Source organism: Nelusetta ayraudi, unplaced genomic scaffold (assembly GCF_046127955.1).
Source record: "Nelusetta ayraudi isolate G7.1 ecotype Tasmania unplaced genomic scaffold, CSIRO-AGI_Nayr_v1 ptg000059l, whole genome shotgun sequence".
NCBI lineage: Eukaryota > Metazoa > Chordata > Actinopteri > Tetraodontiformes > Monacanthidae > Nelusetta > Nelusetta ayraudi.
This window is the reverse complement of record NW_027466109.1, coordinates 4,029,510-4,168,748: the sequence shown is the minus strand read 5'-3', so window position 1 is coordinate 4,168,748 and position 139,239 is coordinate 4,029,510. Positions and strand designations below refer to the sequence as shown.

The 139,239-nt window shown below is 48.9% G+C and overlaps 1 protein-coding gene across 1 annotated transcript; it reads left to right on the top strand.

Annotated features, from left to right (window-relative positions):
• The first annotated feature begins 58,177 nt into the window (after nucleotides 1-58,177).
• On the top strand, nucleotides 58,178-122,994 carry sema6bb (sema domain, transmembrane domain (TM), and cytoplasmic domain, (semaphorin) 6Bb). Its single transcript, XM_076039297.1, has 16 exons — nucleotides 58,178-58,304; nucleotides 59,657-59,771; nucleotides 65,750-65,810; nucleotides 65,891-65,953; nucleotides 75,113-75,211; nucleotides 77,667-77,757; nucleotides 78,751-78,870; nucleotides 79,578-79,666; nucleotides 80,880-81,097; nucleotides 88,398-88,529; nucleotides 88,647-88,796; nucleotides 90,205-90,384; nucleotides 92,176-92,316; nucleotides 94,914-94,991; nucleotides 97,568-97,626; nucleotides 116,007-122,994. The coding sequence occupies exons 1-16, from the start codon at nucleotides 58,205-58,207 to the stop codon at nucleotides 116,915-116,917; spliced, it is 2,607 nt and encodes an 868-aa protein (XP_075895412.1). The 5' UTR covers nucleotides 58,178-58,204; the 3' UTR covers nucleotides 116,918-122,994.
• The last annotated feature ends 16,245 nt before the right edge of the window (nucleotides 122,995-139,239 follow it).

The following is a 139,239-nucleotide window of genomic DNA, read 5'->3' as shown; positions in this document are numbered from 1 at the left end:
ATGAGGTAAACCAACCCTCACTGGCCAGTGTGGCTAAATGATATTTTCCAGCGCTTTCCTCCTTGTTGCATGTTGCACTGGTCCTCTTCTGGTAGCATGACGATAGTGCTTGAAAGCACTGTACAATGCAAACAAATGGCAACAAAAAGCAATGCTATGTGCTCCTGGGCACCTGTCAAATGTGACACTCCACCTTAGCGTCAATCAGCCCCTTGTTGCTCTTTATTGGCCGCTTGATTTGGTGACTGCACAGCCAAGAACCCATCTGCCTGCTGCAGTCAACGCTAACCAAACTAAACCTGTTAGTCTGTTGACATGCTGCAGAGGCTTCGTTCGAAGGTGTGAAGAAGAGTATAAAGGTTGCTGCTTGTGGTTTATTTGTTACAAAGAAATGTGAATATTCACTTTTTGAAGAAATTAATGTTGTGTCTGGGAGGATGAAATAGTAAATAAAACTGATGGCTGTGCCTTAAAAAAGGAATAGTTATATTTCTAAAGCTATATTGGCATCTCTGTCCTGGACATAAATGATGAGTAGAATACCAATATAACTCCTCTCTATTTGTAATCCAAACCAGAGAAAGGAAAAAAAACAACACATATCCCCCGGTATTTTAAACTGCAGGGCGAGCCACCAGCATGTTGTTAAGCTTCAGATTATGTACCTTCACTTTAAGTGATGCCGCTGTAAAAGTTGATTGGCCTGAAAATGCTGCTTCTGATCTTCCAGTGTCAATTTACAGTGCAAACCGCTTGGACTGCAATGACACAGCATCTACTTATAGGCCTAAATTACAAGACGCACATGGTTGACTCTGGTTACAGCTTGAAAGAAATGAGGATGCAAATCATACGCGTGGCGTCAAACGTGCAATTCTTCCTTTGACGGTTCGTCTGCGACATCCTGAATAAATGTCCGCGTCTCTTGTCCGACCACAAGCGACCTGCAGCAGCTCCTCCGACTTGCCTCCTCAGGACAAAAGGGAACTTTTCTTTCTTTTTTAAATTGCGTTTAAATTAGTGAGTCTACAAAGTCACAGACGGCGCTCCGCGGTAAAGTAAGCCGAATGAATAATGTTGACAAGTATTACGACGGCCTGTATAAAGGACGATAAGAGTTTGGACAAAAACAACAAACAAACCATAATAATGTCCGACAACAATATCACTGCCACCAAGAGCATCTCATATTATTGGCTTTACAAAGGGCCACTGGATTGTTTAAAGGGCTTGTACAGAGCCTTGTACTTAATATGCAAAACATGACATGAAGACTTTCCTTTGTATAGAATGACATAAAATTGCTCCATTGGTATGTATTAGAAAATAGAATCAATTAAATGACAAACAAGGCAAAACAGCTCTTCCTATGCATTTTTTCCCATCAGAAACAGCTTTCCCGTCCCTGCAGCACAGTGTAGCAGATTGTATCTGTAAGGCCTGGATCAGACTATAAAGTTATTGTGTGCCAGGACAGTCGCCACGTCAGATTATGCGATCACAGCAGCAGAAAACCTTTCTGAATCTCAGCTGGAAGACTGGCAGCGCTAAAAGTGTGGAGCCCTGACAAATCACTGTCCAAGACCCCAGTGAGAGTGCAGTGGTCGTCAGGGAGGCTGGACAAGAAAAATGCCCAGAAAAGGGGGCGTTCGCCACATTTGCATGTTTGTTTGTGTCCGAAGAGGCCAGGATCGTATTGGTCAAGGCAACAGAACATGTCGTTGCCATGCTCGACGTCTCGTTCCCGACACTAGAAGTTGCCACAATCAAAACCTTTGTAATTTATCATGGGTCTGAATTGATGTAGTCTGATGGTCTAGTGGCTGAAAGCAAATTTAGGAAGGAAATTGAACTCCTGACATTAGCCCCGAACCTCATTTTGGTCATTATTTGGAGAAATTAGGTATGCATGAATTCGAGCTCGTAAGCTGCTTCCTCTCTGGACGATAAATGGGAGGGTCTGTGTGTCTTCAGCCCTTTAACATGTGTGGCACAGCGCCAGCGTTATCGCTGCGGATACTTTCTCCTTTAAATAAAAAATGACGCTAAACGGGGTCAGCGGAGGAATGGGGCTTGTCACAATAAAGCACATTTGATTTCATGCCGATTTCCCCCCAAAGTGGAACGCGGCTTTAGTTGCATTTGGCTGGAGGACTATTAAGATTTAATTAGACTAAATTATTCCTCTGTTGTGTTAATTTCAGCTCGGCGAGGATGCAGAGAGAGACACCATGGATCGCGATGGCGCGTGTCCAAGTCACTGTGTAAAGAGGACCTTCGGGAGTTGTGGTCCAAACAAACTGTAAACATCACAATGTGACCTATTGTCTGGTAAATGATTTGACAATTAGATAAGTCTCTCATCCCACGGAATTTGTCCGTTTACGCTGCATTAGCATATAAGACATTGAAGTTGCCTTAGGAAATTCATTATAATATATTATAATCTGCATCTAAACTGCTTTCTGACCTCCAGGAAACCTCTGACACAAAATCACTTATCTTTTTTTAGATTTCTATGTATGATATTCTTTTCAATTTAAACCCATCTAGAGACAGATTGAATAAACATGTTTTTCTAAACAAAATGTGCCCTTCCACAGTTCGTGGCTCCTCTTTAAAAGTATCTCACGATGTGTCTCTGATTAAATGTGCCTGGTGCGTGCTTTTATTAAACACAACTGAAACCTTGTGCATTGGTTTGCCAAGTTGTTTAATTGTAACAGGCCACCGTCAGTTGACAGAGGTGCCTTCAAACTTCACAGTCTATAGGTCGAGGCATCCAAAAATATAAGTAAAGAACCGATACTAACTGAATGTCACTTCCACTGTGAGGTCACATGAACTTGAAGAGGAACCTTCTCCAACAAGCTGCCATTAGTTTTTTTTTAGTACTTAAAGAAAAACTTGGTGTTGTTCACTTTAATTTTATTTTTTTGGAATTGTTTGTTTCAGTTTCACTCGACTGCGCTGAGGCCAAAAACACTGCTGTAGGCTGTTACGGATAAGTGCTTAATACGTTATTGTCAGTCTGACTGATTTAAATGAAAGCAATTTTGTAATTTAGCAGCAAATTGCTTTGGTCATTGTTAAATTTATCTAAAGACGAGAGCAACACTCTTTGCAGTGCACAGTTAAGTTTACAGTTTCTTTTTAAAGGAACCTTGTTGTCTAATTATCAGTGGCGCCACCCGGTGGGGGCCGTGCCATTTGTGCCCCTCCAGGACCTCCCCCAAACGTGATTAGGATTGTTCCCAGTTCATATTTTCTTCATTAATACAAAAGTACTGTAAATATAACTTCCCTTTATATATATCAAACCATTGTGATAATGCATGTACATACAAATGACAACACACCGAAACAGGATTGTTGTGTAACTCAGAGGATGAACTATGTGTTTTACCATTGTGCCTGTTTTCAGACTCGGCCACCCTACGCATATGTATTAAAAGAAAATAAAAAAAATAAAAAAATGCGGGAGCGCCACCGCTCATAATCAAACCAATCAATCATTAATCAATTCCATTCCAGTGGCGGCGCTGTTCTGCTTCAGGTTTTGCCGGTAACATGCTTCAGCACTGTGGTGGATGACAGCAGGGAGCAGCAGCGCTGGAGATGCTTCGGCTCACGCACACAAACACACACTCGGTAGTCCTCCCATCTCGGCGCAACTCCGGGTGCGGCTCACAGGAAACAAGAACTATTTTATCCCCTCTCCTCTTCGCCTCCCTGCGCGCGGAGGGATGAGTGGAACTTCCCCCTGCGCAGTCAGCGGTCGTCCAAGCTGAGGCGCAGAAGCAAGTCTTCATTCTTCTGATTTGGATTCTCTCTCTCTCTCTCTCTTTTTTTTTTTAGTTGAGTCCGCTGTGGATGTCAGAGCGGCAGCCGTGCGCAGCGGCCAAATAGAGGAACTATTGTAGGTTTTTTTTGGGGGGGAGGGTGGCGGGGACGCGAGGAGCAGCACGCGGACACACAGCTGGGCAGGCTGCGGGAGCGGCGCATGTCAAGCCCAAACGCCGCAACTGGTCGGTCGACAAGCGGTGCGCCGGACGGGCTTGTGATCGCCGTCTGTCTCCACTAGTTCACTCGGAGGAAGGAGGAGGAAGAAGAAGAAGGGGATCTTGGACGGCCGCCTGTGCGCCACGGAGTCCCGCTGCAGAAGCCGGGAATGCCATGTGTCGCCGCGCCGCATAGAAAGCTCTTTGTCGGGGCTCCGCACCGGAGGAGGACAGGTGGTGCTGGTGCCCGGCACTGCTGTTTGTTTGGGTGTGAGCGTGCGCGCCCGCGCGTGCGTGGGTGTTGTGCGCGTGCGCTGAAAACTAACAGGAGAGGGGGGGCTTTAGCGCGCGCGCGTGCCACCCCCCTCAACACCCCCCCCCCCCCACTCCTGAGACAGTTGTCTCGGAGATGTCAGGCCGGCGTGTTGGATCAGTTTTTGCCGGGGACAGGTGCCGCGGGGAGGAGTAGTTTACGCACCCCCAGCCACTGAGCCCGCCTGTCAGCCACTCGGGATCCGCCGGAGCGGTAACGAGCCTCCGCTTCTCTTCTCTCCCTCCTCCGATCACTCGGGATTTTTTTTTTTTTTTTTTGGTCCTTCTCCCTCCTGCATCCAGCGGGACGAGCTGCTCGCAATCACACGGCGGCAATTTCGAGGGGCCCCCCACCACCACCGCCACCAACTGAGAGGTAAGTGGCCCGATGTGCGTTCGTTCGTGCATGAGTGTATGTATATATTGTGTGTGTTGCTGTGGTCGAGGTGCACAGCAGCTTCCTCTGACACTTTGAATTGCACCGTTGCCCGGTGGCTGTGGCAGGCAGGCAGGCAGCGGGGGTGAAGGTGTCGGCGGGGAGCAGAAACTGGATGTGCAGCTTCATGCGGGATCTGGTGGCGTCGCGGCTTCATCGTGCAACGTGTGATTCTCAATTTCTTGCTGCGTAGCTTGCAGCCGCGCGCTCTCCTAAAAAAAAAAAAGAAACAGAAAAGAAAAGCCGAGGTTGAAGACGCACCGTTTTGTTGTGCAGCTATTGATACGATTCGCTAAACAAAAACAAAAAAGGCAGACAATTATCTCGATGAATGAACAGGATGATCATTTGCTGCTGTTGTCGTTTTAATTTCTAGGCGTGCAATCAGTAATTTGCTGCCATCCCCTCTTATCTTAATTGCCCAGGTTGCTGTGTTTGAAGCATTGCCTTTCTGGAAATCTGAGACTTTTGCTGCCTGGTGCCACCAGAAACTTCTTGTTCTTGGCATTTGAGTTTGATTTGAAATGTTCAACAAAAACCCAAACAAACTGCAGCACTCTATACAAACATTACATGTTTAACCTGCAGAGATTTGTTTAAAAAAACTGTATGTGTCGATACACACTGTGTACTTGATTGTCGTGCTGCTTGCCAGTTGTGTAATTCTGTACAGCTGAACCCGCTGGGCCCTTGGTGTGAGCCACGCTCCCCCCGGGCTCTTCCATGCGTCCCCCTTCTACCCTTCTGCAGTACCTGCGATCATTACCCTGGACTGAGTGGCCGTGGCTGCGTGCACGCCGTCACAATCACATTTTCAGCTCTTTAGTGCAAAGGGGGGGGGGGTGATGGCTCACTCTCAACAGCCACGGCTCCACGTCTCCTAAAGTTTCGCCGTTTTGGACTCGCATGTATTTCTGTTGGAATCGAATTCCCCACCCACCCCCCCGACACACACAAACACACATCCCTCCTTTTTTTCAAATTCAAATTGCCCTTCAGTCGCCTTTTGTCCAGCGTTGAGGTTTGTGGACTGGAAGGAGAGACAGAAGTAAGTGAAGTCCCTAAGGGTCAAAGCATTCCTACAATGAGCCTCAGTGTGTGTGTGTGTGTGTGTGTGTGTGTGTGTGTGTGTGTGTGTGTGTGTGTGTGTGTGTGTGTGTGTGTGTGTGTGTGTGTGTGTGTGTGTGTGTGTGTGAGAGAGAGCGGGAGAGAGAGAGAGAGAGACCCATCCAAAGAAAATGAGTCGGCGCCTCTCATCCAGGCTCAGGCAGGCAGGGCAGCAGCACCTCCAACAAACTGTCTGTCGCTCCTCCCTCGAGGGGACCAGAGTCTCTTCCACTCCTCTCTTCCTCCAGGCGCTCGCCCACCCCGCCGGGTGAGGGTTGCCATTTGGGGGTTCGTTAGCATGTTAAGCATGTATCCTTCCCTCGCCGCCCCCCCTTAACGTGGCTCGCTAACGAGGAGAGGTGACACCGACTGGCCTGGCAGCGGGGAAGCAGTTGGAAGGGGGCTACCTGTAAGGGCAGGCGAGACGCTGCTGGAGCAGATATTATCTAATCATCAGAGAGTGTGGCGGCTCCTTCGCCTCGCCGGTGGAGGAGGGAACGCGCCCTCCCCACGCCCTCCGGTAGGGCCCACTACCGCCGCCGCCCCCGCCAGTAATTACAAGAGAGGCGCTTGTCTGAGGAAATGAATTAATAGAGGAGAGACCAAGTACCTGTCTGATAGAGTCCCCTGTCGCCTCCTGGTGCCGGAAACCCCAGTCAAAGACTGAAGCGATTCGAAGGCAGAGCAGCTCGTAGAAAAGGCAGATTATTTTTTTTTGTATGTGTTTGGCTGTTAAAGTCAGGGAGGCTTTGAGGAGGGAAAAAAGAAAGAAATGAGGCCTATAAATATATAGTGTTTTGTTTAATCTCCGCAGCACGGCGCGGGGTAATGAGATCGCGAATAGAAAATGACGACGCAAGAATCCCCACTGCTCGGGAGGCTGTTTCTTGTTTTTTTTGGGGAGTATTTAACTAGCATGACGCCATTGGGTGACTTGATAATAAGCCAACTCAAAAAAAAGAGTTTGATTCCATTACCCAGGCACGGGAGATGGATGGGATGAATGTTGTTTCAGTGAGTACATAAATAACCAGGCCGAACTGAATGAAGCTTTGCTCCCTGCAAACAAATGGCAGAGGCGAGAGGGCGGACGTGAGGGAGAGCAACGAAACAGAGGAGCAGAGTTCCCGGTGGCTGCTCCCGCTAAAACCTTGAATGCTTATAAGTTACATAGCGGAGGAACTCGGAGAAGGCAAGCGACCCAAAATAAAGCCTAATTTAGGAGCGGGGATTGAATGGGAGAAGTCGGCTAACAAGACTAAATTTGTTCCCAGGAAACTGGGCAGTGGGAGGGTTGGGGGGGTTTAAACCCGTCCGAGGTCCCAGTGCTGATGTCAGATTCTGGCAGCGGCTCGGCCCGCCCGTCTGTCTGTCCGTCCGTCCGCCCGTCCGTCCGTCCGTCCGTCCGTCCCTGGTGCTTCTCTCCTGGCGGCTTAACAGACTGTGCGGCGGAGCGTGGCTAATCCTTGGCTCCCAGCGCGCCACCATTTATTATAAAGTTACTTAATTTGGGGGAAGAGTCGCGGCATCCCGCTCAAAACACATGCCTCCCACTCTGCCCCCCCACCTCCCAACCCACCCGGGTCCCCACTGACCGCAGTGTGGTTCAAGTCTGCAGTGCCAATTAGTCTGGAGGAAGTGTTTGTGTGTTTGCCTTGCCATTAGGGAGCCGGAGGAAGACGCGGGCGAGAGTTTGGACTTGTCCGTCAAGACGGAAACATAAGGGGGCATTGTCCCCCCCCGCCTCCCGCAGCATCACCACCCCTTGGCCCCGCCCCCCCCCCCCCCACCGCCTCGCGTCTGTTTGCCTTCCTGTCTTGTATGGGCTTTGTTGCGAGCTGCGCATGTGTGTATGTGTGTGTGAGTCAGTCCGTCTGTGCGCCAAAGCAAGTGTGATTCAGCCGCGTCCAAGCGTCCCTTTTGAATGGGTTCCCTGTTTTGCATCTTGTCCCCCCCCCCCACCCCACACACACGCACACACGTCGACAGCCGTCCTCCGCAGCCCTCGCCTCGGAGCAAGTGTCGCGCCCCTGTGCGCTAGAACAACAGGTGTCCCCACACGGTGACTTAATCCCACTCTCCCCCTGCTGCCCGCCTGCAGCACTGTGGGAGGTGAGAGCCAGCCACAAGGCAGGAAGTTGATTTTTCATTTCTTTTCCCACATAATCAGCCAGTCAAGCTCAGGGTTGACCCAGGGAACAACAGCTCCGTTTAACCCGACGCACCGTTTTCCTTGCATCGTTCTGCGATGGGTTGAAAGAGGCCCACTAATGTAGGCTTCAAAAGTGGAGTTAAGTGCTGTCAGTGTTCATGAAAATCCTTTTCAAACATTAAAAAATACTTTTGACCTCCGGGCCGTGGAGCATATAAGTCTGTTGGTGGGTTGGTAGATAGAAAGTGACTGCAAAAAAAACGTGTGTGCAGCAGAAAAGGAGTTGCGGGGGGCGTAAGGGGCGGGTGGGGGGTGGGTGCGTCTAATGAAAGATAGTCCCAAGTTGCATTCTGGGAAATTTGCTGGAGGATCTCGTATATTTAAACACTGACTCATGCCGCGGATTAAAAGTCAGGATATCTGGGCCTCGGCTTGTCTCAAATTTACCTTTATCTCCCAGGAGCTTTATGACTTCATGAAAGTGTTCCAGCTCGGGAAAGATTCTTAAAGAGGCAGAATCAACCAAATGTCTTTCATTTATATTTGCACCCGCAGAAGGAAATTTGAAGTCACGTGTCATTTATTATTTTTTTTAAAGACTCAACTTTTACTCTAATCCAAAGAAAGCCCACGGTTTTCTTCAGGACAAAAGTCTTGGAGTTGAGTCTTTACCGGAAGAAAAAAAAAAAAGAAAGGGCAAAGTTTCCTTTTCTAAGTGAAAACGTATGATTTCCCTGCGATGTACAAACAGGCCTTTAATTGTTCCTTGGCTTGGAATGCGGTGGAGGTGAAGTCACACATGCTCTTGATTACGTTCCCAGATTGCACAAACTCCAAGGAACACCTGTGTTTCCTATTTCCCATGTCGGAGCTGCTGCGCTCTGTCTGTGCTCCGTTCCCTGGGTTCCAGCCAAAAAAACGGGGAAACAGAGGACGTATTAAACTGCTCGTCCTCTGTGTGGGAGAGCCGAGCTGCCGGCCACCGGCGTCAACTCAACCTCAGACTGACAGGCGACGGGCGGAAGCGGCGGCCGGGCTGCCAGAAGTGTGGGGGACGGTGCTAGAACCTGCCACCGCCGGCCCCTGGAAACTTTCTCTCTTTCTTTTTGTCACTCGCTCTTTCTCCTCCTCCTCCTCCTCCGTGCTTGTTTTCCCCTCTCGCGCATTTTTGCCTCGGTGCCGCTGCCCCCTCCTCGCCCCTCTCCTCATTACGTCGACACCCACCCCCACCTCAATCCCTCCTGGACCTTGATGTCAAGGCCTCTCAGGCAGTGTGGTCTCTGTCTGCAGGCTGTCAGTGCAGGGACACTGCCCACTGGGACCCTGAATGGGACAAATTGACCGTAACAATGTCCCCACTTAGCATGTGGAGCTGGGAGAAAGAGAAGGTGAAAAGGAGGGCCTGATGATTGAGGAGCCCAGCTTTTCCTTTTTTCTTTTCCTTTCGCTCGGGGGGATGGGGTGGAAAGGAGGCAGATTGGAGATATTGGGGGCGGTGGAGGTGCTTTTGAGACGCATGAATTTCAGATTGGTATTTAATCACACCCAGACACACGCGCATGTGGACGTTTCCTTGTTGTTATTTGCCCAAGGGGCGAACTCTGCTGCGGTTGCCATAGTGGCAGGATCAACACTTTCGCTCGTGACCCTGAGAGGCCCAACACACACACACACACACACACACACACACACACACACACACACACACACACACACAAACAGCACTGCAGGTCGTCCGTCACCCCCTGACAGTCTGATCTGCTCCAAGGTGGCACCGCTGCATCACCTCAGGTCAAGGATCATGTGGCCGCATTAAAATGCACTAATGGCTAAGAACCCCCTACGGACCCCAGACGGGACCACCGCTGTTTAATCAAGGGGCCGCCGCCGCCGCCGCCGCTCCCTCCTCATCTGCACCCTCGCTTTTATCTTTTAAACGCTTGGTTTTTTTGAAAATAGATATTTTTTTACTCTCCTCACATCCCTCCGTCTGCTCCGCGGCTCCTCACGGCTCCCGCTGGCCCTGCACTGGGACAGCCGGAGTAAACGAGGAGTCAGATTTTGCTGCAAGTGAGACTCTTTTACTTAATTTTGTGTTATAAATATGTGTACGTGTGCACGTGCTGTTGGGGAATAAAATTGTATCCCCGTTTGGGCAACCGGCATTCCACGTCTGCTTATTGTGCTCTCCCTGGAGGGGGCGGGGCTCCTGTCTGTGTGTCTCCTTTAGTTGAATGAGTCCAGGAGGTTCTCGCATTATTTTAGGGGAAAACAGACACAAGTAAAAATTCCACACTGCCAGCGGTGGAGGCGTGAGTGATGAAGTGGGAGAGGAGAGAAGACAGACAGATGCGGCTGAGATGGTGCCCGACTTTCAGTTTCTGGACACGGATGAAGTGTGTGTGTGTGTGTGTGTGTGTGTGTGTGTGTGTGTGTGTGTGTGTGTGTGTGTGTGTGTGTGTGTGTGTGTGTGTGTGTGTGTGTGTGTGACTTGAATGGTTTTCACAGCCTGTCTGCTCATTATTAGGCTACAGTTTGTTGTAGCTTTCACTCCCTACCTGTATCTGTCTCAATTGTAGCTTCCTCCTACACTCATTAACACGCACACAAGCGCACGTGCCTGCGTGCACACACACACACACACACACACACAAAGAGACCAATGATGAGAGGAACAGTGAAACAACTGGCAGCTTCTCTCTAAAAGTACCCAGACGACAGTGCACACACACACACACACACACAATCCCAGACATGTACTCGTTCATTACTAAGTGAGAAACAAGCCAAAACTAGTTGGGTACCTGGAGCAGGTTATTCATCATGAGCTATTATTATTCATATTTGACATGACACAGTATAGCAACACGTCCGTTTAGCAACACACACACACACACACACACACGCACACCTCTGTTTCCTTTCCCATGCAGGTCGCTATGATTACTCAGCAGATAAACACTAAGACGGAGCTTAACTGCTGCGGTGGGAGATGATGTGGAGAGGATGCTGGTTACACACACACACACACACACACACACACACACACACACACACATCCTGAATCATTTCCCACATCGCGTCGGTGCAGCATGGCACCGAAGGAAAAGATGCCCTCCGGAGCAGACTGGTGTAATCCTGCCCCAGTTTTATAGCCGATTCATTTCTCCAGGGAACTTGCAGCCCAAATGGCTCCGTCCTGTAGTTTTATGTGCACAATCAAGCTTCAGAATTAAAATTGCTGCTGTATGTTGCGGTTTTTGTTCTTAATGGGTCTGGACTCCTGTTCTTGTTACTTGTGGCCCCTGTACTCATTCATACATGTGGATATGAATGTATATCTATATATGTGCGCGCTGATTTGACTGCCAAGCTCGGACTCGCTTTGTTCCTCGAAGTAATTAACAGCTTAAAGCGTTCACTGACCCGGGGGAGTCAGCCATGCTGAAAAAGAAAGAGGGGAGGGGTGGTGGTGGTGGTGGTTGGGTGGGGTGGGGGGTGCGGGTGGAGGGGTCTGGCTCTCTGGCACTAGGTGCAGGGCAGTTGGCAAAAGAAGGGGACGGAGCACAGATTGTGACCTGCTGTCTCTTTTCCCCTGGCTGATGGCGAAGTGACGAGAGGCACAAAGGGGCAGCGGCCGGCGGAGAGAGTCGACGGTTGAAGCGCGGCCGCAAGAGTAATGGGGGGTTTGAGGGGAAAATGGTGGAGGGGGTCTTGAGGGAAAGGAGGGAAAAGTGGCTCCTCGAAAATGCGCTCGGCTTAAATTAACGGCTCAGAAACCCCAATTAACGTACAGCCTCGCTGCGGGTCTCTCCTCGCGCCCAATCAAAGAGATCGTGCTGTGCGCCGCGTCTGCTCGTCTTCCCCGAGCGTGTGCGCTAGCTCCCGCGCTGGGGGGGGAGTTGGGTGGGTCTAAGGGGGTGGTTTAGCCAAGGGTGAGAAGAAAGGAGCAGTGATTTGGATTTTTGGTAAGGAAAGTGAGAGGCAACGTTTGGACGTTTGTTATGGTGGAGAGCCTGGACCTCCTCTTGCCCCCCTGGACGCCCACAGGATCCAGGGGTAAACCTGCACGCTGACACCAGCCGCTCAAACAGACACAGGCAGAGTTTTGGACAGACGGTCGGTTGTGGTGATGCAGGGCGGACGGTCAACGACGACGCTGTCACAGACGACTTGGAATCCGTATAGAACGGCAGACACGGCGATTCCCCCCCCTGCCAACAGCTGATCCGTGAGCATGGTACATTATGTTCCCTCGGCCTGAATTAATTAGAAATAATTTCCCCACACGCGACAATAGACGCCCCGAACCGCTAAAAGCCGCGAAACGCTGGATGAATAAAATGACTAAATAACCGACGTCCTACATGCAAAACGGGGCCCTGCTTGAAGCCGGCGTGCCGGGACAATGGGGCTGCTGATTGGCGGCCGGATCCTCTCGCGAATGCCGCAGCTAGCTAGCGCGCTCGCGGGCGGCTAGCGGGGTCATTCGTATTTGCATGTAAATGTTTTTTGCCCCCTTGGCTCAACTGGTGGGGCAATCAGAATTGGCTCTCTGTGTGCGTCGGCGAGAAGGGAGGCGGCGCCGACTGACTGCGACATTCACGGCTTCGCCCTCTCGCTTTCAGCCGACTGCTGGGGCCTCGCATGTCACTGGCTGTGGGAAAAAAAAGGAGGGAAGGCAAAAGACAGGAAAGGGTGCTGTTTTTTTTGTTGTGTGTGTGTGTGTGTGTGTGTGTGTGTGTGTGTGTGTGTGCGTGTGCGTGTGAGTGTGATATCCTGTCAGCGAGGCCCGCTGCGTTCGCACTCCCATGCTCGTTGCTCCGAAAAACACGGGAATCATCCCACATCCTCCTCATCCTCCTCCCCCGTCATTCAGCAGCCGAGGAGCCTCGGCTCGGCTCGGCTCGGCTCGGTCCCCTCGGCTCTCCCTTGGCGCCGCTCAGATGGATGATTTCAGGGCTTTTCTCACCACACACACACACACACACCTCCCACATGGCGAGCGTTGGAAATGCATATCCGCGCCGCGGCGACGGAGGAGTGTTTGAGCTTGACTCATGTCGCACTTCCCAGGCTGTCAGCCACGTATTAGCCTCTTTCATCACCCAAATCCTGGCACTTTAGGTCTCCGAGCCTGATTAGCTGGGCTCCTTCCTCTCCAACACACACACACACACACACACACACACACACAAGGATATGAAAATAATCAAAGCATTTGCCCCCCCCCGACTTGTGGATTGTGTGTTTGTGCCACAAAGGCGAAGGTTTCAACTGAGTGAGTTTCCAACATGCCTGCTGAAGCCACCACAAAGCTTCTGTCAGTTGTTTTCAACACTGGGGTAGGTTGGCTGTGTGTCTTTGTCAAAGTGTGTGTGTGTGTGCGCGCGCGTGTGTGTGTGTGTATGTGTGTGTTTGTATAGAGAGTATAAATAAACACAGAAAATATTTAAAAAGTTTCTCAGTCCCGGTTTATGTTTGTACATGTGTGTTTGATAGGACGAGGGTTTGCGGAGCGTCGCTGGAATCTCTTCACTCGGCGCTGGAGCCTTTGCTCCTTTGATCCCAATTACAGGATGGTTGCTGCTGCTGCTGCTGCTGCTGCTGCTGCTGCTGAGGCTCTCTTGCATGGCAGCGGGAAACATTGCAGTCGTTGCTGCAGTTTCGTGCTGCTCTTCTATATATAGCGCCAGGAGCCGCCGGCTTCGGCCTTTGTGATTGGCGGCAGAAATGTCCGAGCGTCGCTTGTGCTCGGCCGCCGCTTTCTCCCCCACTGATGTGTCTGGTCCGCCCGCCTGCCCGCCTGCCCGCCTGCCCGCCCGTCACCTGCTGAGGCAACCGTTCGCTCTCACCTGGGCGACGGCGTCACGGCCGCGTCAACACGTTGCAGCTGCCTCGACCTTTTCAACAATTACCCACTCGCCCCGTTTCTTTTTCTTTTTTTTTTGTTGTTAAATTTAACTGTACTTTTTTCTGTCTGTTTTGCCCTCTCGGCTCTGCAGCAACAGCAGCAGCAGCAGGGAAACTCGATCCCGCAGTCTAAACTAAGGCAATAAACAAGACAGAAAATGCCTGAGAGGCAGCTCGCCTGAAATGTCTTGCGCCCAGAAACGTTTCGCAGTAAAAATCATTGATTGAGGGTTTTTTCATTCTTCTCCTTCCCCTCCAACAGGAGAACAGCAGCAGCAGAAAAACACGCTAATGTTGTTGCTGCGCTAGTGAGTAAACACGGGAGGCAGCCAGGACGACGGGTTTGTGGCCGAGCGACGCAGCCGGTGACTAAACTCCCCGATTTGACTTTTTCCCCCTTTTTCTTTTGACGTCGCCGACGATTCTCAGCGAGGCGCGGTTTTAATTGCGCTGCCCGGAGGAAGCGAGCGCCTGGTTACAGAAGCGCTGGTGGCCAACGTTCCTGTTGCCAGACGTCAAGATGGCTGTTATTCTTGCTTCGCTATTTGTTATTGTTATTCTTTTTATAGCCGTCGTTGTCGTCGTCGTCAGCCTGCGGGCTCAGGTTGTTTTCTCGTTGGCGGGCGGCCGTTGCTAGCTCAGTAGCGTTGCATTTTTTTCTTCTTCTGTTGTCTGAGCTCCACCCGTCTGTGTGGTCCTCCTCCTCCTCCTCCTCCTATTTTCCCTCTCCTCGTCCTTCTACTCCTCCTCCTCACTTCCACCTCCTCATCCCATTTTCCCTCCACCTTATACTCCTCTTCCTCTACTACTTTCTCTTCCACCTCCTCCTCCTCTTCCTTCTACTCCTCCTTCTCCTCCTCCTTCTACCTCCATCTCCTTCTCCTCGTCCTTCTCCTTCTACTTCTACTTCTCCTCCTCTACTCTGTCTCGTCCTCCTTTTCTTTCCTCCACCACCTCCTCCTCCTCCCGCTGTTGGCGCTGCTAACAGCCGCCAACAAAGTCTTTTGGAGAGGGGACGGCTGGAGGGCCGGTGGGCTCCCCCCCACCCTCACCCTCTCCCTCTCCCTCCCTTTAAAATGCTCTAAAGCCATTACTCTGTCTGCCGCCTCCCCAACCTTTGCCTCCCAGCCCCGGCCAGGTGGTGACAATCAGGCTGAAGATGCCAAACGCCGCAGCACACCCGCCCCCCTCCCCCAAACAATCCCGAGTGACGCCGAGGTTGTCGAGAGGCGATTAAACCTTCAGCGCCTCGCCGGTGCCGCCGACGGCTGGAAGCTGCGTGTTTATTGTCGCCTCGTCTGTTTAATTGGCTGCGTTGCACTCGTCTCCTTTGATGCTTTTTTTTTTTCCAAATCTTAATTGGGTGGTTAATTTACTGTCTTGCAGGCATTAAACAGCTGCCTCCGAACATCTCCATCTTCCATCTCTGGCTTGTTTTTTCCATTCTTTTTGCGTGTTTTCAGGGGCCTGGTGACAGCGATAGCGTGCAGGTTGTGTGTGTGCGTGCGCGGCAGTGGCGGCGGGTTTGTTTGTTGGCTCACTGGCTGAGTTATTATCACACGGTCCTCTGTCCAGGCTGGTATTTATACAATGGGGCCAGTGGAAATGGGATGCACATAATTTGCCTTGAAGGGCTGAATCCAGGAGCGCATTAAAGAGGCTGCAGCTCATAGACTGAGGCTGGCCACGCACAAGATGATCAAGTCCGAAGCAACTTCAGGACGGCTCTGGCAAACTACTGGGAAAGATTCTTCCAGAACATGAGAAACTACTGGTTGGTAGTACCTTTAATAAAGTGGCAACTTCACAGATGCAGGATCTTACAAAAACATGCACAATCACAAGTGGGAAAAAAAGATTGCGTTGTTTGCAACCATGATAAGAGTAGCTACAATTATCTGCTTGGTGACTGTATCCGTCCTCACTGGTCACTACACAACTTCAGTTGGATTTCATTTTGATTCTGACAACTCAAGATCAGGGAAACTGCAACTTTGATTGGGAGTGGTAAAATAGTCCTATTGACTCCACCCGTTGCAGCAGAGTTTGAGCTATAATTAATGGTGGAGAGGGGAATTGTTAGCATCAGGCTTCCTGTTGCCTAGCTTGTTGTGACTGCTGCACGCTGCCTCACGACCACGCCGTCCCTCGTTAGACCTCCCACAGCCCCTTAGTTATATATTTACCGGTTTGCCTTTCATAAGAATTCCTAGCGATGAGAAGGAGGACGGCTGATTATTCTTCGCTCGCTGCTCGTGTTTCACAGACTGTCGGCTCAGCATTTCTTCTGTCCCCGACAAGTTGCTTTCCACGCTGCCGATAAGAAGTAATTGCCAGTGTGGCTGCTGCCTCTTCCCTTTTTTTTTTTTTTTTTACCAAGGAGGATGTGCGAATTGTTGTGGGTCTTTTTTGTTTTTTTTTTCGCCCCCACCCTACGCTTTTGAAAACACCCCAACATCAATATCTTTGTCTGGAGGTGGGAGAGATTTGGTTTGCATCTGATAATCCTTTTTCACTCCTGAAATGAGTTTTTTGCCTCTTGAGGCTAACGGGCAAAAAAATTACAAATGAGCCGGGATTACAAATGTAAAAGAGGAAAAAAAATAGCAAAATGGTCCAGATAGGAAAATGAGTGGAGTGTGCGTAGAGGCGGTCTCTCTGTCAGCAATCAAGGACTCTCTGCGGCACACTCACCTGATTGAAATGAATAGATTTCCTGGATAGCGGGCAGAGGAGGAGGAGGAGGAGGAGGCGGAGGAGGAGGCAGGAGGAGTATGGAGTGCCAGAGGACTTGTCTTTCATCAGGCACCCACGTACACACACACACACACACACACACACACATACACACACACACACACACACACACACATGCACAGTGCAGGTTCATTAATGCACCTTGGCGCTGCCGGCTGCGGCGGGCGGTGAGCCAACGGGAGCTGAGAGGTGAGGCTCGCCGCCCGCCACCCTGGGCTCGGCGGCGCGGGGCTAAAGCCGAGCCTCTGGCAAGTTTTCACTGTCATTCATTAGTGTCCTAGCACAGGCTAATGAGTGGAGGAGGGTGGAGGAGGAGGGAGGAGGGGGGCCTGCAGAGGCACCAGCCGAACAGAAAGGAACGAGGGAGTCACGCACAAGCAGCCAGTCGAACGGGCAGCAAGTTATTATAGCACCGTTTAGACAATTAGCGCTCCTCCGTTTATTAAGTGTTAGCTGAGGTGAATCTTTAAGGAAAAAGACTCGGTTTGAAGCGGCTCTGCTTCTTCTCTTTTTTTTTCTTCCTTTTTTGGTGAACTAGTTTTCGTGCGTTGAATCACCCAGGGGGACGCAGGCACACAGGGGAGGGGAGTCATAGAAATAGCCTGGATTTTTGGTTCAGCTGCTCCTCCCGCCCTTTGCGCTTATACTCTCGGAGCGTAGCGTTGTTTTAGCTTTTTTGCTAAAGAGCCTCTTTCCCAGCCTGCCGCCGTGACAATAAGGACATAACAGCAGTGCAGTATTGATTTCGTCAGAGGGGTTTCGGGAGTGGGAGGGGCAGCGATGTTAAGTGCGTGTTTATAGGTACGGACAGTTTGTTATTGTTGTCGGCCGCCACGGTAGTCCACCCCCGCTGAAAGCAAAGCTCGCGCAAAAACCGTTTGCTTGTTTTTCAAAGTCCGACGGCAAGAAATCAAGTTTCTCCTCCAGGTCTCCTCCTGGGACTTAACCTCCGAGGAACCTGCGCTAATTCTCCTGCATCGCATTACCATTCTCATTAATGTGACTGATTATGCTGCTTGGTGAGAGAGGGAAAGAGAGGGGGAGAGAGATGGATGGAGGGAGGGAGAGAGAGAAGGGCGGCGCCGGTGCACAGTCATGAGCCAACTGGCCAAACAAAGTGTTTACTGGCAGACGAGTGTGAAAAATCCGAGTGCCCACTCATCGCTGAGTCATCTGTGTCTCAGATCGCTCCGACGGCCTCGCGCCGGCCTCTGACATCTCATTTCGCTGTCAGAGATGGATTTCCATCTTATTTAGGCGTTGATTTTTTTCAGGGGGAGGGGGAGTGTGGGAAGTGTTTGCGCCGGCGCCCTCTGGTGTGTCGCGTCATTGTCGCTTCTGCGTCCGTGACGGAGTGTTTTTTTTTTACATTTTCTTTTTTTTTTTTTTTACATTTTTTTGTAGCCAGAGCTGGAGCGGCGGGCCGCTGGAGGGTTCCGGAGATTAATTAACCTTACTTGACTCGCTGTTGAACTGGGAAGAGGAACACTTTTAATTAATTTACTGCGGAAAATGCACCCGGAAAGGTACAGTAAGAAAAAAAAAAAGCTTGGTTCAGTAAAAAAAAAAGAAAAAAGAAAATCAAGTTGTTTTTGATGGAAAATGTTCTCCTTGTGTCGTTTGAGAGGATTTCCATTAGCGCGCCACAAAAATAGCCACCTGGAAATGACTCCTGAGCCTGGCTTTGGATTGGTCTATTTTAATCTCCGCGCTCCTTAATATAGACCTCGGCGACCTCCCCGATTAGAAAGTGCACACCCCCCGTGCTTAATATAGAGCCGAGACCCCATCTGTTTATTTCAATCAAGCTTTTATATATAGCCCGACGAAAGATTTGAGAGGACGAGTCGGCTCTCAACGCTGCCGGGTCGTAATGAGCGGCTCGGCTGTGCCCCCCCCACCCCTCCTTCAGAGTCGTGTTTGGGAAGACTGGAATAATAAACCGCCCGTCGTGGGAGAGCGGGATCGTGCGTTTTTCCGATGCAACAGTGTGAAAGTTGGACCGCCGCTTCGAACAGCGACAACGATAAAAATCTGCGCTCGTGTGAGAGAGACCTGATTAGAGATCTGCTCCTCCCTGCACCCCTCCCCCTCCCCTTGGTATCTGCAGGCCTATATATCAAAAACACTGACAGCTCCGATGATAGGCTCAATTCGCCGCCGTGGTTTCGCTGCATGCCCGTTGCGTGCCGCCGACTGGAATGTTGTTTAGCATGTAAGTACAGTATTCCTGTACTTTTGCTTTTAAAGCACGAATCATTGATGAATCATAATCATGAATTCGCTATATTAAATGAAGTAAAAGTCAATGTCAAAGCTGACTGAGCAGTAGGGATGTGAATTTTTGGGTGTGTCACCATTCGATTCGATTTCGATTCTTGAGGTCACCATCCTCAATTTAAACAATTCTGAAATCAAATGATTCTTTATTTAAAAATTCACACAGTTGACAAACTGATACAAGAAACAGGGTCGTTTGCAGCAACTTAACCAGCTGAAGAACATGGCGGAGAAAATGTCAATTAAAATCACTTTTTGAAGTTAACAAATCGATCCATTAAGGATAAGAATCGCGATTCTCACAGAAATCAATACTTTTCGCGACCCCCTACTGGGCATCCTGTGCCTTCCCGCCATTTTACCTGGCGGAAGTCCCTGGTTATTGCCACCAGATTCAGATGGTGCGAACTGAGTAAGTGGAGCAGGTGGGTTTCAGGTCAGTGACACTGAATGGGAGGTAAAGGGTCACTCACTCGTGTGTGTGTGTGTGTGTGTGTGTGTGTGTGTGTGTGTGTGTGTGTGTGTGTGTGTGTGTGTGTGTGTGTGTGTGTGTGTGTGTGAGTTCAGCCAGAAGAACAGCAGCTCAGAAGAAAGGCTGCTGTGTGCATCTCCGCTGGGGACGGAATGGGGCTAGAGTGGTCGTTTCAGCGGGAACAAAGCCCAGCATTTGCCTCTTTTCTTTTTGTGTGTGAACAAGTTTATGTTTCTTCCCTGTTTTCCGGCCCGCTGCTCCAGCCGACCTGGAGTCCATCCAGAATCTGCTCTATAAGTTTCCTCTCTCCTCTCTCCGCGGTCGGTCACTCTGTTGCAATGCCGGGTCGTTCCCGAAAGAATTTCCACTGCTATGTAAGTGGCTGTGGAAGAATGCTACTTGCAGGGCGAAAGGAATGAGATTGGAGGGAAGAAAATAAATAAACGCTTAAAGTGGGTCTGATCTGAGTCTGGTTAGAGGAAGGAGCGCCGGCTGTTACTTCCTGCCAGCACCCAGCAGGGTAAATGGAAGGATTTGGAGCAGCGGAGGGAACAACGTGAAGTGCTGCAGGAGAACAAGCTCGACTAATTGCCGGAGTTTGGCGGGTTTGGTTGTTGGGTTTTGTTTCGCACGCCGATGTCGAGAGGGTTAACGCCGAGATAATGACGGCAAAGAAATCCTTGCCAGAGCCGAACCAGAACCGAGGAGACGACTCGAGGAGGCACCAGGCTGGAGCTGAGGGGAGTGTTTGGAATTAGTTGGAAATGCACACGCGTAGGTTTGGAACACCGTCAGGGCTCCGTAGACACCGCTTAGCTAATTGGGTAAAAAAAAAGAAGGAAAGGAAACATCCTGAGATAATTCATCAGGCTGATAAACAGCGAGGAGGTGAACGTCTTTGCGTTTCTCGGGAGAAAGACTCCTGAGGAGAGAAATTTTGCAGGTTGTTTCAGCCTGTCTGCTCTTTTCTCCCGCTGTCGAAAAAGGCAGGGAATCTTATCAGCCCAGGGTGGAAGAAGATGGAGGAGGGTTGAAAAAGCGGCATCAGTCGAAGTATTATAGGTCACTGCATTCCGCTCTGTGCCGCTCCCTCTTTGAAATACGCTCAGCGTATATTTTGCCATTCATGGTCATGCTGAGGATTACCTCTGGGGAACACATACATGCTGTGCATGCTGGCAGGAAAAAAAAAAAAACGTTGACAGCGTGTCAGCAGACAAAGCTTACTTGCCTTCTGTGAACCAGCAGTGGAAACCATTAACAACCATCTCTCAAACCTCAGCTGTTCCCACACAAGCGCACTCAGCCTCGCTGTGTGTCTCGGGTCGCGTTGTCATACTTTTTGTTTGATGCCTGCTCAGAGCATCTTGATGGCAATTCTGAAACGAAACCATAGCGACGAACTAGAGCACCGGGAGGATTGATCGCACTTCCTCTTTCATGTCATTCTGACATGATGTCATGAAATAAATAAATGTCTGTTCTTCACATAATTGTCACATTTTAACAGACACGTGAGAGGAAGCGTTGGTGTCGCTCACTACTGAGGGATTTCATGGAATGCTAAATAAAGAAAAAGTCATCAGAACCGTGTCTCAACATAAGTCTGTTGTAATAGGAAGTTTGCATTTGTTTTTCTTAATCTACAAATACTAGATTCACATGGCAATAAACACATGAAACTTACCAAGTGAAGGCAATCATTTACAACTGATGAACGAAAAACACAACGAATGTTAACTGAAACAAGGCACTACATGAGTTGAATTGGTGGAGCACCAGTGCCGGGAATGTTCTAATATGTTTTAATGACAGGATGTTCTAACTATTCTGACTGGATTATCCATCAAGGTAGCCTTCTGATTGGTTAGAACCAGGTCACACCCAAAGCCACAGGCCTCGTCTACTTGTTGGGATGCATCAGCCTCTATTTTTTCACCCGTCTCCTCTTTTACCAGCAGGATTTTTGCTGAGTTTTTTACCCGAACAGCCTCCCGCCATGTTTGGCACATAATTTGTGTGTGTGTGTGTGTTTGTGTGTGAGAGAGAGACTGTGTGTATGTGTGTGTGTGTGGTTGGCGGTTGGCTGCTGACTCCAGCACACAACCTGCAGAGTTTGCAGACATCTCCTGACCCCTTACAACATCGCCGCTGTGCACGTCCGAGTGTGTCCTCCGTCTGCACCCGTGACATTTCAGATCTCCCCTCCCATTGGCTCGTCCCCTCTCATTATGACGCCGCTGCTGCTGCTGCTGCCGCCGCCGCTGCTGCTGCTGCCGCCGCTGCTGCTGCTGCTGCCGCCGCCGCTGCTGCTGCTGTCACAATGGCTCTTTCAGACACTCCTGCCTGGGCCGTGCTCAGGCTTGCGCTGTCAACTCTCGGCTCTCGCTGTTTTGAATCAACATCAGTAAACTTTGGATTCTTCCTACCGCCCATCCCACCACCTCCCGCCATGATGCTGAGCCGTTTTTTTTCCTTTTTACGACCGCCCACTTATGCGCCACACGCCGGGATGCTCAGCTCCCGCCCGCCCACCTGCGTGACTGCGGTCGGCTCGTGCCGACCTCAACATTTCCCCTCATTAGAGCGCGTCTGTAAATTTGGTCTTTTGGCAAAAGTGGCTGAAGCTGCCATGTCTGCCTTAGTCGCCCGGCACCGACGCCTTTTGTTGCCCGCCGCAGAAAACCCGGAGGATTACAGTAATAATATGACAAGGGTGAGGACGTGGGTGTGCCATCCATCATCCTTCTCGCAGTGTGTTATTGCTCCGAAAGGGTCTCCCTTGTGCTGCGCTTCAACCATCTTGACGTTTCTCCAGTGAAGAGCCAGCGCTCCGGCGTTGGCTGCCTGCAGAGGAAGGAAGTGGAAGTGGAAGAGTGTGTTTACACACGGAGCATGGCCTTACCCCCATTACGATTGGAGTTTTCAAATGCTTACAAATGGCTAACTTTGATTAGGAATGGGCGAAATTTGAGTTTTCATAATCGCAGTAAGATACCTGGATTGTTCGGTCGTACTTCGATCACTCCCGCCGTGTACACGGAGAACTTGGATTCCATCGCCCTGATTGGCTTCGACCTGGAAGTAGATTAAGCTCTGTGTTAAGCATAGCGACGCTGTCTCAACAAGCAAATTAGGTACCAACGCTGCTCACGTAATTGTGAACGACACGTCTCCAAGGTCTCCGACTCCAAGTTATTATTTGTTTAATAAATAAACTGATAAATGTGTGAATACTGTTATATTGTCATACCTCTGGGGTGCAACGTTCAGCGTTAGAGAACTCCTTCCGTACGACTGTCTCAAGAGTAACACACACGAAAGGTACAAAACAGCTCCACCGTCGATCTCCCAGTACGACGTGCTGCTGTTGAAATGAAAGTACAGCGCCACCTAATGTCACGGAGGTAGACATACCAGTACGCAGATGATGTTCGCGTGATGTAAACTCGCGATTCTGCGCCACTGTACGTTGTGTGTCATTGTATTGAGTGCGTGAACATGTTCACATCAGGTACCCCTCTTACTTCTGGGGGTTTGATTGTTATGGGAGTTCATCAGTTCCGCTCGCCGTCCTTTACTTTTCTTGTACGTTGCATCCGCTTTGTTGTTCTGCCTTCAGACCCCTAACGGCCTAAATGTCAGCGGCGTCACGCTTGGTCAGTGAAACAGTTTATTCTGCTGCATCTGTCAGCCCGGAAGAGAACAACAAAAACAGAAACCCCAGAGCGACGTTCTCGCTCGCGTACGGAGATGAAGTCAAATTCAAAATGCAGCACAAGCCGGGTGGACCCGACTCGCACACAGTTGTCTTCTGCAGCAGCACAATAACAATGCATTAAACAGAGGACAAGGCAGGTCCACTGCCTCTTTGCACTTCAATGGCTTCATTTCCCTTCTCAGCTTGCCAACCAGGACCCGGGACTCTAAAGAAATCTACTGTACGCAGACAGCGATAAAGAGATATACTGGGCCTCCAACAGATCCAAGTCTTTTCACTCCCCCCCCTGCAATCGTGGGCTGAATCACTTCAGAGACCAACTCGGGTGGGGGAAAGAAAGAAAGGGGGGGGGAAAAAAACCTGGTGTCACTTCTCTCTTTCTTTCTCCTGTCTCACTCACTCACTTTAGTTCTCACGCTCACATCGGAAAAAAAGGCGTGTATTATGTTGCTCGCCGCAAAACAACCCCTCTGTGAATTGTGAGGTAACCAAAAAAAGGAAAAGAAAAGAGGCGCTCAGCGCGTGCACGCACAAGCACACCGACGCACATAAAGGCGCTGTTTGGCGATTTGACTCCCCTCCAATCTCATTTAACTCCGTGTTCCGTCGCAAACACACATCAGAGCATCTGCTGATGGCTGCCTGCCCTCGCAGGAGGAGACCAGGGATGCTGCTAGGGTGCTTAACCATAGAGCTGCTTCTGCGCCCACCGGGCACACACACACACACACACAAACACACACTCTCGCTCTCTCTCTCTCTCTCACACACACACACTCTGAGCCACTTAAGTCCCGGTGCAATTTACAGTGGAAATGAAAACATTCCGACGGCAGTGAATTTGACATGGAAGCCGAGTGCTTTTAAATATGGTCCCTTCTCTTTATTAAAGCCCCCCCTGAGGTGAAACCAAGATATAAACACCCCTGCAGAGCCGTGAGACAGGTTTATATTCGCCAGAATACCCTCCCCTGCGCCGGCTGCCCAGGTTTATGTGCGGCCGCCCCGGCTTCCATCAGCCACCCAACCCGTCCCGCGGAGGTTTCAAGAGGTTAAACTGCAAGCGGCGGATGATCTGTGTCTCCGCGACCTAACGCGCGTTTTAATTGATTCTCTTCCAAAAACAGTTTGGCTGACTTAACGGCTGCAGATGAGATAAGCCGTTGGCACACTCGAACATCTGCTGAATCCTCTCCTTCCTTCATCAACGCATCCCACCAGATCTGAGCCTTTTTTGTTTTTTCCTTTGGACTGCGCTGTGAGCGCTGTATCCCCCCGCTGGGCGTAAAAAAAAAAATGGAAGATTTTTTTCTTCCTCTTGTAGACGCCTTGCTGCTCATTTGTTAACTTTTAATGGAACCCTTTCGTTGAAGCTGTTTTATTTTTCTTCTTTTAAAAAAAAAAAAAAAAAAAAGTAAAGTAGAGACGGTGGGAGCTCCTTCAGCACCCCGAAACCTTCTCCTATTTTCACCGGCTGCAAATTGAGCCCGCCTCTTTGCTTCTGCTGGAACAACACTGGTACACATGGCGCTGGCGCTAGTCGGCCTCGTTTGGAGGCCGATGCCAAAGAATTACCAGAGAGCCGCTGAAGGACCTCCAGCGGTCGTCCCCAGCAAAGTTACCCGACACGTGTTTTATTGGCCCCGGCGGCCCGGAGAATATATACGACTCTCATTTCGACAGTCAACTTAATTTCGCTCGTTTCTCTCCTGCCCGTCTCGGCCTCCTCTCCTGCACACACACACACACAAGCGGTGCTGTATCACACCCTGCAGGGCAGAGCACTCTGTGATTAAGGAAACAGAATCAACCTCAGGCCGCCTGGGGCACAATAGGAGGCGGAAGGTGTATCGGGGCCACAGGATGGCACACCTCTTCCTGGCCTTCCTGCGCACCGCTGCGTTTCTTGCAGCGATTGCTTGATTGAAACTTCAGGACTTTATTGGCAAAGCCAAAAAAAGAAAAACCCTGAGAGCCTCGACTGAATTTTTTTCAGCATCCAGTCGCTCGCCTCTGGGGGATCGGTTCCCTTTGGCAGATGGCCAAGGGGAGAGGAGGGCAGGGTGGGAGGGGGTGGGGGGGGCAGTCACAGCCATCAGGAAGGTTTTTATTTTTGCGGTTTGTCACACCGTTAGACACGGAGGACCTCGACGGTTACCCCTCTCCATCAGCGCCGACACATGCCGGCCTTCAAAGCCCCGAGACGGCCTGATGGAAACTCTGCCCGCTGGCGCGGCGGGGTTTTTTTTTTTTTTTTCGTGCCGCTCCGCCGTCACCTAATGGAATATTGGATGAGCGGCGTGCGGGGTCGGGGGGTCATGTTTACACGGCAAATTCTCCATTTCCGTCACGTCACGTCAGGCGGGAGATACATGGAGAGGGGGGGCGGGCGCCTCCAGATTGACTTTAGCTGTTTTATTTTTTTTTACGCCTCACTTTGTCAGCCAATTTGTCATCTGCTGACTACTTCTTCCCGTCATTACATTTCCCACGCACACACGCGGCAGAGCTAACCTTTGTATTAGCATTTAAATGGAGTAACTTTTCGCGGGCGGGAGGGGGGGACTAATCATAAAAACCCTCTTTGCCTTCCCTTGGTTATGGGTGAGGTACAATAACCAATAGCGCTGTGCTCTGATATGATAAAGAGCTGTCACGATTGATTTCCGCGCCTCCGCGGTTTTCCGCCTCGGAATTATTTCTGATGGCTCCTTGCCCGCCTCGGCCTCCGATGAACTTCTCTCTCACGGCTCGTCTAAGAAGAAATGCCTTCACGCTGCCGGCCGGGGTGCCGCCGGATGAGCGGTGGGCGACGGGTTTCAAACCCACACCTGAGGTGAATGTCGAAAGGTGAGCGTCTGCTTCCAGGCTGAAGCCCCGCGGTGGGTTTTTCTTTTTTCGAGGCAAAGACGAAAGCCAAGAGTGGGAAACTTTTCACGGAGTTAAGTTTAAGCCGAGCACTCCTTTAGTTTTTTTCTTCTTTTTTTCCCCGCTGCAATCCTCTACTCAACTGAGCTCAGCAGCAGAGATTAAGGCAAATATCTATGAATACGTTTACCCTTTAATCCCTCTTTTGGACTCGGAGGTGGTCGAGCGGTATCTCTGCGCGAGCGGCTGAGGAGGAAGCCATGAAGGAAGGAGAGCAGCTCACCTCCACTGGCCACCCGGCCACCCGGCCATTGGAGGTGATGGCCGGGGAGATTTTGCCCGAGTGTTTTTCCGAATCAGTCAAATGGCCGATGTTCCCGCGACCCCCCCCCCCCTCTTTCCCCTCCCCGTCCTGTTCGGGGTGAGAGCTGGTGACCTCTGCTTCATTAAGCGGCTAATTCACTCAAAGCCCCTCTCTGGCACGTGCGCCAACGAGGCGGCTGATAGAGGCAACAGATATTAGAAGGGAAGCGAGTGAAAAAAGTGCCGCTCCTCCTCCTCCTCCCCCTCCTCTCCTCTCCCACCCACTCTGCTATTCCCCTCCACCGAAGCGAAGAGGCGGGCTGCAGGCAGAGCGGCCCTTTGATGTCCAAGATGATGAATGCCGAGCCCCCCTTCCCCATCTCTCTGTGTTTACGTCTGCCTCTCTGCCTCTCTTTGCAGCCACGCCGTGTCCTCGACAGATATGAAACTAATCACAGTCTAGCCAGGCAATGACACACGCAGCCCCTCCCCCTCCCCCGCCCCGCCACCACCGTCCCCGATCTTCCGTTTCTGAAACATTTTTGGACATCCCTGCTCTGTTTCTTCGTCCCCCCCCCCCCTCCCCGCACGCTGCCGCCGTCCCGCTCCTCACGCGCCGATTGTTAGTGGGGTAAACACGACTTGTCGCACACCTCGTCCCCGGCTCATCTCGCCGCAGCCAAACAAAGTGATGCGTCCCGCCGAGCCGACACACCGCCGTCGCGGAGCGAGGGGCCGGCTGGCAGGCAGGTGGAATCTTGGGTAATAAACAAAGAGGATTTAGAGGCGCTGGAAACAAAAGGAACCTGCCTGGTCTCAAATCGCCTTACGCTGTAAAAATTGTGCTTTAATATCCCTTTTATTTGTTCGCCGGCGGTGCATAATGGCGCCAAGTCCCGACGTTGTTTTGTTTTGTTTTGTTTTGTATTCATTTTGAAGAGGAAGAGAAGGCAGCCCGGACTTTCATTGCAGTGGATCTTTCTTTAATTGGATTAGACAGAGTTTGTTTTAGGATTTGTGTTGAGTAATCATTTCAAAGAGCGGAGCTCACCAACTGCCCCGAGTCACATGCTCTGCTTGGATCTGCTGGCAGTTCAAAAGTCAGTAGCATTACTTAACTTCTAAGTCGCCTTCTGATTAGAGTTTAATTTGTCCACAAATTCAGCTTGGGGAGGAGTGTGGGTGTAAGGAGGGCATGATGTATTTACTGTTTGGAATCACTTAAAGTGGTAGATACTGGCCTAAAATAACCACGAAGGAAAAAAAAAAGTGTCCTACTTACACTGCATCGGGTCGGATGCTATTATGGAGGTAATAACTTCATGACTTTGCTGAAAATGAAGATCCTTCCACGTGATTGGACGGGAGAAAAACATTTGTCTCCGGGCAAATAATCTTGGACGGTGGAAGCAATACCTGGCTGGGGGTGTTGCCACTAACCTGGGAGAGGGGCTAGTGACTTATCAGTGCCCTTTGTGACATCACAAATGGCTGAATTTCAGAAGTGGCTGTTAAGCTCAAAGCACAAAAAGTTTTAGAAATGAACTTAAATTAAAACAGTTCACACTCTAATAAATCAGTTCAGCTTTAATGCCATCTTGCCACAAACCTGTTCTCTGAACTGACTCAGACTGTTTGTGATTGCAAAGCAGTAACATTGATGGTGATTACAGGCTGATCTAGCCGGAAATATCAAATGAGCAAAGGATGAACAGCCACCCAGAGACGAGGCTGGCAGCAGGAGTGAGGAAGCTCTCCAGGGCTTAGGAGCATTTTCATTGGTATTCTTTCCTTCACTTCAATAAATACAGGTTCGTGCTGTCAGGCTTCAAGTGGGATAGCCGGGGATTATAAGGTGGGATGGTATATTTTTCTTCCAGCACTCTCTTCCTCGCCCCGAGTATGCCTCTTTTTCCTCTGTTCCTCTGTATGCCGAGGAAGTCTTGTTTAGACCCTGCAAAGCCTCTGATTAGGGGCCCTGCACCGCGGCACAGTCTACTGCATAACTGTATTTTTCTATTTCCCCCCCCCCCCAAGACAGAGAGACAGACCAACAGACAGATAGATGGACAAAAAAATCTTAAGGCTGGGTACAAGAAATAAAATAAAAATACAACTTCAGATTTTTCCCTCGCCTGAAAAAATATTTCAGCAAGTGAGATGTTGAATGTATTTGCCTTCCTTACATATTTCATGTTTTATCCGCATCTCCTGTTCAACTTGAGATGAAGGCCAAACACTCAAAATTCAAGTAAATGTGCTGTGATGGCAGAAACTAATGAAAAAAAAAATCACAAAGGCAGTTTGTGCAAACACAAGATAGATACAAACCCACCGAGACTAAAAGGTGAAAGGGCTCTTAGATAAACGGAATGTCTTGGAATACTTTTAGAACTTGAAGGTGAATGTGGGTGGCGTCTGACAGCTTTGCTTTTGCTTCGGTCAACCTTGGATTCAGATCCAAAGAGCTGGACCGAGACCAAGGTGATCAGGTGATTTCAGTACACAGCGGAATGCAGTTCTTGGTGGTACGACGGGATCATCCAAAACCTGGGTGAGGTATTTTACTGACATGCAAGTGAACTTGTTGACGGACTCGTCCCCGCCGACTCTAGCTAGCTATATTGCTATTGTGCAATTGCTATTCCGCCTTTGTGGAAACGTAGCGTTTGCATGAGCCCTGTGGGAAAAGCAACGGCTCTGGTTTCCAGTTTCAACTCAGCTCACTCCTAATCTCTCAACTCACTCGCTGACTCAGACAACTCCAAAAACCCGAGTGACTCGTATAAACTCCAGTCAGAATATAGAAACGTGTTTCACTGGGCTTAAATCAACCTTCCACTGCCTGCAGCGTTGTTATGGACATTTTTCTTCTTTCTGTTATTATTATTACATGACTATGACCATAATATTTACTCCAGCCTCCTTTGGGGCTGGCTAAGGCCAGTAAGTCTTTGGAAGATGTGGAGCGACGCAATGTTGACGAGACGTTGCCTTCAATCTTCAAGCTTTCAAAGGTGCCGTTTTGCTTGATTATGTTTGCTTGGCCCAAATCAGTCCCGGATATGAAAATTCTGACGGTCCTTTTCATTCGATGAACATGACGTATACCAAAGGGCTTCTCCAGTAAACTCGTGAAGTGATTGAGATCACAGTAAACAAATTGCGCTTCAAGTTGCTCGCCGCACGCCGTCCTTTGCTGTTAAATGCGAGACCAGTGAAGTCGGCAGCACGGCCCGTCGTGGAAGCTGTGGAACTGGCGGCGTCTTCAACAAGTGATCAAGCGGGTAATTAATTTCGACAATCACGAAAGTGTTCCAGAACTTGCTCATATGCCCGAGCAGCTTTTGATCATCAAAGTTTGAGTTGCGCTTCATTAAATGTGATGCGAATGCATCCCGACTCGACGCTGTGCTGCGTGCACTTCCCTTTGATGCGCGCCCATTGATTCGCCCATATTTAATTTGCTCAGCCGTCGATGGTGAGAGCGCAGAGGTCCATTGGAATAAAGTCCGACAACATGTCCCACTTGTTTGAATGTCACACCCTCTTTTTTCCCCCTAAACTTTTATTACCAATGTCTATTTAACGTCTACTTAACTGCAGGTCTGACATTTGGAGAACCGGTGGCTGCAGTCGATGTAGTCTGAGAAGGTGACCTGCTTTTTATTTTTTTCCCCCCCTAATGCATAAGAGACAGACTTTAGCAGGTGAGCTGACAGGTGGGGGTAGTTAATATGACAGAGTGCAGCGCGGGGTGTGGATTGGAGGGGGAACTAGCCTGGCGAGGAACTAGCCTGGTACGGAAGCGACGTACCGGAGGAAGCTCAGAAACAAGTCGCTGTTTGCAAACGAGTGGCGTGCGGCGGTATGACACTTAACGACGACTTTTTTTTTCCTGATGCATGCACAGCACCTCCACTATTCAGCATAAGCAATGAAGGAGAGGGCAGGGAATGAAACCCCGGGAGGGATTTCTGGAGGCCGGCGAAGGTGCTGATGTGCTGCAGTCTGGCTTCACCTTTTCAGACACCGAGTCTATTCTGGCTCCTTCCTCCTGCTTTGTCTCTCACTGGATGCAACCTTTTCAAATCCTCTCCCTGGTCCCTCTCCTCTCCCCCCCCCCACTACTGCATCTCCCATTATTCTGGCAAAAAAAAAATAAAAAAATGCTTGTATTTCTGCACTTTGTCTGGAATTTCCATACTCTGTCAAACCTTGGCAGCGAGCTTTTCCGTTTGCTCACAAGCCCGGCAGGAGGAGGACGAGGCTCCCCGTCCGCTGGATGGGCAGCACACGATCGTGGTATTGCACAAACAGCTGCTCGTGTTTCTCAGAGAGGCCCGGGCTCACCTAACCGCATTAAGGCCGTGTTTGTCTCAGAAATCTGGGGATGCACTTAAAGCGAGCAGGAACACATGTCTGACATCTTGACATATGTGGATGTGGCTTTTGACTCGGAGGGGAAAAAAAATAAACTTTAACCTGCTTTGGGACGATTTGATTCTTTCACTCATATTCGGGAAACCGAACCCAAAACTTTACAGAGCCGGAGGCGACCCTTCATATTGAGTTTCTCATTAAATAACACAGGCTGTTATGTTAATTCTGCTCTGGAAACAAACAAAAGTCTCCAGCATCGAAAAAAGAAACCTGACACTGCATTGGCATCCATGTCAGATAAAACAAATACTGAAGTGACTTTCAGCCTGAGGGGGAAGTGAGTTCAGCAGCGACAATTATTTAAACACATTGATTTGCAGCCGTTGGGGCAAAAGGAAGTCTATTGTTTCTTTTAGTATTTTAGGAGACTGACGTGTGATTGGCTGCGTTGCCATTTGTGTTAATATTTCACTAACAAAGTTGACGGCCCCACTGTGTTGCACTTGGTCCCCTATTGAAACCCCTGAGTGATAACATTGATCAGAAAATCGAGTTACCAGAGCCTTTGTTCAAACCGTGGTGTGTAGTCAATAGATGGCACATCAGTTTTAGGTAAACTATCCCTATAATTGAATGACTGTAAAACAATGAGGGCTGGTAGATGTTTTGGACATGCGCCAACGATCTCGCGCTGTGTTTTAATTGAGTGTGAACCACAGGCTGATGTGTTGCTTGACAGTCGTTGCAGCGGCGGCTGTGAGCGTCACAGGCGGGGGGTTTTCTTTGCGGTTCGTCTGAATGAAGGCGAAGCTCCGACTCAGGTTTCTGTGAAAGAAGATCTTAAAAGAAAGTCACACACCCCCACAGCCCCCTTTAAAGCTCCTAAGATCCTGACGTGGGGTGTGTTTAAAGCCTGGGGAGCGACCGGCGTGTTCTTCCATTGTGCTGACTTCAGTGGATCTCGTCAAAGCTCCGAACTGGACGGATTGGCCGCTAGTAACTCAACCCTGCGCCGCCGCCGCCACTGCCGCACACCTCGCTATCTGCCGCACCGCTGGAACAAAGAGAGCCGGTTCTAAGCCAGCTGGCAACCTGATCCGGATCCCGAAATGATTCCCAGGCATATAGGGGTCACACACACACACGCACGCACACACGCGCAGGCACACCAGCGAGTCTGTCCGAGGGCCGCGGCACGTCACAGAGAAGCATTCCCATTACGCAGGCTGAAGAGGGGAAACCTGATACGGGTCCAGCGTGCACGCGCGCACGCACACCCACTCACACACACTCAATCTCGCAGTCGCTCTGAAGCTCGAGTGGATGGGGTTGAGTTAAGCGCGGCTCCGGTGAGGGAGTGCACGTGTGTCCATCGATTAGTATTTGATCCCTCCCAGTCGCTCCTCTCGTGTGTCTCCCTGCAGGCTCCAGGCTGCTGACCTTCCCCCGCTGACTGTCTGTCTGCATGCTAACACGCACACACTCACACACACACACATACTTGCTCACACGCACATTTGCGCTTAGGCTAAGCAGCCGCCACGACCGTGATGACTTAACCTTGGTGGAAAATGGTGCGAGTGGAGGGAAAAGGGAGGAAAAACAAAAGGGAAGCAGAGAAAGGGGGGGGGGGATAAAGGGAAGGTTTTGGCTGGAGGCATGTGATGGAAGACAAATGGAGTGACTCAATGGGTCCATTATTGGTTGGGGGAGGGGGCGGGGTTGTGGGGGAAGGAGGTCGGTGGGGTGGGTGGGTGGGTGGGGGGGTGGGGGGGGGTGGATGGATGCAAGGACGAACGAGGCTTTTGAGTGGATGTGAAAAGACGCGTGGAAGTGCGTTGCCCCCCCCCCCCACATACACCCCCATCCCCCTCCTCACTCGTCCCCAGCCTCATCAAACGCTCTTGCAGAAGAGAAGCTATATTAGCATAACTGTGCCAGCCGCACATTAGCTGTCCCCTCGTCAGATGCCGCCATTAAGCAAACTCTCCGGCTCTCTTCGTCTTGCTCTCAGTGCACATCTGTTTTTTTTTTTTTCAAACTTCCCTGAATGGACTCCAGCACGCCCCCCCCGCCCCCCGAGTTCTGCCGTTCAAATTTTATTTATTTCAGTTTCTCTTTTATCTCCCACAACCTCGCTGTGACCTTCCTCTTTTAATCTACCTTCATCTCCGGCTGATTCTCTCACTCTCTCTTTTTCTTCCTCCTCCTCCTCCACCTCTCCACCTCTTCTTCTCTACCGCTCCTCGGCCTCTGTAGCCGCTAAGTCGCGCTTTATAGTTTTTATATTTGCCGACTCGCCCCGCCGCTTCGCCAGAATTGCTCTTTCCTGTATGGACAACAGTTTCCAGGGTAACGGAGACGGGGATGGGGAAGGCCACAGAGTGCACCGCGTCGCCGTCTGTTTTATCACCACCCTGTTTTTTTGGGTTTTTTTTCGGCCAATTTCTGATGTACAGGCTGCAGACGGGCTGGTGGAGCGGCAATGAAGATAAAGGACAGAGCTGTTTCTCTCGGCCAAAATATTATTGCTGCTTCCGACTCGTGTCTTTGTTTTTTTTGTGTTTGTTTGTTTGAACTTTATGGCTGAGCAGCTGATGCTTTGTCCTCACTATCAGGTAACCCAGAGCAGTAATTGTCATTTGACATTTCCCTAATCAGTCCGCCTCATCTTTATTTCCCACAAAAGTTACCCTCTGGCTGCTGCCGACTGCCGCTACTGCTGCTGCTGCTGCTGCTGCAGTTTTTCACCGCCTCTCTGTCTCTCGGCGTTGGAAGTTTTTGTCGGGCTGGAAGACCGCAGACGGACCGTGAAGCTGCTGCCAGCGTTAATCCCCCTTTCTGCTGCGGTGAATGAATATTGACGTGCGGAATTGCGACTTCCTTAACTCTGTAGGAGTGCATTAAGAACAAATTCCTTTTCGCCGGGTCTTAATGTCACATTCGGGACCGAGGTCGGAGAGGGAGAGAGAGAGAGAGAGGGAGAGAGAGAGAGAGAGACGAGCCGTCCTTCACTCATCCATGATATTGGCTACCTGCGAAAAAAGCTTGCAGGTATTCGACAAAAAAAGAATCATCAATCAAAGCAATAAGGCGTGAAAAAAGTCCCACGCGTTCCACTTACTGAAAGATTGACGTAATCATTTTTCACTCGCTGAAGCACATAAGTTGCTGTCGGATTCAAAGTGGCCGTTTGGGGAGTCTTTTTTTCCCGAGCTGAACTACCTGTAAACCTTCCTGCTGGACTGAGCCGCACAGTTGGAGTGTTTGACCGCTCCGTGTCCTGCCACACCGATCAAACTGTGCAGATTTCTTTGTTTGCTTGCGTCTTTCTTTTTCTCCCGTACGTTCATGTTGCTCGTTTCTGAAGTGAGCTCCCTTTAGGCTTCTGTCTTCAAGGTTACGGGTTCCGTAATTCACTTAACTTCACATTTATTCAACTGTTTCTTCACCCTGTCAATACACAACACAGAAATGAAGAAAATCCACCTTTTACTTATTTTTCCTGCTCCAGCTTTTCAAAAAAGTGACCAAACATACACAGTCCCTCGAAATCACGTCCGTTTGTGATGTCACAAAGGGCACTGAAACCCCTCCCAGGTTTGTGAAAACACCCCCAGTCTGGTGGTCCTGTCTTTAAGACCGGCTTGCTTTCTTCTTCTTCTTCTTCTAATCATGTTGAAGGCAGGAATCCAAAGCCCAGCGCTACTTGTGGTAGCCTGTAAACAGAGGGCTAAATGTGCTGTTTAGAGAGGTGATCTGTTGGGTGTTTGGAATAAACTGTGCAAGGCTCTGATGTGAAAATTGGTACAAGATGGATATAAGATCAGCAAGTGAAAAAGAATGCGGGATCTTTAAAGAAACCCAGACAAAACGCCAGACTGTGTGTCTATTTTTGTAAAGATCCCAAGTTTTTAATGAGGTAAAACCAAAAGTTTGGCCAACACAATTTTGGCTACTGTGGTTTTACGGTAAACATGTCTCTCTTGTGGTTCTCAGTGTTTTTCATTTGAATGAGAAGCTGGTCTGATTTTTTTTTTGTTGCCATTCCAAGAAAGGAATAAACAAAAGCAAATTGCAGTGCTCCCCCCCTCCCCCCCCAGCATCCTCCTTTATTGATCTCTTCGTGTTTGTGTGGCACTAAGCTTTTAATTGCAATTGTACAAACAGATGAAATCAGACCTTCACTACCAAACAATCAATTAGCGCCGCGCTTGGTACCGAATCGTCAGCTTCGCGGCGACACCCCTCTCTCTCTCTCTCTCTCTCTCTCTCTCTCTCTCTCTCTCGCTCTTGTTTCAGACGGGCTCCTGCAGCCGAAGCACCGCCACTGTAATCAGATGGGATCACGTTTGACGGTTCCAGTAGATCCTGTTTGTTATTGCTGCTCACTGTTACGTGGTTGTGCTTCTGTAAACCTGAGGAGGAGATTAGATGGAGATGGTGCAGGGTTGCTTCGGGTTACTGGGCCTAGTTTGTGTGGGTGGCTTGGGTGTGGGTTGTGTGTGCAACTCTCAGTGATACTGTGTGTGTGTGTGTGTGTGTGTGTGTGTGTGTGTGTGTGTGTGTGTGTGTGTGTGTGTGTGTGTGTGGCGCGCTTGTGCAGAGTGGAGCTGCATGAGACAAAGAGGGAGCTCGGTTATATTTAGTCTGACCTGGGCGGCCGTGTGAAGAGGAGGCCGGCCAGCGAGACAGGTGCAGCGGCAGGTCATTATGGAAGAAGAGCGCAGCCCCAGCAGTCGGCGGCCCGATAATGGGGCCTCGGCTGACAACTACCTCCAGTCGTCCCTCGCCGCATATATTTAGCTCGCAACATCAGCGCCGGCAGGCTTTGGAGCCGCGCGATTGTTTGTGCGAGGAGGAATTGTGCAAATGCGAAGCGAGACTCCGGGAGAAACAAGGGTGGGTGTGTGTGTGTGTGTGTGTGTGTGTGTGTGTGTGTGTGTGTGTGTGTGTGTGTGTGTGTGTGTGTGTGTGTGTGTGTGTGTGTGTGTGTGTGTGTGTGTGTTTGTGTTTGTGTGTGTGGGAGGGGATTGGGCCCGGGTGAAGCTGTCTCTAGGGAGACTGGCATCTGTTTGAAGATGACACAGTGCGCGAGCCGTGTTTGCTCAGCCAATCACAGGAGTGTCCCTGACCTGCGGGCTAATGTGTGCCAGGCTTCTACATGCGTGCGGAGCCGCCTCGCCACTCTGTCACCGCTTCCCCGCAACATCTGCCGGCGCGAACCAGGCGGGGTCCTCGTCGTGTTTCGCACCACCCGCCACCACCCCCTTTCCCACCACCGTCGCCAACACCCTCGCAAACAATAGCAAAACATATCGCGGGGCTGGGGGTGGGGGAGGGGGAGTGGCGGAGGTGTGCATCGGCGCTTTTCCATTTTTCCCCCCAAAAAACTCTCACAGCTTGACTCCTGGAATGAAAACAAACAGCCGCTGCGATAAATCAAGCCGGTTCATTGTATCTCCGCCCCGCCGCCCGTCTGCTGAGCGGACCTAATTCCCAGAGGGAGAGATTTAGAAAGAAAAGAGGAAAAAAAAAAGAGGAGTAACCTTGGACTGCTGTCCTGCAGAAACTGGCTGTGTCACCGCGCCGAAGCTGATAAAATTAGAATGGCTCGAACCTCTCAGAGTTGCACCGCTGCACAGACAGACGGAGGACCGCTGCATCATGACTGCAAAAGTGTTTTTATTTCTCTCACCAAACTTATTTTCTTATTTTGCGATATTATACTGTTACTATATTGTTGTAACAGAAAGTTGTTTCTCCGTCTATTAACTCTTAGGGCCACCATCCAAAAAATGGAAAAACATCTGTCGAAGACTTTGAAAAGCAACATCAATCTAAAGTTTTCATAAGAATTACTGTAGATGCTTCTTTAACTGATTTATCTATCTAAAAAAAAACTGATTTATTGTATTTAGAGCATAAAAAATGCTTTCATCCTCGCTTGGATTCTGTTTCCCATAAATGGCTAAAACACAATAGGGACAAGATGGAAGGAACACAACAATAGATTAGATCAATTTGATTTGAAGTCTCACAGACACAAACTGACTGATGTGTGTTTGCTTTCATGGTTGTTTCTGGGCTTCACTTTATATGATGAAAACAGAGGCTTTTATACGGTACGGTCACACTTGTGTCCACTACATGCTGTGGGCTCTGCCATCTGTTAAATCCATCGATTAAAGGATTGAGGGAAGACGTCCTCGGCTGGAACGCGATGTAGTTTGTCACCATGGCCGGTGGTTCTGACTCAGATTCTATGTGCTGGCTAAACAAACAATATAAAAAACGTGCTAATATGAGCTGACGGGTTGTTAACCGCATGTTTGTCGACCAAACGGGACCGCGGGCTTATCTCTGCTCCCAGTGTCTGTGCCGAGCTGACCGACTCGCTCTGCTGAGGACAGAAACTTTGAACGCGGTGACTCACTCTTTTTGCCAGAGGTTGCTGTAATAGCTGAACACTCACCTTTGGCTCGGCAGTGGCTGTAAATGCGAGCAGGTCGAGATGCAGGTTTGCCCAAGGCTGCAGCAGATTGAAGGTCCTGTGGGGGCAAACGTTGAGCTACCTGGCAGAGTCAAGTATCCCCACTGATCCAAAATCCCCAGCAGAATTAGCCCTCTGTTAACAGCCGTCCACAGCCTCCTGCTTAAAAGTGACACTTTGTTGGGCCACAGCTGTGGTCGTCGACGGCAGCACAAAAACTCGGCCTGGTGGTGCCACTCACAGCTGATTGCTTCTCAGCGCCATGTGGGTGTTTTAGATCTGTACGGTTTTGCCCTTTTGTGGGAAAAAAATTAAGCAAGTGAAGGCTTCGAGAGTTGATTGACAGGCTGGAGAGACGTATTAATGTTAGAGAGCTCTTGCAAAGTGAATCTTGCATGAAACGGTACGCTGCTCCCTCTGATGTTCGGCGGCTCTGTCGTAACGAACCGACGGCACCTGCTCAGATTTGTAAACACCGTCGGGGAGTGGGGGGTGGGGCAGTGGGGGTGTTAAGGCAGGAGAGGCTAAGGCCCTGTTTGCACTTGGTCACTTGTAACTGTTTTGGGGGATTGGATCACGAGAACGGATCTCGAAGCATCTGTTCGCACGTAGCATTAACATGCGCCTCGAGCGTGCTGCCATTTGTGATCGCATTACACCCCCCCCCCCCCCCCCCCCACACACACACACACACACACACACACACACACCCCACCCCTGCCGAACCTATGCAAATGCAACATGCTTCATTTCCGTTTTTGACGACTGGGGGCAGTAAAGCGCAAAACCACGGCGAGTTTTACATGACAGCGAATAAGAATCAACTTCCTGTTTGCGAACTATATCAAGTCACTCGTTTTAATTCTACTGTAGCTCGTATGGATCGGAACGAGGAGTAACGACTGGTGGGACAGAGTGGTGACGACTTTATTTTCGGATCAACAGTGGCTGGCAAATTTTCGGATGCAACGTCGCACATTTAATCTCATATGTGGGGAAACTGCGACCGCTGCTCCGCTGACAAAATACGCTAATGCGGAATGAACTTTATTAGCATCCTAATAAACGAGTCTAACAAAAATGATTTGTTTTCGCTTCTTGTTTGTAACCCTGCGACGACGCAGGGAGGCGGGGCGCCGACCAAGTACGTACACGGGAGAGGTGAGCGGAGTAGGCGGTCGTTAATGTGGACTGAGCTCGCATTCTGTTCGTACGTCCGTGACGAATGCGTTTTTATGCGATGCGACTACCAAAACCACCTCCCCGAGGTGGTTTTGGTAGTCGGATGACAAAACGGATTTGGACTGTTTGCACTTGGTTACTTGGTGTGTTTTTTGCCGATCAGAATACGAAAAACATGAAATGAAGCATGAAATGACCAAGTGCAAACAGGGCCTAAAGCTCTTAAAGCTCCACCTCGTCCGCGTCCTTCCTTCCGTCGCGCTGAAGGAGGAGCAGCTCCTTCTTCCCTCTCGTTGCCAGACAGCGGCCTCGGCAGCGAGGGGAAGCCGCGTAGCCGCGTAGCAGCAGAGAGCGTTTTCATCTGGCCCGGCCTGTTGGCGGCAGATTGCGAGGTGACAAACTGTTTCTCAGCGTTTGTTGTGCTACGAGGCAGCGTCGGGCCAACGGGGGGGGAAAAAATGTTTTTTTTGGAGGCGCCTCGGTGGAGCGACCGTACGAGTCGTGTTGTGTTTTTGCCGTTGCTAAGCGAGAGTTCAGGAGGTCAACACACGACCTTTAGTTGAGTCGTAAAGAAAGTGTCAGCTGGACGACCCCCCGCTCCCCTCGGTCCACTCCAGAACTCCCTTCCAAACCACAAGAGTGTAATTTGAGTGGACGCGGCAGCAAGGTTGGTAGTTGGGCCTCTCTGATAGCAAAGTTTTTTCACTCCCAGTTCAGATTGCCAAGGTCACCATCACTCGAGGTGGGCCTGCTCTTGCCAGTGATGGCAAAAATACAGGAATTGTGTGCTTGATAGGAGTATAGAGTTTATAGTTCATGATAAAATTACTGTGGTAAAAGTACTGATTCCAGTTTGCACTTCATGTAAAAGCGAAAGAACAAAGTGGTTCAGAAATGTTCAGTGTTTCTTGACGTGGCATTGCATTGTACTAATACTTCATATTCATGTACATTTCTTTACAACAAGGCCACTGGATGGACTGTTCAAGTGTTAGTTCAAGTGTGAGTGCAGCTCATCCAGCTTGAAAATCCTGATGAGGTCAATGCTGCGGATGATGAGCAAAAATAGAAGAATCGCAAGTTAAATTAAGTCAAACACACTCGAGAATTTAAAACTCAAAGCACTAAAAAAAAGACTTCCTCACTTCCCATTTATATTTACCTTTCCGTTAAAGATGGCGGGACAGCATATAAGGAGACTGACCGCAGGAGTCTGGGAATAAAATACGCAGCGGTGGAACTGGCGGAGTCGGCCAGAGGCAGAGGAAAGATGGAACACGGCCAACATGATAAGAGGGGTCTGCGAGGGCGGCGTGGCGGCCTTAATCTGCGGTCACTGAATAGCAAGTCCGGCCGGCCTGAGCCAAAGTTTGCTTTTTTTTGAGAAAAGTCAAATCCACTCAGTCGATTAAAACCGCCGCAGAAGGCGAAAGAAAAAAAAAAAAAAAAAAAAAACCCACCTCGCATCCGCGGCTCGCGACACTTCCCGTCTCAGCGCAGACACAGTCAGTCGGACCGGCGCTGGCTGAGCCGACGTGTGAATATGCATGAGGTGCAGTGTTTTCTTCCCCCCCCAGCGCGCTCGCTTCTAATCTCGTTAGCGTGTTCCCTCTAAACACATTTTCTGGCCGTTTCTGAGAAGAGAGGTTGGCTCCTGCGGGAAGCAGCCAGAGTGAAGACTTGAAGGCCAGCGTGAGCGCAGAGGAGGGGCGACTACGACAAAAGGCTCCAGTGAGTAGTGAAAGGCATTAGGCTTGGCAGTGCACTGCTGCGGGGATTCTGCATCTCATCGTAATGTACTATAGCATGTTTTAAAAAATAAAATTACAATAATGATAGTAATCCAGTGGAATTGATGCGCACACTCAAAAAAAAGTTTTATAGGCAGACGGAAAACAAGTAAATATCGTAATTTGCTTTGCAGGCAGCCTAAGCACACTATTAGTATTGCTCTAAATTAGATAAATAGATACATCTGCTGCTGCAACAGGCACAAGAGACCAATTAATGGAGGGGAGTGGCGGAGTTCTAGTGCAGCCCGCCGCATGTGGATGCATTTATTTCTGTTTACTCTATCGATTGCGTGCCCTACAGTTCAGGTAATCAAGATTTTAAGCACGCCGTCGGATTCCTTCATGTAAACACACCCGCACACGCACAACGCACACGCACAGGCCTGACGCACTCTTGGTCCCACTCTCACCCTGGCCGCAGATGCTCCACCCCTCCCTCCCTCCCTCCTCCCTTCCCCCTTTCTCCCGATGACTCAGGATCCGTACTGGAACACGACGTAGCGTCCCACTTTCCTTGCCGCCAATTTATTAATCGACATCGGGCCGCGGTCGGCCGGTGGGCAGACGGGTCAGTCGGTCCGGCGACGGCCGACTAGCCGTCCGGCGGGAGCTCGGGCTGAGCTTGGGCCCGCGGCCGTCCCCCGGAACGTGAACGTTCAAAGATACATGTGAGGAATATGAGATTAATACGCTTCCGATACATAATTCTCTCTCTCTCTCTCTCTCTCTCTCTCTCTCTCTCTCTCTCTCTCTCGGATCAGTTGGTGTCGCCGGCCCTGGTCCTTCAAAAACCTCCCTCTCTTCCTCCCCGTGCGCTTGCTCCGTCTTTCCCCGAGCCCATAAAAGTTGGAGTCGCTTTAATAAAGGGATGAGAAGCTGGCAGAGGCAGCGTGTGATGTGACGTGGATGAGAAAAATGATGAAACGGAGACAAACTGGATATGGATGGTTGCCACAGGTGACAGGTCCGGTCCTCTCCTCCCATCGGCACCCCATCCAAAAAAAACAAACCTGTCCCGCTTTCTTCCCTCTTCCTCTTATGCAAGTCCCACACGGCTCTTCCTCTCTCCTCCTCTTCCTCCTCCTCCTCATATATAGGGCGTGCGTGGTGTGGAGCAGTCCCGGATAATTAGCCCCTGGTTTATTAATTATGAATTACAGCGAGTTCTGTGGGAGCCAGTGAGTGGGCTTCTCGCGGAGGCTCATCAATTAAACAAAACAGAGTTTCCCGGCCTTTTGATTAAAGATAAAGAGGAAATCTGATGATCAATAGAGACCTGTTAGACGGGGCGCAGTGCACGGCGCCCAAGTGGAGAACCGACTCGCGTTGCACAACGGCTGCACAGCTGCTACCTTGTTTTTATAATTTTTCATCCCGCACCAGCTTTGTTTACGCCAGCAAAAAGTCCCTCAGTCAGATTAAAATCAATCTGATCAGAGATTCCTTCTTCTCCGCACATCCAGACTTGATATAAAACAATGGAATGATGAAAGTGACGTGCACTGACTTTTCCAGAGCTCTCTAATTTGATGAAAATACAAGGGGAAGCGGTGAATTTCGAACCTGTAGATGGTGGTACATAGTAGTTTCCAGGTTACCGGGAAAAGATACAGAAGAAGTATTTCCTGCATTGTTCTCTCCTATTTTTTTTAAACTCCAGAATGCACCTATGTGACGTCCTGGCAGCGTCTTTGCATGTGGGGCCGGGTTTACAGTGAGGATAATGGGTCCAAACAGGAAGAAACCGCCGGAATAAACATGCACGCAAAAACCATGGGCATGTTTACCATATTTACCACACCGTACTGTAAACCATCCTCTACGCACTCCAACTAACTTTTTTTTTTTTTTTTTAATTTCGACCAGGCTTGTTAGATTAGATTAGAGTAGATTAGATTAGATAGATACTATAAACTATTGATCTCCAGGAGAAATACATGTTTATATCAGCTTGACAAGGGAGCTAGTGTAGTAAAAGGCATACAAAGTTAGAGTTAAAAATCTTATAAAGAGAGATAAAAGTGCGGTATAAAATAAAAATAACTTCAACTTCAAATCAAATCAAATTCAATAAAATCTGATGCTTAATTTTTTATCGTGACCACTAGCGCAAATTGCAAACGTAGCCACGGACTGAAAAATTGCAGGTGGCTGCGCGGACGAGACAGCGAGTGGCGGGCGCATCCTGCGTGACACGAGTGGCGCGGCAGGACAGGACAGCCCCCTCGCCATCCCGTGTCTGTGCCCACACAGCCTCACGCTTGGCCCGCCGCCAGCCTCCGGCCCCGGTGCCAAAAGTCCTGGCTGTCTGTTCTCGCCCTCTTTCCCCCCCTCTCCTCCCCGTCCTCCCTTTGCCTCTCACTCTTTTGTTCTCCCCCCTCCCTCCCCTCCCTCCCCTCCCTCCCTTCCCTCCCCTCCTCTTTGCCGTCTGTCGCCCCTCGTCTATTTGCGCCTCTCGCCGCTAGCCGTCAGTTGCTCCACGACGTGTCTCCGCTGTTTTGAAGAGCGTAGAAGGTCTGAAACCTCTTTCAAGTATTGATGTAGTACCGCCTGATACCAGAGTGGAGGTGACGAGGGACGGGGATGAGACGAGTGGGCGGGCGCCTTTATTTCCAGTTTGTGAGCTGCCGCGGAGACCCTCTCGCTGGCGCCCCCTCTCGCTGGCGCCCCCTCTGGTCTTTGTGCCTGAACATACTGTTTCACACGCAGTCGCCCACATGTTGCCTCTCCTGGCGGCCTTGAGGCCTCGGGCCAGGAGTGCCGGGAGAGGCCTTGGCAACAGCCGTTCTCGGCCGTCTCAATCTGCTTTTAGAGCTTTCAGAGTGGCTCCCACTGCCCAGTAATTGCTTGGAAAAGTGAGTCATCGGCGGCGGCAGAAAAAAAACAAACAAACAAAAAAAAACACTCTGCTTGGGTGACACGTGAGCGGGGTGGGTGACCCGAGCAGGTGCCGCTGGTGCCGCGTCACCCGAAACACGGCTCTGTCGCATCGATCGGGACTTTTTCACTCCGCTGCCCCGCCGGGAGCAACCCAGAGTTGTTCCAGTTAACTTATTGGCAGTGCAACCTTTATGTTTGACTCGGTCGACTGGTTCCGCATTGATGTGAGGAAGAAAGGACGGCGGTGTTAACCGGCAGCCTCTTGTTAATCAGAGGGAGGTGATCACCCGATAACGAAAAAAAAAAAAAAAAAGAAAAATCTGAGCGGCTACGCACACAAACCCGACGACCTCCCGTCGTCCTGCTAATCCAGTTTGACATCTTTGATCAGTGAAACGGCATCTGGTGCTTAAAACCAAACCGCCTCCCAACGCCCACACACACCAAGAAACAGGTAAATAGGAAACTCAACATCTGTTCGCATTGATGCCTTTTGAAATCCTGCCGCCGTGCTTTGTTGTTGTTGTTGTTGTTGTTGTGCACATCTTTTGCCGTCTTGTGAGCCCCCCAGGGCATCGGCTCGCTCCTTCCCAGCCTTCTCTCTGGCGCAGCCGCCTGCCAGGTTACATGGGATTACCCTCGTTACTCGACCCTCCTTCAAAGGCCTTCACTCATCACGGCTTCAGGATAAATTGGGCAGCTTCTCATGCCCCTTCAGGGACCCGTCCACTGGCCGCCACGGCAAAGCAGCAGCAGCTTCAATCAGGAAAACGAACTTCATGGTTTGCTGTTATTTTTGTTTTTTTTGCTCCTCGATCTGTGGTGGAGGTCGACGAGATGCGTTCCCCTCGCGGGCGCGCGTGAGTCGACAAATCGAAATCGCTCAACTCTTGGCTCGGGAGACAAAGGCCAGATTTGTTTTCACGTCCCCTCCATTGAAGCCTGCGGAGGTCAGTGTGGCCGAACCGGCCCACGGCCGCGTTCCAAAATGTGACTCACTTGGCGTCGTCACCTCTGGTGATATTTAGAACTTTCCTCGACCACACCAGTTCTCCCCCTACGTGCCGCCCCGACCGCGCAGATGTGCGCTCTGACTGTTTATGTTCCCGTCAGCCCAGTTTTATTTCATAATTTGCTACTTTAAACACCACTGAGACTGAAGCTGGAACTCTTGACTTGTTGCTGGGTGGGCAGCCCCGGGGTGAGAAGTCGATACGTTTGTTGCAGAGCGGCCTCCTAAATGCGGCTCGTCGAGTGAAGGACGCCGGCGACTGTACGCAAGAAGCAGTCGGCTCGACGGCGTTTAGGAATCAGGGGCACGCTGCGTTGCGTTGCACACGGCGGCGGTGTGGAATCCCCGCTCCTCCGTTGGCACCGCTCTGCAGTTAAAGAAGCAGGGGAAGGAGGAAAAAAAAAAGAGCCATTATGGTCTTTGAAAGCCAGTGGGTGAGTTCAGGAGCAGCGAGTTGATGAACTGTGTCCGTCTTTGTGCAAGCTTGTCCAAATCCCATTAAATGCCGCAGTGGAAACTAAATCTTCAGGTTCCCTCTGTGTTTCCCTACCCCTCTGTGTGTGTGTGTGTGTGTGTGTGTGTGTGTGTGTGTGTGTGTGTGTGTGTGATTTTTAACAATAACTGCTCCCGATAAAGGATGTGAAGGAAAGAAAGGCTGTCATTCACAGCCCTGGAGGGGTAGGAGGTAAAACAAAAAAAAAGGAGAAAAGAGGAGGAACCAGCAGCGACGTGGTGTAGTGATGGCTATCCTTATCGCCGTGGGCCGACCTGCAGCCGGTGCCGGGCATTAACACGGTCGCCTCTGCGCTATCTTTCCATTTGTCTCCAGCTGTTCCGAGCTGTGTTTCACTCCTTATCTTCCCGTGGCATCTTGCCCCCCCCCCCGGCTGAAATTCATCTGTGCGCTCATTCCTCCTCTCTTCTCTCCGTCTTCACGTCTTCGCTCCTCTCCATCGCCCCCCCACCTCCTCCTCCCTCCAACGTGGACGTCACTTCTTGTTTTTCCCTCTAAATTGACTTGTTTTTTCATCTCGGGTGCGACTTGACGGTGTTTAAAACTTGTCCTGCGTCGAGTCCTCAGAGCAGCTTTAGCTTTCGTGGGAAAACGCTGGGGAAAAAAAAGCTTTGAAATGATTTACTAGCAGGTAATAGACTGTGGGTTTTTATGGCATGGATCCAGTTTTTATAGCAGGACCACCACTTTATTATGCTGTAATCCTCACCGGTATAATTATGGTGATGGCGCTTTAAGGTCTAATGAAAGTGGCGGAACTTTCAAAGTTCTCACTCCAACAATACTCTGAAAACCATCCAGATTTTTTTTTTTTTTTTTTTGATAATAACCCAATCTCAAAGTACATTAGGTGTTCTCTGCATTAATCACCTTCTTAAAACTCTGTTTCCAGCCAACATATATTTATTTCATGGCATAGAATTATCAGATTTAAAGTCTCAATAATTGTCACATCCCAAAGGATGCAAAATTTATCCTCTGAATTTGACCCATCATGCCCTGAAGGAGTGGTACTGCGCCCAGGAATCCTTGGTTGATTTTACCCCCCAATTCCAACCCTGAATACTGAGTGCCAAGCAGGGGGGCAATGGGTACCTTTTTTTTAAATTTTTTTTTTACAGTCTTTGATATGACCCGGCCAGGGATCGATCATTTCCACATTTGCTGTGTAGTCAGCTGCGCGGTGCGTCGGCGGCCATACAGGTGATGTTCACACGCTGCAGCCAATCAGACGAGGAAGTGAAATTCCTCCCAGCCTCCCGAGGCAAGGAAAGGGAAGGTTTTAAACAAAACACAGTGCATGATAACAGCCTCCGCGGCCTCACGGCGACGGGGCTTCTCTGCCGATCGGAACATCGAGCTCCGGCATTAGCGAGGGAGTATCGAGTGGCGCCGCTCCTCACATGGGCATCGGGAGCGAGAGGGGCCGGGTGGAGTGGCCTCGGGCCATGTGTGCAGCAGCGAGACCCCGGCGAGCTGTCAATAAACACGCGGGTTGTTGTTGCAGAATCAATCGGTGCCCGCAGCATCGCTTCGCTGCTAATTGCCACGTGGACTGACGGAGCAGCGCCACCTGGGTGGAGCTACTTTTTCATTTCTAAAAGCAGCGGAACGGAAGTTTAATGTGCCGGTGCTGAGGGCGTTTTCCATCAGCCGTTGGATGAATCCTCGACGACACGCAAACATGTTTTTTTTTCTTTCATCCGCCTTTATTTTGCGCCGTCTCGCATAGCGTCTCCCATTAGCCCGTCGTGCTAAAGGCGGCACGGCGTCACTGACAATAGGACGCCTGGCTCGCTTTCCGCAGCCGTGTCTCTTCTTCCTCCCCCCCCCCTCCCCCCCGAGCGAGACGACATTTGAGCGAGATGGACTCATAAAAGAGTGTTTTCGTCAGCGGGTGTGTGTGTGAGTGTGTGTGACGCGGCGTCTGTCTGTTTTTCCCTTTCATAATAAACATGACAAGAACGTCTCTGACCGAATTTGCGTCACTCACAGCCGAGCAGCGGGAGGCCGTCTTTTCATGTCGGCACGAAAGGAAAGACGCAGTGGGAAGAGGCGGCAAAACCGGGAAGGAGAAGAAGAGGAAGAGGAAGGAGGAGGAGGAGAAGTGCAGCCCGAGGCCACGCTGCGTTTTGACGGGCTGTGCTGGCGGCTCAGTCTTGCGTCCACCTACACACTCCGACTGCATCTTATTTACATTCTCCGCCACCCTGGAGGAGAAAGGGGGAAGTTGGGCGGAGGAATGAAACTGTTGCGGATATGCACGTGAAGCAGCGCCTGGTCACAATGCCGCACTCAGAGCTCAGCGAAGGTCTCAGCCCGCTACATATGAAATAGAGAGGAGAGATTTTGCTTTCTATTCTCCTCTTATCCTGACCAGAAATTGGCCAGTTTGTACAGACTCACATTGATGCAGACATTGTTTGGCCAATCAGCCAATCAGCACTGCCCACTAATATGAGGTCTACATATTATAATATGACCTCAGACCAACTGCTAAGTGTTGTTTAGGGTCATTGGGCTCCTGCTAATTTGTCCTCCTCCTCCTCCTCACATGAGGCGCAACAGGTCCTCAAATGCGCTGCACTCTAAAATTAAATCCAGAACTGGTGACCAGCAGTTCTTCATCACTGCCGGATGTGGAGGACGACTCCGTTGTTCTGGAAACGGAGTGATTTTCAACTTGGACTGTAAATGAAGAAAAACTGCATCATGGCAGGTGATGCGAATGTAATCATCTGTGACTGTCTGCAATTTCCTGTCGTTTATTCACGATGTCACCCCCGTCTGTAAAGGCCATCGCAAAGTGTCTTTAGATTGCTGCCTCGACTGTCTGTCAGAGAGAGAGAGAGAGAGAGAGGGAGAGAGAGAGAGAGAGAGAGAGAGAGAGAGAGAGAGAGCTCACGGCAGGTAGTGCAGAAAAAGGGAGCGACTCCACCCCGTCATCCCGTCAGGATCAATACTGGGATGTTCTCCAGCGCCGCCCGAACGCCGTCGTTTTTTTACACGTTCAGCTCATCTGCAACACGCAGGTCTTAACCGCCGCTTAACAACGACAACAACAACAACAACAATGCATGGCTCCTATTGAATTACACTGACAGGCGAAGACGGCGGGCGGCTCTTTGCGGATTCGATCCGCTCCGCGAGGTGCCAGGTGCTCCATGACACCGCTGAACGGCAACGGACCTGGCGAGGGGATCCCGAGCCTGGCGGAGATGCTTTTTATGCAAATCGGAAATGATGTTTCTGGGTGAGTGAGCTGAGGAGTCCCCCCCCGCTCCCCCACCACCGCCACCACCGCCACTACCACCATTGAGACGTTGCGTCGAGGGTTGTGTGCCATGTGAACGCATTCATATTAAAGAGACGTGATGGATGGAGGCCAAAAGCTCCGCAGCTTTCCTTCTTTTCTTCTTTTCTTTCTCCGGGATAAAAGAAGCTGTTAGCCGTGACACGTCACCCTTTGTCTGCGCGCCTGGTGCTATTCAGGTCAGGGCAGCAAACATCTCTATTAATTTGTGTCTCCTGGCCATGCGGCCTTGTTTAATAAACCTAAAAAGCCTGCCTTTGTGCCGCCACTCCACGCACGCGGCGCCTCTTGAATGAGCGCACCCTTCTCCCCCGTAATGAAAGCACTCAGCACACTTCCTCATGTTCCTCCCTCCCTCCCTCACCCCTCTCTTTGCTCGACCGTCTCCTCGTCATCCGTCCCAGCATTGTTAAGTGGCGTCTGCGCTCAGATGACCACCCTCAACTTACAGCCGAAGCGCCGCTCGGCCCTCGGCCCTCGGTAAACCCTGAGCTGCGCCTCTTTGCATCCCTCCCTCCCTCCCCCGCAGCTTCTCAGGGTTTCTTCTCTTTAAAAAAAAAAAAAAAAAAATTACAAACAAAAAATAAATAAATAAAAACCCTCTGTGAACCCCATCCAGCGTCCCACAGCCACCCACCCTGATCCACTCGCCGGAGCTGAAATCCACTTTTACATGGGCCAAAGCAGATCCCTGCAGCTCGGGGCCGGAGGGGTGGGGAAGGAAGGAGAGGGGGATGATTGGAGGAGGAGGAGGAAGAGGGTGAAGAAGAGGGCAATAAAATGTCAGGCGGCGAGATAGAAGCGAGTGAGCGCCATCAAAACCTTTCCAGACTTTGGATCAGCACCGACCGGTCCGGCCAAGGCTGAAGACACAAGGAGGAAGAGGGGGAGGTGGTGGAGGAGGAGGAGGAGGTGAGGAGGCTGCGGCCTCCCTGATAGACGCGGCTGGGTGAGACGGAGGCAGCGGAGGGGTGAGGAAGTCTGAGGGGGCGGAGATGAGGAGGGCGGAGAAACACGGTTTGACAAGAGCGACGAGGCAACGAGGAGAGGCGGTGGATGCAGGTGGAGGCAGCCAGTCGGAGAGAGGCTGAAACCGAGAGAAGGATGGAGATGTATGTGGCTGAGCTGGCAGCCTCCCTCCCTCCCTCCTCCATCTCTCCATCCCTCTTCCTCCCTCCCCTTCCTCTCTGATTAACATGCGTCTCAGACACGGTGAGCAGGGATCAAGCTTGCACAGAGCCGAGAGCCTGGAGTTATGCCTGCAATGCAACGATATTGCTTGAGTGAGTGCGTGTGTGTGTGTTTGAATCTGTTGGCCACTCGCACACAGACACGCGTCTTTGTTCGCAGCTGCCTTGTGCTGCTTAGACTTGTCAAGGAAAGATGTCGTCTGCTGACTGACACCACGGTGTGTCAGCACCTGTGTGTGTGTGTGTGTGTGTGTGTGTGTGTGTGTGTTCCTACGCTGTACCCCGGGAGATGTGGCATTCAAAGCGAATGGTAGAGATTAAGTTGGAAAGGGAAGCACTGGTACCGGTTGGGATGATGTGGATGAGCAGGAGGACGACTGATGTTGAGAGAAGATTTAAGAGTGGGAGGGTTTGAAAGTGGGGGGGGGGAACTGGGAAGAGATGCAGCTGTGTGAAGAGGCTGAGTACACACGGTTTTCTGATTTTCAAGTGTGAAAAATTGCAGTCCAGTTTTGCGTTTGTTTTTTTTTTAGCCCTCATTTACAAGAAAACACTTATCCCCTCATCTTCCATAAAAGAGAACAGGGCTTCACAGACTCTTTACGATGGAGTCGTTTACGGCCAAATTAATTTCCTTTTCATCACCACAAGTTTTACAAAAGTTTTCTCAACAGCCGAGCGGACTCTTCTTCCCGACGACTCGTCGCGCGCGCTGCCGCGGCATCAATTTGATTTCCTTTTTGGCTTGACTCTCCCGCTGTATGACAAGAGTAATGAAAGGTAAATTTCATTAGCATGCGACTATGATGTTGTCATGCGGCCAAAAAACATCCGTCCCTCTATGTCCGGAGGCCATTTTCCACTTTATCGGAGTGAAATAAAAAGCGACTCAATCAATTCAGATGTTGGCATTCCGCAAAATATCAACTCACCTTATTTTCCGGGCAAGAGCCACAATTTGAAAATAAAACACAGGACAGCTAATGTACTCAAATATCGCTGCCATATATCTTTCAATGGTATGAAAAGAAATCCTGCACTGAACTGCATTCTTCATGTGCAAACATTGGCTCTAAGAGTAAGGAACTTTGTGCTTGGGAGATTCCCTCATTACCTTTGGAAAGCCTTTTATGTTCCCTTTTAAATGCTGCCACATTTGTGCGGAACGAGCATTTGTGGGACGACTGTGTGGGTTGCACTCAGTTCTCTCTCTGGCTTATGAGTATTTTTAATTCCATTTTGTGCCAATAGATCTAAGTAAAAATATATATGGAACATAAAAGGGATTCTTTTATGAGGCCAACTTATTTTAAGTTTCTAAGTAGTTCCCTCAGCTCCTCCGTGCCCTGCCCCCCACCTGACCTCACGGCGCGACTCACACTCACTTGTTGCCGGCACGATAAATCAACCTCCCCATCCCGTCCACGGGCGAAAGGGCCCAACATTCTCACAATGGGAACATATTGCCCTATTAAGTTTGTCCTGAGTATTTATAGGAGATGCTATACATCCTTCAGGGAATTTTAGCTGAATAATCACATCAAGAGGCTTTCCGTCATGCTGCGGGAGATTTTATTGCCATTAGCGAAGTCGTACTGCATTATTTATAACCGTCCTGGAGATTATCACCTTTTGTGTTTTCCTTCAGCAGCCTCACGGAGCTTCCAGTCGGTGATGAATGGAGTTGCTTTTCGCCTTCTCTCAGTCTCGGGGCCTTTGTTTTCCTTTCCATTTCTGCCGCAGCGCCAGCCGGGTCCCTCCTACGTGGATGGCTTGAGTGTGATTTATGGCCTTGGCCCTTGATCCTTGCCCCGCTAATGACGGTTGTAAACTGGTGGGAAGCCAAAGGTCGGGCCTTTCTCCGCTCTGTTGTCATCTGTTGTGTTTCTCCTCGGCCAGTGGAGCACGTCCAAAGTTGAGGCGAACTCACTGGGAAAAAATACCAAAAATCGGTTCTTTTCTCAGAGCCTCACCTGCAGAACTGCGAAGATGGCATCAGGCACATTGGAAAAATCAAGTTGGATTTTATTTGTAGGGCCTAGGTTGGAAAATACGGTGTTTCCTCAAAGATCTTTACATTCTAGATGCAACATCGTCCGCCCTTAGACCCGCCGACCAGGCCGGGAAAAACCTTTAACAAGGAAAGAGAAGAAACTTCAGCTCTGCCGAGGAGGGATCCTTCCCTCTAGGACGGGGAGACGTGCGGTGCATCTGTCTCTGTTGTTCTCCTTCTGGATCGCACTCAGAAATTCTCTCAGTTCCAGTGTGTTAGCGCTGAGAACTGCACAGGCTAATGACACGAGCCGGGTCTCCTTCACAGACTTTGCGCAACACTTAAACGATGCAGCATTTTTCAAAACAACTGCCGAATGACTGGGTTTTCCAGTCAGAGATGTTTCGCAATTTTATTTTATTTTTTTGCCTTCAGCCGTTCCGAGATGCTCGGTGATGGATGTTCTAACTTTGGCAGGTTTATTCCAATTGCAGCATGCTGGGCTTGCTCTCATCATTTCCGGTAGAAGGCAGCGGGAGAGTTGATGGGGGTGTCTGGGAGTTCACAGCGGAACCAAAAATTCAGAAATAACTACAGCTACTTCTTCCTTTTAGATTGGCCCCTAAACATCTCCACACGTTTAGCGTAATAACTATTGTCGTGGTTACACTGCTGGGTGTCCATTAGGCGTGTCTTCGCACTTTCAATTTACGTTACAATTTCCAGGTTAATGGAGTGGCGCCGAGCGACACAACCCTGGCCGGAGCGCCGCTAATTCTCAAACATATCAAGTCATCAACAAGGCACGATTACAGGCATTACCTTACCGCTCTGTCGACCGTCGCCCACTTTGATCCTGTTAATGGCAGCGCAGGTGCCGAGGAAAGAGCAGGAGAGGAGTCGGTGATTATCGCATCGCGGCGCCAACCCGTTAAATCCCTGGAAATTACAGCCATTAGTCACACGGGGCGCCGTCGAAGAGAAGAGCCGGCGCTAACTGATGTTACACGGCGTCGCTGTCAGCGGCCGAGATGGAGAACATGTTCTCATGGTCTACGTCTGATAAAGGAGGCCTGTTGTAGAATTGTTTTGTCTATCTGCACACGCAGAATACATTCGCCTTGTTGCTCCGTTCCTGGGGAAAATGGTTTCGCTCTGCCCAAAGGTCACTCTTCATTTTTCATTTACTCTTTGCTCCCACACTCTCTCTCTCTCTCTCTCTCTCTCTCTCTCTCTCTCTCTCTCTCTCTCTCTCTCTCTCTCTCTCTCTCTCTCTCGACATTTTCCCTTTATTTTTCTCACTTTTGTTCCCTTTTTTTTAAGGATATATTTAATGTCAGCGAGGCTGTGGGATTTCTAGTGAACTGGCTGAAGTTAGCAGCCCGGAGATTCGGCCAAAAAGACAGAGCTCCAGCGCCAGGGTGGGAGAGGAATCATTCTCACGTTAAGCCGAGGGAGGGATTCCAACTGTTGTGGTGCAAAGAGTTCAAAAGACATTGTTTGTTGCTTTGTTGTGTGGGGTTAATAGCGCACGTCTAACCTCTCACGTCTGAGCTCAACCGAGCAGACATTCAATGGTATCATCGGGAAAACGCAGCATATTCACACGGCACGGCAGTGAAACAAGCGGCAGTCTGAACTCTAGAAACCACCTAATAGCCTCTTTTTTTTTTGTAAAGCGGTGTTAGAGCTCAACACTGAGCCTCCACAGAGTGACAAACGGCAGACTCCTCCAGCCACAGCAGCCGCTGACTAGAGAGCAGGGAAGCCGTGCAGACAAGAGGAAGGAAAAACGATGTACTAAACCGTGAAACTAATTGGAAGCCGCCACAGGGATCAGATGAGTTCGGGTTGGGTCTCGGTCAACCGTGTTCATCGTCCCACCCTCCCCCACCCCAACCAGCCAGACTCTGGCGACGACTGCGCTCTTTCCTCACCATAATCACTGCAACATGTCGCCATTTGATACACAAATACAGTTGGCAGCAGAAACACATGTGAGCTTTTTTTAAGATACGGTTCATTATTTACAGTTTGGTCCACTGGCTACGATTGAAAGCTCAAAAGAAGCATCTTTCCGGTCTAGTTCTTGCGTCCGTCAAGAGCCCATTTATTACATAAATCGTCCTCCATGCGATAAAAGGATTTATATAAATTTTTCAACTCCACCTGTGATGTGGCTCAGAAACATCAGGTCACAATCAACATGAAGCGCGGATCGAGACCCTTTGTGGTCTTTTACATCCGGGAAGACGGAGTGTGACGGGAATACATTTCCTGCCGCGCGGCCTCAGAAACTCTAATAACAGGCCGGCTGCTTTGTCTTTGTTGGCTTGTGGGATTCCCAGACTTGAGAGGTCGGGCGATGCACAACAGCTTTCGGCGCCCAAAAGCATATAGAGGAATCGGCAGCGGTCCAAGCGCCGGCCCCTGGGTGACTCCGCTCTTCTGACACGTAAGAAAACACGGTGGAAAGGCGACGTTGTTCCTTTCATATAGGTGCAAAATGAGTGGAAAGCGGAGCCAGCGGGTCCTTCCCACTATTGCTGCTCTTGGCTCGCCGTGCAGGAAGATACATTTTGGCATCTCCACTACACTGCTGGCTCGGCGCTCTTCCTTTTTTCGGTCTTTTTCATTCCAGGCATTCCTTGGCACCGTTCTCTCTCTCTCTCTCTCTCTCTCTCTCTCTCTCTCTCTCTCTTGTGCCCTCTCTGTTTGAATGCCTCACTTCTCTCCCACCTCTGTTTCTCTTCATCACTCCATGTCAAGCATTATTTCTGGCGATTTCCTCGGCCACTCATCCCCCTCCAGCCCTGTTTATTGGCCCCTTTGTGAGGTGGAATCTATTTTTCTTAGTAGTCGGTCTTCCGTGACCCATTTCGTACAGTCCTTATTTTTACGCACCATGTCGTACCGCTGCTGATCCGAGCTGACTCTCACCTGTTATTGATTCCACGCTCTCCACACGACATCCATACTCTTCTGATATTATAATAACCGGTCTAGCCTCTGGGAAATCTATTCAATGTTTCTAAGTTCACATTTTAAAAATTGACCAATCAGACAGTCTCCCACGCTTTATTAAATATACTTGCACCACGTCACATATTGGACCTGTGCAATTTATTACTAATATCTGTAAACGGGCCATAGGTAATTGCGAATTGAGGATTTGACTGAAAAGTCGATGTGTGTTGAATTCATTCTTTCTGGGCGGACTTTCATGAAGCCAGCCGATCAATGGGAAAATGAATTATAGCCCAGGATTCTCTTGTTTGCGACGCTCCACCAGCCCTGATCCGGCACCACAGAGGAATCCTCGGCAGCCTCCGTCTTAAATATTTCAGCATCAACACCTCCACACCGCAGTGTTCCCATTAACGCTGCTCTGTTTCATTACTATTTTCCTGATATCTGGGACACGCATAATCCTGATTTCTTTCAACCAGCCTGTGTTTTTTTTTTCTTTTTTAGCTCACGCACCCTCGTGACCTTTTCTTTCTTTCTTTTTTTTTTTTTTTACGAACAAACAATAGTGAGCGCCTACTTCAACAAGAGAGAGAGGGAAAAACGAGTGCGATGGGAAGAGAGAGCCGCGGCAGCCGTAACAAAAACATATTTTGAGCTTATTAGCGACCTTGTCACGGCATTATGAGAGGATCAACACGATGCAAGTCACGTTTGCAATATTGGATCAACGTACGCAATAAGACTAAATCAAACCGCACATTAGACGTTGTCAATACTGGGATTACATTGCGATTAAAATATACAAATGAAAATGCAATGAATTTGTAAAAATCAGTCAAAAAATGTACATCAAAACCTTAAAATATAATAAGAATGGCCTTTAGAGCTTAGCGTGTATCAATTTAGAGCTTAGCGTGTATCAAAATAATGGTAACTAAACCATTTCTAGTTAAAAAAAAATAACAACAAAACATGATTTAGCTTTCTCTAAAGAAGAAAGTCTTGTGTGTGGTGTGACTAAGTGTTGTGCTCACAAAGCGGCGATTCTCACATAATGCATTTACAGGCTATCATTCTACACCAAGGCATCCCAGTCACATGCAAACAATGTCAGCGAGGGGTTGATTAGTGCACGACCACCGTTTATTTCCTTTTCCTTAGCGTGGCTTAACTCTGTGCGCGAACAGCGTAGCGTTCAGCTAACTGCGCCCTCCTGATTGGCCCACCCCGACTGACCTGTGATCCATATTGTCCCGAGGCCGTTTTGAGGTGGGTCTGATGCGGCGAAGACGCGGCGCCTCGATCAGACTGATCTCCTTCCCGTCTCCTCCGCAAAGCCAAGTGATCTCCTAATGGCCTTGTTTAGGGCATTAGCAGCTTAAACAGCCACAATAAAAATTGATCGGGGTGCAGAGAAAACAGAGGCGCTAACAAGTCCGTGTAAATACTATTAAATGGAACGGGGCGCTGTGGTGAGTTCAAGATTCACGTTTTATTAATGATGAGAAAAAAGTCAATTTTAGTCGAGGCTGAAGTTCCTCCTGACATTTCCATTGTCTGGCATTTAATGGCATTTTATTTAGTTGCATTCACAGCTTCTGACTCCCTCTGAGAAGGACGCACCAAGAAGGAGAATCTAAGTCTCCTGATGACAGATTAGCGGGGACGGCGCCTCAGTGTTAACATTAAAAACTTTTTACATGTGGAGTCTTCAGTGGGGGTTAATGCATTAGCATCTTCTTCACACAGTGCATATATGACTGGTAGTCTGGGGCGCTGGGCGATAATGGCATGCTGGCCACTGTAGAGCTCTGTAGAATGCGGTGAAAGGACGCGGCTGCTGCCATTTGTCATAATTACAGTGACACGCTCGCCCTCAACCCTACACACACGCACGCACACGGACTCACAAAGACACACACATGCTGCACGTACATTATACACTATTTATCCTTGTGTTGTGTATCTACTTACTGCGCCACCACTGTGAAACCCTATAGCCCAGGGTGTCTAATTATACTAATCTAATGCCTATCGCTTGACATTTATTCATACATTATTAATAGCAGAAACAATAGGTTTTCTGATTGGACGCCGTGACTTCCTGACTTCTCGTCTTCGCTCTCTCTTTCTCTCGCTCTCTCTCTCCCACTCTCTCTCTAATGTCCTCGCTTTATCTCCCATGATCTCCTCCTCCTCCCCCCGATGAGTCTTTCGTCTCAACCTCCCGCAATTTTGCTGGTGGGTGTTGAGTAATTAGCATCCCTCCCACTCATATTCTGAGCTCAGTGCAGGGAATTTGAGAAATGTCCCATAAAGATGATGTGTCTTGATAAGGTTATGCCTGGACTCCATTAGGGAGATGGACGGCCACAATGGCTGTTTGTGTCCTTTCGGGGGAGCGTGTGAGAGGGAAGCAGAGAGGCGCTTTTAAAAAGACTCTTTTTAAGCCACTTTGATCCTATAGAAACACAGATTTTACTTTATTTTTTCTTACCCCCTATTGAGAAAAAGTTGACTTATAGTCCGCAAATCACCCCACACGCAATTAAATTAACTCTTGGCCTCAGATCTGATATGAGAAAAGCTCAAGGCCCGTGAAGTTCCATTTTTAATGAGGGAATGAAGAAGAAAACGCAGTCGTGACTGTGAGAGTGGCGATGAAGCAGCACTCATCATACGAAACCAACGCACCAAATGTGTGATGACCAGCGGCTTTGACGTGACCTTGGTGGATGTGAATAGGAACCAAGGATACAAAGAGATACAGTCAGATTATTCCGTTGAAACATTTTCCCTTGGTTCAAATGAAAAAAGACTTATTTTCTTTCATCGGCCGTGTCGTGATGTCCACCTCAGCCTCTTGATTTTATATTGGCATGGTTCAGAATCAACCGTTATTTCAAAGGTCATGGTCACGTTTGACAAACGTGACGGCGGTATTGTGGTTTGCGATATACTTCCTCATCAGCATATGTTACTAAATCGGACACACTGGTCCTTTTAAATCAATGGGGTAAACGTTTGTTACTTCAGCACCTTCTGCTTTAATGGACAGGCTCAAAAATCACTGTTCTTCCATTTTGCATGGAAGAAAATCTCAGAAAAATATCCAGCTGTGTATGTTCGGGGTGACGATGACTGAACGTGTGAGTTGAGAGCCATCGGCTCTGCGCGTCCGACCAGCAGAGTGTTCTGGTTTTGCATCGTTTTGCGCGTCGTCGTCATCTCCGTGACCGCCGACCGCCTGCGCGCTTTGCATGAGGAAATGCGAGCCTCCGTATCCAAATTGCAGACGGAGCATGAAATGTTTTTCGCGTTTGCGGCGGCGCGGCTCTAAGTTGCTCTCCGCCTGATTTTCAAAGCAAATGACAAGATGTTGCATTTAAAATGAAGCTGCCAGTCAGCTGAAAATTATGCGGTTGGCGGAATAATAACATATTTTTTGGGACTGAAACTTTGCCTGGCCTTGTATTAAAGCAACAGGAAATTACATATGATTACAGATCTCTGCCCCACCTCTTACTGTGACAATAAAAACAACCAGTGATGAAATTGCAGTAAACAGCCTTTTGGGTGAAAATTTCTCTCTTTGCTTTGATGTGTTTGGATCACTCATTTTGGGTATGATTTGTATCCACATGAATCACATCGGACAGCTGAATGTGTCTCTGCAAGCCCACAGACTCAAGTGACAAACACACGCGGTTTCGACGAGAGTGGTTAGCAATCATGGGGAACAATACATTTAAAAAGTAAATAACCTCATCGCTCCCTCTGCGACTCTTTCATTTCCTGAACTGTGCTCAGTGTCTTTAGTTACTCAGCCTCGGCTTCCTGCAGCTGTCTTTTTTTTTTTTTTTTTTTGTCCTGACCCCAACATTTTTACCCACTTGTCTTCCTCCCTTCCTCCCTCCCATTCACCTCTGATGCGTGAGACGCTTGATGCTTGACGTGACCTTGTGCCGCTGCCTTCGTGGCGATCGCTCAAGAGCTGACTCCACACTTTCTTACCTCGCCCCGATTAAATACTCGAGCTCGGAGCGGAGCGATAAGACGAGAGAGGCTTCGTTGGGAATGCAGCGTGATAACGTGGTCCCATGAGTCCCATGACTGAACGCATCTTTTCTCTGCTGTTTGTGTGTCTCCACAGTCGACCATGGCCCCGTCCTTCTTCCTGCTGCTGTGCTGGCTGCTCCACGCCGCCACCTCGGCGTTCCCGGAGGAGCCGGGGCCCCTCAACTTCATCCCGACTGAAGGTACTGACTGACCCGCTGCCTCAGAATCGCTCCCGCTCCCCCTTCTCCTCCCCCTCCTGCCCCCGGCCTCCATCTGAGCCGCGGGGTCACGGCCGGACACGTCAGGGGTGTCTGCGGTCACTCCGGCTCTCACGCAAGTGGTGTCGACTGGTGTCAAGGTCATGCGCCGTGTGAGCGGGTCAAGCGCAGGAATGGCTCCCCGTGCGTCTTGACTTTCCCACACACTCGCGCACACTTTTCAGCCAGACCCTTGAAGAGAATGAGCTACTTTTACACTCAGACTCAGAGTCTCCAAATCAGCTCGACAGTCTCCAGACGGTGATTGATTGCGGTTCAATAATATCGACCGACTCCCCCCTGCGTTCCCCCCCCGCTAGAGCCCGTGGAGCCCGCCTCGTGACGAATTGGCGCAAAAATAACAGAAGCAGCAAAAGCAGATTTAGCTTCGACGTGCACGCAAACGCAGGGAAAGCGTGGGCAGAGAGAGGGAAGTGTGACGGAGGAGAGTCGGATAATATTAGCAGAAATTAACCAGCTGGAAAATAAAGCAGAGAGAGAGAGAGAGACGCACAGAGATCAGATGTAAATAGGACTAATCAGTTGGGTTCCAAGGAAGAAGTGATAAATGAGCAGAGGAGAAGATGAAAGAATAGCAGAGGGGCTCCGCTCTCGTCCCGCACGGCAAATGAAAGTCGTGCAGCCAAACTGGCTCCACGTTCTAATCCGTCTGATTTATACACGTGCCCGTTATCTCCCCGTCCCCTCTCTGGTTCGACTTCCTTCTTTCCGTCTTTGAGCATGAGCAGGTCTCTGCAGCAGCGTTTTTTCTTTTTTTTTTTTTCTTTTTTGAAAAGGCTCCACCACTTTTATCTCTGATGCTCTCCTCCTTATGATCTCCGGCCCCTTGATGTATGGTACCCATTTCTGTGAATCGCCTTTATGTTTTTCATACGTCTTTGATTCCAATTAATGGGCCCCCGCCGCTTTTTAAATAATTAAACCTGTGGGGAAAAATGTAAAAAAAAGTCCAGTAACAAACTGAACTTGAAACATATGACTTGGTGGCTTCCTGTGTGTGTGACGGCCCTGTTGCCTCTGCAACACTTCTGAACATCCAGAACTTGTCTTGAAGGTCAAGTTCAAGGCAGCTGCAATGGTTTTTGGTACAAAAAAAAAAAAAACAGTCTTCTTGGTATCTTGAAAAGGTTTCGCCTCAATGCCGAAAACCAGCCCAGTTGGCTTCAACTTAACCTTCAGGACTGCGATGACCTGGACGACTAATAAACCTCCAGGACAAACTAACTTGACCCCAGGCAACTTTGACCGACGTCGACTTTGTTGCGTGTTCCCAGTGGTGAGGAGGCACGCCGTCTTTCTGGGTCGACCCCACCGGACGTGGCTCAGGCAGGAGCCGCTGCACATCCAGAGGGTCCTCCAGGTCAACCGGACGCTCTACATCGGCGCCAGGTAAGACGCTTGGATGTGGATGAGTCGTCCAAAAACACATTTTAACCCACCTGTATAAAAACAGGACACCTTCGAATCAGAAGAGGTTATTTACAAGGTGCTCAGTGCTAAACTAACTACACACACGAGCATCATTCCACCCCGTGTTTATCGGGCGGCTTCTTGCCTTTTTCCCACTCCAGTTTATGGTCAACAATGTCGAGCACTCAATATAGACTTTGGCCGGGTTTCTCAGCTGGATCAATTGACACTACCGTAAACAAGTCGAGGCGTTGGCGTGATGGGAGTCGGTCAGACTCTCCAGAAAATCACTTCCAGTCTTGTACCTGCATATCACGCCACTTCGGTGTCAAGTGGGAGGGATGTCAAGTGTCAAGTGATACATTATAGCGAATGATTAAAATGACAACATTGCTGCTACTACTTTTGGCTCTATCTTGCATCATGGATCTGCACAGATTGTGATTCACCAAGTCGATTTGACTTTTATTTTGATTGACATCTCCTGCCTTTTGCGCGATTGAGTCCTATTGATTTACACAGCTGAGCCTCAATAATCTATTTTCTCTCAAAAGTTACCGTGTGCATTAGTAAAGCACACCTCAGCCTCCCGAATCCCCCCGGTGATTGAATATGCTCGTGCTTTTGGCGTCTTTTGCTGAGGTTTCACGGAAGCAAACACATCTTGTAGTTTGCTTCTCCATATGGCGGCCGGCACATATGTCCGTCAGTCTGTGGAATGGGCTGATTCTGGGCAAACGGGAGCTCTGGTGGCCAGGAGGTATCAGACAAGGCGGCCCGCTCAGCTGCACCAGGTTTACACGGTTAAGCTACATCTGCTGCTTTCCCGGAGCCATCCGGGAGCCGACCTGCAACAGACTGAGCTCATGAGAAACATACACTTCATGATTTACTGCCCGAGTTGTCAAAAAAAAAAAACTAATTTAGCCTACAGCATGTACAGAAAAAAAGAGCCTGCATCCACATATGGAGCTGGTTATTTGCTGCGGTGGCAATATGAAAGCAAATTGAAGTGGTTTCCAATAAGAGATGCCACGGCCGCTGCTGCGGTCCAGGAAATTAGCCCGTCTCCTGCCCCGCAGCGGGTCCGACCTCACTCCTGAAAGTCGGCAGGAATGACATCAGTCTAACACGACTTCCTGCCAGTCCGTCTGCAATAAAACAGAAAAGCTTCCACGAGCAGCACGCCTTATTAAAACTGCCCGCAAACAGCTACTGGGCGCAGCGGTGCGCGGCTTGGCTTTGAAATATTAACACATCCGTGCGTTGGTTAAACATCGGGAGTCTTTGAATTTGGTTTACAGTGGAAGGAGGTCTTGCTGAATATTTAAACGTCAGCTAATAAAATGCCAGACTGACAGCCGGGGAGGCGAGAGAGGAAATGTGGCAGCGGCGGCAGCGGCGAGGGAGGAGGGCATCATAAGAGATTCAGAGTGAGAAAAAAAAAGTGTTTGGAGGAGATATATTTATATATTTCCTGTAAGTGGCTAATAGTGTTTGTAGCTTCCTGACAGGAAAATGATCGGCCCCCCCTACAAAACAGATCCGTGTACAAATGCCGGCGCGAGCCGCTGACAGTCTGTCGGGGGAGGCAGAGTTTAAAAAAAATGCATAATGTATAAATAAGTCCCGGCGCCGTGGCAGGTGCGTCTGCCGAAAGCTGCTTGCGGAGTGCGCGGCCTGATAAGACGCCTCACTCTCCCTGCGAAAATCCCGCCGCCATTAGCGTCGCCGCCGCTCAGACGGTGAGCGTCGTTAAATCCCGGCCCCTGAGTCCCTGCCGGGAGCCGTCGCCGCCGCCTCTCGCCGTCATTTCCCACCACCGTGTCAAATGAAGGTAAACTACGTGTTGGGCAGCTGGCAGGTGGAGTTAAGCACCTTTCCCGCGCTAAGTCCCGCTGCATCGCCGTCGAGATGAGTGGATGCTGATGGAGAACCGTCGCCCAGCCTTCAGTGGTAGGACCCAGCTGGGAAGTGATTGGCCCGTTGATGAGATAACCGAGGCAGTGAGGACACCTCTTTATTGGTTCATGCAGTAGTGGTGCAAGATACCGTAGGATTTGGTATCAATCTGATACAAAATAAACACAGATACTTTTTAATTAAGGAGGTTAATGTGGCATCACATTGTCTACATCTGAATGAATCTTCACAACCTTAAGCACTTTTGTGATCCCCCCCCCATGTATTATTAATGTAGTTAAAACCCAGTGCAGAATTTGCACATTTTAGCTAAATAGAAAATACTCGTCCAGTCCACTCAGTATTTTTCAGCTTGGGATTCAAGCATTTCATTAAACTACTACTTTAAACATAGTCATCAATATATATAGATAAAATATCCAGATGCAACTCTAAAGTGTTGATCTCATTACACTAATATTGATCAAAACCAATACCAACATTGGTACCGATATTAATGATACTTGGATCGATACGCCCACCACTGTAATAAAAAAGTCCTACATCAAGCTTCTTGTCTCATCTGCAGGGAGAAGTGGGGGAAAGGGACCGGAGTTGCTGCTCAGGTTGTCAGCCAGCAGACGGCGGCCTCAGAGGTCAGCGGGGGCGTCAGCCAGGTTAAATGCCTCGTGGCACGCAAGACAGCAAGATGCTCAGTTGTGGCAAAATAAAGGTTGGCGAGGCTCGGGAGGCGGAACGGTCAGCGCCGAGCGCTCAGCATGTCAGGAGGAATATTAACAGAAGACAACTTGGCCAGTTGTGAAAAATATCTTCCTGCGCTCTTCGGAGTATTTGTCTGGTGTTCGTGTTCCCCAATGTTAGTGGCTGTGTGGAAATGGTCTTAAAAGATTGGATCGATTCGGAAAACGCTCTTCAGAAAAAATATTGGACACTGCTCCCAAAATTGACATTTTATTTGTGACATTTTAGATTAGTGAAATGATTATGAAGGTGATATTGTGGCAGCTAATCTGCTGCACCTTGGTCTCAACGACTTGTATTTTGTTCTTCACAATCCTTTAAGACTCTTATTTCTGAGAATACTTGAATACTCAATGCTAGATACGATACCATGCTCCAATGCATTAATGGTCATATGCAACGAGCCAAGTTTTCCCAAAGAAGTTATCAAGAGATTCTGATTCTGATGTCAGCAGACAACATTATTTCTCCTCAGTCCTAATTCAGCCTTGATAAAGGCATTTTATCCATCACGCTTGCGGTTACTAGCCAGCTCATCACACAGATACAAACACTCTGCCTCAGCGCGAAACCCGTCCAGATAACTCGGTGGTCGGCCAAAAATCTCTCCATCCCCCAACAGGAGCCTTTGAGCCTCGGCATCGCTCGGAGCCGCTCGCACTAAACCGCGGCGGAGCTGCTAACAAGGCTCGCAGAGCGGAAGGGAGAGGAACGCGCGTAGGCTTTACGACGTCTGCGGCTCAGATCTGCCCACCGCTCGGCGCGCAGTGCCGCTGGGAGACAGTTCACGAGCTGGTCAAGGCAGATATTTAGGAGAGGTCGACGCTTCCCCTTCGTTCTCTGTTGACATTAAGATTAGCCGGGTCAAAAACAGTCAGAGGGGCTTATGAAATAGCAGCTTAGGCACTCTCTCTCACTCTCTCTCTCACACACACACACACACACACACACACACACACACACACGCACACACATCCTTGATACTAGAAAGATATGGTAATACGTTTTTGTTTGTTTTTCTGTTTTGTTTTTCAGAAAAATGTAGCTTTCGAAGTTTTCTTTCTGAATCATTTCTGCATCCTTGTATTACAAGAGCCTCCTGGATAAGAGCTTTTTATTTTGATTAGATGAACAGTCCCTCATCCAACCCTGCGTTGCCTGGTGGGAAATGTAGGATTATCAGACCGTGATTACTATCGTATTATTTTTACACCCATCAGCACCTGTGAGCATCTTGTTCAATGGGCACAACTGCAATCGTGATTGGCTGGAAACCTGTCACACGGGACGTGATGCCTTCAGTTTTCAGAAAAATAAAAAAATTCAAATTCATAAAATGGTCAAATGATCGTACTTTTGGCATTAACAATCGTACAGACAACATGATTATCGTATACTTGGCGACACTGATCCAACCGCTTCCACTCTGCCAAGTCGGAAGAAAAATGCTACGTTTCTACCTCGATTTCACGTGTTTTTCAAAAGACAGGATTCTGCGAATAACATAAACATCTGCTTGTCAACCACCTGTCTGGGCTCCCTGTCTCTCTCTCTTCTCTCTCTCTCTCTCCGTCTCTCTTTCTCTCTCTCTCTCTCCCTCTCTCTCTCTCTCTCTCTCTCTCTCTGGAGGAATTTCCATTTTCTTTATGCTCGTCCTTGTTGCTTGTTTGTATTTCCAACTCGTGTTCATCCAGGGCTACGAAGACGAGAAATTAAACTCTGTGACTCGCACACCCGCATTAAATTCACCAACATGCGCGTAAACAAAGAGCAAGCATGCCGGCCGGGGGCGTGCATCATTAAACCAACCCATCGGGCAGAAGATGAAGAAGAGCAACAGCAGCGGCAGCAGCAACATAAAAATAAATACGACATAAAATGTGCCCCTCCCTCCTCTTGCGCTATCGCAGGCAGCAGTGCTTGCTGACAGCCACTCGCACTGGAGGCCTGATACTATTTTCATTATGTTAATGCTGAGGCATCACTGAAGCACCCTGGACGAGATTATGCCTCACACTCTGGCACACTTCACTGTTTGGAGAACGCTTAAACTCTGACCTGTCAAGCAGGGATGCATCGCCCAAGTGTTTGATTTGATTTTTTTTTTTTTTTCACTGCTGGACCGCCCGTCCCTCCGTCCTTGAGACGGCCTGAGCGGTGGAGTGCACCGGGCAGGAGACTCAGCGGGCCTATTTTATTTGTCCAGAGCAGTCCAACGCTTCCTCCATGTGCAACAAAGACGGATTATTATGTTCATCTTGAACCCGACGATGGCACAAAGGGATGTCCCGCGCATAAAACACATCTCCAGAACCAGGAAATATCCACAGCTGACCTTTGCTTGGAGTCGAAGGTGTCCACTAAACCGTTTAATAGGTCTGTTTTATGTTTCGGTGCCGCACGAGGAGGAAAACGCAGAGAAACCAAAGAGGAGGTGCAGGCTGGGATTGGATCTTTACCGCCGTAATTACACAGCTACGGCAGATTTACAGATTAGCCCTTTTAGCGCTGCTCTGCCCCCCCTCCCACCCACCAGCACCCTCCCTCCCTCCCACCCACCAGCACCCTCCACTCTGCTTAGATGCAGCCCAAGACTCCAGACTCCGTCCCTGCAGATATCGAGGCCTTGATCAACGTGCGGACGTCAGCTCCGACTGCAAAAAGCGCTCGGCTCTCATTCAGCCGGACTTCTGAAGCGTCCAAGGTCGCAGCAGATTTACGGGCGGATTAGGAGTGCCAGAGAGGCGCAAGTCGAGCGATGCCGTGAATGCACGCGTGAGTTCGAAGCACGGGCGCCGTGCAAAAGCGTCGAGGGTTGAAAAAAAACTTGATTAAATCATCCGGTAATTGAATTTTCAGTCATTTTTTTTTTATTTATGCTCGTAAGTGATTTTTTTTTCCGCCAGAAAATCTAAATGAATGAGGCGAGCAAATGCAAAAGGGAAAAGCAACGGTGCTATTCTCTCTGAATCCATTTTAAATGAAGGACTTTCTTGAATATTTATGCTCTCCAAAGCTGCACAAACAAAACAATGTGCTGGTAAAACTGAACTGGTTCGAAGCATATCGACATGACGTCCCTCTCGCTCAATTCCGTTCGGCCTGGATGTCGTCCAGGAGGAGTCGGGATCACACCTGCGCTCCTCTCAGCCGGCCTCCCTGTCGATGCTGTGCTGTGTGTGAGGCCCGTCTTCACGGCTTTCCCTCGCTCCCCCCTCAGCCCTTCAGATGGTGCAGCGTTGGCAGGCTGCCACTCTCACCGCATCTCTCTCTCTCTCTTCTCCTCTCTCCAGGGACGACCTTTTCCGCGTGGAGCTGGACAGCGTGGCCGGAGACGAGATGTTCTACAGCAAGGTAAGCCGGTCGCAGCTGGACACAGCGTGGCGTGGATGCACTGCGAATCGTGTCTGAATATTTTGTGTTTTCTTTTACAGAAGAGAACATGGGAGTCGAACAAGAACGATATCAGGATCTGCAGGATGAAGGGCAAGCACGAGGTGAGACGGTCCAATGGTTCCTCCGGTTCCTCTTCCACAGCAAAATCTCACTCTTCCATCTTGCGAACCTCCCATCGACAGAATTTTATATCTGTCTTAAAATTCCATCGGGTGGATTCCATAAGTCCACCCAGTTTCCATAAATCCATAAATGCACCGTCCTTCAAGAGGTCCAAGATACCAGGAGGCAAAGTCTCTGCTAGAGGCTGCTTTTAGAGGAAGCTTTTACCAGTTTCTTTTCTAAGGGTGCTGGCAGCTAGATTGGTGCGAATGGAGCTACACCAGCAGTTTTATCAGAGGAGGAATTTGGAAAAAAAACTCCCCCAAATCTTGATGAAGATGCATCAGCAGCAGTCACCTGGCAGTATTATCAGCGGCATCTCCAGCGAAGAATTCACTTGGTGCTGTTTTCAGTTATATTGATAAAATATTCAACCCTTGACTTGACTTTATACTCAATAAAATGATTTCTGTTTAATTCTGTTCCGGCCTTCAGTTAATTTGTGGAGTTCAGAAAATCCACTCCCACGGCAAAAGAGGCAGGTTAAAAAGACACCGAGCACTTGATGCCGTGTGGAAGGCAAACACAGCGGGCTGTTTTGTAATCTCCTCATTTGAATCCCCTTCCCTTGAACCAAAAGGATTGCCAAAGCTTTCATTTATTTATTTTTTTGTGGTCGACAGGCAGACGTCTAGATTCGCAGTAACTTAAGATGGAGGCAAAAATGCGATGAATTATGCAAAAGGTTCTGAAAGACTATAGAAAGGCAGATTTGTATGAAAGGGAAAAGAAACAGTGTTGCCCGACTCGCAGATGATGCATCTTGTGCCTCTCCTCTTTCCTCCACACATCTATATGACGCTTTTTTCTGAGAAAAAAAAAACAAACTTGTTTGCCTTGGAGCTTCAGCTTGGCTCTGCTCTCCGTCTTCTCACTTCTGTTCCCGCCGCCGCAGCCCAAAGATCGAGGTGCTGTTTGACCGCGTGTCATCTCGCCGCCCCGCGAGCTGGGCGCATCCATCATGGCCGCTCCCGCTGTCCCGGGCCGTCCGCCGCGTTGTCAGGAATGTTTGGAGGGAAACGCAGGTGGTTGTCGGGAATGTGAGGCAGTCAGGGAGAAACGTGGCTGAAGCGTCCCAGCAGCAGGAAGCAGCAGGCTGCCCACGCCTGAATACCTCGTATTATCTGCCCTCGCTGTGTGTGTGTGTGTGTGTGTGTGTGTGTGTGTGTGTGTGTGTGTGTGTGTGTGTGTGTGTGTGTGTGTGTGTGTGTGTGTGTGTGTGTCGGTCGAGGCTGGCTGCAGGAACGCTGGCTCTCCGTCCCCGCTGGGCAGAGAAGAGAGGGCAAAATCTGACAAAAATGACTTATTTAACACAAACACCTGACATTAAATCTGAGCGAGACAGAGCCAGACTGAAGCACAATGAAGACGGGGGCTGAGTGGAGGAGGAGGGGGAGAGGGAGGACGAAGAGGAGGAGGAATGTGCGGCTCCCTGTTGACTGGCCCCCGAGCGAAGCTGCGGGGCTCGACTCAGATATGAAAGGTCTCCTCGCCCCTAATGGCAGCGCTGCCTGCTGAGTGAGTCACATGGCAATGTGAGGCAGATAAGGCCGCTGCCAGCCTCCCTTTCACCGGGCTCCCCGGGCTGCACAGTCGCATGAATGGACGCGCACGGGGGCGTAATTCAGCCTGGCGCACACACACATGCACGCACACACATGCACGCACACACACATGCACGCCAGGTCCCCCGAGGATGCAACCTGGGAGGATTTATTTTATTTGAAAAAGAGTAAAAAAGCCCACCAGGCTGAATTTAGGCGGTTTTTAGGTTTCGTTGGAAAGTTGTTGGTGTGTCGGTGTGTCGTATTATTGCACCTCTAACTGCGGTGACGCACGATTCAAGCCTCGAATAAAGGCTGTTGGTTGGATTGTAAAGCTCCCTCCAGGGACGGAGGGGCGGCGCTCGTCTTCAGCGAGACTGTCAGTGCAGTTCTTAAAACAAACTACAAGTGTTGTAAAATAACAGCAAACTTAAACATATACTGGTTAGGGTTATTACAACTTAAGTAACTTTAATTAGTCTAACAAAAAATCCAAACCAATAAGAGATCGATTGATCGATAGATAGATAGATAGTAGGATACATGGATAGATAGACTTTTAACTTTAACGTAACTATTAAAAAATAATAAATTATTAATTTAACTTCTTGCTGCATTGCTCATCGTGGACATGTTTGGATTGTGAGTATTTCTTCACTCCACTTGTTTGGGAAAACAACCTGATGGAAATCTGCCTGGAATCTCGCCTTCCTCACGAAACCGATGCACCAAAGCAGCACCGACTTTCATTTCAACCTCCCTGATAAGTAGCAGCAGGGCCGAATGACAGATCGCAGACCGTGGCTTTGGGTTTTGGGGGTGGGGGGGTGGAGGCTGAGACAGCCGCGGCCTCTGAGAAGAAGAAGAAGAAGAAGGAGTTGTGTTTATGTTCTCCTCCCCCGTCGTAAACCACCGGCGTTTATGCGAAGCTGTGAGGGCGATGACAGCGCGCGTGGGGGCAGCGGGTTTTTATTTGAGCGGCGACGCCTCGGGAGCCGCGATTAGCCGCCGCGTCTCTCGTGCGAGCCTACAGGTGTTCTCCATTTATGCCCAATATCCCACATTCTCCTCTGTCATGTTGTTTAAGCCTGACGAAGCTCCGCTCTGCTGACTTTTCCAAAAACGCACACGCACACTGAGAGACGACGCGACCTCCCTCCCCTGATATGAGATTAAAAAAAAAAAAAAACTGCCTTATTTTCCAGAATGTTGAGACAAAAGTGCGGGAATAAGTTTGGCAGGTTGCATTACTCGCCGTCACGCGGCTTTTAAGAGCAGATTTCTTGCCGAAGATTCATCTGGATGTTATGATGGGGGCCTGTTTATATACGGCAGTGCTGCGCAGTGATGTATTATTTAGCAGCACTGCAGGGCTTTTTTGTATTTGAAATGCGTTGCGTTGCCGTCGCGCTGCTCATCGCTTCTGCCTGTTCCATGCAAGGGAACCATCTCACTCTCTCTCTCAAGAACGTGGGGGAATCGGGGGGGGCTGGAGCACGTGCGCAGGTGGGACGGCAGCTTCATACATAGTCATGATGTCTTTGTGTTTTCGTTCCTCCCGCCCTCCGTTTAGCTCACCTCTTGAAAATGTTCCCCTCTGCTCAGGAGAGGTGTGGTGGGTGGGTGGGTGGGGGGGGGGGCGTCGGTCGTGTCAGATGTGACACATTCGCCACTTAGTAATTGGTTTTGTAATTAAATTTTTCTGCTTGGTTAACCACAAAGGACATAGTATTCCCCCTAATTAGACTGAAAATTCAATATTCCCTTTTTTTTTTATCCTCTGGTGTTGACCAAGCGATCGCTGATGAATGCGACAGGCAGCTCCCACACTCACACACTCACACACTCCTGTCATATTTCCCTTTGTCCTTGGCTTTTATGTCCTCTCCCAAGCGTTTGGCCCCTTTTCATGTCCCTCTCCGGCTCCCTTTACCTTCTTCTTCTCCTCCTCCTCCTCCTCCTCCTCCTTCCTCTGAAAGCCAGAGACATGTGAGACGCTCCCTGGACGTGGCTCTCTGCCAGCGCGCCGGTTCCTCGACTCCCCGAGTGTCGCGCAAACAAAAAGCCGGTTTTCCAAGCCGGGTGCTCTTTAAAAAGCGGTGCGGCGTCGCGAGCAGCAGCACTTAGCCAGATTGTTTGATCAATACCAAGTTGATCGCGCAAGGCTCTCAGGAGCGCCGGCTTTTTCAATTGTCCGAGACCGACGGGGGCTGTGCAGACAGACGGTGGATTCGGTTTCACTGCCTTTTATCTCACTCCTGAATTCATTAGTGTCAAACGTTAGCGGCCAGGCGTCGGTTTCTTTTCCCGTGCGTCCCTTTTTTTTTCTTTATTTTTTTTATACCGCCACTGTTTCATGTGTAACGATGTGTGAAGACTTCAACTTGAATTAGTTGTCTGTTAGCGTTAGCATCAGCATGAATATGGAATAAAAAAAACACATTAGTTTGTTTTCGGTGAGATAAAGTCACTCACTGACTAATCATCAGGGTTTGTATTTGCATAAAAATGGTTCAACAGTGGTCTGGATTTTGGATCTGTGCAAGATTTCAGTTTCATTTACCACCATTAGATGCTGCAAAACCTTCAAGTTTCCTCAGAGCATGTGCCATGATCAAGTTTTCGATCAAATTTCTATACTTACATACTTCCCGTTCAGTAGATTCATTTAGGACCGGCCCAGTGCAACAGAGCACACGGTGCCCAGGGCTGATTCAGGTCAAGTGTTACGGTCAGGGGTTGTGTGTCTGTGTGTGTGCGTCTCTCAGTTCTTGTGTGCTTGTGTATGTTACACCAGGGACGGGAGCTCAGCTGACCCATGATCAGCGGGTCTTGTTGCCGGTCAGCTCCACCGACACACGGCTGACTGGCATGGACGGCAACGAAAACAAACCGAAGAAAAAAGAAGAAAAAAAATCCCTTTGGCTGCTCTCGCTTCCCTGTTTCCCCTCCCTCCTTTATTTATTTTCTCCTTCCATCCCCGTGATCTCTTCATCCTCCGTCCGGCGGCTCGTGTTTGTTTGTGGCCTGCGGTGAGCTCAGTCAGAATTACTGTCAAACAGGGATGTTGGGATGGCGGGGGAGAGGGGAGGCAGATTAGCTTGAACATGCTGAGTAAGACCACAGCGCTAAGAACGGCACACGGCTGCTAATTTGGTAGCGTCGTTAATTTATCTTCCGCCCTCATGCGCCCAAACACACACACACACACACACACACACACACACGGACACACGCACACACACAGACACACTTCCTCTTAGCGAGTCACTTCCTATCAGTCAAAATTGTGCGTCACAGACGTTTCTGGGAATGACAAGCCTTTTAATGAGTGGAAAAGAGGCCTCGCCAGCTTTGTGTATGTGTAAGATGAGTGTTTATTGTGAATACAGGTTGTGTGTGTGTGTGTGTGTGTGTGTGTGTGTGTGGGAGAGAGAGAGAGAGTCCTGGCTCAGCGACGGCTTTTGGCAGCGCGGCGCGGCGCTCTCCTCGTCCTGGCTGCCGTCATCAGGGGAGCAGCCAGGCATGTAATGGAAAGTTTTGAGATTTCGACGAGCACTTTTTCCCCGGGACGAGTTCCCTCTGACGCTGCTGCTGCTGCCCGGGACGCCTCCTATTGTTCCGCCATCACCGGGGGCAGGTCATCATGACAAGCTCTTTACGAGAACGAAGAAGAATGCTGCGGCTGCCCCGAGCAAAGGAAAATTTGCCTCTTTTTTTTTTTTTTTAGGCTTTTTACGATGTATGTGTGCGCCTCCATCGGTCTGACCGGAGTGAGGAATGCAGAGCCAAGCCAGAGGTGAAAGTTTTTTATTTTTTTTACTTCATTCCCGCAGGCCGTCGGATTGGAAGCCTCGCCATCAGAGCCGAGGTGGAATTCAGGTTTGGGGGCCAAGTAGAAAGTTGTTTATTTGCTGGAGCTAAAGGTCGCTCTGCGGACTGCAGATGGAAAGCAGACGCAGGACGAGGAGCCTCTTCACTCCTGACTGTGTCTGATTGGCTGGCCGCTCCTCTCTGCTGTAGCAACAGAGAAAGTGGCCGTCCCCACCGCCGGCGGCGTGCCAGTGATGGCTTACCTTGGTGCGTTTGTGAGTGAATGTCGTCAGGGCTGAGAATTTAAAGGGACGGCGCGGCTCAGCGGCCGGAGATGCGAATCTGACCACGGTGTCAAGTAAATAATTACATTTTCCCGCAAGTGAGGCTTGAATTTTTGCGGGCCGGGTTAGCATGAACTTCTCATCTGTTTGCATGAATGTGCAACCAGCGAACAAGGAGTCGAAGAGCAACACACACGCTGTGGCGTTCTCGCTGTCTAATTGTGTGCACAGCAAAACAAAATAATAAAAACAACAATTTTATTTTTCCAGAAGTCTAATTAGCTGATTTTTACATAATTCTCACTCGACTTGGTCGAGGAGCACGTCCCCATGTCAACATTTGCACAGCGGAGGCAGGAAACGGCATCAGACCCGTCAGAATCGCGCCGCACGCGTAGCGTCCAGTTTATGCAAATACACATTCACATATGCAAACTTGTACACGGACCCCCCCCCTCCACCGCCACCGCCACCCCAAACCCACACGTGTTCCCCCTCAAAGCGGCCCTCCGCTCCGCCCGGCCTGCGCTTTCTCTCACTCAGACGCGTGGCCCTGTGTAATTCATCTGCGCTGCAGATTAATTTTTCAGAGCCCCGACTCGCCTCCGAGAGGGGAGGGCGGGGGAGAGAAGCGAAGGGGAGGGGGTGATGCAGTCGTCTGGAGGAGTCTCTGCCAGCCAACGCAGGTGGCGGTTTGTCTGGATCCTTCGCCGGGAGCTGGGTGCAGGGAGGAGGTGGTGGGCGGGCGGGGGAGGGGCTCTCTGTGGGAAATGCAGCACTTGGATTTACACATAATTGTTTCCACCTTGCATTCATTGCTCGCCCATTTGTAATTGATTTAATTATTTACGTGGAAGGCACAGTAAATAAAAATCCCCCCCGCCCCCCCACCCTCAACACCCCCTATACCCCACCCCTCCCCCCTCCTGCCCCGGTGACTCATTTGTTTTCTAATAACGTCAGACCTGCAGTTAAACGCGCCAAACTGCTTCCCAGAAAGGTGATTTAAGGTTAATGAAAAGCACATTTTGCAGCTGAGGGATTTATATATTTATTCCTTCATTTATTTCCATTTTAACAACGTCCATAAAGTGCAAAAATGCCAATCAGCACACAATGGCGTGAAATTCTGGAACGACCCAACACTTTTCTTCCCCAACGTGCGTTTTTATGTGCAGCCAGGACTCGGGGAAAGCGAGCGAGTTTTTGGCCTCTTTCCGACGGATTCGCTCCTCTTCCTCCGACGCTGGCCGGACTGATGAAGAGCGCTTCGTCTGTCGTCACAGTTCCGAACTGGCTGACAGGCTGCAACCCCGCGGAACAAACAGCAGGAGGGTCGTTCTGTCGCTGCATCTGTGCTGTGATACAGAGAGAGAAAAAAACATGCGTGGATAAATGTCGTTCATACACACACACACACACACACACACACACACACACACATGTAGCAGGAACACATGCTGCATGTGTGGGAGTCGCTCACGCACGCATGAACTGCTCTTCAATTTGTCACCCGGTGTTGCAGCAGCACTTTTACAAATTTGCACCTCGCTCACTCTCGACACGCCCCCCCCCCCTGCGCTCACACTTTTCCTCCCCCTGTAGTTTTTATTCAAACTCTTGCGGTTGAAAGAGGAGAAGCTCTGCAGGAGTGAAGCAGAGAGGTGGCAGAGGGGTGGGAGGGTGTCGGGTGAAGCATCTGGAATAACGCTCATCCACCTCTCGTATCACTGCTTCCCCTCTGATGTCTCACACTCACACACACACACACACACACACACACACACACACACACACACACACACACTGGTTGCTGTCATACACACATATTTACACGCACAGACACATGAGTTGAAATACGCCACCTCTTCAGTCGCAAAGCCCTCCCTTCTTTTTCCGATGACATCAGTGTGGGCAGCGGCCTTGAACTAGAGCCCATCTGTTGTGTGTGTGTGTGTGTGTGTATTTGTGCGTTTGTCTGTCTGTGTGCGCGTGTGTGTGTGTGTGTGTGTGTGTGTGCGTGTGTGTTCACAGCATAGCCGGTGCCATCCTGGCGGGGAACGCTGGGCTAGTTTTTTGGAGTTGGTCAGCTGGCGGCTGCTCACCGCTGTGTCTACTGTAGATCATCACACAAATACCCACACACACACACACACACACACACACTCACACACGCACACACTGGCACACAGGTGGTGAACTCGACCCTGCGAAGGTAAACTGCTGTCAGCACTTGCGGCTCCGAATGTCAAAGGTTGCATCTGGAGTTCAGCTCAGTGTGGATGGAACGTTTTTCACCCGGAGATATGCATGTATGTTGTTGTTGTTGTTGTTGTGCAACGTTTAGACCTTTATTTCTCACCTTGACTACCAGTGGCGTCAGCTTCCTGCTAATGTCGAGGCTTTCCTCTATAGCCTACACGTGCTTAGACGATATGGTCTCAGAGGGCGGAGCCAGCGGAAGGGTGTTGCCACTCACCTGGCGCAGGTATCCGTGAGATATCATATCTCTTTGTGACATCACAGAGGGCCGATTTCCTAAACTATGCGTTTTTAGCTAAAATCTTGAGAGGTGGAGCAAACGAAAGGAAGTCAAGATGGGACTTTTCTCTTTTCTGCACCGTTAATTTAGGAGTTTCCAACCTAACGATCTGTGATCTCAGTCTTATAAATCATAGGGCTCACAGGATCGTTAGAGCAGAAAACGTGAACTCAAATCATATTCCCCTTGCTTCAGGGTTGTCTCTCTCTATCTCTCCCTGTGTTTCCTAGCGATAATTTCACGCCAGATACCAACACGTTTCATTTGCCGCGTTCTGAAAGAGGTTGAAACCCAAATCTGTCCGTGAAACATGAAAAAAAAAAGCGAAAACGGAAGCGTCGCCCGCGCCGTCTGATGATCACAGCGGGATTCATCAAAGCCCACATCTGTTTGTCATTCCCACAAAATGCGACGCATTCGTCCCGGCAGCGCATTAACCCGAACGACGTTTCTTCCTCACTTTCTCTCCACCAATTAGTTTTGCCGGCACCGCGGGGCGGCGGCTATTAAATCAAGCGTCTCCCCGCAGGACTTTCAAGGAATGACGGAGGTGTGATTTGGGTTTGTTTTCCCATTAATAATCGCCTTTCCCGTCGTCCGACACCTGGCGGGTGTAGAAATGAGACTTTAAATCCGCCGCTTGTTTCGAAAGTCCCAGAGCTGCTCGGCGGCTCAGCGTCTGCCAGGCGGTGAAGGAGGTGAGACGCTCATAAAGTCCCCGCAGGGCCGCCATCAGCCTCGCATCAGCGGGACTGACGGCATTAACGGCCCAATGATTCCTCACATCAGGCGTGTGGAGGAGGAGCTGCGCTGCACCAGGAGCTCATCGAAATTGTCTTTGATAAAGAAAAAAGAAAATAAATAATAATCATAATCCCAATTTCTCCTCTCCCCCTGTGTCCGCTGTCTCTGCAGGACGAGTGCCGCAACTTCATGAAGGTGCTGCTGAACAGACAGGGAGGCCTCTTCGTGTGCGGGACCAACGCCTTCAACCCGCTGTGCGCCAACTACACGGTAAGCAAAGAGCAACTGTGGAGGCAGCGGAGGGAGGGAGGTCAGTGGTGGAGCTAGAAACTTGAAATAGTTGATCTGTCACCTTTCTCCATCTATCACCTTTCCTATGAATTAGATGGAACTGGAAATCTTCACCAATGTTAATATAGAAAACCTTTTCCACCAAGAAAAAAGTTCCCACCAAGAACAAATCCATCCAAATCCGTGGGGTGAGCACACCCCCCCGACCACCATGTGGCTCCGCCCCTGGCGGCGGTGTGGAATATCCTGTCGTCATGAGCTGCTTTCTGTTTACTCATCAAGACTTTTGCGCCCCAAAAATTCCATTTTCTCTCTTTTACGACTTTGCCCTGTGTTGATGGAGGCCACCCTGGTCCACATAACTGTTGTTGAGTTTCACAGACAGGATATCAGTAGTGGCTCACACTGTCACCTCACAGCTAAAAAGGTCATTGGTTTAAGTCCCAGAGCCTCCCAGCACCATTCATGTTTGCATGTTGTTACCAGGTTTGGGTGGCTTCCTCGACACAGTGCAAAGACATGCACCAACTGGCAGCTCTAAGCCATTTGTGAGTCTGAGTGTGAGTCTGAGTGTGAGTGTGGACAGTTCTCATGTGACATGTGACTATAGCCCTGCCCAGTGTGCAACACAGCTGGGATTTAGTCCAGCAGCCCTCGGAGATAGAAGCAGCGATGGAAGCCTGTTGTGTAGCTTGTGTAGCTTGTGCGTTTTCATCCACGGTTCTGGAAGACGTGTCCGTCCATGTTTCATTCGCTCGTGGAAACTCATTCTGAAAAGTCACCTTAACAAGGCCAGAGTGGGTGTTTTTTGCTGAAAACATTGTGTTTACGCCGCAGTTCAGCCTGATGTGACACTTTGAAGAAAACATGTTGTGTTTTATTTTTTTCTTCTATTGCTTTTTTTGACACTGGAGTGTTTTCCCATGACGTGCTTATGAGTTATGAGGATTAGAAAACACTCATCAGAGGCTCTGTCGATGTCATGGCAGGCCTTAAATGCGTTGAAATTATTTTTTTTTGAGCGGGCTGTTCCTTTTGATGAGGGTCTTATCTATTTTTTCCTTCGCGTTAGCACGTCTCTCAGCGCCGACCTGACTTATTTATTCCTGTTGTGTGGCGGCGGCTGCGGGCGGCGCCGTGTTCACACCGTTCCTGTTTCTCCGTCGCTCAACTTTTATGCACCGCCGAGCTTGTTATCGTTCAGAGTCAGAGACAAATAATCAAGGCGAGCACAAAGAGGCAAGAAATTAAAATGGGAGAATGTGCAGAGAGTAAGAAGGCGGGCGGTGGTGGTGGTGGTGGTGGTGGTGGGGGGTCTGCTGTTTTGTTATCTTTAAACCAGCGGTTTGGAAAGTAAAGAATGTTTTTTTTCCTCCCCAGTAGCAGGCGGAAGGTTCGGAGCCGCAAGCGAGAAGAGCGTCGACTGTCGCAATTCAAACAATTAGACACAGTGTCCTCTAAATATTTCCCCCGACCGTGTCTGAAGTGTGCTTGCCGATGCTCGGCACCAGCGCTTCCAAGCCTCCACTGGGCGGCTGGATGAGCTCCGCCTGCCAACCGATCCCTGTCGCACTCAATTACAGTAACGGCTTCAAAGTTGCTCTGCGATTAAGTAAAAAGTTAAATAAATAAATATTTCTTTACCAAAAAAAAAAAAAAAGGACACGCTTGAATATTAATCTGTGGCTCGGTTGATTTCACATCATCTTGCAGGAATATTTAATAAGGGGGATGAAGGCAGTAGAATCAAGTCGGGAGAAAAACAGAAGAATAATCTCTACCAATCAAAGGCTTCATTTCATGTTATTTTTCTCACGTTTCAAGCGGAGAGCGACAGTGGAACCAGGAGACCTGCCTGGCCCCCGCTGTCTCTCAGCCACTGATGTCATCCCACAACACTCCTTCACATACCTGTCGACACCTGATTGGCTGCCCGATCGTTTCTCCCGAGGCTAGTTAGCGACGCTAGCAGCCAATTTATTTTTAGCTGCCTTTGGCGTTTCTTTCTTTTCTTTCACCTACAAATTTCATACGAAGAATGAGACACCTTGCTCTCTCTCTCTGTCTCTCTCTGTCTCTCTTGCTTAAATGGTTTTGGATCCTCTTGATTGTGAAGAGAAACTTTACTTTTCAAATGTGAGAGTCGTCATTGGAGACTAAATCTTGTGTGTCGCTTGAAACAGGCGTACAAGACCTTGTGTGCGTGTGCGTGTGCGTGTGTGTGTTTTATTTATGCTTGGGAGAGTGCCTCTTGTTGAAGCAGCTGCGCCTAATTGCCACCAGTGAGTCATTAGGTTGCACTTGGGGCAACACTCCTTTAATTGCCGTCCTCCTCCATCTCTGCTGGTCACGATGCTTCTTTTGTGTAGCTTCGGGGGAATGTTGACCCATGTAAACGCGTGTGTGTGTGTGTGTCTCTGTGTGTCTACAACAGGGGGACACATTGGAGATGGTCGGCGACGCGGTCAACGGCATGGCGAGGTGCCCCTACGACCCCAAACACGCCAACGTCGCTCTGTTTGCAGGTAAATCACGCGAGTCGCTGAAGTTTTTATGTCTTGACTTTGTTTTGTTTTTTTCCCTACACTGCCAAGCAAAAACATGCCACCACAGCAGCCCCCCCCACCTCCCAAACCGCCTCATTTGTTTTCATTTATTGGTTCAACTACAGTTAAATCGACACTAAGCCGATGTGAGACTGGATGGAAACGTTCATTTTCAACCATCTCTCCTCTCATATGATCAGCGGGAAGAACGGAGCAATAAGTGAATAAACTGTGGTTGGTGGGTGGGCCACAGCAACCCTGTAATTATCCTCCTGCACTTTATCTGCTTTGTTAAAGTTCACCCAGAATTGAAATTTCTCCCGTTTTATGATGCCACTTGACTCACCTTATTACTCCGGTGACATTTTCTCATCCACGTAACTGCCGCAGAGTTTCTCAGCGGGAAAACAGTTCCTGCCGATGGGAACCTGCTGAGGCTCGCAACGCAAGTGTGAAACAAAACAGCAAGCAAAGAAACCCTTTGTGTCCCCACACTGGAGTCATCCAAGTGTCCAGAAGACTTGGCAGTCTTAGACTAGTGATGCTAACTCAAAGTTTTCAACCAAAATATCAAATAAACTCCAGGCCAGCCTTTGAGACGTGTGTTAGCGCTTGTGCGTGTTATTGGAGTGTGTTAGCGCACATGACTCTAACATGATACTACCATTTGACTAGGGTCCTTTGGTGTCATCCACATGTCATGTCATGTGAAGATTTGTACATTTCAATGGCTCTCGTATGGCTCTGCGGTGTCAAGCATGTCAAGCTAGCACTACTGGAACTCACTGAGAGCATGGAGACTTTGAGGATTTATTGGATATTCCTCTGTGATGCTTCAGAACGGTCACATGAATCAAAAATATCACGCCAGACTTATAAATGGCTCATTTCATATTTTAGGTGAACCTTCCCTTTTGTTATTTTCAGGGCCTAGCTAGCTAATGAAGCGCTTTCTCTGTGTGTGTGTTTCAGAAGGGAACCTGTTTACCGCCACGGTGACAGACTTCCTGGCCATCGATGCGGTGATCTACCGCAGCCTCGGGAACATTCCCGCTCTGCGCACCGTCAAGCACGACTCCAAGTGGTTCAGAGGTACCCGCACGTGTGTGTGTGTGTCTGTGTGTGTGTGTGTGTGTGTGTCAGTGGGCGTTCAGGCTCAACCCGGCATTTTTAGCATGCGCCGCGACGGCTCCCCGTCAGCGCTCTGTCCGCTTTTTCCGTTTTATTTATTTATTTTCCCTCCGTCTGATGCTTCGAGACGTCGTCGCCGTCACTTTGCTGCACGCCGGGTCAACGCACGCAGCGGCGGCAGCAGGAGTGCTGAGTCAGCGCTCTTGACAGCCTTGCGTTCAGGTCAGCGGACACGAGGGCTGTCAAACCTGCTGCTCCCATGCTGAGACTGGATAGTGGAAACAAGTGACACGAAAAAATAAAAAATACACACACAACCACTCTTTCTCTCTATCTCTTTCAAACACACACAAAGTCTGACACACTGGCTGTCGGTTTGGGTGTCGGGATGAAGAGTGTGGGGGGATGTGGGGGAGTGGGGTCTCAGAAGCATCAGGGAGTCATAATGTGCTCATTGTTTGCTGTGAAATCCCCTTTCAGCATGTAATGAAATTAAGCTCTTTCTCGCCGCCCCCCCCCCCCCCCCCCCCCCCCCCCCGCGGCTCCACCTCGGCGTCATGGGAGCCGAGCGACGCCTCGTCTGCAAATGGAGGCGTTTCTGCTGCTGCTCCATCTATATTTCATGAAGACTTTTCACTCCTCATTTTGTCTCTTTCCTCTTTCGGCAGAGCCGTACTTTGTCAGCGCCGTGGAGTGGGGGCCGCACATCTACTTCTTCTTCAGGGAGATTGCCATGGAGTTCAACTACCTGGAGAAGGTAGCAATCCAATGGAGGTCAAACCTCCCGCCGGTCACACAGAAATGTTGGACAACAACAAATACACAGCTCCTCTAACACAGTGGAAAACATGTTTTGTACCAACGTGTGTGTTGGTACAAAAAACAAAACAAAAAAAATATATATATATTTATATGTCTCTGTTTTTAATATTTGATGTCAATATTTTCCCACAGCTTGAGCAAACTTTCATCTGAGTGTTTGCCTGTCGGCGCATCTCATTGGGCAAATACTATTATCAGCAGACAACTCCTTCCCATAATTAAGGCTTTTAACGCGACGAATAAACAGCGTGAAGATGCCCAATATCCGGGTGTGAAATGTTCGCAGTGAAACGCGACACACCGGACAAAAAAACTGGTGACAAAAACATGGGAAGACAAACTTGTCAGGAAACCCTGGAGGGTTTTAGTGCTTCCCTCCCTCTGTAAGATCATTATTTTAATCATTAGATTCCCGTTTCACTTGTTGCTGAGAGACAGTGACACAAAGCTGCTCTGCTACCGCGGTGGATATTTTTGCTGAAGGAGGTTGAGACTAGTCTTGGAAAATGGTGGCAATTCGTTTGTTTGCAGCGTGACGATTCAAGAAAATACCTCAATTTGAAAAATCTGTTTCAATATCGATATTCTGTGTGAAATTGTTGTGTCGGAAACGTTCACGCATTATCATCGGCTTCACAGCTCCGGCGGCTCTACGTTTTCCTCAACCTCTGCGGCGCTGCGGGACCAAAAAAAAGGCCTCAGACGTTTCGTTTATCCGGCGCATTAGCAATTTACGTTCAGGGGAAAGTGTATCTGGTGTTGCCAAGCAAACATATACTTTAAGAGCATCACCTCTGCGAGGGTGACTGTGTTCAAAGGAGCGAGTTTTTTTAAAGGCACGCTGACATTTTCATGAATAATTGAGAATAAACTCACCGTTATAAAACAATGATCCGTCAAAGCGCCTTTTCAGCATTGCAAATCGCATGCAAATGACTCTTCAGAGATTGTCCCGGAGTTGAAAGGGGTGCTTTTAAAAATGCCTTTTGTGGAGATGACGCCCAGAAGCCTTGGAAATGTATCCTAATCCCCGACGGCGAATCACTCCATTTCCCTGCGAGCTGCGACTCACACGCCGCCGTACTTCCTGGACGTATTGTGCACGCTCCTTTACTCTCTCCTGGCCCCGCCCCCTCTCACACACGCAGGTGGTGGTGTCTCGAGTGGCTCGAGTGTGCAAGCGGGACCAGGGAGGGTCTCAGCGCGTGCTGGAGAAGCAGTGGACGTCCTTCCTGAAGGCCCGACTCAACTGCTCCGTCCCCGGCGACTCCCACTTCTACTTCAACCTGCTGCACTCCACCAGCCCCGTCATCCGGATGCACGGCAGGGACATCATCCTGGGGGTCTTCTCCACGCCCGCCAACAGGTAGAGTGTTAGAGTGGCAGCGCACAGTGCCATTTACACGGCTGGATAGTCATGATGACGACATTGTTCACTGGGTCATGTAAAAGCAGAGCATCAAACTCTGCAAATCTCTCAAATCACTGCCAGACATCCAGTGTCAGTCCAAAACAAACCGGTGCAGGTGTGACGTCCTCTGCTGCCTCTGGTGTTACACTCACTGAACTGTTACTAAGCTAGACCAATCAATCAATCGATCAATCAAGCAATCAATCAATCAATCAATCAACCAAGCAATCAATCAATCAAACAACCAATCAAAGCTTTATTATCATTTAGCTGTACACATAACTGTACTCTACAGGAGTAGAATGTTTCTTCAGGAAACAAAGACAACAATAAAAACAGTAAATTAAGAACACAGGCAATCGCATACACACATGTCCAACACACACACATTCCTGAAATAGTTGAGCACAAATTTGGCAGTATTAACAGAATTGAAGGAATTGCTGTCGTCAATAGCAGCGGCCTGTGAGGTGAAGTCCACAGTTGGAAGTGACCTGTGTGAGTGAGGGGTTGCCCCTCCTGCTGTTTCTTCGTTCTTCATGATTTTCCTGTAAATGATGCTTAACTGGCTGCGTGGGGGGGTCTAGTGGTCATCGTTTGCAGCCTGTTCAGTTTTGTAAGAGACGACATGGAAAACAAACAAGCCCAGTTCTGTGCGCCACTGTACTTTGTCTTCGCTTCCCACATTTCCTGCCGGCTTTCGCTTCGATTGGCTTTTTGATTGTCACTTCCTGTCTTGTTTTGAAGTTCCTCTCGCTGTGCGTCTTGTCTTGCATCTCCAGCCGTCGCTTTGATTTCTTCGCTCCACTCCACCGTCCAGTCTCCAGGTTTACTTTCCCTGTCTGCTTTATGTGTGATATTTTGTGGCTGTTTGCGCCATGTTGTTACCGCCACTGTTGTATTTTTGCTGTTAAATTTGATTGTGTGTCCTGGCGGGCCCACCTCAGTTTGGACCTCCCTCCCTCTTTGATTTCACCGGCTTTGACAAACAAATTATAAAAGTGACTCTGCTGTGTCGGCCGGTTTTGCCTCTGAATCCAAATAATTTGCTCTATTAGCCATGATGGCCGCGTCCCGTCGCTTTCCCAAAGCCCCTTTTTGCCAAACGGCTTTAATTCACCACCACCTGTGCCTGTTTTCCAGACATGTGTTCAGCCTGGCGCCGCTGCGATCTGCCGCATGTGGCGTCCAGGCTGCGATAGCAGGCTACCTGCCTCGGTGTGCGCAGGAATTAGCTTTATCGCCACCAAGCTGAATGTCAGAGACGGCTGAGGCCGATGCTTACGTCCACGTTCACATATTTGAGAAACACAGGTTTTGACATTTATGTGTTTTGGTTTTCTAAATGTCCAAATATCTCAAAACTTTTTTTTCTCTCTCTCCCACCACTGTAACTTGGCCTCCCCGTCGTCCTCGGAGACTTGAAATCCCTATTCTGGATCGATTTTCACCACCTTTCTGCCTTCTAACAAGAGGCTTCAAGTGTTTGTCTCTGACAGATGACGCACACAAAGAGACTTCAGCGCATGAAGGAAAGTGGTGGGTGGCTGTAGCCTCCTTCAATCACCTGTGTTTTCTTGTTTGCTTTCAAAGATTTACGCACAAGTAGAAATAAAACCACCCCGATTTCGCAGGCTTAGACTGAGAGAAACAGCAGAACTCGCACACCTTACCTCCTCCTTTAAATTGAACGCAAAAAAAAGTTGTGGACCACCAACGACTTTTCTTTTCTTTTTCTTTTTTTTTTATCTTTGTTATTTTTTTCTGTATGAAGTCAAACACAGCGAGGCTTCTTCCTCCGGGCTCGGCAGAGCTCTGCAGGAAAGAGGAGGAAGCCTTCGTGGCAGCACAAAGGTCAAGATTGTGCGGCACGGCGGTAATTTAAGACACATGGAATGCACTCGGGACAAAGGGGCTGATTTGCTGAAAGACGAGATTAAATTGAAAAAAGGTGAGGGAGACGAGAGGAGGGCGCCGCCTCTCGAAAAGGGGGGATTATTGGACACGAGTGCTGCAGAGCCGGACGGCTGGAATTGAACAACGGCAAAGAAGCAATGTGACAGAAATGTTTATGTGAGCCGCACGTACAGTCGCGAGGCCCGTCGGCCGGCGGAAAAATATTTATATCCCGCCAAGCCGAGCCACTGATGTTCAGGAGTGACTCAATCAGTGTTTGCTAAATTTAGGCGAAGATTAAAAAGCCAGAATAATCGAGCGAGCGAGCGGAGAAAACTGTCAGCTCGATAATGTAATTCCTCTCGCAGCGCAGCTTCAAGCTAAACAAAGCTGTCGTCTCCTTCCTGGCACTGAAATAATGTTCTTTTGTTGAAAGCCAGTCATCAACGCAAGTGAAATAAAAAAAAAAAAATATATATATATATATATATATATATATGAATAAAAAAAACAGTGTTGGTGTAAAGTGCTTGTTTTGAGTGAATGCTTCTCTCACTCAAACGACAACACCGAACACGAGTTTTGTGTGGGCGTGTGTGTGTGTGTGTGTGTGTGTGTGTGTGTGTGTGTGTGTACGTCGGAGGCCGTGCCGAATCCAGCAGGTCGCGAGTTTCCCATCGCGACTGCTCGTCTGTGAAAAGCGGCGGCGCCCGGTGGTTGGCCCTCGGCTGGAGTGGAAACACTCTGGAAGCGAAGCGTGTTGAAAAACGTCGTTATTTGACCCTGGAGTGTAATCGAAAACAGTTTTCCTACATAAACGCAGCCGGCCTCCCTAACGAGCTCCCGTCCTCGCCTGAGAGAAGTGGTCACTCCGGAGGGGTCGTGACAGAAAGTGGAGCTTTGTCACCAGTCTCGGCCTCCCAGTCAGAGCTGGCGAGGAGAGGAGGAGGAGGAGGAAGAGCAGGTTGTGAAACTCAAGGACGGGGGAAGTCAATAATGGACAGCACGTACACGCTTTTTGCACTGCCGGAGATCAGAAAGTGTTTCATCAGCTGCATCTTATCTTGGAGGCCGGGGGTGGCGTGGGGAGAGGTGGAGGGGGAGGGGGGCACCGCCCGCACCGGCTGATGGAGGCTTCGGGCGCACGCACACTTCCAATGGTTCCCAGACAGCAGCGATTACAGCGGGTCGCAAAAAGCAGAACCACCTGAACACACACACACACACACACACACACACACACACACACACACACGTCGGCGGCTCGTCGTCCTGTTTTTGAAGGGGCTCCGAACTAAAAGGAGGAGGAGGAGGGAGAAGAAAATAAAAAAATATATAAAAGGGAGCTTGATTAAGACGGATGGGGGAGGATTGTGTGTGACACAGTAAATGAAAGAGAAGATTTGCGGGGGGGAGAGGGAAAGGGGGGGGTTTCAGATGTTTTTGTTTTTTTTCTTTGCTAACACTCTCACTCGGCCCGCTGCGCCACGCCGGCTTAGAGCTTTGCCTGACAAATTGCTTTCCACCGGTGGCGCGCGGTGAGAACAGCGTGAAGCGGGACCCTGGAAAACGCAGCAGTAACCACCGTCCTCTGCTGCCACTTGGGCCCCGAGCAGCTCGGACCAGGCTGGAGACGTGTGCCGGGGGGGCTGAAGCTGAGGTCCCTTGTTCTTCTCCTCCTCCTCCTCCTCCTCCGCCAGCAGCTCCTTGTCTGCAGAATCAGTTGTACGTTCCTTCTCCGGGATGCTTCAGTTTTGTGCTCTCAGAGTCTGAAAATCCCATTTCAGTTGTCGGTTCCTTTGTGCATCCACCTCTGACGCCTCGGGGCCCTTCTCCTGTTGAAGAGGGATGAAAGAAGAAGAAGAAGAGGAGCTCCCATTTCCTGCTGAGAGCCCCTCTTCCCGCGCCGATGTCAGCTAGGTCAAGGAGGTTCTGCGGGGGTCAGCTGGAAAACAGGGAGAAGGGAGGACAGGAGGAGATCGGAGAGAAGTGCACTCGTTAGCTTTATTTAGCAATTCAAATAACAGGTGGAGCAGTGCGGTGAGGTGCCCAAATCCAGGCTGCAGGCAGCACCGATTTGAAAAACATCACCACAGCTTGACTGTTGTTTTGGCAGCTGAAAATGTCCAATGAGTACTTGTTAGGTTTGAATGGATCTGAATGCTGGAATGCAGCTAAAATATGCCATTCAATGCAAAGTGGATCCTAGCAGAGAGACAGAGATTCACGAGGTGGAGGGTCCATCTTTTTTTTCCAACTTTATTTCAAACATTTCCTACATCAAAAAAGAAAAACAACTAAAAAACGTTTAAAAAAAAAAAAAAAATCTAAATTTTAGATTTAGACTTTTGAGTTTGAGATTGCCTGTCTGAGTTTCAGTTGTAAGAGAATCTCATGTGTCACAGCACAGGGTGTCGGCGGGGTGCAGACAGCTGGGCGCTCCTCTGGGGAGAGTACAGCAGGGGAGGGGGATGAGGAGGACAAGGAACAGGAGGAGAACAGGTTTTCCATGCCAGGAGGAGTGCGACTCGGCGGGGGAGGACGCACAGATGTGGCAGCCGGCGGTGGGAGCGCAAGCTGGAGCTCCAGAGAGCCAAACAGCTGAGCGTGACTGACAGTCGAGTCTTGTCGAGGAGGTGCGACCTGCCCGGTCCAGGCTGGGAGCAGCAGCAGCAGCAGCAGCAGCAGCAGCAGCAGCAGCAGCGGCAGCAGCAGCAGCAGCGGCAGCAGCAGCGGCAGCAGCAGCAGTGGAGCGGTGATGATAGCTGGGAGACAAATCAGCTCCTCGTAGAAGAAACAGATTAAAATGTACCGAGGGGGAGAAACATGAGATATGAGAATTATTATTAATAGAATTTTGAGATGAGGCAGCTGGAGAGTTTCTAGCCTGTTAGAGGGACAGCAGGGGGGGGGACCAGCAGGGAAACCAGGACAGGAAGGAGCATCAGAGAGCAGATGAGGAAAGTTTAGAGTCGGACCAAAGTCAGCAAAGTCAGACTTCAGAGGGAGCGAAGCGTTTGGATTATGGCACTCGGAAGTGTCAAAAAAAATACACCAAACCCTAATCATTAATGTGCCTGATTCACACTCGCCAGCCACTTTATTAGGTACTGTGTTCAGCTGCTTGTTGACCCAAAAGTTGAAAGCAAAACCGAAGCTCTGACTGCTTTCCCAGCAACATTCGACCTACAAATGTTCTGCTCAGCTGCACGCACACTTTGTTGTTTCACCTGGAAGCAAGAAATTCTGTTTCGTTGCAGGTTTAAGCTTCATTTTCATCTCGGTCAGCCTTGTAGCTCAACAGTGAAGATCAAATCCATTGGCAGCTTTGACACTTTTTTGGTCATTAAAACCCGAGAAGCTTTGCTTTGATGAACTGAAACGCGAATATGAACCCAGCGTATTCAAACTATTCAAACTATTCCAACTTGAAAACGAGGATGCGCAAGTCAACAAGACGCAGAGATGCCGACTAGCAAAAAGCCTTTGAAACGGCTAAAGACACAAATCTAAAAGGACGCAATAAGCAAGTCTGCATCGTCAAGGAAGTTCAAGGAGCACAAGAGTTCAATGCTTAAAAACGCTTGGCAGGACTTTATATTATCAACCCCCATGTGCTTCATAAATTCTTATTTTTCTTTTTCGTCCGTAGGCTGCGGCCAAGTGAGATCCTTAGAAGAGAGAAAGCTCCGTTTCAAGCACCGCTGACTTCAGCCTCCCCGTCTTTTTTACCCTGTTTGGTCCTCCGAGGCGTCTGTTAGCGCCGAGCGCTGTGTTATTCCAGTCTTACCGCCGCGCCTGTTGAGTGACGAAGTCCTTCAGCCCTCGCCGCTAACAATCACAAAGGGACACCAGGCTCATTTAGCGCCGGCCGCCTGTCACTCCAGCGACGAAGGTGCTGGCTGGGAGACGGCGCAAACTGGTTAAGTGTGTGTGTGTGTGTGTGTGTGTGTGTGTGTGTGTGTGTGTGTGTGTGTGTAGGGGGGGGGCAAGCCACGCGACATGAGAATTTTGAATTGATTTTTTTTTTTTTTTGAGAAGGTGCAGCTGGAAACCTTCTAGTCGCACCTGGTGCAGGTCCGCCTGCAGCTCTGCCAGACTGGAGGCCGGCTGAGTCACCCTGCCTGCCTGTGAATGAAGCGGTGGTGGCGGGGGTTGGGGAGGGAGAGAGAGGGAGAGAGAGAGAGCACAGCGTGCACAGCCACAGCGGAGCGTTGCCACTTTCATTTTTTCCCGAAAAGAGAAAACTCGGAGGGCCATTCAGCTGCACGTGTACCAGCCAGGGAGAGAAGGCAGGCGAGGCGATAAACAGATGGTGTGTGTGTGTGTGTGTGTGTGTGTGTGTGTGTGTGTGTGTGTGTGTGTGTGTGTGTGTGTGTGTGTGTGTGTGTGTGCGTGGAGCAGCAGGTTGCAGGTGACTCAGCCTCTCTGGGTGATGTGCAGCATCACAGGGTTTTTTGTTTTTTTTTCTTTGCGGTTTAGTCACCGGCGGCTCTCGCACTCGGTGACTTGGGGACGAGGCCCCGCCCCCCTTCGCTTCCAGCGGAGGGTCGCGACCCGCCGCAGGACGTCGGGGATGTTCTGTGTCTTCGCGTCTCACTGGACGCGGCCAAAACACACAAACTTCGCACCCACTGGCGTTCACATGCGTGTGCGTCAGCTCCCCCCCGCCCCCGCCGGCCCGTGTTTGTTTGTCTGCGGGGGCCTTGCGGAGCTCCGTGCAACAGATGTTCCCGTCCCTGTTTTGCAGAGTTCGCGGCCAGTGGAACAGCCTCCTCGGCGGCGCGCTGGGACTTTTTCTTTTTCCGAACAGGAATGTGTTGCCGGATTTATTGGAATCGTTTTCCCTCCCGTTTGAAAAAGGCGAGATGTTCACTGAGTCATTTCCTTTTATTCCAGGATTCCCTGCCAAGGAATCTTTTTCATAGGGTCCCACCGAGCGGCGTGTTTCTTTTCTCACGCAGGGAGCGACGGGGTCTCTCGTCCTCTCCTGCCTCCTCCTTCCTCCTTTTCTTCGTCGCTGGAACAATTTGGCTTTTGTGCTCAAAGCATTAAACGTGAAAAACAAAAAAAATCCAATTGTATCCAATTTGTGTCCTTATCTGGGCGCCTGTCTCTTAAACTCACACACGCGCATACACGCACACAGAGTTGGCTTTCAATATGTTACTGCCGTTTTTCATGTCTCACGGCTTATTTTTTTTTCCGTCCGGCTGATATCCAGGTTGTCTTTCTCTTCTGCTGTCAATTATTCTTGGTGCAGAAACTGAAAAAGTGCAGGATGCCGACTCTGCTCGTTCTCATCACTCTGTGTGTGTGTGTGATCTCAACCCTCACGTCTCTGCCTCCGTCTCCGCAGCATCCCAGGTTCGGCCGTCTGCGCCTTCGACATGGAGCAGCTGGCCGGCGTGTTCGACGGCAGGTTCAAGGAGCAGAAGTCGCCCGAGTCCATTTGGACGCCCGTCCCCGATGAAGTCATCCCCAAGCCAAGGTGGGCTTTTTTTTTTTTTTTTTTTCTTCCAATTTGTCCTTCTTTTTTTTTCCATCATCGCATGCCAACATGCTCACGCCTCGGCCTGTCCCCCTTCCTCCCACTTGTCGTCTCCAGACCCGGCGGCTGCGCAGTTCAAGGCTCCAGGTTTAACTCCTCCAACTCGTTCCCCGACGAGATGCTCAACTTCGTCAAGACGCACCCTCTGATGGATGAGGCCGTGCCGTCGCTCGGACAGAGGCCCTGGATCGTCCGAACCATGGTCAGGTGAGGCTGAACCCCATCAATCCAGCGCCGGAATTGAGTAATAACAAACGTCAGGGAGGCTGCGCTGATGCGTTTGGAGGACCAAAATCGTTTGGAAGTGGGTTTACAGTGGAGGTAAAACTACAACAACTGGCCCTGCGGTTGGTTGCCAAGTCCATAAAGTGGAGCCAAGGGACAGAGGAATCAGTGCTTCATTTTTACTGCATGTACTGCACGTATACTCGGTTGCAACGAGTACTCCAGACTGTCGCACGTCGTTGCGGGAATCTCCTAAAGTTCTTCACATCCTTAACAGAATCCTTCTGAATCTGGAACCGAAAAGTCGAGTTTCTCACCAAACTGAGCGGAGATGCACTTCCTGTGTGGCGTGCTTGAAATTCACTGATGCAAGAGTGACTCCTGAGCTGCTCCTATTGCTCTTCTTGTCGGCCAATGAGAAGCTTGCGTCAGTGTTGCTACGGCTCTCCTGCAATGTGCAGATTTTTTTATAAAACGTGTCTGACTCCACCTACTGCCTGACTTTCGCATCCCTCCCTCCCTCCATCCCACCAGCTTCCCTCCCCCCTCCAAAGACAGTCTATATATGCCAATGTAAAAAAAAAAGAAGAAGCTCAACAGCAGTTTTCACTGTTGCTTTGCAGCAGGCAAACAGATTGGAAGAAAATCCCTGATGATGATTAGTTGTTGCTGTGATTTCGTTCTACAGTAACTGAACCGTCAAACTCACTTCATCGATTCGTCTGCTGGTGTTTTCACACTTTACACGAAGCTCAGAGCTCTTTAACTTTATTCCGAGCGTAGGACGGCTGCATGGAGTCTTAATGCACCGGGGCGGTAAACATGCCTGGCTATACCGTGCACAGCGAGGCTGACAGGCTGTCACTCTGTGTGGGCTGAGGGATCCTTCCCTGGAAGTCCTGCAGCTTCTGGTAGCAAACAGCTGTAACCCATCAAGTCAACATCCCATCACCTTCTGACTCTCGGCTGGCTGGGAACCAGATGGAGCCGCCGCCGCCGCCGTCCGTCAGTCTGTCCACCGCAAGGCTGTCTGCTCGACGTGCCGTGTGTGAATGTGAATGAGGCGGCCTGCAGGACGCGGCAGCCCTGCTCTGTTCTGACCCGGCAGCGCTCGCTTAATGCTATTGTTCCCGGATTGAGCCCATTTAGCCAAGTGTTTCTTGCTAGCCACCGATTGTCACGCACGATTGGTTTACTGGGTGAAATTTTCACGAGTGGTTTCCCTTCCCTGAATGTTTTTATTTTGAAGTAATTTATATTCACAAGAGCAAGTCTAATAGGCCTCACCCATCTGTTTAAAATAGGCTTAAAAAAAAAGAAAAAAAGAAAGAAACTTCCAGCAGCAGCTTTGTGCAGCTGATACAATGTTTTGTTTCGGTTTTTCTTTCAGGTACCAGTTGAACAAGATTGTGGTGGACACCGAGGCCGGACCTTCCAGGAACAGGACGGTCCTGTTCCTGGGCTCCAGCAGAGGGACCGTCCTCAAGTTCCTCATCATGCCCAACCCGGACAACACAGTGACCAATAGCAACGTCTTCCTGGAGGAGCTGGAGGGATTCAACCCGGACAAGTGAGACAGCGACGCTGCATGAAATGGAATTCCAAGATACATCCGCACATACGATTGCAGTCCATTTCCATAGTAACAGCAAAAATGTCTAACACAAACACTGCGTTTTATCTTGTTGGACCCGGCTGGTTTCATCCAGACAGAAAGAGTCGTCCCGAGCCGCACTGCATCATCCACGCGTTTGTAGCAAACTCGCTCAACATTTCTCCCAATAGATTTTTGGCGTTTTTGTATAATGCATGAGTGTTAGTCAGAGGGGGGGAGCTGCTTGTGTGTAGCGCAGGGAGAAGCAGTGAAGGCATGACATCCGGGGTTAACATATACACACAGGTGCCGGTGGTGAGATGCATAGGTTGTTTTTATTTAAACATAAAAAAACAAACAGAAGAACAACTCTGCACACAAAAAGCTGGACACCTGCACACATGGCAGCTATTGAATTATGCAGCGGAGCTCACCTGCTTTTGCAGAGCAACACACGCTAAAAAACAACGCTGTGGACAAATGAGATCAGCCCCGGAATGCAAAACGAGGCGACCAAGGGGACGGAATCAGAGGCTCATTTCATTATCAGGGAATCTGAACACCTTTTAAATGGCGGGCGAGACGGGAGAAATATCAGACGGTAATGGAATTGCCCAAACATTTAAAAAAAATAAAATAAAAACCAGACGTGAGATAAACATTGAGGGGGGGTTGAACGACCTTTTATCTTCGCCACGGCGCTGAATTATGTTTATTAGCTCGGCCGCCTCCCTTTTGTTTGTCAGGTTAAATGATGGCGCTGCCGGTCGAAGAGCCGGCGCGGCCTTCGCCCAGCGTGACGGCGGCGGCTCGGCGATCGGCGTTCCCGGGGGAAATCAGCGATAGTCCGGCTATCGCGCCGTTAGCCGGGCTCATCAGGAGGGTGGAGGGGCGACAATGGAGCCTCAGAGGGGCTCTGCTCCTTTTGTTCTCCGGGCAGCTTCACCTCCTCGCCACACACACACACACACACACACACACACACACACACACACACACAAAGGCTGTTCAGTTTCGCGGAAACAAAGTCTCGGAGCGTACGTGGCTTTAAAAAGTCGGCGTTAAAGTAAAAGAATGAATAAATAAACGGCAGAATGATGCAGCTGAAATGCAACATATTTATTCTTCAACTCCTCCCATGTGATTTTTTTGGGGGGTATTTGTGCTTTTCTTCCTACTTTTCGCTTCCTACATATTTCATCCTCGTCTCCTCCTTCCTGCTGTGTGCGTCTGTGGTGGTGAGGGATGACTAGCAGCAGCAGCAGCAGCAGCAGCAGCAGCAGCAGCAGCATCAGCAGCATCAGCAGCAGCAGCAGCTTCTCCTTTAATGACTGCAGGTCCGACTGCAGCGTCATTACCATGAAGCCTCAACCCAGATCGGGCACGCGCACGACGTGCATAAATCTGAAGCCCAGATGCAGGTCCAGGTTGCCGACGCCCCCTCCACATTTAGTGCCAATTAGAGGCCTTTCGAAGCCTTTTTTTTTCTTTTTATTTCGTTAATGACCGGTCGACCTCTCGAAAAGCTCCGGCGTCCATCTAAAAATGGAGGAGAAGCGTCGCTTTGGCTCTGTCGCGGCCTCGCGCCGTCCACGCGTGCGTTCAGTTGAGTCACAAGCCGTGTTTTGTTCCTGCAGCAGGGGTCAGCGGCTTAATGTGCCTCTGTGTCTGGTTATTGCAATTACCCAATGCATGTTTTCATGCTTACATGCTTTCATTGCTGTGTCCGTGTGTGTGTTTGTGTGTGTGTGTGTGTGTGTTTTGCAGGTGTGCCGAGGACTCTCCGCAGGCCCGCCAGCTGTTGTCTCTGACTCTGGACCGGCCCAGCCACACTCTGCTGCTGGCCTTCCCCTCCTGTGTGGTCCGAGTGCCGGTGGCGCGCTGCCAGCTCTACTCCCGCTGCATGAAGTGAGTCCCCGCCCGCCCACCCGACAGCCCGACAGCCCGGCCGCTGCAGTCAAACATTGGAAGCGTCTGGCCCCCGACGTGCTGCTTTTGCCAACCGTGTGAACTCCCCGTGCCGTTAAAAACCATAATGTACAGAACCGCGTGTCCTTGAGCAAACTGATAATCTGGGAGCGGCTGCGCGATAATAAAAGGGGAGGGAAAAAAAAAGTAATCAAATATGTCCTCCAACGGTGGGGGGGTAGGGGGGGGATTCTGTAGAAGCCATTAGGGGCAGCGCTCTTCCATTTTCATGGTAATAAGACTTAACTACACGTGTCGTGGTTTAAGGAGCTAATAGAAATGTTTTCTGACGGCGGCATAAATCATGTGAGTTAGGAAGAGACACTTCGCAGACAATAGTAACTTACAGCGCTAATGAGTCGTGGGTGATGGCACTTTAATGCACCTACTAGACGGCTTCCTGTGCTTTTCAGCGGGACAGGCAAAAGCATTCACATTCTGTGCCAAAGTGGAAATACTTTTAAAAAAAAAAAGGGTACTCTGGTGAAAGTAAAAGTACTGATTCCACTTCTTTACTCGAGTAGAAGTAAGAAACAGGTTCTGTAATATTTTTTGTGCCATAAAGAAACAATACAATATTCTGGGTTATATTATTATTTTAATCTAAAGTCGGGGTGCGATCAAATATTCTCCCTCCAAACTGTGATCCACTTTTATACTGAAATGCACCACAGCATCATTGAGATCGCTCCACTTCAAGCAACAACAGCTTCATTAAATAATAAGTGAATCACCTTGAACAGAACTTTATACACAAACACTTACTTCCAATGTCAGTCCATGAAAAGTACTACAAAAACACTTGTGTACAAATGTAGGGAGTAAAAGTAAAAAGTCGTCCGAAAATAAATACAAGTACAGATATCAGAGAAATCTACTTAAGCAGAGTAACAAAGTATTTGTACTTGGTTACTTTACCAGCGCTGCTTCTCAGAATGTGATGTTTTGCGCTTTTAGCTTCAGCTTGGATTTTTTCAAAAAACAATTACCTGCAAACCTGAGAGACGGAGCAGCTGTCTGCTGCCGGCTGGCACTCTGACAGCATCAGGCCGCCTGTGGCATGTTAGCTAGCACTGACACACACACACACACACACACACACACACACACACACATGGGTGCCAGCGCCATCGGGCGTGCAGGTTTAGCTCAGCGAAGCAGCTGAGTCACCCGAGCGTGTCATCACGGTCACATTAAGAAAAAGACTCACATGATTGCAGAGGTGTGTTTGTTGTGCGGCGGCGACACTCGTGTGTTTAAATGAGGGGAGTTAATGTTCCGTAGGCAAGTATATTCTTTGTTATTTAGTCACAGCTCACTGGCTTCAGGTCTGACTTTCTTTCTCTTTTTTTTTTAACCTTTGAAGATTATCTCTATTTCAGTCCCCGGTGAAGACGCAGCGTACTGGGAATTATTCACTGGAACCAATCTGTCAGAACGGGGACAAATATTGCGGGTTTTTTTTTTTTTTTTTTTCTCCGTGTGTGTTTTTTCCCCCTACTCTCTGGAGAACGCTCGTATTCGTGCCTTATGTTTAAATGAAAAGACGTTGAATTGAAAGCGTCTCTCGCTTGGCTCATTTAAAGGGAGACGCACCGTGTCCTGATTTTAATCATCAATTAAACCCTCTCGGACTGGAGTCGCATGTTAATGAGCCTTTTTCATCGGCGTGTGGCGTTTCTTCACGGGCGTCGGTTCGGGAGACGGATCAGATGTCTGCCATTGATTTCCGTCTTCCAGGCCCGCAGCGATTACGGCATGGGTAAAAAAAAATAAAAAAAAATAAAAAGTCTAAATAAATCTACAGAGACTGTAGTCTGCATGAAGATCAGTCGCCGCCGTCGCTGCTTCACCGTGTATCAGCGAAGGGGAGCAGGAAGTCAAGGATGCTGCGTGGAGACACTTTGCTCATCGCCTGAGGGCGAGAAAATATCAGCAGACAACATTTAATAATTAAAAAGTATTTCCATTCAAATGAAAACGAAGTCAGAGAAGGGCAGAGTGAGATGGTGAGCACTCGTAGAGAGGAGAGACGGTGAAGAGTCAGAAGGGTGGAAGGAAGCAGGCTGAGGTTGGAGGACCTGCAGGGAGAGCCAGGAGGAGATTGATGGAGGCGGCCAAGGAGGACGTGGATGAGAGAGAGGCTTAGACGGAGGCAGCTGATCAGATTCAGATTCAGGCATCGTTGTTCGCGCTAGTAGCAGGTCACCGCAGTGTCGAGGTCATTCAGTCAGTCAGCTCGTGAGGGGACGGCTTCCCAACAGACACCATCTGGGAGGAAGAAGCAGCATCCGTGGATGATAAGAAAGAAACGACTTAACTGAGGAAAATCCACCCAAAGCAAAGACTGTGAAACACAACCTTCAGCGAGTGGATGTCTTAGCGTTAAAGAATGGGGAAAAAACAGACAAACTGAAGCTTCGCCTCCGCCCCTGAAGCTTCCTGCTCCAGATCGAGCCGCTATTTAAATTTTCAGCCAGAACGAGTCGGGAGCGGTTTGGTGGCTTCACGCTGAGTGAGTGATTGTGTCTCTGCAGGAACTGCATCGCCTCCAGGGACCCGTACTGCGGCTGGACCAGGGGCAGCACCTGCTCCTTCCTCAGACCGGGAACCAGGTATGACGCCATGATATTCACTCCTCCCCCACCCGCACTCTGCACCGCCACCGCCACTGCCACCACCACCACTTTTTTGTTTTTTTTGGGAGCCGGGTTCTTTAAGTTCCCGAGGCCTCGCCTGAAAGTCCTGCGCTGCTCGTCGGGTCTCGATCTCACCGCTGAAGCCCCCGCCACACCTCTTTTCGTCCCTCGCTTCCATCAATTGTATTCTTTTCTTTCAATTGCAACAACGGCAGACAGATTTGAATGCCGGCGTTTCCCCTCTCCTCCTCTCCTCTCCTCTCCGCCGCCGTGTTGTGACGGCTCACCTCCAGCCGGCTGAAATCAGATCTGTTCCTTATCGAGTTAAAGGGCTCCGACACTCAGAGGAGCCGCGGCGCCGCGGCGCCGTTCGGAACAGACAACGCAGTTCTGGAGGAGCGACCCCGCTCTGTCTGCTTACACTGTTATCGGCCTTTTGTGTCAGCCCTGATTTGATTTGAGCGGTAGCGGTCGACTCGCCAATCGATTATTTTTTTTTCCCGTTGCACGGAGTTGATGCTGAGGTCGACGCGGCGAAGCAGTCTTCGGGAAGGTGCTTTCCAAGAGGGAAGCAAGTTCTTTCATTGTTTTTTTAGTTCAGTTTTTTGTTTCATCGTCGCGAGGCAAAGCCTTCCTCTCGTCTTCACGCTGAACGCCGCTTTAGCTGGCGCCTCCTGCTGAACAAGACGCCAAAACCTCCTTGGATTTATATTCTGTAGCTTCTGCTTCTGCCGCTGCTCGACTGTTTTGGCGAGGGAACTTGTGATTCATTACCTTTACAACTTCTCCTGTCCCTCATTACTGTCAGCAAAGGATTTCCTACCCCCAGTGCATGTGTCCTCCGTCCTCCGCAGCCGTTATGAACCTTTAAACTTCCCTCCAGTAACGAGGTCTTTAAATACAGAAGCGGCAGCAAGAATGAGGACGCTTTCAAAAGTTGGAGGATTTTTTTTTTTTTTTTTTTTTCCTTTAAAAAAAGAAGCAATTGCAAACAAACAGGCAGCGGCGCGGGCAGTCGGCTGAGCGCAGGCTATTATTCCTAATTAATACGACAAGCGCCGCGGGTTTTACTGTGCACTCTGTCATCGTTATTTCTTGCCATTAAAAGCGGGAATGTTTGTGGAGAGCCGCTTCCCGAGGCTCCCACTTCATTGAGGAATAACTCCTAAACATCTGTAAGCGAGTCGGGTGCTCGGCCTCCCATTCAGACACCGATATTCAATTTCCAGATTCGGATGAGTGAAGTTTCATGGATCGTTTCAAAAAAAAAAAAAAAAAAAGAAATCATTTCAGCAAATGGAGTTAATGAACGTGCCATACTGCGCTAATTTCACTGGGCTAATGATTCCTGACGACGACGTCTGTCGCTGAGCTCCGTGGAGCAAGAGAGGGCACCGCTGAGATAGAACTGATAAAAAAAAAAAGTAACCCTTTGTGATGTCATAAAGGGCATTTACACCTTTAACATCAGTGGAGTGAAGGTAGTTATCAGCCAGGTGTTTACGAATGAAGGTCAATTTTTCGAAAGCGTCATTTTTTTTTCGCAGGAGGCTGTGAACGGAGTCCTAATCGCGCTGTTTTCCTAGAGATCGACGAGGGTTTCGCAGTTTCAACGAATGCGCTCCGAGATCCAGAGCAAACATCTTACACGGCCCCTTTAATGTGAACTCGTGCTCAGTTTCCCCGGCACACATTCTTTCGGTACACTTTGTAAATATGAAGGATTTCCTTGTTATATTGTTCTTTTCCCGCGCGTCTGTTTTGCTCTCAGTTGGGCTTAAACGCATTCAAACTGTCTGTGTGCTGTGTTCCATATGAGCAGCGATGAGGAGCCGTCGTGTGTTGGGTTTTTTTTTTTTTTTTTTTGTGTGTGTTCTTGTTTTTTTGGTTGCGAGCACCTGGTCCGAGTTCTCTTCTCATTTCCTCTCCGTTTCCTCACCTCATTATGACTTATCGACCGGCGGCCGCGCTCTCACCTGGCCCCTGAAGAGCCGTGGAAACAAGATCTGTTGTTATTCCTGCCCGAGCGGCTCGAGTAGCTCAACTTAATTTAACTTTAACTTGACAAGTTGCACTTTAATTTTTTTTTTCTCTCCGAAACGCCTTCCAACTTTTCACTCTGAGGTCACGACCGAGGCAGATCTTTTTATTTTCTTTTTTTCTTCCACCCAGCACAAAGCGCACTGTTTGTGTTTTCACCCAAAGAAATCCAACTTGCGGACCAGCGTGCTGAGCTCGACGTTTATGAATTCTGCGCATAAATTAACTTAATTCACGACCCTGAAGGCACGAGCGGTTATCTCTAAATAATGCTGCTAATTATTGCAGGATATTAGGCAACTCAAAGGCCCCCCGAGAACGTTTCCCCTCTTTTTCCCCCTCCCTTCATCTTTGTCACGAGCAACTAGCCTGCGGTCATGTGACCCCTATCCCTTCCCGCGTGCTTGCTAGCGAGATAGCCGGCCGCCTTCTAATCGCGTTCACATCTGCGGCTGCGTGTGATTGGTTCCAAGTCCCTCTGATTAATGGCCGTGTCTCTTCTCCTCCCGCAGACTGCCGTTCGAACAAGATGTCGAACAGGGGAACGTGGCCCACTTGGGCGACTGTGACGGTAAGAGGAACGACTGTGTCTCTGAGTGTGTCTGTCCGCACGGCTGGCAGCCTCACAGCGCCAACCGAGCAGTGACACAGAGTTTAAACACTAAGAGAGATTCCTATCCAGTTGGATCTGGACCGGAATTCCTGTCCACACAGTACTATCTGACACCAAGACGTGTTTACGCTATGGAAAACTTTGCAGCAAATTGTTCATGTCGCTCTTTATTTGCATAAATGAGCACTAAATTACACTTTTTACCTTGTGCATTTACTCCTAAAAGAAGACACACAACTTGCTTTTTGTTACACAAGGACATTGATGTGTTGTTATTATCCTTCTTCTGCTGAATGCATCTGTGTCCAAATGAAGGCGGTGTGTCAAAATTGCTTCTGGGAAAATGTATCCGAACCAGCCTGATCTTGGAACTGGAGCGGAACGCGGACGAGTTTGTTTAAGCTAAAGTTGCTACGTTAGCTAAGGTTGCTTTCTCCTGACTGTTTACTCCGCAACGTCGTGCAGTCTTTTCTCGCCGTTTGTGGGTTTTTGTTGCACATACGCTACATTTGATGCATTTAATTAGAACTGCAGCGTGAATTCCCCTTGATGTTTTTTCCCCCCTCATTACACCCCCCCCCCCCCTTCCGTATCATTATGAAAATAGATGTGGGACGTAGCAAAATCTCTATTCTAGACACACAGAGGTTTTTTTTTTTTTTTTTCAGATACTCCCACGACTGCCGCCCCCCCACTCCCTTCCCCTTCCATCTCCGCTTTGATCTGAGCTCTAATTCCAACGCGTGCAAATTAATCCCGTGCTTCCCAAAAGTTCCCCGAGTTCACGCGCCGTGAGCTCCTTGGAGGAGGGGAGCCCAGATAAATATTGCATAATCGGAAAACTTGCGTACAACTCTAATCCTGTTTCGGATTGGCCTCGCCGTTTGATGCTGCTCTCTCAGTTCAGGTCCTCCGACGTGCAGAACTGTCGGGGACGGACTCCCAATCAGGAGCTCCTCGCACGGCAGAGTTTAGCTAGCTGCTAAAGGGCTAGCTGCTAAACTCCGCCCGTGCGGAGTCGTTTCTTTTAGCTCGCTGCTCCTCCTTCGTCGGCTCCACGCGTAGCCGCTCTTAGAACATGCGAGGGAGCGTTTTCTCTTTTTTCCTCCCGAGCTGCTGATCCTGCTCTGTGATCTCCTGTCGGCTTTTATTCAGTTCAAAACAGACGCCTTCGATCCCTGCGAGGTAGCTAATGTCGCCTGACGTAAAGTAGATTAAAGTTTTAAATAGCTCCAAAACATTTTCTGCCGCGCAGGGGAACCGCTTGCCTGAAATACTCTTTTGCCAGAGAACTTGTAATTAAAATTGCAGCTCTTAGCGCCGCTGATCCATTTCTGCACAGCACCAGCGAGGGAGAGATGAAGAGGATCTTTTCTCAGCGTTTCGATGGAGAGAGAGCCCGCGTGGCCTCGCCAGCAGAGTCTGAGTCGTCTGTGGTACAGAAGCAAGTTATGTTGCAATAGGTTGTTTTTTTTTGCGGCATTATTTTAAAACCACTATTGTGTTCAAGTTGGAGCTGCAATCGTTGTCTATCCCTCCCCTGTGCTCACCTAGGTCAAAGTATCGTCGGAGGAAATGTGTTGCGTCTATTTCAGGCCTCTTAAACAAACTTAGTCGATCAAGTTGGAATGGTTTTGGTTTTTCTGGTTTGTCGCCACAGAACGAGATGTCCAAGGCCGCTTGTGTGCACATCCAGACAACCTGTTCAGGCTGGATTTGTATTAGGTCACATACGGTAAATTGCAGCAGAACTGGTAGTGATCTGTAGCGCCCTGTTTTCCAAACCATTCCTTTACCAAGTGGAAGCATGTTGTCAATAAGAAGTCTCCGCGCCGCTTGAACCTGACGATGTCCGTCACATTTACAGCCTCGGAGGGACTCGGACCGACACCACTGAGAGCTCATGGCTCTCCCTGAAAGGACAGCCGTGTCCTCGCTGATCTCTGTCCCTTGTTTACTGCTGCTCTCACGCCGGCTCCGAAATGTCTGTGCTGAACTCCTGAGCACCAGATGAGTGACAGCCGGTCCGAAGGCTGCCGGCCTCGTCCATTCTGTCAGGTATTAATCTGCACCAGCGCCGCCGCTGCCACCACGGCCTCCCTTTTCATCATCATCTCTCTCTCTCTCCGTCTGGCACTTTCATCGTCTCTCCGACGGCTGCGTTCCCGACTTCTCCTCCCTCCTGCGGTTCGATGCCCAATCCATCTTTCTTCCTCGTCTCCCCACAAGACAACGATTTTCTGCAAACGTTCAGTGGACAGCAAGACGGAGAGGCGGAGCTCCGATGAACTTGTTATGACAAACTGTCACCGGCGCTGTTGGGATTTTTTTTTTTTTTTTTTTTTTAAATTGCCTCCACAACCACGGCGCCTCGTTCCCCACCTCACACACACACACACACACGAATACACACCCAGCGATCCGGCACCACGTTGAAATCCACCAGCAGCCGAGGTGAATAAGACTGGATGTGCGTCTGCAATTTCTGTGCGTCATTCGCGCGGCTGCCGCTGATTTACACACACACACACACACACACACACACACACACACACACACACACACACACCACACACACACCATACACACACACATCTGCTGTTACACACCTACGCACACACGTCCTCTTCAGCCGAGTCAAAATGAGACGGGCAACTTTTGCTGTGTGACTATTTCGTGTCTCCACTTTAGACTCAACCCAGCAGATGGGAGGTGAGATAGATCCTCTCTCTCTCTCCCTCTCTCTCTCTCTCTCTCTCTCTCTCTCCCTCTCTCTCTCTCTCTCTGTCTCTCTCTCTCTCTCCCTCTCCCTCTCTCTCTCTCATTCGCTCTCTCTCTGTCTCTCTCTCACTCTCTCGCCCTCTCTCTCTCTCATTCTCTCTCTCTCCCTCTCTCTCTCTCATTCGCTCTCTCTCTCTTTCTCTCTCTCTCTCTCACTCTCTCTTTTTCTCTCTCTCTCCCTCTCTCTCTCTCTCTCATTCTCTCTCCCTCTCTCTCTCTCATTCTCTCCCTGTCTCTCTCTCACTCTCTCTCTTTTTTTTCTCTCTCTCTCTCCCTCTCTCTCTCTCTTTTTTTAGGCTCGTTGGGTTAAAAAAAAAAAAAAGTAGTCGAGAAGCAGTCAACAGTTTTGCTCTGCGCTGTGGCTCTTAGCTCCAAGCCTTTATTTAAAAAACCTTAATTGGACTAGTTTAAAAACTTTTCCTGACTTAAGTGAAAGTACTGGTTGTATTTTTCTTCCACTTTTCGAATTAAAAATCAAAAAAGTTTGCCCATTTCCAACATCAATCATTTTTTTTCTTTGTGGACTCAAATGTAGCAGCCTTGTACAATAACTTTAGACATATAGTGCATATAAGTAGATCTGTAGAAAGCAGTCTATTTAGCCGTCTGTTGTCAGCCTTGTGGTAATGCTTTGCTGGACCTTCCACGTTTGTGTGTAAAACCAGGCTAAACCTCACTGGGGCTGTTGTCACTGGTGACTTTACAGAATTTATTTTTTTGGCACTCGTTCCCTGCAAGGTGGAGCCAGCAAGAGATGCCAAAGGCTTTTCCCATTTCTGAAAGGTTTATTGACATTCCAGAAACACTAATTATTGTTAGACGATGCTGGAAATTTGTGTGATATGGAACCTTTTATTGAGAACATTTCTGAAGTGCCTCCAGCAGCTTTTTTCAAATGGAAATTAGGACAGTTTGTCTTTCAAGTTGACGGTTTGAATTTTTTCCCAGTATTAATTGTCTAACGAACTCATTCCTGGTTGCGCTTGCGTTAGGCAGCGGTTGTGAGTCATTGTGGAGAAGAAAGAATCGGCTCCTTCAGATGTTTCATATTCAGCTCTTTCAGATGGAAAATTAGTCCGGTTCTTTGGCTTCGTCTGAAAGAGAAAAAGCGGGTTAATTGGGCCGCCGCTCCTCTGCCTCCGCCCTCGCGCTTCATCTCCCCCCAGTCGTAGCCGGCGCCGGGCCGATTCCGGAGCAACCTTGTCATCGACCTCAAAGGGAGATGGATGGACGTCCTTACTTAGAGCCCAGCTAACTGCCTCCCATTTCTCCTTAGTCAGAGAGGAGCAGTTGCCGGGGGGAGAATCAATTTTTATCTCTCCTCGGGCCGATGGAAGTCGAAGAGATATCAAGGATTCTGCCGGGGACAGGGGAGCCGGGCCGGGGCTGAGGATCCAAAAAAAAAAAAAAAAAGAAAAAAGAGGAGCCGGGGCTGTCTCAGATCTGAGAGCAAAAAAATCAAGAGACTAAGAGATTATAGGAAAGGAGTCAAAAGTCTGAGGACGGAGCGGTAGAAGGGATCAGAAGTGATGGTCATGAGGGTTAAAAAGGTAAAAGAAGCGAGGTGATTGGACAAAGATGGAGGTCAAAGGAGTGGAGGTGGGGGAGCCTGCTCGGCCTAGCAGGTGTGACAAACAGAGGGAGAGAGAGAGAGCCACTGGCGTCATCGTCCTCCGCGGGCCCGAGGCCAAACCGTAACTCTGCCGAGGTGATCGCCACCGTCCCCCTCCCTGTATATCACCCAGGCTCCGTCCCTCCCCTCCTCCCCCCATCAACTCCTCTGGCCCAAGCTTTTATTGTCCATCATTTGGCTCCAGACTTTGTCTTGAAATTGTTGAAAATCGCCGTAACAGTTCTGCAAATAAAAAAGTAAAGACTCTCCAATTGAGAAGACGGCGGCGGAGATCACTTTAATTACATCGAGAAGAACAAGAGGGAGCGAAGTCTAGCTGAGGGCCAGCGCCTCATGGTACGCACTGCTCTCTCTGCGTGTGTTAGAAAGTAGGGATCACACACACACACACACACAGGCACCAAATATTAGTATGTGGGGACATGGCGTTCCTCTAAACCTGCTGCGATCAAAGCAGCGTTGCCAGCCGCAGCCTCCTGGAGACCATGTGACGGCAGAGAGGCACTTTGATGAAAGAGCCGAGGTCACAGGAGCGGCGGGGTTCAGTTATATCTGGATTCACACTGTCTGCGCGTGTGTGTGTGTGTGTGTGTGTGTGTGTGTGTGTGTGTGTGTGTGTGTGTGTGTGTGTGTGTGTGTGTGTGTGTGCGTGTGTGTGTGTGTGTGTGTACGTGCTAGCGTGCGTGTGCATTTTCACCTGCACAGAGCACATTTTCTTTCTGCACATAAGGGTAAAGTCAGGTAGCTTCGGGTCTTCTGCTCACATCTCTTCAAAGTCAGAGGCAGAAACTTTCTGGTATTATGCCTCACATTAGAATTATTTTTGTACAACCCACATCAAAAGACTATCGTGGATGACGTGGGGGGTTTTTTTTCTTTCTTTTTTTTCCTTCTTTTTTTTTTTTTTTTTTCTTAAATCAAAGGATGAGCTGCAGAAGTTCAGCTCTCGGCCTGATTAAACACCAGCAGCCATTCTGCCGGAGTCGGAGTGATGTGATTATTAAAAGTGAATCTGGCAGTCAGGTCCAACACCGTGAGCGCATCCATCATTCTTTCAATTTTCAGCGCTGGGATGGCAGAGGCGCGCGCCTCTCAGACTAGCAAAATGTTACCGACACTCAGTGAAAGAGATGCTTTCTTGCATCTCTGCAGAACTCGCTGCTGTGTCATTTTCAGTAGCGTCTACTGGTAAGAAAAACATATTGCAGCCTGCGTTAATGCGAATTAGTCTTTTATGATATCTCTCAGTATCTTTTTTATACCAGCTGTTGTAGCAACGTAAGTCCTGAAACCCGGAGTTGATCAGAGTTCTATTCTGTGGCTGCTCTTTATTTTAAAATAGACACTTATTTTGACTGAATATAAGAACAACAGGTATTGATTTTTGAATTTTGACATACCCAAAAACACTGCGCCTTCAACTTTTGCACTGCTGTGTGCCTTTACTATGGAAAGAAATAATCCAGTTTGTGCTCCAATAAATGTTGTTATTGTAATTGTGCAGATTCACACAAATGTGGAAGTTATCAAACCAATAGCTTCAAAACAGCGTCCAGGTTCTATGCTGGAATGTAATTGACGCAATTGACGCCAATGGTCCATTGCAGCACCCAGCAGCACTCGTTGAACTTCTGTATTGCATCATTTGCCTCATTTTTTATTTGTATTTTTTTTTTTTTTTTTTTTTTGAATTGTTATCTACAAGCTGAAGTCAGCAACACCAGTGTCGCCACTCCACAAAATTTAGATAGATAGATTTTAAAAATCCCCCTCGGTTCCGCCCAGTTGAGCCCACAGTCTGCGGTAGAAGCCCAGCTCACTAAACGGAGATAAACGGAGGCATTAATTGGTGTGTTTGCAGAGCTGTGTGTCTTCTAGATCGCTGGGCTCTTCGCAGTGGGCAGAGTGACAAACTGCAGCTGGATTAATTCTGGATTAGGTCCTAATGGTGTTTGAGCAGAACACGGCCCGGTGCCATACTAACTAATTCTAAAACCGCTAGAGCTGGTGTGTGTGTGTGTGTGTGTGTGTGTGTGTGTGTGTGTGTGTGTGCTGGTCATGCATACCGCCCCTGTAAACAGCGCGGCCAGCCAGATTGGGCCGGGCCGCCGACAGACGGCGCAGGATGTCGGATCCACTTACCGCAGGTTATCTCAACGTGTTGATTGGCCGACCGCGCCGCTCTTCCAGGTCGCGACCCCGGGCTGACAGGCGGATCCAGTTACAGCGTAAACAGCGGCGGGACGGGCTGTCAGACTTCGCAACTCGCTCCGTCTGAGCTCCGGTCTGTCAGATTCCAAAACTGCGCCGTTGCCAGTAAAAGTTGGGAATCGATCGTTTTCAGACGCAGTCCTCCTTTTATTTCAACTTTGACCTTTGACCAGGTGCCTTGAAAATGCAGTATGTGGCCAGTTACCCAGGTGGAACGCGGTCATGCATTATAAAAGACTGTATTTCAACTTTATGAGCAACGGTGTATTTTTGTATCCTTTTATTGATCATCAGAAGTGAGGAGCGCCTGGATTTCCCAGCTGCAGTGAACATCACCATACCTGCCTTTTTATTTTTCTGCTTGCGAGTCTTTGTGTGCGTGTGTGTGTGTGTGTGTGTGTGTGTGTGTGTGTGTGTGTGTGTGTGTGTGTGTGTGTGTGTGTGTGTGTGTGTGTGTGTGTGTGTGTGTGTGCGCGCGTATGTGTGTCACCGCATCCCACCCCCTCACTCTGTTGTTGAAGCTCAACACTGATTTCAAACCTCAGTTCACTCCCAGTTGATAACGGCGGCGATCGCAAGTATTCCGTGATTCACGCAGAGCCGCAGCGTCGAGGAAGCCGACGACGACGACGTCTCGCTCGGCTGTAATGACACGGCCGGCGTTGCCGCAGGCGTCGCCGCAGATGGAAGCAATTACGGCGCTGTGAAAATATTTCCACAAGAGAAGGAGGGAAAAAGAAAAGCGGCCCAGTGTTTTGACTGCTGCTGCAGCGGGACGCAATCACTCAGCGAGTGAAGTCCGCCCGAAAAACATCCAGGAGGTGAGAGCAGATTGTCTCGCTCGGCGTCGTGGATGCTGATTACAGCGGAGGGGAGGAGGGGAGAAGAGGGGTGAGAGGGGATGGAAGAGGCGGTGTTGGAGTGTGTGTGTGTGTGTGGGGGGGGTGGGTGAACCCCAATTCTGAGCCGTCAGATTCACAAACGTGGCCTCGTCTGATTTTATGGTAATTGTGGCGAGGCTGGAAGTGAGCCCGGCCCGGCCGAGGCCCGGCTTGGCCCGGCCCGGCCGAGGCTTAGTGATGCTGGTGGGGGTCTTGGGGAGTAGAGCTGACAGTGTTTGAGGCCGACTCCAGCGAGGGAGCCACGACTTGAGCCTGATGATGAATGTTGCCGCTGCTGTCTGGGAGCCCAGCGGAGGGACGGACAGGAAATGAGACGGGAAGCGAGGAGGAGGAGGAGGAGGAGGAGGAGGAGGAGGAGGAGGAGCCGGAGCCGGAGCAGTTTGATGTGGCCTCCTCGGTCACCTTGACTCCTCCCCCTCCTCTCCCGACTCCTCCTGTGCCGCCCAACCCTCCCCAGGTGCCGGGCTTAATCCTCGGCTCGTGCTGAGCTTCTGAGAGGGCTTGAAGAACAGAGCCCAACCCCCTAACCCATGCGGATGGCATGGCTCGGCCAATGAAATTCAAGGACCCGCCCACCTCGCCCCAAACCGACGCACACACCATAATGGCTGTGCAGGTTTTTTTTTTTTTTTCAGAGCAGATATGTGGGATCCCCCCCCCCACCCCACTCCTCTAAAGAAGATAAGAATAGCCGCCTCAGCGTCGGGGAAGCTCGCTGAGGTGCCAGGACTCCTGAAGGGCTTCGGCTCCTTTTCATCCCACTTCCTCCTCCGAGCCCGTCTCCATCTGCTGCGCGCATCTCCCCTCCAGCAGCCCAGAAGAACCCAGGAGAGAACAAATCTTCAGAGACACCAGGGACCAGCTGACCCCTGGGGGAGGGAGGGAAGGGTCCTGGCTGATGGATGTCTGTGTGCGTCACTTTGTGTGTGTGTCTTCGCGCAGGGTTGCCTTCTTTCAACAGCGGGTCAAAGTTTGAGCTGCCTAAGACGTTTTGAGCGATGAGGGACGGGGAGGAAATCCAAACAGAGATTCACTGCTTTGTTTATTTCCCCCAAATGTCAAGAAGGTGCTGCAGAAATTTATCGTGTTTGTTTTAATGCTTCTAGGGTGAGAGATTCCTGCATTTTAGCCCTTTTGCCTGCCACATGCTGATTAATTGCAGGGTCTGTCCGCTGCCCCACGCTGCAGCAATCCCACCTATTCAGTGGGGAAATTGCCTGAATACGTTAGCCTGCTAGTGAATCGCCTCCCTAAAACAAATATTTTGTTTATTCTTAATTAGAGCTGTGCCAAGCTGAAAGGGTTTGTTTATTTCTGTCATTCGTATTCAGGGTCGAACACGATTTGAAAGTGAAATGTGACAGATGAGCCGTGACCTTGAAGTTTTACACCCCGTAAAAGAAAAAAACCAGAGCTTCGCTACGAGCTCCGCTAACTAGCGCCACAGCGCAGGGCACCTCGTCGAGGCTACACTAGCTAAGACGTCCTGGCAGCAGCTGCTCAGGCCAATATTGGTGCGCCTGTTTTGACGATGGCGTCGTGTTATGTGAACCAGCTGCGAGCGTCTGGAAGAGGGGAAAAAAATCAAAGAGGGCAAAAAAAAAAAAAAAATGTAGCGTGCGAGGCCGCGAGACAGTCACGCACGATGTGTGAGCAAAGCTGCTACGAGCTCTCGACGGCTCCTTTCACCATCTGTATGGTTGAGCAACAGAAACTTGAATGTGAGGAATTTGAAGCGGGAGGGAAATGAGGGGGTGGGCTCCACGGTCAGAACTAACTTCTAGTCGTCCAATGAGGTGCCTGCAGGACCCGGGCGCCGAGTGTTGGGGCCTAATGCCTCAGCCGGGAGTCCCGCAGGGCGACACCCAGAGTTGTTTCTCAGTCCGTCATCCTGACACAAATCGACCGCGCTCCGTTTCCACCTCGATCGCTGCAGCAGCCAGTCAGCTACCCCCGCCTCCACCTATCCACCCCCCTCCCCCCCCGACACATCGATAACGCCACTGCGTGTTTTTCCAAAACTCCTTCCTCCTCCTCTTTCGCTCAGTCGCACTCCTTCGCTCTTCATCTCGCTCACTTTGTTTCTCCGTCCTCCCACTTAGCGCTCCTCACTGCTCACCCCCCCACCCCCCCCCCACCCCCCGTCACCTTCCCTGTCACATTTGTCCACTCGGCCTCTTCCTCTCCGATAGCAGCGCGGTTATCGATCACTCTAAACTCCTTTTTAATTCCGGGTCAGTTGACAGCCGCATCCGTCGCCAGAGCGGGACGAGTCCTCACGTCAGAGGGCCTCCAGCAGCAGCAGCCGGGTGACGTAATATTAAGGGGGAGTGCGGGGGTCTCCGTCAGCAGGTCCCAGCGTGACGTTTAATCATCCTGTTAAACCTCCAGAAGTGCCAGAAGTGCTGCTTTGGGGGGAAGCTGCACCTGGGCAGCTGGTAGGGACAGGAACACAGAGCAGCGAAGCAGCCGTGTGTTTTCCAGCGCGGTGGCGTGCACGTTTCAGGAATGATGTATAGAAGGAGCGAGCGAGTCGGTCCGGGATCGAAGAGGAAGCACCACCAGCCCCCTTTTCTGGGGCAGACAGACTAATGCGAGGCGTATCTGCTCTACGATTTATTGCCCCTGACATGTTTGTGAATATTTATTATTATTTATCGCTCTACGCTGCACTTACAGATAGATTTTTTTCTTTAATAATGGCTTTGGACCAGAAAAAAAACAAAAAGAAACATGAGAATATCAATTACCAGAGAAAAGTGCAGCCAAGTTTGTGAGCCAGAGGGGGTGGGGGGTAACATTTAAACAACATGCCACTGAGGACTCGTGAACGCGCACTCGCATCCTTCTCTCACGCAGCCTCGGCTGCAGGATTTATTTGGGCACGCTGTCCGCCGCAGCCCCGCTCGCTTCGTTTAGATTGGATGCAGCTGAAACTGCTGGCAGACTGAGCCGCGTCCTTCCTCCTCCACCTCCTCTTCCTCCTCCTCCTCCTTCTTCTTCCACCGCCTCCTCTCGCCAGAGGTTGACCGGCTAAAAACCAGGCGGCCCCCCTCCTCCTCTTCCTCCTCCACCTCCTCCTCCTCCTCCTCCTCCATGATATAATTGCGTCCACAAATTCAATAAGGAACATTCCTGACAGCAACATGTGTGTGCAGGCCATAAAGAAGGGCAGCGGAAGAGAAAGGAAAAAAACACATTTTTACGGGGGAACAACAACAAAAGTCTTGCTGTTTTGTTTTTTTTCTTCTTTTTTGCTCATATAGCAGCGGGAGTTGGCCAGTTTAGCGCTCGGCGCTCCCCTGCAGCGGCATCTTACCTCATTTCCCCAAACGGCTGAGGTTTTTTTTCGACGCGCTCGCACAAAAGGGGGAGAAACAGGAGGGGGCGAGGACAGAGGAGTAGAGAGTGATGATGCTGATTGTCCGGAGGGGAAGAAGAGCTGCTGAGAGAGGCTGCGATCATCATCTCAGAACTCGCAGCAGATCGCAGCCTCTGAACAAGAGCGTCTGTTTTTTTATTTTTATTATTATTATTTTTTTACTATCTGAGGTTTTATGGCATTTTAATTGCAAACACAAGGCCCTGCGGCACCTCTATGTTTTAAACGTATCGATCAGTGGGGTGCAGTTACGGCTGAACCTGCGTGGCCCTGGTGCTTGTTTGGTTTTTTTTTCGTTGTCCGTACTTTAAGGCTCCTCCTTCCTGGAGCCGAGGAGCAGAAAACCCAGCGCCGTCTCCGCTGCTCGGCTGTTCTCCGTCAGGAGTGGAAGAGCCGTAAATGGTTTTACAACCATCCCGAGAGTAAACATGGTTTATGAGCGAGCGAGCGAGGGCAGCCAGGGCGTGAGGCTCTGCGCAAGCAAGCACCTTTTTTTTCCCTCTCTTTTCTTTTTTTGAAGCCTCCAATTGTTCTTCTGCTTCCCCTCTCGCGAGCACAAAAATCTGTAAAAATCAGGCTGGGAAGTTGTTTGTTTTTGTTTTAAGAGAGGAAGACGTCGATGCACCCGCTGAAATTATTGGCTCCCCTGTAAAACCTCTCAGTGAGAAGTTAACACAGAGGAGCAGGGGGAGAGCGGTAAGAGGAAGAAGAAGAAGATGATGATTTTTCTGATTTGTACAATCATGAAGAAGAAGAAGAAGAAGAAGAAAATGGTGTCAGCAGTATTTCAGCTGGAGGATAATGAGCAAAAACCAGTGAGCCATGGGCACGCGCACGGCTACTTATTAGCCTCTCGCACACTCACACGTGCTCCTCTGGTGCGTCTCCTCGCCGTCACCGCAGCCCGTAAACACATTAACATGCAGGGAAACGGTGGATTGGGGGGGGGGGCAGGGGATGAAAGCCCCCTCAGATCAGCAGCGGCGCGTTGACGCAGTCGCAGCCCATCAAACTCAGCCGTCTGTGTGCATGTTTGGCCCTGTGTGTGTGTGTGTGTGTGTGTGTGTGTGTGTGTGTGTGTGTGTGTGTGCGTGTGTGCGTGTGTGCGTGCGCTCGTGGCATCGACAGGTCCGCCGGGAAGCTGCCGGATCTCTTTGTTCTGTTCTGATGTGCTCCGTTTCAAATAAGTGTACGTTCCAACTCTCTCAAACTGTAGAGAGAGAGAGAGAGAGAGAGAGAGAGAGAGAGAGAGAGTTCCTGGCTTGCTCCCCCCTGACCTTTCAGTCGGGAACGAGTTCCCCAATTAATGTGACGGAGTCAAAGTTGATGATCACCTGTCACTTTGTCCCGACCGGCATCATTTAAAATTAGTTTGTTTACGCAACTGGGGCCGTTGTTTCGGTGGCTCTGGCTGTCACTCGGATTTATTGGCGTTTTCATTTCTCGCAGTCGAGCCTCGTGGGAGAGCGACTCCCCCGACCCCCCCTCCCCACTCTCTTTCTTTCCGCATGTGACTTGGCCCTCAGAGCAGGTTGTGAAGTCTAACAAGACACGGCGCAGAACAATCTTACAGGTGTTCTTTCTTTATTTTACTTTTGTTAGGCAAGCCAAAGCAAACAATTTAACGGTTCTCGGCATGTCGTTGCCTGGTTCAGCTCCACTTGACCTGAGTCTGAAGCAAACACGGGTTTCCTGTGCAATCAGGCTCAGCGTCTCAGGCGGACTCGCCGCTCCTGCCGACCTTGGAGCCTGAGGGTTCATCGTCGGGTCGTGGCCTCCGATGTTGGCTGAGGACTGAGCAGAGCTGAACTACTTGTTTTGTTTCGTACAATCAAAGTCAGAGTGAGAGCAGAGTTTCATCTCGGTTCTGCACCTTGCGAGCATTTGGACGAGGCAACAGAACCTCAGGTTTGCCAGGAAGCTAAGATGATAAATAAAGATCAGAGAATTGTTGAAACCGCTGGAAATGACACGATATTCTGCCTGGAACTTTAAAGATTTGGACAACAAAATGAAGAATTTGGTCTTTGATACTCAAACGTTTTGGTTTGGAGTGTGGAAAATACAACAAAGCCTCAGTTTGAACAGGAAGCGAAATGTGAGCGATTTTTCATGGGAGGCAGTAAACCGAGGGGTCGACCGAGGGCCTTCAGGAACATTGATGTCTTCTTTTTTAAAAAATCAGATTGTCTCAACACTTGTGCTTTTTTTCATCCTGCCAAACCTCATTAAAGCGGTGCCGCAGTGCTCCAGGATTTTGAGCAATTACTCACGATTACGGCCGCGTCCAACGGAAAACGACGAGCGAAAGCGAAAATAAAAAGACCCGAGTCGTAATAAAACGTTATTATCCTTTGGATCCATCCTCCTAATCAGCATCAACATCGCTTGATGGCGGCTTGAAAATCCTCCCCTTCATCTGCCTCTCTGACACACACACACGCGCACACGGGAGGCTATTGTCAAGAGCGTTGCCAAATTTTGCGGGGAGCAGAGATACGGACTCGGCTGCCAGTGCTCTAATCAAGGGAAATGTTAAACCGCTGGCACCGAGGCCTCGTTCATTAATTTTCGCTCCTCGCCACTCGGAACGAGGCGGGAGGAGAGGAGAAGAAGACGAAGAAGAAGACGGAGCGATGACGAAAACATTTGCGAGGCGTATGAGTTCTTGGTCGGCGAGGAGCGACCTTGACGCCGAAACTGCCCCCGTGGTCGCTGGAGTTCGACTTCCGCCGCCTTTTGAATTTCTAAGCCGCCGTCACGGCGCCACCCCTGCTGATCAAAGGGGGGCGGGTGAGGTGGGTGAGGCGGCGGGGGAGAGATATGGAGAGAGGATTAACAGCTAACAAGAGGATTGGCGCGAGAGGGAGCGAGGGAGGGAGAGAGAGAGAGAGGGAGAGAGAGATAGCAGCCGGGAGGAAACTAGATGAGTGTTGGTTAGAGACAAAAGGAAGGAGGAGGGGGGTTGGTAGTGGAGGGAGGGGTGTGTGTGTGTGTGTGGGGGCGGGGGGGGTCTGGATCATGTGATCTCCCCTGAATTTGTCCGTGAACTGAGGCGTGATATTTACATTTTCCACACCTCCCGTTCCTTTTCATCAGAGCTTTTCTCCTCTTCCTCCTCTTCTTCCCCTCTCCACTCCTCCCTGCCTCCTCCTCCTCCTCCTCCTCCTCCTCCTCACCTTTTTAATCCCGACTCTCCTCCCTCAGCCATCTTCTCCTCTCATCCTCCCACCTCCCTGCTCTGAACTCTCCCCCCCTGCTGCTGCCGCCGTCTCAGGCCCTGCATGCTGATCTCTCCCTCTCCTCCCCTCCTCTTCCTCTCCTCCTCCTCCTCCTCCTCCTCCCCGCCCCTCCCCCACCCTCTCTCCCTCCCGATGCCTGGCTGTAATTGGAGCTGGAAGCCCGGAGACGAGTGGCTCGCTGCGCGTCAGGCTGACAGGCAGTACCCGTTGGCTTCTGTTAAAGCTTTTATAAGTGAGCCGAGGCTGGACGAGGAGGAAGGGAGGAGAGAGAGAGAGAGAGAGAGAGAGAGAGAGAGGAGAGAGAGCAAGAGCGCTGCCGCTTCTCTCGTCACCTCTTGTGCCGGGAACACACATTGCCGATGTTCGCTTTTGTGCCACCCTTTCGAGATTCCCTGTGACATCATCCGAGAGAGAAAAATGAGAAATCTGCTAAAAAAACAAAACAAACGATGTTTGGTGTTAAGTCGCAGCTAGCGGCTGCGGCGGCTGCTCCCTCCTTCCCTCACCTCAGAGATTGCTGGAGCACACACACACACACACACACTCGTCAGGTCCGGTTCCCCCCGCTGTCGAAGGGCGGCAGCTGTATTATTGCACTCTGCAGAATTTAATTTGAAGTGTCACAGCAACCGGCGGCCACATTTTGAGGTAAATGTTTGGAGAAATATCTCCAACCTCTGCTGCTGAGGGGCACCAATAACAAACCTGCATGTGTGTGTACGCGCGCGCATGTGCGTGCGTGCGTGGACATACAGTAATGTGAGAACCGGCGCAAGTCGTCTCTTCAAAGCGAGGACCGGCTCAGACTTTTCCACAAAACTTTGCCTTTAACTTTTATTGTGAGGGTTCGACTTTAGGGACAAAGTGTGAATTGAGGTTCTGTCGAGGATCCGCTACAGGTTAGACCTGCAGGTACAAAAAGTGGAAAATGAATGGAAGTCTTTTTAAGCAAAAGTAGTTTGTTGTATTGATTTCAGAGTCCTCATGTTGCTGCTGGCTTTTAAAACAGGCGCAAAAAATAGGATCAAAATAGTGAACCAATAAGTTTTTGCTGGTAGCTCAGACTAATAACTGTGAAAGCCAAATGTACCTAATGCAAAATGATCAAATATTTTATTATTTTGAGGCATATAAGAGAAAAATGTTTTCTTTCTTATTTCCTTATTGTCTTGAGAATTTTAATTTAAAGAAACAAGAACGAGAGGAGGAAAAAAGCTGTTTATAATACAGATGTTTCTACCTCCGCCATGATCCAGCTGGTGACACTTGACAGTTCAGGAGGATTTGCGTGGTAATGAACTGTCACAATTAAGGGGCCGTCGGTGGGCGCCTTGTGCGCGCATGTATCCCCCGGTTTATTGGCTTTGCGATAAAGGACTAATTAGCGTTTAAAAGTCCATTGATCGAGCAACAAAGGCAGTTAATTAATGCCAGTTTCTGTCAATGGGAGCTGCGCGCCGCCCCGAAAACGGCGGACTCGTCTTAATACAGCTGGAGACAAATCGCTCCGTCCGTTAAATGAAGTCGTAAATGACAAGTGCTTGCTGGGTGGTCGGGATGAAATCGCAGCCATTTGTATCTTGGAGCTGTTTAGGAGGAGCTCTGCGGCTGGAAGCCAATGCTTTTGAAGCGACAGTCTGGGTAAATGACTGAAAAAATTGTCCATCCATTCATTTTCAATACCTTCTTCCTACACTCAGGGTTGGGGGTCTGCTGGAGCCTCTCCCAGCTGTCATAGAGTGAAAGTAGGGTGACACCCTGGACAAGTCACCAGTTCATCACAGGGCCACATAGAGACAACAACCATTCACTCTCACACTCACACCTGCAGTCAATTTAGAGTTTCCAATTCACCTCACATGCATGTTTTTGGACTGTGGGAGGAAGCCGGAGATCCCAGAGAGAACCCACGCAAGGACACAGTGAGAACATGCAGACTCCACACATGAAGGTCCCAACCCCGAGAATCAAAGCCACGACCTTCTAGCTGTGAGGCGGCAGCGCTAACCACTGCGCCACCATGTCGACAGAAAATCTAATAAACACAAGAACACAAACAAGGTTATTTCTTTTCTCTCGTTTTGCCAATAAATGTTCTGGTGCTTTTCAGAAGCGTCACAGTTGAAGCTCTCTCACCTTGATTTGAGGACAGTTTGAATGAATTTATTACTTTATTCCCTCACCACACATTAGTAGGACTCATTATTCAGGCGCAGAATGCTGACACAGCCGAGCAGCGACTGTTCTCACCAGCAGAAGGAAAACAGTAAATCTCCTTCATTGGTGTTGATCTCCAGGAACTGTGAACTTTGAACCCTGCAGCCGGATACCCGCCGCGTCTCTCATTGTTGGAGGAGCCTTAAAACTGCAGAGTTTTCCTGTTGCAGAGTATCTTCTAAAAGCTTTTGTACAGCACGTTGGCCTGAGAAAAGGATCTGTTTTCTGTTACTCAGCTCTCCAAAGCGCAATTGCCCGTCACAGTTTGCGGTTTTACCATGGTCATGAGTTATTATGGAAGAACCTGAATACCACGTTTTTAATGTGTATATATATGTATGTATATATATATATATATATATATATATATATATATGTATATATATATATTTTTTTTTTTTTTTTTTTTCTAAAATAAAAGCAGACCAGATTTCTAAAGCTCTCCTGTGATGTGAGAAATAAGCCAGAGTCTGGTTTGCTTTGGGATTTTTTTTTTTTTTTTTGCAAAAATTGGATGGATTGCCATGTGGTTCTGAGTTAACTGTGTTTTCTTAGTTAACTGCCCCTCGGAATGAAGCGCAGGCCCTTCCAAAACATCGCACTAGTTCAGCTGTCTCCCGGCGGTTTCTTTATCTGTTTTTTCCCGCTGCTGCTCCTCAGCTAGATGCCGAGGCGTGTTGAGTAACTTCGGCCAAGCCGCAGACCGCATTAATTAGCCGCCGGGCCAAGCGAGGTTTTGCACCCAGACCAGCCTTGTTTCTTCCCAATAAAGATGAAGTTTTCACTCAGTAAACTCATATTCGCCGCTCACTCTTCCCTTACCGTCCTTTTGAGGCTCTATTAATGACATCCACTCATTTCTGCATTATTATTTTTTTATTTTATGTTTTTCTTCCGCTGCCCTTGCGGAAACCCGCCCTCGCCGCCGCCGTGGTGGCTGCTGCTATAATTTAACAGCTATTACAGTGTTTGTCTAAGGCCCGGAACGTTGGTGTTTGCTTTAGGCGACTTTGCTGGCTGCCTTCCTCTCTGAAACGCCCTTGTCTTTCTTTCTTTCTTTCTTTCTTTCTTTCATTCTTCATCCCTTTTGCTTTTGCCTTCCAATCTGCCTCCCTTGGCAGAGTCTCATTGTATTTGTTGGTGTCGGTCCCAGGAGTCGCCGATCTGAGAGCAACTTTTTCTCCCAGCGATTTCCTAAATGATCCGTGGCAGCCGCTCAGTGGTGGTCGAGCTCTGTTCATATCTTCAATAATTCATAAACATTTTCCCTTTGAGCTTTCCTGTGTTCGGAGACAAAAAGGAGGACGGAAACGAGTGTTTTTCTTTAACGATGTTTATCCTCGCCGAGCTGTTGGCACGGGGATTGAACACTGGGGGGGTGAGTGGGCGCCGCGAGGAGGAAAATCACTTTTCACATGACGTGGGACGATTCCAAAGTCGCACGATCCGACTTCAGTCAACCTACGTTGGACCACATTCAGCGGCGGACAGAAGGTGGACAAGATGTCCGAGGGTTTCGACTTTAATGAAGACTCTTGTTTTTTACGTTCTTCCCGACACCAGACTTGGCATCTTTCCACTGGGAGCTAATGGTGCGAAACATGTTAAGGTTGAGAGTCGTTCTCCATCAGGAAGACGGTTATTACCGCTATTAAAACCACCATCCACTTTATGTAATGAAGGCAATTAGCCAGAGCTACCTTGGCTGGAAAGCGTGCGACCGTTCCCGCGCACCCACCCACAGACAAGAGGGAGGTAGAGAGAAAGTCGGCCGTTCAGTCTGGACGTTCCACCTCCCGCTAGCTCAGAACCTTTTTTTTTTTTTATGAATAATGAAATAATTCCACAAGTAACTGTAATTTAATTACACGTTTTTCCAGTAATGTAACTGATTTCAATCATCTTTATTTTAGAATTCAATTTTGTAACTCGTTGACTCATCGCTACTCTGTCTTCTCGTCCCCTGGCAGGGATCATCAAGGAGAGTTTCACCGAGGAGCCCGACGGCCTGGTGTCCGTCAACCTGCTGGTGGTCTCCGCCGTCTCGGCCTTCGCCACGGGTGCCTTCCTCTCGGGCCTCACCGTCTGCTGGGTCATGAGCCACCGCCACCGCCACTCCAGGGGCTCGGCGGCCGGCGGCGCTCGCCGCAAGGGCGACAAGGAGCAGGCCATGCTGGGACCGGGCCGCAGCGGCTCGGTCATGAGCGTGACGAGGACCAGCGGCGGCGAGCGGCGGCGCTCGCGGGCCGACAGCAACCCCTTCGTCACGCCCAACGGCTGGCCCAAGGGCGAAATGGACCCGGGGCTGCTGCCCACGCCGGAGCAGACCCCGCTGCAGCAGAAACGCTCCATGCGGCTGCCGGACTCGGACTGGGACCAGAGCCAGACCTTCCTCACCGCCGTGGGGACGCCGTGTCCCAATAGCTCCGTCATCTACCTGAGCTCCAAGTTCCTGCACGGCGGCGGTGGCGGCGGAGGCGTCGGCGGCATGGTGCGGATAGAGGAACCGGCCGAGGTCCTGCTGCCCCCGCACACCGAGCGCCAGCGCTACCTGATCCTGGCCACCCAGCGGGGCGACCACGGCGGCGGTCGTCCCGGGAGGAGCTCGGCGGGCGACTACATCTACCCGGCCACGCCGCAGGACTCGCCCGACCGCCGCAGGGTGGTGTCGGCCCCCACCCCCCACAACATGGACTACGGGGAGCCGCGCTGGGGCCACGAGGCCCTCAACTACAACAGCAACAACGGGGCGCCCTACCACCCCCAGCGCCAGGGCCTCATTCGGCCCGACATGCACGGCCCGCGGGGCCTGGGAGAACTCTCCGACTTCAGCCACCTGCTGGTGAAGAGCATGGGAGAGCGCACCCCTAGTGGCCAGTGAGGCGCACTGCGTGAGCCCCCCACCCACCCACCCGCCTCCCCCCCTGCCGGCTGCTGAAGAGCTCCGTCCGAACAGGCCATTCCTCTCTTCCCACAGCAGACTGGAACAAATCAACCCCTCCCCCGCCCCAGAGCCGCCGCCTCTCCTTCGGACCTTCACTGCCCCCCCCAACACCACCACCACCACCCCCGGCTTCCAACCTTCCCCACCCCGTCTGTCCTCTCTCACGCTCATTCAATGTCCCGACGTCCTTCGGCCGACCGAGACGGAGAGAGAAACGCAGCAGACGCAGGAGAGAGACGCTCCTCTGCTCGGCTTCTCCGTAGCTCCGCCCCCTTTGCTGCGAGTGGTGTGACCCCGCCCAATGGAGAGTGGAAGGGGGCGGGGGGCGAGACTTTGACACCACACGGGACACAGAGGAAGGTAAACTGAGGGGTTTACAAAGAACAAAAAAGGGGGAACTTTGATTGAGGAGCTGATGATTGGATGCAGAAACGCTCGTAGCGGCGAAATGTGAAAAGTCTCACAGATCTTGTCAGAGAGTGAAATTTGTTTCTGCTTTTGTTTTGTGTTTCTCTTCTCCGGCATACAAGCGTTGTGCTTACCTGTGGATTTCAAATGAGACTTGCAGCCGCGCGGCGTTGTCGACTCCGGGCGAGCGGCGACGCGAGGCGATGGCGTGAATGTCCGCCCCCCCGACGGTCGTCCCGTCTTTAACTGTGAAGTAACAGAAGAGGAGGGTCGACGTTAGAATTAGTCTTTCTCTTTTTTATTATGTGAACAATCACAGGAGAGAGAGAGAGAGAGAGAGAGAGAGAGAGAGAGAGAGAGAGAGAGAGAGAGAGAGAGAGAGAGAGAGAGAGAGAGAGAGAGAGAGAGAGAGAGAGAGAGAGAGAGAGAGAGAGAGAGAGAGAGTTCGGGGTTTGCCACTGTGTGTCGAGCAATCAAGATGTCGGGACGGCGACAGTCGGCCGACTAGCTGGTGAAGCGCTGAAGCTGAGGCTCCCGTGTTTTTTTATATGTATCTATATATATATATATATAGTTGTGATTCCCGGTACCACAGGGGGCAGTGCTGCACAGAGCCATGATGAAGCAAGAGAAAGCAATAAATTGTCACAAGAAACAAGCATCTAAATGTTAAAAAAAAAAAAACAATTAAAGCCACTTTAATCTGATATTTTATATTAAAAAAAAAATAGAAAGAAAAAAAAAAGAAAAAGGAAGCTGGTGTTGAGAATTGTGTGACTCCTCAGATGGCTTCAAAGGAGAGAGACAATGACCCTCCCCCATTCCCCCGAATCCCCTCCCCTCGCTCACTCCCTTCCCAGAATTCCCGGCCTGCCTGCCTGACCTGACCTGGGGCCCACCAGGGCTCCATCTGAAGGTGGGAACGGGAGCCGAGGCCATCCGCCTGTCTGTCTGTCTGTCTGTCTGTCTGTGAGGCCCCCCAACCCACCCTCCACACTCCCCGCCCCCCCGGGCGCTTGGGAGCTCCATTCAGCCTCCTCTGTCCGACACTGAGTCTCTTTGTGCCCCAGAAGCGACTGCGGCAACAAGAGTCAGGGTCCGAGCCCAGCGCCGGCCTGGCGGAATATCAATGAGGAGGCGGCCACGTCCGAGATCTGCCACCCGGACTGTGCAGCTCCTCCTCCTGGGCTTCGCCCCGGCTGGTCGTCCTCCAGCTCCCTCCATAGGGGGAGCAGAAGCTGCAGAGGCCACGGCCGAGCGGCGCTGAGCCGTCCCATGTGACTTTGTTCCTTGTCTGTCAGCATAAAGGAAACATACGGTCCCGGTCGCGCTCGGCCGTGGACTCACTCTCTTCCCTCCCGTCTCTCGTCTTCTCACGTTGTCTGCTCTGCGTTCCGCCCATTCTTGATTTAAAAATGAAGATCCAGACAGAGATGTTCTTCTTATCTGGGTCAAAACGCTCTCACGTCTGTGTGCGGGCGCGCACGTGTGTGTGTGTGTGTGTGTGTGTGTGTGTGTGTGTGTGTGTGTGTGTGTGTGTGTGTGTGGACTCCTTTGTCTGAGTCTCTTTGGGTTTGTGGGTTTGTGTCCATAAGAGCATTACTCATATTGAGTGACAAAAAAAACACCTCAAATTTCAGTAATTTTCACTCTCATTGTCATGTCTTCTTTTTATCAAGCCAGGTCTTTTTTTTAAACCAAGCTATTCATATTGCAGGACAACTCCTCGCCTGGTGTTCACACATGATACACAATACCTTCACAACGTTTGCAGTCTGCTCAGGCATTGTTGCAAAGCACACGCACGTTGCGCGCGCGCACACACTCACACACACATGATGGGAAATCGCGAAAAAAAAAAAGATCTCTGCTTTAAATATAGATGATTTTTGCCCCCAAACCAGAATTCCCATTAGAAGTAACAATAAAAAGTGCTTTTTGTGGCACTTTGCAGCTCCTCAGCCCGGCGCCCTGGTTTCACAGCCCACATTAGAACCGTTTTTGGCTGAGGCGGGCGGCAGTTCTTTCCGCAGTAAAAGTTCAAGATCAACCAGTTGCCACCAGCCAAACAACAAATGTCAGACAGAGGAGGGACAAAATGAGAATTTTGGATCCGCTCACAGACCTAAAAGACATTGTCGTCTGGGCTGAGCTGAAAATCAGACAGTGTTTCAAATACTGACTCGTATTCATTAGGAGGGAATGCTTGACCCCAGACACAACAGTATGGCTGTGGGAATGCGGTACGAATGAGGTCTTAGGTAGAAATGACACATCATCACAACATCAGCTTAACTTACAAATCCCTAAATAGTAACATTTTCAAAGGTCCCACGTTGTGCCAAATCTGCTTCACCAGTATTTTATAACCCTCACATGGATGTCTAGACTGTCAGAGACTAGAAACAAGAAAAGTGCTCATTCCACTACTTATTTTGATAGCTTAGCTTGCTAGCTTAAGAGAGTTGCATACTTCAGCATACAACTCTCCAAATCAGCGCTTTGTGATGTTATAGCAAGCGCTCATAACTCTCAGGTTAGTCTCCCCCTTCCAAACATATGGGAGCTACAACAAAAGCCATCAGTTTTAACAGGAAGCTGAACCCCAGGCTGCAAACACAGGGCTAAATTTGCTCTTTGTGTAACCATGTGAGGCTCTACTGGAGGCAGGCTTTTATATAAAGAGACTCAAGCAGGGTGTGATCGGGAACCTTTATGGTTTCATTCAGAAACAAGACCAGCAAACAGCAATAGTGGCCAATAAGCTAAACACAACAAACACACAAAGGTGAACAATGAAGACGGAAAAACATTGTTGCCGTTCCTCTCCGGTGCCAAAGCAGTCTTTCCAGGCTGGAGATGCAGGGCGGGGCGAGATTTACGAGAGCAGAGACGGCGGAGGAAGTCAGAGCGCCATGTCACCGCCGGCGTCAGTGCCGCGGCGCATTAGCCCAGTGCGTTCTTTACACGTTCCACCCTCAAACAGGTCATTAGCATTGAGGTTGCCCAGCGCCCCGCCACTCCTCTCTGCCTCTCCATCGCTGCTGCTGCTGCTGCAACCTGAGCTTCAGTCGTGTGTGTGTGTGTGTGTGTGTGTGTGTGTGTGTGTGTGTGTGTGTGTGTGTGTGTGTGTGTGTGTGTGTGTGTGTGTGTGTGTGTGTGTGTGAACGAGGTCTCTCTCTCTCTCTCCCTCTCTGTCTCTCTCTCTCTCTCTGTCTGTCTCTGCCTGGCTTGCCCAGCGAGCCGTGTCCTCACCCACATCTCCTCCGGTGTTTGACTAAACATGCTTGATTAGGCAAAGTATATTCCCGGCCCCTCTAATGGCCTGATGAGCCCACCAGAAGATTAGTACCGACGCGTCGGCCCCTGCGAGGGGAGGTTGTGCACGTCGGACCAGCTCCTTTATGGCCTCCGCTATTGCAAAAACCACCAGCTACACACATACACACACTCGCATGCGCACATTTTGTCGGCCCCGTGAACCAAATTGGGAAGGCAATTGAATTATCATCAGCGCTGGAGCTCACAGGCTTGAAATGTGTCTGACAGCGCCTGGCCCTGCACGGCGTTGCCGTGTAACTTGATTAGTTTGAGTTTGGACATGACGCAGTCGTCCAAGAATTCAGGTGGAACCTTCACCGAAAAGCCATTCTCTCTTCCAGCCTATTTTTTTTCTTTGACTTTGGAGACTTCACGTCATTCCCGTATCTCCTCTGGAAACCGGCTGCACTTTGTCATCTCTCCTCTCCTCCCTGACTGCTGTTTTTTTCTCTTTTCCGAACATTCTTTTTCCTTTTTATCAGCAGTCGCACTATCTCCCTCTGTCCGCTCTGTCACACAAAAGCCCTCCAGTTGACGTGCGGCCCGGCTTTCACCCTGTTTGCAACTTAATTTAATGAGTTGTCGACAGGAAGGGGGAGAAAAAAGGGTCGGGGGGGGGGGAATAAAACCCAAATCAAACTAATTCCCCAAATCCTGCTTTATTTCCACGTCAAATCCTTAATAGGCTGCAATTTTTCTTTTCAAGACATTTCCATTGCTTCTCATGCGGGAAATTGCTTTCCACTGCCTAGAAATGAATGTGTTTGTTTTATTGTTTTTGTTAAAGAAATTTAACACATATTGTCGCCAGCCTCACACAGGCAAGCACACACGCACGTGCACGCGCACGCGCATGCACATGCACACCCATTCTGTCACACAGCCACGTCTCATTGGTCAGATGGTGTCTCCGTTGCTTGTGTGTGTGTGTGTGTGTGTGTGTGTGTGTGTCGGGGTTGTTTGTGCCATGTGGCCTCAGTTGTTGTTGCGATGCGACTCTCGCCCCCTCCTGTTCTCTCCCTCCCCTCCCTCTCCTCCCCCCCCCCCCCCCCACTCCCTCCACCGTACAGCCACTAAACTGCCATCTCAGCCCGCAGTGCTCCGGCCCTGCGTGTTTCTGTGCAGAAACGGGGGGCCGAACAGCGGCCACACTTCTGGTCCGGTCAGACGTCTGGGTGTTGGGGTCGGGGATGGGAGGGGAGAGGAGAGGAGGGGAGGGGGGGTGAAAAGCACAAAAAAACAAAGCGAAAAACAAAATCATGGGTTGTTTTTGTTTATTTTTTTATTTCTTCGTTTGTTTGTTTGTTTTTTGTAAAGTTGTAGATGTGTTTTAGTCGGCACTGATCTCTCCTGTTTTCTCCGTCACGTTTGTTATTTCTAGACTTTGTTCCTGTGGTAGATATTTGGTTTCTTGGAGATTCTATGGGATATTATTGTAAAGTATTATTATTATTATTGTTTCAAATCTCAGAGACAATGACGACGAACCTGAAGACTATCACGTTTGTTACTCTATTAACACTGACAGTGAAGCAGTACTGTGAGCGGCTCCCCAGGTGTCGCTTCCCTTTTGCGGGAGGTTGAATCTCAAGAAGACAAAGACGAGGATGAAGCAGAACTCAAACTCGATGAACTCAGCAGGCCGGGATCCGACTTTTCTCCTGTGGAGTGGAGCCTCCTGCTGCCGTGAGGGACCCCCGCCGGCTCTCACGGCTCGCCTCAGAGCAGGTCGTCATCAGACGACAACACGGCGCGCGTTTCCCCCGGACCCACCAACCCAACACCACCACCGAAACCACCTTTGCTTACATGTACATAAACCCTGATGCTTACATGTAACTTTTAAGTGCGGTAGCTGCATGACGACACAGCCTCTGTGTGTGTACAGGCGTAGCGGCGTGTGAAATTTGTACAGTACATGCAAGTGTGTGCGTGCGTGTGTGCTTGTGTGTCTGCAAAAAAAAAAAAAAAAAAAAACACAGGAAAAAAACAAAAAGTCTGTCCGTCGTCGTCGTCATGCAAAGAGCAACACGTGCATGCAACTCTCCAGACAACTGCGTCACACGCACACATGGCACGCACAAGCGCGCAGACACGCTGGCGGTCCAAACACTCCCACACACACACACACACATACACACACACAAACACATGAACACACACACTTCAGCAGTTGCGCACCACTCTTCATGTTTCCCTGAGCTCTGCCTGTTACTCCGCATGGAGACTTTGCTCTGTGTCAACTTTCTTATTCTAATAAACCACTCCGACATTCACCCCCTGCAGCAGGTGTCGCCTTTAACTGAAATGTGATTTACCACGGATTTATGGTATTTCAATAAAGAGGTACTACTTAGTATGGCATCATATAAATATGTGATATATAGCGGTTGTGGCAAGGCGCAGAGGGCCTGGGCAGACTTTGAACCCGGCCCAGACCCCAGGTAATAGCTATGCACGCTTAACCAGTCAGGACCATCAACTGTCACAAGGTCATCTAGAAAATGTTGAAATTTCCCTCCACTTAGACTGGACTTATTTTGTTAAAAGTCCCATTTTCAAATGAGGCGTCTGTTGAATAATATATGCTCAGAAGCAGCAGCTCAGCCCGTGTTGGAGAAGACTAGCTGAAGTTCAAAGTGAGCAACAGACTTCACTCAAGTGACTTGAATGCGATGAACGCAGTTGTTTGTGCGAGTCGGGCTGCAGGTTTCACCCACTGCTGATCTACTGGGATTTTCTCCACATCACAACCATCTGCAGGGTTTGCAGAGGCTGGTCCATGTGAGTGAGTGTGTGTGTGTGTGTGTGTGTGTATTTATAAGCACACGTACATCCCTCCTGTGGTGGTCATAGGCTGTTGAGTGTATGATGCAATAATCAATAGACAGCTTATTTTCTTTGGAGCTACCACTGCTGCATGGAAGACCAGACCAGACTCTACTTCCACCAGGTCTGCTTTACTCCCTGCTTTCTTGATAATTGACATCTAAGTTTGAAATATAATATAATATAATAGAGAAAATGTGTCACCTCGGGGTGTCACGGTTGCAGTCACAGTACAAAAGCTCATGTGTTTCCATTTAGACTTTAGACAGAAATGTGTGCTTTACCCAGCAATACAATCACATTCCAAACTTGTAATGAGTGTGAATTATAGATGAGCAAAGTTAGACTCTCGCTTTCACTTGAATAATTTACTTGAATTTAGTCAGTTTTGGCAAGCTACCTTCATTAAATATAAATTCATTCAAAATTATGTGTTATTGTCCAAAAAAAATCCAGCTGCAGCTGTAAGATCTCTGGTCCGAGTGATAAACTATTTATAAGTTAACAGAGGGGAGAATGCTTGTTCAATAATTGAACAGACATGAATGCAAAGCAAAAAAAAAAAATGTTGTGTATGTGAAGTGCGATGCAATACCATTGCTGATCATTAAGGGGAGCTGTTGCCCCACAAGACAACTTGCACTTCAACTGCACCAGTTGGTGCCAAATCCCGCACAATACTGCATATTGAGTAAGGCAATGAAAAGAAAAATGTAAAAGGGCCGGTAGCAGGCCGACAGCTCGAGATGGATATCATCATCATCATCATCATCATCATCATCATCATCATCATCATCATCATCCCTCATCCCTCATCCCTCATCTTTCACACCTCTCCATCCTTCTCCCATCTCCTGGGTCCAGCTCCTCGTCTCTCTGGGGATCCTATCAGGCCGTTTGAGAGGTGGAAGACTGGGCCGGCCCCTCACAGGCTCACATCCTGGGTTGTTTTATATTGGCCTAAAAAAAACTCCCATCCAGTGCTGCAGAACCCGACCGATAGGACAGGAATCAAGAGGTATGCGGATCCAAAAAAAACCTGGATGCTGCTCCATCCGCTGCAGATTTGAGTGCACGCGGCAGCAGCGTTGGGATAATTTACAGCTTGTTTACGGCCGGGCCCTGCCCGTCAGCTCTGTGAAAAAAAAAGCCAGGATGTGACAACGTGCAGGCCCCTCGCCGCTTCATCCCTCAGCCCCTACCTGACTCCCCTCCGCTACCCATCCATCTCCTCCCACACGCACACACCCAGACACACAGGGCCGCACATGCTCATTACGATGAATCTGATTAATGAAGAGGCTGAAACACTGCCAGTGGGCACTCTCCTTGATTTGACTGCCTACTCCACAGCTGAGCCCGGTGCAATGCTCGCCGTCATCCATCTCAATATTTGGACTCCAAGTGCCTCTTTCATCTCCAAACGTTTTTGCATAGTTCAGCTGCAGGTTCACAACAGCCAGGTTAAAGAATAGCCCCCCCCCAAAAAAATCATTCTTCTGTTCATGTCAGGCCTGCTCCCCTGTGGTTGGTGACTGGCACACTCACAACAGAGGAATGATGTGCTCGCACCCTGTGTGCACAACGCACTGTGCATATCAGCCCAAATTTCACTGTCATAGTTGGTAATAGAGGACTACTGAGCGATGTAATTCAGCCACTAAGCAGAAGATGACATGTAAGTGAGATTTGAGTGCCTAAGCGTGACCTAGAATACTAACAAACCGTCTGCAGTGAACAAAACAGATGGATAAATGGCATAGAATATTAATGTTCCCACAAAATACTGGCACATAAATGTGTTGTGTTGCTAAATTCAACCCCTGTTTAGAATTTTTGATGACATTCTAATCACCCAAGATGCTATATGATAATCATATATGATAATCAGCTGCCTGCTCCACTCAAGCCAACACCATGTGAAAACAGTATACTTAGTCCAGTGTTTACAGCATCCCGAAAAAAAAAAAAAAAAAATCTGTTCTGGCTTCAATGTGTCCAGACGGTGCAAACAAGAGGGAAACAAGGTGGCTGTGAGTTCGGTCCCAACTAGCCTGGGAGGTGTCAGTGCCCTTTGTGACATCTCAAGGGGTTGGCTATATGTTGCTACATGTTTTAGCACAGGCCTTATGATTAGTGGATTGAGCAAAACAACATACACATATTGTTAGAGAACATTATAAGAGATGTTTTGAGTGAAACATCATATTTTTGCTCCCCTGCAGGTAATTTTCTAAATCTTCCCACTGACAACAAAAAAAGATGCAATGTATCTATCTGAAATATTCACCTCTGTGGTCCGGCTGTTTACTATGCAAGTAGCTGCAAAAAAAAATACCCAAAAGTTGAAGGATCACAGGAGGAGACCTTTTGCTTCATTTGAGAGCCAGAATTTGAATAATTATTATTCAGTGTCTCGGAACAAAGACATTCAGCAGGCTGTTTAATCTGCTAACCTGATGACGTTCTGCACCAAATGAACTGCTGCTTTTAAAGCTCTTCTGCAAGTGGCGAGAACAGCGTGACTGAAGACCTTAAGTCTGACGGATGAGTCATCACCACACAGCGGTGCTATTTTGAACATAGAACATATGCAAATGACTACCATACCTTTTGTGTCTATTCTAACAGGCATACGAAAGCAAAATGTGAGCGGCGTTTGTCATGACTTTGGATTGTAAAGAGATTTAGCAACAACCAATAAGAAACCTCTGCCGGTGTGAATGTCATGTGTGAAGACACCTCTCTAACAACACATTAGTCTTATGTTATTGTTCATTTGGTCATTTGGCTTTTGTTTTTGGACTGATGTTGCAAACAAACTAAATTTCGAAGAAGATTCTATCAAGAAAATGATGACAGTCAAAGCAGGAGCTGGTAGTCAAGTGCCAATGCCTTGTAATCATACTGCTCTCCACAAGGTGGCGGTGTCAGCCGTTGGAAGAAAAAGAAAATACAGAGCTGAAAGCTCCAAAACCTTTACTGGAAATATAATTCATCTCTGTCCCATTTTCCCTCCTCTGTTAAATTCATTTTTCAGCGTCTGAGTGACAGTAGGCTCATAACATTTAAACATTGCCTCCAATTGAGTGCTGGCAAAGACTAGACGTTTTAAACTGGATCTGGAGTGCAAAAAGTGACGAGAATGATGTGGTGATATGGTGAGGGAGGGGATGGCGGAGGGGAGGGGGGTTGGTGGTGGTACAACGATAACAGGCAGATGATGAAATAAGGACCGCAAGGGATCAAATGTTCCAGGAGATGATGTGAAAATTGTGTTGACAGAGTGGTCCATAAAACCCAATCTGGCAGCTGGAGTGGGAGCAGAGGGCCCCCAGGTGGGCAGCACTGGATGGTGAGAGGCGCGACGCAGAAGGTGTGAAGTTAATGACTCATTATTACCCACAGTCGATGGAAGCGGCAGCGTGGCCGTGTTGATGTGATGGCAAACGCAGGCAGACATGTGGAAATGTTGGTCTTCAGGCGTGGAGGAGAGGATGCCGGGGGGGTCACGGGCCGGGACACCTGCGAGAGATTAATGGTAGCGCATACCTGGTGGTGGGTATTTTTGTTTTTGTTGGCTGAAGTTTTGTGCACGAAGAAACAAAGAAACTCCTCCAAGCTGAAGGACTGCAGGGGTTTAAAAAAATGAAGATGGACGTTCAGTGCGTCTCTTCGTGAGACACATTGACTGCACTGTCTGCGTTACTTCACCACAACTGTACAGTTTATAACTTTTTCCTTTTTTTTTTTCAGTCCTTGAATCTTGACCTTTGTGTCGCAGCGTTTCACAATTAATTTTCTGCTAAAGATGCCCCTAGAAAACAGCTTATTTTTCTCGCTGTTTACAGCCTCCCAGCAAAAACATGACCTTCTATGTGTTTGCAAGGGGGATTAAAAACAAGGCGTGCTCAAACCATGGAATGAACACCGTGGCTGCCGGTGTTGTCATTAACCTGGGTGAGGTATCAGGGCCGTTTGTGACATCAAAAAGAGCTGTTTTTGTTCTGTTTTTTGTACAACCTTCTGTAAAGTGGAGTTGAGCAAAAAAAAAAGTGAAGAATGGACTTTTCTCATTTCTAGGTGGTTCACTAACAGGCCAGAGAAACATTATTGTTAGAGAACATTGGTGTTTTCGCATAATGCGGGACATTTAAAGCAAAGTGACGGTAATGATTCCACAGCTGATGGCACTAATTGCAGACCTCCCCATTCTGAGACAGTAAAGGCTCGATTTATCTTATCTTGCTGTTGTTTTTACGTTTCTTGCCGCTGAGGCTGACGGTTTGACAGCAGGGAATATGTTTCACTTTGCTTCTAAGCAACAACCGTGCATTCAAGTAAAAGTAGGCCAGCCTGATTCAGAACAATACAATATGCTCCCTTGTTATTGAATTTGCTGTATAGTGAAGTCATATATTGAACCAAAGCTATCGGGCTTGTCTCCTTCTGTTCCTTTTACATCCACTTAATACGACTATTTTTGGTCCGATTCCTAACGATGCTTTTCGACAGCTGTACATTGTGAACCATGACCCAGTGGCACATGTTATGTGTCGGGCCCTAATTACTGCCAGTGGCATGTAAGGCTGTGGGTCTAGGTGTAATTGGAAAATCAGCACGGCGTGTTAGTGGAGACTTCGTTGGCGAGGCAGCAGGGTGTTCAGCAGCTGCACAGTGTGCACACGCTCCAGACATGACATAATAACAACACGTCTCCATTAACAAGCCGGAGTGTGTCTGTTTTTTGTTGCTGTTGTTGTTTTCTTTCTCGTTTTTACACATTTTACTGACCTGGATGACAATAATGTGTTTTATGTCTGTAGGAGGAGGTGAGCCCATTAGTGAGACTTTTTTACCTTGCCTTTCAAAGATAAAGTTGATAACAATCTGAGGTGCACACGAGTCCATGAACCACCGCTGTGACTGCACTCCTAGGTTTTATTGGGCTTATTGCTTTTGCTTTGCCTAATTTCTTTCCATCCCACAGCGCTTCAGCCAGCCCTGTCTTTGTCTCTATTGTTGTGCGACTGAATGAAATAAGTTGATATAAAAAAAGAAAAGAAAAGAAAAAGGGCCCTGGCCCTCAAGAGACAAATGTGCCGTCTTTTGCTTCAGAAGAAAATTGGATTTGTTTATCTTAATTTGGCCTGGGGAGAAAAAGGACAATAAGGCAAAGTGTATTTTGAAAAGCCTCACATCTCTTTCAGGGTTTTGCCACTGATGAGAACAAAAAGAAGTCAGTATTCAATTTGTTTGGGGTGTTTTGTTTTGTTTTGTTTGCTTGTTTTTTTTTAGCGATTCTAAAAAAAAATTAGCAGCATGAAAGCTTTGTTGTTGCATGTGTGCATATAAAGGATCAAATATCTTAATTAAGACCATCAGGTAATAAAACATATAGAAATAAATGCAATTTATTTTTTCAAATAACTAAGATGCGTGCATGTGCTTCATGTCAACTGTCAAAACCCTCAAACGAGGTTGAGCCGGCGTCTTTTTCTTTGTCATTGTTTGTCATCACTTTAATATTTGGAGACACTTTTCATGTGTAATTTATTTACTGTGGGTAGGCGATGTATTTCACGTAGGTAAGTGCAGAACCTGTTTGGTCCTGACGGTCTGACATGAAACCGCAGTGACAAGTCTCGAAGGAAGAGGAAGGTAACCGTACCTCTGCTTCACCGAAGGGGGCGTGCGAGAGCCTACTTGTCGAATTTACACTTGTTCGGCTCTTCTTCTACGTAAAGTCAAAAACACGTTTGCCTTTGAATTAATCCCCGGTAATAACATCCAATGGCACAGAGAGACTTTTAAAACTTTTACAACAAAGTCTCAACGATTTATTTATTTATTTATTTATTTTGCTCCTGAATGAAAGATGAAATGAACGTCATTAAGAACTAAAGGTAAGACCATGTTTTTGCTGCAGTACACAGCCTATTTTAATTTGCACTAAATGGGAACGGAGCTATTACCAGTCAGTTGTCAGTGTGCAAACCTGCGGCTGATTAGTGATTTAAGCTTCTCCTTTCATATATTTTTGTAAATTGTAATTGTAAATCTGATCTGGCAAACAATAATTGTAAAACAATTGTTCCCCTATTCAGCAATATAGAGTGTTGTAGGGAACATACTATCTTATATCAAAATTTGGAAAGGCAAAGACTGAATGGTGTCCTTCACTAATTCTTCGTCATCGCCTCCAAATGTAGGTCAGCGGGATCATTAATTCCCGGGTTCTATGGGTTTTTTGATTTGATTATTTTCTTCCTCTACTCCTTTGCCTATATGACGCTGCACACGTCTGAACAATGATCAATTTGTCAATGTCAAGAGGTTACTGGGCCAGTGGAACACACGTCTTTTTTATACGTGTGCGCTTTTGTCCCTTTTCTGTCGCCTCCATAATGCAACCTTAATTTTCGCCTCAATCTTCCCCCTCAGTTCTTTTCCTGTGAAGTGTGCTCATTTTTCCCCTCTCCACCTCACACAAAAGTGTTTACCTGCTTTGTGCGAGATTGCCTCTGTTATTGTGCCACCGCGGCGGGTTTGTGAGGCCACCGGGCTTTACCATGGAAACGCAGTTCAGGGGTCAGTAATACCGCAGATGGACTTTTCTGACATGTAAAAGTGCTGCAAATGGATGAGTCGTGACTAGACTCGCCTTTCATGCTTTGTTGCTTCCTGTTTTTGTTAAAGACATATTGAAAGATTTGTCCCAAATCCTGCGTTCGTATCCGGTGGGTCGTTGCATTTATTCTCGTCATTTTCCCTCCTTTTTTTTTCTTTTTTTTTTTGAAAAAGTCTCCCGCACTGACGTCTGAAGAAGTATTCGATTTTAAAAATGGTAATTTTTTAATCATTGTCCATCAGCATTTTGATATTAAGTTTAATAATTTACTCACTGAACCAACGATGCATCTGACTAACATCCCCACTTTCTTTGTTCCTTCAGTCCATCACTGTAGAATGGTGTCAGTGTGTTAGAGCAGCTGCTGCTGATTTGCAATGCAAGACATCTCATCCATGCCATTTGTGATTATGTTTAATTATCCATGTACCCCGTATCTCACCACAGCCGCCCTTTAAAGTGAACTTGAAAAGATTTCCAACAGAAATGAGACACAGAGAAACGGAGTGAGACACAGACGTCTCTCTGTCTTTCTGAACTCATCTACAGACTTACACACTGTGCTGCTATTGGTTATGTTGATGTGCAAAAATAGTGAACTTCAAAAGGAGGTGGTTCAATATTTACAACACAGAGTCCTCTTTATAATGACTGTGACGACTTTTGAAACATATTGTATTTATGATGGATATGATAGGATAAAAGAAGATCATCTTTCTTTAGTGACTTTTAAAAATTATGACGTTGGCTACAAAAGGAGTCAAAGAAGTTACATGTACAGTTTTTCGCCCATGTAGGATTTGTTTGTTTTTTATAGAGAAAGATTATGTAGGACAGACTCAGAGGCCACTTAACTGCTGATGTACAGAATGTTTCACCAGCTTCTGCATTTCAAAAGGGCCCCTGGCCTCGCGGGTAATATGTCTCGACATGAGAGACCGTACATATACACCCACCTTTATGCATCCCGGGGAGATGTACGAGCTCATACAGCGACAATATACGCAGGCGTAACTTGTTCCATTTTCATCACAATCATCCCTTTTACTCCTCCATTCATCAGCGCACAACACTATACAGTCTCCGGTGTGAGAATGAGCCCAGCCTTGGAGCACATGTAAGCTGAATACCTGGCTGTCATAAAGCAGGAGGAAGCGGACTGCCTGCCTCTTTGTTTGCGTCCTGCGCTCCCTCCAGCCATAGGCCTGGTTTCAGGGAAGGTGTGAAATGCGCTTTTTTTTTTTTTTTTTCATAGCCTGTCGGCTCTTAATTAGATTATGATAATAAATACGCAAAATTCAGATTGCAGGAAAACTCGCAGAAGAAGAAGAATCAGGTTTTATTAAAAAAAAAATAATAATAATAAATAAATAAATAAATAAATGTCAAATGCAGATTTTCAGCCGGAGAGCTCAGCTAATGGGCCTAATTGAATGGATAACCACAGCTGGTCACTCGACGCAGATAATTTTACAAATTTCCCCTGATTGCCTGTGTTCATGCTCACCCACTAACCATAACATCGGTTCATTTCAGACGCTTTCATTCAAAGAGGAAAAAAATACCTTTTTTTTTTTTTCCGTGCAACCACACCCACGCTGCAGGTTGAGAACAATCGGTCCCCATCACCGTAGATTAGCAGCTACGTGTGTCTGCGCTCATGAGTGGGTGTATGTTTATCCCCAGATCTTTGTGCTGTGTGATATAAGACTCTTTATTCACTATTAAACCCTAGCGCGTACACAAACACACGCACATGCACACACTCACACATGCACGCACAGTTTATTTCCCCCTCCATCTGTAATCATAAGAGAGGATAATGCACAGCAGAACAGAGCCTTTTCTGCACTAACTTTTGCTTTACAAAAAAAATATCACAATGATTTTTGCGGTATGATGGCAGTAAACCTGAACTTTTCTCTATATGTTATTTTAGCTGACTATAGCGCATTCGCAGTTTTTTTTTTTCTCTCTTGTTTTTTTCGACAGCACGCACAAGCGATCACAAGTGCGATCACAAGATGCAGACCGCTGGCCGCGTCTGTGAAGGAGGACGAAAGAGAAACAGCAATATCTTTGTTCTCTGCCGTGTGTCCTCCTTTCTGCAAGCGTCCGTGCAATTTTCTCACGCTGACTTCAATTAAGTGTCCAAGGTTTGTCAGGTGCACTGGGGGTGACGGAAAAGGAGAAGTTGTTTGTGGTTGATAAAAGGTGGTGGTGGTGGTGGGGGGGAGGGCGATGAAGACGATCCAGATCGGGGTTAGGTGAAGTGGGACGGCGGCGCGATCCATTATTCACAGCCTCTGGCGCTGTTCCGCAGGTCAGAACCAGTGCGGATTGTTTACTGATGCGTCGTTATGTAAGGAGAAATTCTACACACTCAAACAGACCAGTAAGTAACACCAGCATTAACCAGAAACACTCCAATTACTGGTGGCAGGACCCAAGTAGGCAGCAGCTGACACCAGCCAGCTGCTTTATTAGGATCCTGCTGGTACCGGATGGCAAGTGGTGTGATGCTTTTTCTGCAGAACTTGGTTGTAAGCAGTGTTTACGTGAGCTACAAGCGACTTTTTGTGCTCTCCAACCAGTCAGCCAGCTCTGACCTCTGACCCCTAAAAATCAACAAGGCCAACTACTGTTCACTGGATATTCCTGGATAGCCAACCTGTGTAAACCCTGGAGATGGTTATGATGTCAGACCAGCAACTCGTCTGGCACCGACAACCATGTTCACCACGTTCAAATCACTTCAGTCCCATTTTTCCCCTCAATTCTGACGCCGGCTTGCGACTTCAACAATTAGTTTTTACCGTGTCTAAAGTGCCTTAATGCGCTTAGTGGCTGCCATGTGATTGGCTAATAAAGTGGCCGTTGAGATTATAGTCCAATTAAAGTTGAAGCAGTTAAAAAATAAGAGCCAGCCATTCTTTCTCCATTTCTTTTTCCTGCCAGATAATCACGGTTTTCCCCGCTACAAAGGCCACAGACATGTTTTTTTTTTCCACGAGACACGGAGACAGCAAGCAGCGGTTATGTGCCAGCGGCTGCACTCAGAGCCCCTTCTTTCTCATTAGGTAACGCTGAGAAAAATGCTTCTCGGAAAGAAATTTATGTATAATAATAACAATAATAATAAAGCACCGCCGTGCAGTCATACTGTCTCCCTCTGTATTGAATCTGGCGTGAGATTACATTAATGCTCCTCAGGATGTCTCTGAATGTGACCGGGGGTTTTATGAGCAGGAAATAATGAACCCGTGGCTAAATTCTTTCAGCAATCCAATTTATGCAATCAGCTGCACAATAAGATCCTGGTGCTCTGCTTTCTTGTGTTGCGTCTTTCTCTTTTTTTCCCCCTCTCCCCCCCCCGCGATTTTCATTGTTTTTTTTTTTACACAACGATCACAGCCGGGAGCGTCCGCCAGGCTCAGCCGCGTACGACAAGAACGATGGCGCCGTTAAGACAATAATAAGTATTAACCGCAGATTTGTCTCATCTCGCCTCCAAGTCCGCAGGCCTCGGAGGAGAGCGCCGCCTCACTCCGCGGCCCTCGCCTGGGCTGGAATACGCAGACGCAGTAGATAAGCTGAGCATTTGAGTTTTTTCCCGACGACACATGCAGAATGTCGCCGAGCGGGGAGGTTGGAAGTCACCCCCCCAAACCCCCCACTCCCCACCCACCCACCCACCCCGGAGCGGCTAGCCAGTCCTCTTCCCTCCGTCTCGCTCCTATTACCGCTTCCCCTCCTCTCTTCATCTTTCCCTTCTCGCCGTCTTTTGTCCTCTTCAGAATTTCATTTCGCAGCCCCCACAGTGTGTTCTGCTGCCACTTCTTTTCTTGTCCATTTTATGTTGGCTATTTTCTTGCACTAAAATTGCCTGTAAGTACACCGTTATGACACATACATTCTCCAGACACTTTTTTAGGTACACCTTGCTTAGCACCACACACTGAATGGTTTCAAAAGTCAAGTAATGTTTGACAAACATTTTCCGCTCTCGCTGTGACAGTTTCTCCAACTTGTCGAGTACGAGAGCGCAGCTTCTCTGAAATCTTTTGTTTTTTTTACTTTCTGTACTGAAAAGGTTTTAGTTCTATGCACATTTTGTGTTTGCAAAACACAATGAGTTAGTTTGTGAATAATGACCAGACTGTTTGTGTTTGTTTGGGAGCTGGAAGACATGTGTAAAACATGCTTTATTTGTTTGGGAGGTTTTACCAGGAAATTATCTCCATAATGGAGGGCTGAGTGTCCAAGGTCGTAAAAAAAAAAATCTAAATCAAAAATGAGCCTTCTGATCAAGCCCATTTTCTGCCCAACTTGCCCAACTTGATGTCACATTTTTGGGACACCGGCTTCGATGTCAATGTGAAATCGCTAAACCTTTGCAGATATACGTTCTGGGCGACCACACGTAGGCGGGGGTTCCATAATTGGGCTTTGTGACTGGGCAGGCAGGGCTGATCTGAAAGCTGGGACATCTCATTTTATCCTCGTGTCTCATGCAGGCTTCTGCTTTCCTTCAGTCGCCTTGACCCACCGAGTCCCGCGGCTTCCTCTCCACCCGCCACCCCGCTTCCTGCCCTTCTCTTGTCTGACGTACTCATCACCGTCAGCCCTGTTGCCATTAACCTCTGCTCCTCGCTGTACCTGCGTGCACTATTATTCTCAACATGAAGCGGCCCTGAACTCGGGAGGTGGGGGCAAAAAGAATAGATTAACAAAAAAAACTTTCAAAGAAAAAAAAGTACATAGATGGAACATCTCATATCTTAAATTAATAGATTTAACACATACGTATCATATAGTCCATCTCTTTCATTGGCAATTTATCTTTATTTCAAGTTCATAGAGTTCTATTATTTATTATTTATGAATAGAATCTATGAATCTCTGTGTGTCAGAGGCAAAGTGAACATTAGAAACTCGTGATGGTTGATGCCCTCTGGCCACAGTGCACTGATTCCTTGAAGAATACTATTACAAGGGTTCGGCATTCATGCTGGAACCATTAACAGTAAACAAAGTTTTGGATGATAGTAGACAAACAAAGAGCAAAACGGGGAGACGGGGCGGTTAGCCTGAAGTGAAGTGTTTCACATTATGGGAAAACAATGAGGTAACAGAGGATTTCTGTTTGCTTTCTTTTTTTCTTTTTGGTCAAGCGAGAAGCAATCTCAATTTCATTTTACCGTAAAGTGTTTGTAAAATTCCAATTCGTCACTTCTGAATCGAAGCAGCATCATCACAGCTTCCACGAAACTATTACAAGGAGGTTGCGGTGGTTTTAATAATGATTCACAATGATTCTGACTTTATCTGTGTTGGATTTGCTCCATGTGGATGTACACAAACAAAATTTAAAAAAAACAAACAGCTCCTGACAAACTGGTTTCGCAAAATAAACAATTGGAGTCAGTCACTGTTGGTGAAAAGTGACCTGCTGCACTGGTAGGATCACATTGCAAGATTCCCCCGGGGCACAAAAACAACCTGCGAAGCTTTGCAAACACTCCCGCTCACCAGTTGCATAATAGAGGGCATTCAATTTCTCTCTGTGTTCAATGATTAATCTGGCTTAGAGAGAATATTAATGCCCGAGTTTGTAAACACTCCCGAACAGAATGATAATGTTCTCATTACAATCATCAGCCTCTGTGAGCTCTCATTTACATCTGGTGCAGGAAGTGGCTGCCCTGCGCCAGAAGGGCTGCGCTCGACTGTTACATAAGGTCCTGCAAAGGCTTCACCACATCCTGACACCAGGGGTCGTCATTTTGCCGAGGTTTGTTATTCAAAACAGCATTTTTTTATTTTTTTTTTAACCACATGACTCCAATAAAGCTGAAAGGAGAGTAAAGGAACAGACACAAAGACGTACCTCTGCTTAACAAAGGACAGAATGTTTTAAACCAGCTTTTATGACCAAAGAAAATTAATCCAATCACCACCGACGTCCGACGAGCTCGGGTACACGTTGTGTCTGTTCTTATTGTGGTGGGGAGGAAGAATGGCGTTGAGTCCCAAGATTGAGCGCATTGTGGAGGAAACAGTGGAACCTATTGAGAATAAAAACAAAGCGCAGACGCATTCAACGCACACTTTGGTCATATAGAAGTTGCAGGAAACTGGGTCAGTTTACTTCAAATGCAGCAACGTTTCAGGATAAATTCTTTGTCTTTGTGCTAACACGCCTGGAAAATTAGAAGTTTAAAGAATTTTTTCCCAAGTGCAATTTGGAGGGGGAAGTGGGGTTGGGTGACTGTTAAAACAGTCGGGTGTATCAGAATAAGTGGATGACCTCAGTTTATCTGACATAAGCCCAGAGTGCCTGGAGGCTGGAGGGGAAAAAATGGATGGATGGAGATGATGAGCAAAAGTGGGACACATAACACAAGGCAGTGAAGGGGGGTGTCATTGTTTTTGTCACGCCGCGTCGGTAGAACAGTGTTTTCATTTACTTGAAATTGTTTGTGTCGAGGCAGAAGGGGAATTAAAAAAATAATAATAATAAAGTGTAAAAAAGGCGGAGTCGGGCCGGGAGAGGACGTCAGAGGTCAGCGTAGCGTGTCAACAACTAAAGCCGGACTGAGATTTCCAACTGCATTGTTGCCGTAAGACAGCGACTAGGGTGTGCCAATGTGTACGCCAGTTTGTTGAGCATGTTTATAGATTCAAATTGGTCACGCCGTTGTAAGTAGGTCAGGAACTCGTGGCACATCTTGCTGAATCATTCAGGGAGACGTGAGTCCTCATCAGAGCCCACCGCGGGCACCCCATCCCACTTCTTCAGGCCCTTGTAGACAAGCACTGTAGTAAAGAGTGAAGTGAGGGCCTGATTTTATATATATGAACATCACATATAATGTATGTATGAATGTATGCATGTATTTGTATACATATATACATATATATATATATTTATACATACATATAGTCATACGTATATGTATTTACGTTCCTATATATCAAACCATACATACTGTATGTGACTGCAGGGCTGGAGCAGACCAGAGCAGCTTAAAGATTATGTCATGATGTCACTTGATTCACTCAGTGCCAGTCAGTTATGGGAACAGCAGCAGGAAAATGTGGTTTAACCAGTCTGGATGTGCAACAGGTGATGTCCACGAGTTGTGCAGGATTTTATCTCAATTAAGGACTTTACCGTTTGAATTATTATTTTTCCCATTATTTCCCTCTCCTTTTTCTTAAACAAATGCTGATCTGCTGGTGTGTATGCAGAATGTAGAGATTTTTAGGATTCAAGAGGAGATTAATTGCATGTGAAACATTTAAAGGCCAAAAGGATATTGTGAAAATGTGTTGTTAGCTCTTCAACACAATTTGTTGATGTGCTGGTAAAGTTTGAGAGGGAAAAAAAACAATTTAAAGCCACGGGAGAGGAAATTATTTGCATTATACTTTCTCACCATCAGACTATACTCAATTTACTTTTCACTGCCATTTGTTCTTACTTACTTTTTAAAATTCATATTATTTATATATAATTATATTTTTAATTCTGCTGGGTTATTGCTGTCTTACTGCCTAACAGTAAAAAGTGAGAGGTGTCTGCTGTTTCTTTCGGTAACTTTTATTGATGCAAGCCTGGTCCTTTTCTGGCTGTATCAAATCAAAGTTTGCTTTTAATGCTAACCTTTGCCCTGCTAACACATTATATAAGCTTTTTTTCTCACTAAGTTAAAGGTAACTAAACCAACTTGGCTCTTTTGATTTGTACTATTAAAATGAACTGCATGCATGCCGCATCATGTCAGGAATCTTTTTGTTTTTTGTTTGTTTTTTAAGCAACTTAATGGTCTGTGATGAGGAAATCAACTGCAGCGATTGCCAGTAAACCAGTTAATAACACCTGCATGAAGAATCCACCTTGTCAGACAGGGGTTTTGTATCTGTTGCATCAGGGTTGTCTGAGGACACTCTCTATAAACATAAGTTTTGTTGTCTCACCTCACCTCACTTCACCCTCCCTCCCTTCTGTGTGTAATAAGGAAACTAAGTCAACTTGTCCGCAGCGTGGCGTAGTTAAGGTATTTCTTTATTTTTCTTACATAAATATGTATATATACATGTATGTATATATATATATATATATGTATATGTATATATAGTATATATATGTATGTATATACATATATATATATATACAGTATATGTATATATACATGTATAGATATTTATATATAGATATATATGCGTATCCGTGTATATACATATATGTATACAGTACTACCCAGAAAATTAGAATATCCTGAAAAGGTTGTAGTATTTCTGCAATTCAACTTAAATGGTGAATGTGACATATTATATAAACTAATAATATGCAAATCAATATATTTCAAGTTTTTATTTCTTTGGATTTTGCTGATCAGGTTTTGCAGCTTAAATTCAAAAATTCAGAAAATTAGAATGTTACATAAAGTCAACTCTTTATGAAAATCTTAATCAGCAAAGTTACAACAAGGAACTGCTTGAGATATGTCAATTTGCGTGTAATGGCTCAATAAAATTTGTTGGTTTCACCTTTTATACATACACATATATAGATGCATACATTTTTTTTTTTTTGCAGAAGCCAAAGACAGTTAGTGGAACGCTAAATGCCGCGGCCCAAGATTGCGCAGCAGCCGTGGCTATAATTCAAGATCTCTGAAGCGTGAACGAAATTTGAAGCGACCTCATACTTGATGAGTTTGACCAAAACATGTTTCACAAACGGCAGCAAGAGCCCACGAGTGCACCTTCAGACACGTTCTCAAATGCGTCAGATGCTTATTTCACAAGCGTGCCAGTATGCGTTGCAAAATGACGGCTTTGCGCACGAAAGACGGAAATCCAGGTGCGGCCCCCAAAACCCGGCGCTTGGCGTCAGGCATTAATCAGCCGGCGACGTGGGCGAATGGCTGTTACTGTCAAATCTCTCCCAGCTCAACAGGTTGCGGTTGAAAATCGATCTTCTCGACGTAAACAAGTGTTGTTTTTCCCCTCCCCTCCGCCCCCCTCCACTGACTCGCTCTTCGTTCGAGGTAAACAAGCC

Excerpts from the sequence above, each read along its gene's own strand:
- sema6bb (XM_076039297.1), top strand. The coding sequence starts at position 58,205 with ATGGCCCCGTCCTTCTTCCTGCTGCTGTGCTGGCTGCTCCACGCCGCC. Across the intron at positions 77,758-78,750 it reads CAACGTCGCTCTGTTTGCAG|AAGGGAACCTGTTTACCGCC; the intron begins GTAAATCACGCG and ends TGTGTGTTTCAG. Across the intron at positions 78,871-79,577 it reads CGACTCCAAGTGGTTCAGAG|AGCCGTACTTTGTCAGCGCC; the intron begins GTACCCGCACGT and ends CTCTTTCGGCAG.